This window comes from Indicator indicator, chromosome 14 (genome assembly GCF_027791375.1).
Source record: "Indicator indicator isolate 239-I01 chromosome 14, UM_Iind_1.1, whole genome shotgun sequence".
In the NCBI taxonomy this organism is placed as follows: domain Eukaryota; kingdom Metazoa; phylum Chordata; class Aves; order Piciformes; family Indicatoridae; genus Indicator; species Indicator indicator.
This window is the reverse complement of record NC_072023.1, coordinates 5,054,548-5,198,726: the sequence shown is the minus strand read 5'-3', so window position 1 is coordinate 5,198,726 and position 144,179 is coordinate 5,054,548. Positions and strand designations below refer to the sequence as shown.

The 144,179-nt window shown below is 40.4% G+C and overlaps 2 protein-coding genes across 10 annotated transcripts; one reads left to right on the top strand and one right to left on the bottom strand.

Moving 5' to 3' along the window:
• Positions 1 to 1,411: 1,411 nt before the first annotated feature.
• CNOT4 (CCR4-NOT transcription complex subunit 4) lies at positions 1,412 to 45,090 on the bottom strand. 8 transcript variants are annotated; one of them, XM_054386566.1, is made up of 11 exons: positions 44,917 to 45,090; positions 37,456 to 37,653; positions 34,713 to 34,799; positions 33,674 to 33,775; positions 31,404 to 31,529; positions 30,959 to 31,089; positions 24,097 to 24,157; positions 23,568 to 23,817; positions 20,342 to 20,839; positions 2,506 to 2,718; positions 1,412 to 1,713 (listed from the first exon to the last, which is right to left on the bottom strand). In XM_054386566.1, exons 1-11 carry the CDS (start codon positions 45,088 to 45,090, stop codon positions 1,412 to 1,414), a joined length of 2,142 nt encoding a protein of 713 aa, XP_054242541.1. The 8 variants fall into 8 exon arrangements, with proteins under 8 accessions (XP_054242541.1, XP_054242542.1, XP_054242543.1 ...); XM_054386567.1 differs by having other exon boundaries at positions 24,097 to 24,154; positions 30,965 to 31,089; XM_054386568.1 differs by having other exon boundaries at positions 24,097 to 24,154; positions 30,965 to 31,089; positions 37,522 to 37,653.
• Positions 45,091 to 95,385: 50,295 nt separating this feature from the next.
• On the top strand, positions 95,386 to 142,713 carry NUP205 (nucleoporin 205). 2 transcript variants are annotated; one of them, XM_054386561.1, is made up of 43 exons: positions 95,386 to 95,413; positions 98,299 to 98,441; positions 99,426 to 99,597; positions 100,558 to 100,702; positions 101,988 to 102,147; positions 102,929 to 103,157; positions 103,895 to 104,059; positions 105,566 to 105,732; positions 108,592 to 108,708; positions 109,222 to 109,359; positions 110,495 to 110,645; positions 111,343 to 111,548; positions 113,023 to 113,205; positions 114,425 to 114,475; positions 114,894 to 115,103; positions 115,902 to 116,001; positions 117,303 to 117,440; positions 117,697 to 117,886; positions 118,933 to 119,053; positions 119,513 to 119,594; positions 119,995 to 120,159; positions 121,756 to 121,880; positions 122,699 to 122,813; positions 124,457 to 124,606; positions 124,885 to 124,959; positions 125,704 to 125,861; positions 126,588 to 126,668; positions 128,185 to 128,376; positions 129,195 to 129,462; positions 129,869 to 129,967; positions 131,305 to 131,453; positions 132,194 to 132,385; positions 132,988 to 133,109; positions 134,204 to 134,342; positions 134,505 to 134,631; positions 135,834 to 135,910; positions 138,093 to 138,221; positions 138,456 to 138,582; positions 139,149 to 139,315; positions 139,741 to 139,864; positions 140,718 to 140,846; positions 141,952 to 142,031; positions 142,552 to 142,713. In XM_054386561.1, exons 1-43 carry the CDS (start codon positions 95,386 to 95,388, stop codon positions 142,702 to 142,704), a joined length of 6,039 nt encoding a protein of 2,012 aa, XP_054242536.1. In that variant the 3' UTR covers positions 142,705 to 142,713. The 2 variants fall into 2 exon arrangements, with proteins under 2 accessions (XP_054242536.1, XP_054242535.1); XM_054386560.1 differs by having other exon boundaries at positions 105,557 to 105,732.
• Positions 142,714 to 144,179: the final 1,466 nt, after the last annotated feature.

The following is a 144,179-nucleotide window of genomic DNA, read 5'->3' as shown; positions in this document are numbered from 1 at the left end:
AGGAAAAAAAAAAAATCAAACCAAAACCCCCTTGGGCAATGGCACCATTTTACCATATGCAGGAATTAAAACTCCCAAGTTTTAAAAAGACCCAAACAAAACAAAAGGCAAGCGTGAAGTCATCATCATCATCATCAAGTTCTCTGTTTTATTTAAGATTTTAGTTTTAATTCTGAAGAAAGAGGTACATTTCCTTGGTTTTAGTTTTAGCGTCAGGTTATAACCATGTTTTATTTATCTGATTTTTTTTTAATTCTTATTTTTCTTTTTCCTGTCTTTTCAATACTGCACAAACGTCCAGAAACTACAGGGTTAAGTAAAAGCTGCAGGCAGAGGAAGTCAGAGGTTGCTCCTGATGGTGATCATGTGGCCCCAATGCAGTGCTATCCCAGAGTGCCCCAAATCAGGTGAATCTTGGGTTGGTTTTGTTTAAAAAAAAAAAAGGAGAAAAAAAAAAAAGGAAAAACACCAAAACAAACAAACAAAAAAAAAAAAACAAGGGGAAAAAAAAAAAGAGAGAGCCTGACAGAGGAGACAAAGAACTGAAGTAAATATCACTCGTGTTTCAGCTGCTTATAATTATATTATGTATATGCTAGGTATTAAATCTGTGAATACTTTTAAAACATTAAAGTTTCCTTTAAATCTAAAGCCAAAATTAAAGAAAAAAAATATAAATCTTATTCTTCCCTCTTTAAACCACTCCTTAGCAACATGCCAGTTACTCAGAGCTGTGTTTTGCCTTTCAACACGCTTCATGGCAAACTGCCTGACACAGTAAAATCTCCTTCGCAAAACAAAATTAAACAAAACAACAACAACAAAAAAACAACCCTGAAACAACCCAACACAGCAATTTCCTGTGTAGTGCCACACTGAATGCAAAATAAATGCTAGGCCACTGCCTGCCCCACATGTTCAGTAACCTCATTTAAATTAAATACCTTTTGCATGTTTCTGCATTTGATTCTGCATTAGCATTTTTCCCCCCCTACTGCAGACTGACACTTTTCCACTAGGCTCAAATACTCATGTGCAAAAGACATAAGACAGAAATACTCTCCTTAAGCATTGAGACTGCATTTTGATTTCTCTCTCTTTTTTTTTTCCCCCTTTTGTTTTTTTTTTTTCCCCCCCCCTCTCTCTTAGAATGGTTAGAAATATTTCAAACAGTGTAATCCAAACACTGGCTCAGCAGAAACTTAAAAAGATGTGGTCATGACCCTGTGATGGCATTGCATTTGGGGGGGGGGAGGTTTGATCAGGAACTGGATTCTTCAGAAAGAAAGATATGATAGGGAACAGTAGGTGGGCATGGGGAGGAGTCAGGGTGGGACACTTCCTGCATTTCTAACGTTTTGGGTTTTCTTTTTCTTTTTTTCTTCTTTTTTTTTTCCTTTTTCCTCCTTTCCTAATGACGATCCAGCGCTGAGCTCTGTAGTAGATCTGTGGGGGTTTTACTGGGAGGTCTGAAGGCTGTCTGAAAGCCTGGAGGTGGAGAATGGAAGCTGGTGGGGTTCGAAGGAGGAGAGTAGGGATTCCAACTGGCTCTGTGCAGAGGGATCTGTGTGCCGAAGGGGTTACTGTGGTGCGTCTGTGATGGCGCTGCACTGGGGCCGTCCACCTCTGTGAGGGCCTGCAGAGATTTTAGCCAATGTGGAGGATTGTCATCTTGAAGGGTGTCTAAACTGTTTCCTGTGGAGGCTGGGATACCTATGAAGAGAAGAAAAACAGGGATACAGGCAAGTCAGAGCTGAACCAATAAGCTGAGCATGAAGGAGGTCAATTTAACCTAACGAAAAGCACCAGTGAGAGAACATGATTAGTTTGTACAGAGAATGCATTTTACATTATTATATTAAATTATCTTGCCCACAAAACATTTAACATTAAATCCAGATAGGAGAAAGTTCCCCCTCAGAACACTTCATAAACCACACATTTTTCTATCAAACATCCTGCACAAGGACTGCCTCTCTGTCGACATGACCTGACCACACCGAACTACCAGCACACTGCATGCTTCACCTCCTACTCTGCCTACCTGAGTCATGCTTCAGCCTCTCTGCCAGTGAAACACAACCAGACAGCCTTATAAAAGAGAGCTTTATAAACAAGTGGAGTATGTCCCTTTTAAAATACCACAGTCCAGTGAATGCCTTCAGTGCCCCAGGACCAGCGGCGCACCTACCGGACCTGCCATCCAGCAGAAGGGACACCTAATGTTGACCCTAGAGGTAAGACCTGATCCAAGCTGACTGCCTGCAGAGGTCCCAGGCATGCATTGGCAAAGGCCTAAGTGACACTTGGTTACACCTAGCAGTTCCACAAATGTTCCTGCACCCTTGAGGTTGTGTGGATGGAAGCTGGAAGAGACCACCGCATCCTGACTTGGTTTTAATTTTTTTTCCTTTTTTTTTTTTTTTCCTCCAGATGTTAATCAGTTTGTGCCATACACCCATCTGATGGTTTGCCAGCGGAGCTGAAGGAGTGAGAAACGATTACCTGTGATGATTGCGGGGTCCATCCAGCTGCCAGGGCTGTCCCAATTCAGGCTGTCGGTGGTGGCAGTGTTGGACGTTGGTACACTGTGGTTGGCGTTGGAAGGGGAAGAAGCATTGGGCAGTCCACCAAAGTTGATGTTAATGTTCGGTAGAAGTGCCCTTAGCCCGTCCTGCCATTCCTTCATATTTAAACTCTCTACAGAACTGCTGTTGTCTGGGAGATTTACCAACAAAAAGAAAAAAAAAAAGAAAAGAAAAAAAAGGAAAAAAAATGAAAAGATAAAAAAAATGAAAAGCTGAAGTTAGAAACAGATGTCCTTCTTTGGCGGGGTATGGGATTTTGTTTTCTCTTTTTTTTTCTTTTTTTTTTTTTTTTTAAAGCTAAGCATTTAGTACTTTCTCTGCCCAAAAACTAGGGTCAATGTTTGTGTGATTGATGAACTAATTGGAGGGGATATGGCAGATTTTAAACAAAGCATAAGAGAGTGGGAGAAAGATTTAACTCGTTCCCCAGTTACTATTTTCCCATCATTTTCAGTTCAGAAACTCAATCAAGGGCACAGTGGTTTTCCCCTCCATTACTAATTAGGGAAAACCTGTGATATCCTTTATGAGAATTACCTCCGCTGCAAGCCAGACAATCCAACCTGGCTGCTTCATTAACAGGCAGCAGGCTCAAAAGAGTTGTTTTCTTTCAAGTATGTTAAAATGAAGGCAGGCTGGGTAGGGCTTTGCGATAGAAACCGAACATGAGGAAGCAGGAAGATGGAGGAATCTCTCAAAAATGGTTTGTTTGGTTACAGCTCCGTTCATTCACAGCCCTACAGATGTTCTTCTGAAGGAAATGGTAATTAGGTTCTCCTGAAGTTGGAGGCAGTGCAACTTCTTCTTGCAGTTGAAGAACAGCAGCGAAAAATTCTTTGAGAGAGGCCTTTCAGAGATATATGTGACACAGCATCCTCAAAACTTTGGTTAGAACTAAACCAGCTAGGCACCAAAACAGTCAAGTTTCTATTATTTGCCTGTTTGAGGGCATGTACTGAAAAAAAAAACAAAAAAAACCCAAAAAACCCAACAAAACAGACAACAGGGTATGGTGGCTGCCAGCAGTACAGCAAATGGTCCCTAAGCACAGACCCTAACCCATGCTGTCCAAAACAGACTGTCCAATTCTAGAGCCATCTCTGGCTTTAGCTATCTCAAAGGAAAACAAAGTAGACAGGAACAGCCTAGCATTCATCAGCCAACACAGAAAGTGGCTAACTTAGCCTCTGGTCAAACACATTTGAAAAGAAGTGTGGGCAGTATGTTTTTGGACAAAAACCTAAAATGCAACATTTTCTTTCCTCTCTCCCCCCCTCCCCTTCCTTTTTTAATGATCTCTGCCTGTTCTAACTTTAAGCAAGCACCTCAATGTCTCCCTGTGTTACAGTGAGATGCTTACATAATGCTGCTACTTCATCAGCAACGGAAAACATTTAAGCCCTCCTGGAAAACTGGAGGATTATCACTCATTTGCAGCTCTATGCTGGAGACTGAAGAATGCAGCTTCACTTGCATTCAAAACCTGCTCTGGCAATTTTTGTAAAGCTGAACAAGAACTCATGTCTCCAGCAATTAATTCTCTATAACTGGAGGGGGAGAAAAAAAAAGCACAAGTTCCTGAAATCCTGTGCTTTCATGCAGAACTTTCTTTTCCCAGCCCAGAAGTTTTTTTTGTTGTTGTTGTTGTTGTTTTTTTGTTGTTTTTTTTTAAGAATAAACTTCATCTAAGATTCTGCTTCTGTATTACAGAAGAAGAATTATAGCAAGCAAACTCAAATCACAGATCACAACAGGTCCATGTCACCAACTGAACTTCAAAACAAATTAGTAAGCCAATCTGCTATGCCCACTTTGCCTCTGGTGGAGAAGTCTATTCATTTCTAATGCCTAATGCAGCTGTTCCAGCATGCTCATCCATCTGCATGTATAAATGTCCCCACACAGCAGGGTGGCAGTGGAAACCTAGAGCATTAGTGGACAAACCAGTGCTGCACATGGAACCTGGACAGGACTAACAGCACAGATGCAAAGTGTACTACAAAACCCATCCTGCACCTGGGCAAACCTGCAGTCAGCAGGGACACCTCCAACTAGGATCAGGCTGCCCAGGGCCACATCAAGTCTCATCTTGAATGCCTCCAGGGACAGGGCCTCAACCACATCCCTGGTCACTCTGTTCCAGTATCCCACCACTCTCACTGTAAAGAACTTCCTCCTTATATCCAACCTAAAACTATCCTGCTCCAGTTTAAACCATTGCCTCTCATCCTGTCACCCCAAGCCCTTCTAAACAGTCCCTCCCCAGCCTTCCTGGAGGACCCCTTCAGATACTGAAATGCTGCTATAAGGTCTCCCTAGAGCCTTCTCTTTTCCAGGCTGAACAGCCCCAATTCTTTCAGCCTGTCTTTGTAGGAGAGGTGCTCCATCCCTCTGGTCATCTTTGTGGCTCTCCTCTGGACCTGTTCCAGCAAGCCCATGTCTCTCTTGTGCTGAGGACCCCAGAGCTGGATGCAGTACTCCAGGTGAGGTCTCAAAGCAGAGCAGAGTGGCAAAACCACCTCTCTCAACCAGCTGGCCATGCTGCTTTTGATGCAGCCTGTCCAGGTCCCCCTGGATGGCATCCTGTCCTTCAGTCTGATCAACCACACCACTCAGCTTGGCATTACCTGCAGACTTGGTGAGGGTGAACTCAATCTCACTTTCTATATCATTGATGAAGATACTGAACAGCACTGGTCCCAATACAGACCCCTGATCAGGGACACCACTTGTCACCCATCTTCCAACAGCTTGTGCAAGTAAATGCAACTCACTTAAATAAACTCCTCCTACTACAAGGCAAGAAGGACACACAAGATGCTTACTAGTGAACATTCCCATGTGAGTGAACATTCCCATCTCACAGGTATTGTGATGAGTATTTGCAAGCTCCTGGTGAGCTTCATCATGGACATTAACCCCAAACACACCCTCAGAGCTCATGTACAACAAAATAAGCACATGTAGTACACACCTCCAAACATCATGGAGGGAGTCCAAAGGTGACAAAATCATCAAGATACCATAAGGAATGGGTGAGGAAAATACAATGTAGCAGGGTATTAGGTCCCCTTGGGCTAAGAAAATCTATTTCTGTTATGTTATATTCCATTAAAACGAAAAACATAATACATCACACAAGATACCAAAAAGATAACAAGTAGTTGAGATACAGACTTTCATGGAATGGAAAAGGCTGGCACTGTTTTGGTGAGGAGACATTAATCTGTGAGGTAAAATATAGTGTAGCATTGATGTGTGCCCTCTGACACGAAACAAAACAAAATAAGAAGAAAGAACAAAGTGTTCTTTATCTGAAGTGTCAGTACCAAATCCACTTGGAATCACAGCAGTCAGGAGATGAAAGGCCTAAAAGGACTCATGATCTACAAAAATTGTATTATTTGCTAGCAGTAAGGAAGTTTATTAAAATCATGTGCTCCTGGGTACAAAAGTGAAAGAATAGAGAATTCAAAAAAAATTTGTCTTTCCCAGACAGCTGGATTAGTGCAGCTGAAAGGCAAACTATGACAAAGATTGCTCTCTGACACCAAAGGAAAAAACAGGCAGTACATTACTCATGTCTATAACAAGGTTTTCCACTTTGGCCAATAAATGCAGGGATTAACAAAACAAAATATCCCAGACAAAACAAACAAACAAAACAAACAAAAAACCCCACAAACAACCAAAACCAAAAAAACCCAACCAACCACTACAACAACCCACCAAAACCAAACCCAACCAAATAAATTAAAACTAACCAAGAAAACCAAACCAAACAACCAAAACTCCCCACCAATCACCCACACACAACCAAAGCTCACATTTTTGTCAAACTCACTTCCTCTAAGGAGAAATGTAATTAAAAAAAGTTACTCTTGTATTAGGGGATTTGGCAAGGGATTAAACTGCATTAAGGTGTTAAAAGGAGGTAGGATCAGCAGAAAATGCAATGCTCTACAACACTGCCTGTGCTGCCCTCTGAGGCCTCAGCTACTGGCTATGATAAAACATCCAGTTAGGAAACCCAAGTACATGAGCAATCTCCAGGCATCACACAGCAATGCCCAAACCAAACAACTACATCAGTGTCTCTCTGCTGGAGCCCAACAAGTTCTAAACAGGAGCCCAAGTGTAAATGTAAGTCCACCCCAGGAGAAATTACCACTCATCCCTCAGCTAGTTTGTCCTTTTTGTTCATTAAGTTTACATTTCACCATGAAACCAGTACTGTAGCAAAAAAAAAAAAAAAAAGAGAGAGAGAAAAGGTCAGCTCTCAGTTAATAGAGATCTATTAGAAAGGGCATTTGCCTATTATCTTTCCCTCCTTCTAAACTGAATTGGTTGAGGGGAGTAATTTTTTGACTAGCTAGCAGACTTCTCAGTTGGACATCATAACCCAGGGGCATGAGAACCAATATACCAGTTTCCCTCTTAAGGAGTGGAAAAACAGCCTCACTCCATAGCCTCACCCTAATTCAAAGCAGTATGTCCATGGGAAAACAGAAGAAAAAAATTAAAACCCAGTTGGCTTCAATGAAAAGCTTTTACACACCAAGACAAACCGGAGATTCCTTCCCCCAGCCCCAGCTTTGTCTCCAAGAGCAGCGAACAGGCTGCTGAAGTGTTGCTGAAAGCAGCACTATTCACGTGAAAACAGGCTCAAACACACCCTGAACTCTGGAATTCCCTTGATATACATTTGATAAGCCTATATATTTGATAATCCTAACTTGTATAGTGGAACCTGCTGTTTACAGAGGTGAGCTGATCTATTGTCCAGTTCTGGTTCCCCAGTTGAAGAGGGACAGAGAACTACTTAGAGAGAGTCCAACAGAGGGCTACAAAGTTGATTAGGAGCCAGGAGCATCTCTTTTACAAGGAGAGACTGCAAGACCTGAGGCTCTTTAGCCTGGAAAAGAGAAGACTGAGGGGGAGATCCTATCACTTCTTATCACTATCTGAAAGGTGGAAGGCATGAGAATGTGGCTGGGTTCTTCTCAGTGGTGCCCACTGACAGGAAGAAGGGCAATGGATAGACACTAGAACATGGGAGGTTTCACTTGAACTTAAGGAAAAGCTCTTTACTCTTTACTGTGAGGGTGCCAGAGTCCTGGAATGGGCTGCCCAGAGACGTTGTGGAGTCTCCTTCTCTAAAGACTTTCAAAACCTACCTGGACATGTCCTGTGTAACCTGATCTGGGCATACCTGTGTTAGCAGGGGGCTGGACTAAACAATTACCAGAGGTCCCTTCCACCCCCTACCACTCTATGATCCCATGGTTCTACTCATGTGTCTGAGACAGTATGTCCACAAGAAATAAAAGCACTAGAATGTAAAAATTTCCAGTCAACCACTGACTTAAAGGGAGAAAAAGGAATTTTAAAAAGCTTTATTACAAATTTAACCTCTTCACCCAAGTTAAGTAACACTTAAAGTTAGCTTGGAGTATGGTTGAGAATCCTGAACATTCATCTGTAAAAAAGCTGGCAATCTAACAATGTCTAGATAAAATCACTGCCCCATCATGACATCTACCCAAGTCTGGTGGTGTTACTTCAGTATCCTCTACCTGCAATGCCTTAACATCATCCCTTCAAACCAGGCAAAGCAGTGCATATTTGGGGGAAGAGATGGCAAAGAGGATAATGGCCAAGTCAAAACCACTGTTCTGTTGCACATCACCAATACTTTAGAAGACATTTTGCACAAGAGTCAGCTGCACTGACATGGGCTGCTCTGTAACCTCAGAAATGCTGACAAGTGACACCACAACAGCAACATAAAGGGGGCTCAGATTTGGCTGCACCACGTTTATGATGCTGACACACTTGGGTCCTATACTGAGAGTAAAGGGATAGCATGGCTCAGAGTTTACTTGGTGAGAGTTGAACCCACTAAATGAATCCTACAGAGATAAGACCACTTCAAATTCCTGTCCCAGTTCTGATACAAGTCTACAGTCAAATCTACGTCAAAGGTCACACAGTACATCAAATCACAGAATGGTTTGGGTTGGAAGGGACATTAAAGATCATATAGTTCCACCTGTCCCCACCATGGGCAGGGATACCTTCCACTACACCAGATTGCTCAAGGCCTCCAGGGAAAGGGCACCCATGACCTCCCTGGGCAACCTGTTTGAGTGTCTCACCACTTTGCTGTAAATATTTTTTATACTGTAAAAAAATTTTTAATATCCCATCTAAATCTGCCCTCTTCCCATTTAAAACCATTACATGCTTAAATAAATATGACTAATAGCAAAGATCATAAGACCATTACATTAAGTGTAAAACAAGTGCATTTGTTTGCCAAAGTTATATTCCAAGCTATTGCAAGAGTCTGATTCCATACAAATAATTAAAAAAACAAATAATTAAATATTTTTATGCCAAGAGCCCTAAGTATTCCAGTCCTGCTGAAAAGCAAGCAGTCCTGCAAATCTAGGTTAGCATTATTTATTTATTTTAAAAGTACTCATCAGTATGCCGTGTGTGTGACCAAGGCACACAGCAGCACTACGGAAGAGCTTCAAATAAGCCAAAGAAATTCAGAGGAAAATCATCATATGAGAGAAAAATAAATTTATTAACAAAGTCACATACCTGACTGTACAGAATAGCAATAAAAGAAGTGAAGAGACTATCAAGCTGCATTTAGGGATGGGATGGCTATTGTAATGACCAGCTTGGTAGAAGTGAAATCTTCAAGGGCACTGTACAGTAACAGTTGTGAAGACTTGGCAAGACAACTGGAATGATAAAAATTTTGTTCCAGGGGAACAAAAACACCCAACCGAAAAAGGGAAATGGAGAGAAAGTGGGGGAAAGAAGGAGAAATGACTACCAGAAAGTCTTCACCAAGAATCTTTCAACTTGATCAGGAAGGAATGTGGCCACCAGTAAAGCACACCCTTTAGAGAGGCATCCCTGTTAGTCACAGCCTGCACTTGGTACTCCCACTTGCACACATACCATGGACAGCCTGTGCTTCTGTGAAGGAGCCTGTTACCCTATTCCAAGAAGTGACTGGGACTTCTCTCTTTTCACCTCAAAATTATTTTCCACTATTGGCATTTCTAGTTTGAAACAAAAGTCATCCACTATTTTTACTCTGAAGGGCAAAGAAAAGGAGAGGATGACTTGGCACATCCTAAAAATCAAATTATGGTCATCACATTAGATAAAGTCCAAAACCTTTCATATAAAGCTCATATAGAATCATTAAGGTCAGAAAAGATCTTTAAGATCGAGTCCAACCGTATCCCAACTACCATGACCGCTGAACTGTATCCTCAGGCTCCACAAGTACACACTTCTTGAACACCTCCAGGGATGGTGACTCTACCACCTCTCTGGGCAGGCTGTTCCAATGCCTCACCACTCTTCCAGTAAAGAAATTTTTCCTAACATCCCATCTAAACCTCCCATGGCACAAGTTAAGACCACTTCCTCTTGTCTTATCACTAGTTACTTAGCCATCAACAAAACAGCTATGATTAAAAACTGTGCCACTTCAACATGAATAAGAAGCTTGTTTGCTAAAACCATGAGTAAAATCCCAGTTAAACTGCTATAGTCTGAAGGACTTCATTCCAGACTGCATTGATTCTGTTTACCTATGATCTTGAAGGCCTTTTCCAACCTGGTTAATTCTGTGATTCTAGGAATCCCACAATGCTTAAGACAGTGATGAAGCCCATTGAGAGAGGCCTGAAAGTATCACTGGCAGATTAAAGAAGATTAAATCTGTCCACATTTATTCTGCATCACATCAGGAATACAAGCAGCCACTTGGAGAGATCAAATGACAGAAGCACTAGAAAATAAAGCTATTTGAAGAGAACATGAAAAAGCCTCACTAACGCTCTCTACACACAGGAAGCAACTTCACAAACCACAAAAACAGCTTTCCAAGTGTCATTTCACAGTGTGGATTTCAAATTAAAGTCTTGATCTCTAAGGGTTGGGCAAACAGCAGTGTGCATGCACACCCCCCCTACAAAATTGACTTTGGTACTCAAGAGACATCAGTCTGCCCTCAGCTTTACAATAATGTCAATAAAGCTGCTTTTAATTTGATTCCCCATTGACATCTATGATTATATTAATTCCACATGTGCCCAATTTAAAAGATAGCTGTGTAAATAAAAAAATAGCACCGTTTTTCAATTTAAAAATAAATCAAGTGCAACTTAACATGCCAGGATGTCAAACCACCAAGCAGAAGAGGAAAACATGGAATTCTGAAGTATACACTTCAAAGGGGAAAGTAAGTTTTTCTAAGCAATTTTCCTTTTTGACAAAGATTTAACAATACAATTTCTAAGCTTTCTTTGACTGTGTACAGAGTCAGAAATTTCTTCTCAGGGAAAATCCCTACTAAAACATCAGTGAGGGGATAGCTCAGCCTAGATACTCAATAGGAAGATGCATATCTGCTTGTCTGTACAGTATCAGAATCTTATTACATTTCAGAAAAGTAATTTTACATTAAGTATTCTGGAGGGTTCCTGTGATTGATTTATACTTACCATGGCTTCAGACACCAAATCTAATACATAAAAGAGGGGAAAAAGAAGACTGAGAGGAGATTTTATTTATCTTTGTAAATATTTGATGGATGGGTGTCAAGAGGAAGGTGCTAATTTCTTTTCAATGGTGTCCTGTGATAGGACATGGGGCAATAGACACAAACCCCAGCACAAATCTAACAAATTGTTTGCCTTTTCTCAATGGTTCTTTAAGTTGGTGCATTTCAAAATGTGTTTACACAGAAAGGCTATACACTGCCTGTGCCTTTTGCTGAAAGTCATCAGTCATTGATATTTTGTGAGACACATGACTCAGGAGGAGCTGAAATTTTGGTCTGCGCCCAAGGTACAGCCTCTTGGTAGGCACTGCTGCTAACAGGTGGCACTGCCAACTGTACTGATTTCCAGTATTTAGAGGGAAAAACATAAGTTTTCTTAACATCACTACAAGAATTACATCTTTTAACTCATGCTAGTGGTTTACTGTATATTTTGGAGTGACAGTTTGTATTTTACAAAAGCATCCAAGAGAACACAGCACCTCTGTGATAAGCATCTGCCTGCTGGAGAAGGGAGACATGCTACACAGCCAACAAAGCTGCCCTTTACACTACTCCACAGCCATCCCAAGATCTCATGGGGTACCCCTGAAAGGAAATAGCCTAACTTTTGGTAAATTAGAAAAAGGAAGGGAAAAGTTCTCATTCTATAAGCAATAAATGCAACCTTCCATCCCTAACACACAGGCAAAGAAAAGGGTCAACATTTTAGTGCAGTTGAAAGCTCTTTGATGAATATCACCAGCCACTAAGAGTCAGGAAATTTGATGTTAAACATCTCCCTTGTTTCCCTGTTTCTGGGGAAGAGCTATCTATGAAGCTGCCTTCTGGACTAATGGTCCAGAAGGCAAACTGTGTCAGCCACTCAGGCCATCCATTTCAGCCAACGCTGCATTTATGTCAAGCCTAGCAGTGTTCATGTAATCAAACCTCTGATGTATTCAGCCAAGAGAAGTTGGGATTTTATTCTTTTTTTTCTTACTACTCAAGAAAAGCAAGATGTCTTTCACTGCCATCCCTAAACATTTTACAATCAAAGATAAAAATAAATTTGTAAGAACTTAAAACCAAGCTCCCAGAGATAAGGGCACAGATATTTATATATCAAGTTTTAATTGGAACAGTATCTCTTATACAGTCCTAAGAAAACAAATCCACAGGGTTTTAAAAATAGTTGCAATATTCACTCTATAAAGGTGCTGGGAGGAAAGGGTGGGTGTGCAAGATGAGATTTTGGAACAGATGGAGAAGTAGCAGACTTTTAAAGACAGGTGCTGTGGATGGAGTTCTCTCAGAGATCGTGACAAGATTACAGTAAGCGAAGCAGGCCTTAGCAGGAAACAGTCTGTGGTAATTCAGGGGCAAGACACCAGAGGCAGGACAAGGAATATCCATAGCAGCATTCAAACAGCGTGACTTCAGTCTTGACACTGATTTAGTATTTTGGAAATCAATCTGAAATCCCACTTCCATTTACTTTGTTTGAAACTTAGCAGCACCACTCTGGGTACACACCCTGCCTCCAGGGCAATGGAATCAAGCAAGCCAGAAGCTGATTTTCAAATTGAATTTTTTCCATATCATGCTGAACACTTCACCTCTTCACCAGTGAAACAGAAAATTAGTAATGATAGGTAATAAAAGTATGGATTTCAGGGATGGGGGATGCACACATACACAGCACAGAATCATACAGAATGCATTAGGCTGGAAGGGACCCTTGAAGGTCAAAACAGGGTGGAGAACTTCCATGGAAAGAAATGGGATGCAGCAGGCATGAAGACAGATGAGAGAAAAACAGTACTGAGTGGCAAGGGCTGCAAGGAGAACAGTCACCTTTGTTAAGGAAAAGAGGACACAGAGGGTGTGAGAGTCAGACAGGTTTGGCCCCCTTTGCCTTGTCCCAGTAATAGGAATACTGGGAACAGCTGGAATCATTTATTTTCAAACACTATTTTCCATTTCACAATTTCAAAGCAGTGGCCAGGCCTTTATTTTCAAATGAGGAGTGACCTTGCTATCAGGGTGACACACCTACTTCTGAAAGGAACTGCTCACCACTCTGGAAAGATACAAGCCTTTGAATATGCCACACATGCCACCTACAACTAATAGTTCTAGCAGCCAAGAATTTTACCAGATTTCCTGTTTTCAATACCTGTATCTGATCAGAGCAAGCCTTTAGCTATGTAGGCAGCCATAGATCTCACCAGCATTACAGAAATAACATTCAGCTGCCATGCTTTCTGCCCAGCTGCTGTCAAAGTCAAACATCAAGGAAAACCACCAAGCAAGCAATCGTTAAAGGATTAGGACAGAAAATTAATGGACTACTGTATCTGTTACTATTCAGAGTGAGGCCATCAATAGTTAAAGCCAGTGTTAAACCTTTCATATGTTGTGAAGTCAAGAGGAAAAGTGCAGCAAAATGCTCTTTCATCCACTGCATCCAAATACAGAGATGTGAGGCAGCACTGCTTAAATCACACTGCCTGTTGCTAGGGAATGGGAGTAAATTAATTTTGTATGCAGCATTTGGAGAATTTTGAGTTTTCCAACATGCTGAATTCAGTCAAACCACATGGGTCAGATCTTCTTTTAAAACGCAGCAGAAGCACCACCCACCCCAAACCCATACAAAATTATTCTGAGACCACAATAGTGTCAGTTGCTACTCTGTAAATTCAGTTTTTTGGTTCCACAACAGTATAAAATGTCTTTCTTTTGTTCAGAAGACAAAATCAACTATTTAAAAAAAAAAATCAACCCTGAGAGAAAACAGAAAAAGTTAAAAGGACAAAGAGCAAGAAATGTATGCCACAAATTGAAATGAGGCTATGTTTTGAGAAAATACCAGATCAGACAAGGACTCCTTTAGCATGAAAGACAGAGCATGTTCATATTCATTCTGGTATTTCACCCTTCTCTGTGATCTAAAGTTTTTTTAAACAATAACAATCATAGCCAGGGATCTTCCCCTGCTCTACTAAAATGTTGTTCAAAAGGCAGCATTAGGAAAGAAAGGATTTGATGTTCAAGACAAATTCAATAGCTGGGGGAATGGAAGCAGAAAGCAAAGTGGGAGAAGATGAAACATGCTAAGCTGTACAGATGTAGAAGAGCTCAGGACTTTAAATAGTGAGAAAGGTGAAAAGGCCTGAAGTGATATGACAAGAGGTAATGGTTTCAGACTAGAGAAGAGTAGACTTAGATGGGATGTTAGGAACAGATTCTTTCCCATGAGGGTAGTGGAACCCTGGAACACATTGCCCAGGGAGGTGGTAGAGGCCCCATCCCTGGAGATATTCAAGGTGAGGCTTGACAGGGCTCTGGGCAGCCTGATCTAGCTGAAGATGCCACTGTTTACTGCAGGGGAGGTTGGACTAAGTGACCTTTGGAGGTCCCTTCCAACCCAGACCATTCTATGATTCTGGAGAAGCTGGACCTTCTTAACATAACCTTTATTGCTTTTCTTCCCTCCTTACTATGAGATATTGCTCCACAAAATCCTAAATGCAGGGAAGACTCAAAATCATGTACACTAATCAGTGTCTTGATAGGAGTGCAACACAGACTACTAGAAGGCACCCAAATTTAATAGAACTGCCCTGTTCATCTCAATCTCATCTTTAAATACACATTGTTCCATCAATGAAGTTGTGCATACTCAAGAGAGAAAAGTCACAAAAACAAAACTAAAAGGTCTTGAAGGAAAGGTCTTGAAGCCAACCAGAGCCTGGGCTGCATCAAGAGAAGTGTGGCCAGCAGGTCAAGGGAGGTGATTCTCCCCCTCTACTCAGCTCTGGTGAGACCCCACCTGGAGTACTGCATCCAGTTCTGGAGCCCCTATTACAACAGGGATATGGAGATGCTGGAAGGTGTCCAGAGAAGGGCCACCAGGATGAGCAGAGGGCTGGAGCACCTCTCCTATGAAGACAGGCTGAAAGAGTTGGGGCTGTTCAGTCTGGAGAAGGCTCCAAGGTAACCTTCTTGTGGCCTTCCAGTGTCTGAAGGGGGCCTACAAGAAAGCTGGGGAGGGACTTTTTAGGGTGTCAGGTAGTGATAGGACTGGGGGGAATGGAACAAAGCTGGAAGTGGGGAGATTCAGACTGGATGTGAGGAAGAAGTTCTTCACCATGAGAGTGGTAAGAGCCTGGAATGGGTTGTCCAGGGAGGTGGTTGAGGCCCCATCCCTAGAGATGTTTGCAGCCAGGCTGGATGAGGCTCTGGCCAGCCTGCTGTAGTGTGAGGTGTCCCTGCCCATGGCAGGGGAGTTGGAACTGGATGATCCTTGTGGTCCCTTCCAACCCTGACTGATTCTATGATTAAAATTTTGGGTTCTCAAGTATATGCAACTACAAAGAGCTGGGACAATCATGCCTCCTGTTTTGAAGTTTCAGGAACAGTTCATGAAGTATTGCAATCTCAATCAGTGGGCTCCATGCCTTAAAATAACTTGATGGATTTTACAGTGGTTATCTTCAAGGGCAACACTAAGAAGGAAGAAAAAAGTTTTACGTTCTTTGTGCTTTTTATCTGTGCCTACTTGATCATTTCTTCTACCTTAGATTTCTAACGTATGAATGACATAGATAAGTTGCCTGTCTCAGTTCAAGAAGCATTTGGACAATGCTCTGAGATAAATGGATTAATTTTTAGGCTGCCCTGTGTGGAGGAGGGAGTTAGACTTGATGATCCTTGGGAGCCTCTTCCAACTTAAGGGGTTTCAAGTATTTGTAGGAAGAATATCCACACGATATTGTGCAGCATTAGTCTTGGAAATGAGTTCAAGTGTCAAACTATCTCATTATTACTGACTTTATGTTCTTACAATTATTTTTCCCATTTGGAATTATGTTCAAGACAATTATGAAATTAATATATGAAGTAACAGCTGCTGCTTCAAAATGTCAAGTACTTCATCTTGAACAGAACTGACAGGAACGGTGGACTAACTACATACTTAAAAGTATGAGGAAAAAGTTGTAAACCAACATATTGACATAGTTTTTTTTATGTAAGAAAAATCACAGAATGCTTTGGGCTGGAAGGGATCTTGAAGATCATCTAGACCCAACCCCACTGGCTTATCTGAAAGGAACCTACAGGAAGATTGGGGAAGGACTGTTTAGAAGGGCTTGTAGCACTAGGACAAGGGGCAATGATTTTAAACTGGAGCAGGGTAGACTTAGGCTGGACATAAGGAAGAAGTTCTTTGACAATGAGAGTGCTGGAAATACTGGAACTCATTGTCCACAGATGTGGTTGAGGTCCCATCCCTGGAAACATTCTAAGATCAGACTCAATGTGGCCTGAGGCAGCCTGATCTGGTTGGAGGTGTCCCTGCTCACTGCAGGCAGGTTGGACAAGATGACCTTTGAAGGTCCCTTTCAACCCAATGAAATCTGACAATCTGTGACAGGGACCCCTTCTACTACACCAGGTTGCTCAAAGGCTTCATCCAACCTGGCTTTGAACACTTCCAGGGAGGCAGCATTCACAACTTCCCTGGACAACCAGTATCTCACCACCCTCACTGTAAAGACTTCCTTCCCAATATCCAGTCTGAATGACTACCAACTGCTCAAACTCAAGAAATAAAACTATATATTCCTGGTTTCCCATGCTGTCCATGTATAAGAAGTCACTTTTCTCCTGAAAGCAGTTACAATTACACAGTAAATCATCTAATCTATCCCAAGCCAGAGAACAATTAAGAAGCCTACACTGTCACTAACAGTGAGCACATGTGACACCTGGTATGGTTTGCAAAATCATAGTGGAGGAAGAAAAACTGCTAGTTTTAGAATCAGTCAATCAAAAAGTTCATTCAAATGTGAGTTGGGGACAAATTTGTACCTAATGAATGACACATTTCAAGTATATGCATAATAAAATTATGAAGTCAATCATGTGTCATTGTGTCATCTCACTGGAAACAGCAGAATGAGTTTAATAAATGCTGCTTCCTCTGAGAAACAGGCTAGCAAATTCCATACAGAAATTAGCTTAAAATGAGAGCTTTAAACCAGAAAAAAAAAAAAAGGTAGGTAGTGCCTGTGTCTCTCCATTTAAATTTGGTGTATGTCACAAAACAGCACTACCTGGAGCTCTGATTCTCAACTACAGGAAGCTTCAGAACATTACATTTACCATCTCACACATTTCAAATCCATGTGAATACTACTGCCTATGTAAAAGCAGAGGAAGGAGCAGTTTAAAAGATGTCATTTGCTTCCTACAAGAGTCCAGACCACAAATACACATGGTGAAATCAACTAAAACCACAGAGAGTCTAGAAAATAGCATCCTAGCTTTATATGAAGTTGCTAAAGCTTTTAGATCCGCTTCTCTTCACATCAATGAAATACAAAAGTTGAAATTATGTGATTACACAGAGTAGGAAAAATTGCACAGGATGAAAGAGTAAGATTTTGGTGTGGTTTTTTTTTTTTTAGAGGTTTTCAGTTGTTTGTTTTTTTGGTGTGGTCTTTTTTAATTATTATTTTTGGTTGCTTACTTTTTGTGGGTTCGTTTGTTTCTTTGGGTTTGTTGTTTTGATTTTGGGGTTTTTTTTTTGTTTGTTTATTTATTTTTTCGTTTGTTTGTTTTTATAATGACTGGTCCAGTGGTATCTGCCTTAGGGATTTACAGTCCTGTAAAAACCTGTGATCAAAGATCTTCAGAAAGATGCAACTTCCATGTCAAGTTGAGGGTCTCTGCTAGAAAACAGTGTGAAGTTTCACCTGCACCAAGTTTCTTTTGTTGCTACATCTCAAACAGCTGAGTTGATGACATTTTCTAACACATCCTAATAGACACTAAGAAAAAGGAACTCCAGGTATACTACACCTAACCTTTCCACACTGCTAAATGGCTGTTATGACACATACCATCTTAGCAGGTCAGCTAGAGCTGTTTGAAAGCACTATAGTAAAGCTCAATGAAATTATTTCTCTGTACTTGTACAGCACTTTCTTCCCCCAACCCACCCAACAGCTCTTATCTGCAAATCAAATGAGGAAATCAGGAAAAAAAAAATCTACAATGATATACCTAACTAGTGAAAGAAATTAGGAGCAAGCATAAAGAACAGAAATTCATCTTTACAAAAAACCAAAAAAGAATTCATTGAGAGATGTATATACTAGATACAGATTTGAAAACACAGAATAAATAAACTGGAAACTGTTTGAGTCAGCAAACAAAAAAGACATTTAAAAAAAATCTCCTGACTTTTAAATTCTTTGTACTTCTGAACCAATTAGATCAGCAAATAATGCACCATACAAATCATACAAATCCATAACCCAGCAAACAAAACCAGAATTGAGACTTCAACTGATTTCTGACAACAGGATAAGAAAAAAGGAGTCATTTGTGTTTGTGCAAATGATTCTTTTTTAAAAAAACAAAGCCGACACACATCAGCTGGGAAACCTTTGCAGTGCAGCAATTGCTGCTATCGAATTGTCATGCAGGCAACTAACAGTGTTTTCTGTAACAAGAGATTAAGACTAACTCAAAGGAACCTTCCAAAGAGGCTACAGCAGATGTTTATTTTCTGGTTTTAGCACTGTATCTGCCCCAAATACTCCTTTGTTCTAGATGTTGCATGCCAAAAGCAATACACTTAAAACACCAATTCTGCTGCCTTAGAAGACATGGGGGAAGTACACAGGCTGTACATCAACACCACAGAACTGGCTCTTCAGGAGTTGTACTACGATACGAGTCTTCTACAGAGAGCTTCAAACTGCCAAAGACAGCAATGCAATTGAAAGAACACTAGAATCAAACTGCACTGCAAACATATCTTTTTAGTTTTATAACAGGGCCCTTGAGACAGCAGTTTTTAGAACTGACCTTGACATCTTGCAATGTTCCTGGAAGTTTCCTCTAGTTTAGGAGAAAGTGAGCAAAAATCTGCAGTGCTATGGGTGCTGCATTTTTGACTCCACTTCCATCTAACTGGTATCAGTCATTTTAAGTCTAAAAACAACTTTGCCACTGCCAGTACAAGGAGTTTTGAATGACTTGCATTTGCAGTCTGAACCAAGTGTTTACAGAGTAAATCAGCATAAAGACCCTGCAGCAATACTGTAGCTTAAACAAGCCTTCAAACAAGACAAAGTGCAGGGAAGTAACAACCCAAACCAGCCCTTGTACTAGAGCATCAAAACCAGACAGACATTTTCTAGGTCGCTTTGCTATGGTGTAGCTAGTACTTCTCAGAGACCATGAAAAGAAAACAACACTGGCAACATCTCAGGAAGACATTTCCCTCCATTGCCAAGCCTGCAAAAAGCTTACAGGGACTTTTTACTTGCAGTTCATTATACACTTCATAAAAATTTTTTCCCTGTTTGGGCCAAGCTAAATCAGAAGCATGGAAGGACTTCAAACTCCAGGAACGAATTTTTAATCAAGACAATTATTGTTACAATTACCTTCTCAGTTGTAATGTTTGCTGCAAGGCTTATCAATCCACTCAGGGCAGCCTGAACCGGCCTGACTGCACATTTATTTTCCTCCAACATCACAACCCTCACAATCAGGATGAATCCTCTTACACACATTGCAAGCATCCATTCAGTGAAAGATTAGCATAATATTAAGGCCATCTGAAGTACAGAAATGAACAGCACTGAATGTTTTATTGTGCAGCCATTTAGTTATGCGCAAGAGGGAACAACCCAGCCAAGACATCTGGCACAAATTACCATAATTACTATTTATTTATTTTATCAATCACAGTTTTAAGAACTCTGGTCAGCACCTGCATGTAGACATGGAAGCTGCAACAAGCTTCCAGGGTCTACTCTTAAGGAAAAACCAGTCTGGCAAGTCTGAAGAACCGAAATACCAATCTGCTTTGGCACAGAATTAAGCGGGCACAGAATACTCCACCTTCCTTATAAAGCTCAATATTACAAGGCTAAACATCCAGATAAGTTTTGGTTTTGTTTGTTTTTTTTTTTTAAATTGAAAGGGCCTATTTAAAACAATATTCCTCCCCTTGTTCATAAAGCTAGTATGACAGTCAAGAGACACCATTCTACCACTTGTAACTGGCTATTTCCTTTTCCTGTCCTGGCTCAGAGAAGCCGAAAACATGAAATCAGTCATATCACAGCTGTCCCAATTCACCTACCTGATATAGGGATCCCTCCCAGACCTGTGCTGTGTTGTGGTGGGAGATTCAAGTCCAAGAAATTACTATTTGAGGTGGGATTTGCTGTGTGGTTCAAGTGCATGATGCTATTGCGTGGGAAGGCCATCCAAGGATAGCGAGCTGCTTGGCCTGGAAAACTGAAGGAGTTGTAAACTGCTCGATGCTGTTGAAACTGTGGGAACCTCTGTGGCATGACTGGAAAGGTGCTACCGAGAGAGTTGGCATTTGTGGGTGCAGCAGGATGCAGGAATCCAGAGCCTGGCCCTTTGGCAGTTGTAGTGTGTGGGGTAGGGTTCTGAAGAGATGTGGGCGAGAGGGAAGGTTGGTCTTGGACTGACAGTTCCTTCTCAATCAGGTCTGCTAAGGCTTTGCGGGTGATGTCAAAGGGGTCAAACCCTAAGTCGTCCTCTTGCTGTTTGGAGGAACCAAACCCAAAAGCCGCTTGCCAGTCTGTGGAGGAGGACACTGGTATAGTCTCTGCCAGAGAGGAACAGGATTTAGAAGAAGAATTAGTAACTATTTATCCACAGGAAAACTTCAGCCTCAGTGCATCTGAACCTACGTTGCCAGTTAGCTTTCAGATACTACTTCTATCACACCTTTCACAAAGACATCTTAGTCATCAGCGTGGAATGCCATTTTCAGATCACAGTGTCATACATCTGTACCTCAGGTGAAGTGGTAGAACTAGCAAACAGTATTTTTACTGCAGAAATCCTGTTCCTGAACTACATAAAAGCCTTCTCAAAGGAATTTCAGTAACAGCACCAAGCAAAAAGAGACCAATAACACTTGCTAGGAGTACCCCCCTTCTACAAAGACAGGCTGAAAGAATTGGGGCTGTTCAGCCTGGCTCCAGGGAGACCTTTTAGCTGCATTTCAGTATCTGAAGGGAACCTGCAGGAAGGCTGGGGAGGGACTGTTTAGAAGGGCTTGTAGTGACAGGATGAGGGTCAATGGTTTTAAACTTTGAGCAGGGTAGATTTAGGTTGGATATAAGGAGGAAGTTCTTCACAATGAGAGTGGTGAAATACTGGAACAGGTTGCTCAAGGGATGTGGTCAAGGCCCTGTCCCTGGAGACATTCAAGGTCAGACTTGACGTGGCCCTGGACAACCCAATCTAGTTGAGAGGTGTCCCTGCTCACTTTAGGGGGGTTGGACAAGATGCCCTTTGAGGATCCTTTCCAACCCAATGCAAGCTGTGAACCTTCTTCACACCCATATTACTTGATGGAAGTGTGACCAAGCAGAGTTTAAATAAGGTTATTCAGTTCCCTGTTTTGCTTCCAGTACTAATGTTGTGCTTCAGTTCTGCTGGTTAAGAAAGGTGGGGAGATGTTCCTTCTCCAAGTGGGAAGCTCTGAGCAGTGCTTAAGCCACCTAAACAAACCTCACTGTCTACTATCATGGGGGAAAAAAAAAAGCCAAATTCTTGAGTAGACCCCCTGATGAAACAAAAGGAAATAAGGAACTGCATTACAAAATACTGCAAATATTTTGAGGCTTTGTGGTTTTGTTTTAGGTAGTGTTTTTTGTTATTGGTTTGGTTTGTGGGTTTTGGGGTTTTTTGTTTTTTTTTAGGGGGGCAGTGGTGGTGGTTTGTTTCAAAAAAGGATGATCAGAATTTCCCTGTAGTTTGCTACTGCTTTTCATTATACTGTTTCCATTTCTTATTCAGGCTTGGTAAATTTCATAACATCTTTCCTCGAAATTGTGGGAATGCAAGCTGATGAGTACAAGGCAGTATACGGCTCACAACATGAACTCCCTCTGCTGGTAAGAAACCTGGTCTGCTGCTCTAAGTAGTTAAAATCAGTATCCTCTGTTAGAAAACTACAGTCTAAAACCCACAACAATAAAAAAAGAGTTGCTAGACAGACAAAAACTTGTACTTGGATTCTTATTTAAGTAGTAACATACATTTTATATTAACTAAGAAACAAACAAGAACTCTGCTACCTGGAAATTGTTTCCCACTGCTACCTAGCCCTCATAAAATTGGTACATATGGTACTTCAGCAGGAGGTGACTTCCACAGTAATAAATATTGTTTACAAACAACATTATGACAACCAGAAGTCAAATACCAAAAGAAAACTAATCACCAGGTAAGCCAATTGTGTCCTAAAGCATCATTTTCATTTCATGTATTGCTGACACTAGGTATTTTCCCCATTCACAATAAAAACCTGTAAGAAAATATCAAGCATGTGTCACATCCTATTATTTAGACAAGCATGGCTAAGAAAAACCTCAAATAAACACTGATAATTTAGCCATGCAGAGAAAAAACTCCATGAAGTTTCTTTTAGAAGAAACCCTTGTATCCTTTATTTACTGAAAGAGTGGCCAGACATTGGAAAAGGCTGCCCAGGGAAATGGTGGAGTTACTATTTCTGGATGCATTCAAAAACCAAGTCAATGGGGCATTTCAGAACATGCTTTAGTAATCATGGAGATGTTGGGCAGAGGATTGGACCTGATGATCTTAGAGGTCTTTTCCAACCTTAATGAGGGTTGGAAGGGACCTCTAGAGATCATCAAGCCAAACCCCCTTAAAAAAGCAGGACTACCTAAGGCAGGTCACACAGGAGCACATCCAGACAGGTTTTAAAAGTCTCCAGAGAAGGAGACTCCACAACCTCTCTGGCCAGCCTGTTCCAGTGCTCTATCACCCTCACCATAATGAAGTGTCTCCTCATATTGAGGTGGAACCTCCTGTGTTCCAGCTCGCACCCATTATTCCTTGTCCTATCACTAGCACCACCAAAAGGAGCCTGGCACCTTCATCCTGACACCCACCCCTCATATATTTGTAGACATTGATCAGATCTCCTCTCAGCCTTCTCTTCTTCAGATTAAACAGCCCCAGGGCTCTCAGTCTTTCTTCACAGGAGAGATGTTCAAATCCCCCAGTCCTTGTAGCTCTCTGCTGTACTCTCTTCAACAGATCCCTGCCTTTCTTAAACTGGGGAGCCCAAAACTGGACACGGTATTCCAGATGTGGTGCCACCAGGGCAGATTAAACAGGGCGAGGAGAACCTCCCCAGACCTGCTGGATACATTTTCCTTAATTCAGTTTAGAACAATTTGTGAAGGAGTCAAAAACAGATTGGAGCAAGTCCTCAAGTTTCTGGTTCTACACAGTTCTGGATATAAATTGCAAAAGCAAGCAAAATCCATCCCTGTCACCTGTGTACATACCTGATGTGAAGAGGCTCTGTGGTTCTGGTGCTGTGGGCCAGTCATTTGAAGTCTGTGGAGAGCTGGGGAATGGAGGAAGCCCACTAGGGATGGGGTTAGGGTGTCGAAAGTTGTCAGAGAAGAGTGACTGTGATTCTGTTACAGCCCCTTCAAAAGGAGACCGCGCACTGTGATTAGATGAGCTGATGGGTATGACTGGATTGGGTTTTGTTAAACCAGGCGGTGGTGAAGGTGTGTCACTGTTTGTTATCTACAGGCAAGAGAGGAAGAGCAACAATTAGGTCACAAGTGTTTAAATATCAAATATTCTTCACTAATACAGCTAAAATAAAAAAAATCCTCCTCAAAGCTTTTGGCAGCAATTAGGTAAGGTAATATGTAGTTCAGTACTGAGTCAAACAAAAATCAACTTGTTTAAAACCAATTTGAAAATTAGGAAAGGCTTCAGGAAGTACTTGCTTCAACTACAAGTGGCACCACGCCCTCAAACTCAATTCTTACTTTCACAGCATTCATCTTCATGTATTACCTGTTGGGAGCTGTCACCATTTCCTATACTGAGGGAATCTGAAGGTTTGTCGATAGGGCTGCAAAAGTGGGAAAAGAGACAATGAGACACTCCAGTATTTAATGTAAAAAAAAATAAAATCAACATTCACTTTCATAGAGGTACAAAAGCTTTGAAATAAAAGACAAAGCGAAATTAATTAGGAGGAATTAAGCAAGAAAAAGGTCCATTTATTTATGAGACTGTTTTTGTAATCACAAGCATTCTGATCACTTGTCGTATGCTGCAATACTTCTTCCCACCACAGTCCATTCTGCTTGTTGATTGCCCTGTTAAGGAACAAAAGCAAAGTTTTAAACATCTTCATAGCAGCTCTCTGCCACTCAAAACCAGGACTCTTGTACTATGGCAGTATTCTGTAGTAGTCAGTTCCATCTATGCTACTATAGGAGGAAAGTTTGGGAACAGATTTGTTTTCCAAACACCTCAGTGGCCAGTTCCCACAGAAGTCCTAAAAAAAAAAAAAAAATCTAGGGAGAGATAAAAGATGAAATTGATTTACTCACTATCACAGTATATCAGAGGTTGGAAGGGACCTCAAGAGATCATCAGGTCCAACCCCCCTGCCAGAGCAGAATCACCCAGGGTAGTCTGCACAGCAATGCATCCAGGTGGGTTTGGAAAGTCTCCAGAGAAGGAGACTCCACAACCCTCCTGGGCAGCCTAAATTTTACCACCTCCTGGTGGTAAATTAAGCTTCCCACCAGTCTTCAAGCTTTAACTAGCAGAAATCACTTTCAAGATAAGAAAACTGAGTTTTGAGATGACAGAAGAGGAAAAGCAGGAAAAGGCATAACATTAAAAAAACTGCTAAGCAAAGAGAGTAAGAGAGAAGATGAAGCTGAAAACCACCTCAGAAAGCTGTTCACTGAGAATTAACATGATTTGGCTGAAATGGTACATCTTAGGATTCAAGATTCTGACAGGTCCTAATTCCACTGAATACCACACTAATGAAATTATGTTACTCCAAGTTCAGATTAAAATCTCCGCTTTACAACTTCAAGGTACTTTCATTTCTGCAAAGACACACAAGCATTATGCTGCACACCCTGAAATACTTGGTCCTATACAAACAAGGACCAGAAGCAAGAACATGAATTTCAGTTTCATTAAGAGGCCAGAACGAGAGACAAACCAAATTACAAACATGATGTGCTAGCACAAGACAAATACATGGAGAGTAGTTACTACTACTAGGTGCAGACTTCAGATTCTAGCTACAGTGTTGTTTTCAAACACCCCTTGCTGCTGCAGAGTTTAAATACTGCAGAACCACATATCAAGACCAAAAATTCTTGATTGCTTTCCTCGATATTTTTATTCCCCATCCCAGAACACTTGGAGTCAAACCCAGCAGAATTAATTCTTCTCTACTCTAAAGAAAATGCACAAGAGTAATCTGCCAATAAAAAGTATTTTTGTTCAAAAGAACACTGAGCAGGTATCCAAAAAAAGATAAGTGAACCTCTAGTATTTATGACTATGGAAGAAAAATCAGAGGAACAGACTTCCAAACAAGCATTACTCCAGTAAAGATTTACAAGTACTTTTGACTCAGTGGCCAGACAGCACAAACAGAAGTTTTTCCATTTAAAACAAACTGCCTTGGGTTGTTTCTGAACACCTATAGCATAAAAGTTTGCTGTAGACTCTTCACTACACAATCATTCTGATGGTAGAGCTGATATTCCAGCCAAATTGTTTTTCCAAAGCTGCCAACAAAGTCACAATGCTGCAATTTTAAAAGCTACATCTAAGAAAACTTTTAATGACAACCTAAGTGCTGAAAGCGTTTATTATACTTCAGCTTGCCTAAGGAGCCTTTAATTGTAAGATAGGCTTTCAGCCTAGGAATGAAGATTATTCATTATCTATTAGGCTACAGTATTTTCTACATTTAGTAGAATCTTCTGAAAAGAGAAGGAGGTTGCATGTGATTACTGAGATGCAACCATAGTGCATCTCGAATGAGCCTGCTAATAAGAAGCTACCATTCAAAACAATACCTCACAACATTAATGTATTGGTTCAATACTGATTTAAAATGAGGATCAGCTACCTAATCAACAATATTGCTTTTTGAAATATTAGGGTTTATCTTGTTACTTTCCCATTCAACTTCTGAATGAGACCAACCAATATTATCATAAAAACCAAACCAGCATGACCACAAACTGCTATTTGAACTGCAAGTGATGCTTATGACAGTAGAGGATACCAGTTCTAAGCAACAAGGGCACCAAGAGAAAAACTGTTTAGCAATAAAAAAAATTATAGCAAGCAGATGAATTACTTCCTCTGCACAAAGAAGCTCCAGCTGAATCTGCTGCCCTGTTGTTGCCATTACAGAGTGATAATTAGGAACCCTTACTTGTTGCATTTGTGTTTCTGGCACACACCATTGTAAAGAGGTGATAGGTAATCAGCCCTAACATTTAGCTTCCTTCTGTTGAAGCTTTTCCAAGTGACAAGCCTCCTGATGTATGACAACCAGCAATTGACTTTTGTGGAAGCTTCTGTATAAAAGTGAAGGGCTCAGCTCTGGCTGGGGCCACACAGCTATAAAAACTGTCAGATCCCTCAGTTACTCAGCTATAAAAGCTGTCAGATCCCTCAGTTACTGATCTCCCCTCAGCCCTTAGGGGTAAACACTCTATCACTTACTAACTTCATGTCAGGGCTCTCCTGCACAATCTGCCAATCAGTCTTTTTGACATGGACTAGGTTAAGCCTAGCTTTTTGTGACCTGATTAAGATTTGAATCCAGCTCTCCAACCAGAGAGAGAGAGAGAGACTGGAGAATCATTCCCTCCACACCAATCTGAGAGAGAAAGGAAGCTATCTTAAGTATGAAAGGCAGCACAATTACCCAAAATCTGAGTCTGCACCATCTGGAGTGATGTGCTCTGGGTCTGTACCATTTTCTAATACAGGAGGTGTTTTCCTGTGTTCCATTGTTAAACCATTGGCTGATTTACTTAAACTCTGTAATGATGGCCAGGCATCTTTGTTATTACTGTTGGGTCTGAAAAAGGCAATAGGAGGAGGGGAAGAAAAAAAAAAAAAAGGGGGAAAAAATTCAAGTTACAAAGAATGTATTTTTAAAAATTGTAAGCACAAGGGACATGAATCCTTGTGCCAGACAATCTGTAAGAACAGATTTGTCTGGATATTATTTCTCAGATTTTAAATGGTGATAACTTTAAAAAAAAAAAAAGTGGGAAAGAAAAAACTGAAGGGAATTCTGTTTTGTTCACTGAATAGATGGCACTGACAGAGCAGCTAAGTCCAAACTTGTCCATTTGGGGGAGAGAAGAAAAAGCCACAAAAAACCCCCAAGCAACCAACAGCACAGCAAACCATCCAAAACCAAAATCAGGAGTCTCAAGTATCCAGACCTACACACACCTAATTTAGAATTATGTGCTTTATCCTGTAAGTTCTGTAAAATATGAAACTACATATTAAAAAAACCCCATATTCCAGGCCCTATCAAGCCTTGCCTCAACAGATGAAGTTTTAGACCTACCCAAGAGTCCACAGCTTTACTGACAGACAATGAGATCAATCAGATCAGCACACTGTTCAAGTTACTGCTCTCTTCATTTCTAGTTCTAATTACTCCCCTTTAAAAAAATTATCATTAAATTTTGTTCCACAGTGCACATTAGATCTGAAAGAAGTTCAAGAGAAGACTCAAAGCCCAAGTTTTTGCTGATAATAGTTACATTTTAGGCAAATTGAAGCAAACTAGAATATCATCCCTAAACTGAATATTATCACAGAATCAACCAGGTTGGAAAATACCTCAGATATCAAGTCCTTTTTTGGTATTACCTAATACCTAACACCTCCTGACAACTAAACCATGGCTCCAAGTGCCACATCCCATCTTTTTTTGAACACCATGTGCAAAACCTACAATCTTACTACAAAGCATCTGCCTTGGATGTTCTCCAGTTATATTAACTTTAGCTTTTAATTTGCTTCAATCAGGAATGTTGGGTTTAGTGCTCAAGTGCTGCCAGCATAAGGAATAAGCTTTTTTTTTAAAAAAAGAAAAAGTTTATAAATAAATATATTCCTCCTGATGGCCCCCTTCATTAATAAGTTTTTATTATATGGTCCACCATTTACTCTACATCTCTAGATCAATTTAAGTCCCCAGGCAAAATCTGGAACCTCTTATAGTTGCTTATAGCAACACAAGTGCTTCCTACTCCTAATCAGATAAAATTGGAATAGCTACCTTCTCCAATCTCGATATTGTAAGATTTCCTTTTCTACTTCTTTCTACCTATCTTTTCTCATACACCCATATAATATGCACCCCTGATGTACAGATCTCATCTTGCCTTTGTACACATGGGAAGTAAGTCAGAGATAGTGAGCTGATATTGAACATCAAAGAATGAAGTCACCTGCAGTAGTTCAATGTCAGTCACCATTTTCAACCTTACAAAAATAACCTATAATCTTTATATAATGAGATTTTCAATCCATTAACAGACTTACTTTAAATACCAAAAATCATGTCTGCTGAAGTGCAAAGCCATCTCTGTACTCAAATTAACTTTAAAACATCAGTTAAAAGCCAGTTTTGCATCCAAGGAGAAAGGTAAAGACAGATAAACTGGTTCGTGTTTTGGGGTGGGTTTTTTGTGCATGTGGAGGTTAAGTTCAAAGCTTCATGACTCTGAAGGACTGCTCTCTAAAGACCAGCAAGTCTTTCCACTTCTCACATCACAAAGCATTCCTTTCAGTTCTCAGGAAAAAGGTCAGCAGAGAGGAGGGCTTCACACCTGCTTTAAATGTGGAATGTACCTCTAATTGTAAGAGAATGCAGTCACCAATGACTATCAAGTGACAAATCAAGAGATGATTGCCTTCAGCAGCAAGGAAGAAGCTGCTTTTTCAGCAGCACAAATTAGAGCACAACTGTGAGAAAGCATTGATGCACATTTTAAGAAACTGTTTTCTACCACTGGGTATTTATAACTAAACACCTATTTAGAATTCAACTTCAGTTCCAGAGAGCAACTGAAATCCTGCACCCCAGAAACACAGGAACAACCACGAAATTGCTGGAGGCTCTGACCAACTGCCAGAAATATTAATTCTATCAATGAATCAGACAAAATCAAGAACCCGACTGAGTAGCAAGCTGTGAAGAACACCACTATACATCCACCAGCATAACAAGCTACACTTTGTACTGATGAGACAAGACTTGCAGAAAAAAAAAACAAAAACATTTCCAAATCTCAGCTGCGGAAGAAATTCACTTTGAAACCCCAAAGGTGATGCCTAGCTGTTAGCAAAGAACAGTCTGTGTTGTGATGCTGCTGTTCAACTGACAAGAGAAATTTAACGCCAGACCACTTGTTGCCTTTAAGAGGAACACAACATTCTTTCCCTAACTGCCATCACAGACTGGTTAAGCTCAAAGTCAGAAATGCTTTCTGAAAGCTAAAAGTTTGCTGCAGTTTCAGATAGAGCTTCTCTCCTCACTGGTATCGTTTGTTTTGTTGGGATTGAATTAGGTTTTAACTTAAGATTAGCTCAGACTTAGAACACAAGATAACCAATACCCAAATGCAGGAAGTTGTATGTCTGCTTTACTCACTGCACTCTACCTTCCAATCCAATACTGAACCAGTGCCCAAGAAATAACAAAAGGCACAGTCCTTAAGGAAACATCCAACTAGAGGTCTTGACCACTTGGCAGTCAAAGAGCATGTGACACTTCCTCCAGAAGTTTAAGAAAATAATCCCATTACATCAGCTGAGATACCAGTGCTCAGAATGATATTTTGCTTGTCCAAGCTCCACTGGCAATATTTCAGATGCAGGAGCCACTTTCTTGCTTAAAGTGCTGTGCAGTGATGCTGCCAGTGGCAGTCACCTGAAAAATTCAGTAGTGGATAAACAGGCACACAAGACACATCCTAATTACAAAGCATGTAGATACATAAGACATGCAACCCAACTTTTACATTCCATCCTGTCCATTTCATTATGAAAATACTACAAAAAGGAGTGGAAGAAATTAATAGTTTTTATTTCTTTATCTTACATATGACATTTGAGTAGATAACTCATTTAAGGACTGATCACCATAGGCTTTAATTTCTCTTTGTATGACTGTAAGGACAGAAATCTTTTTCTAACTCCATGAACTTTGTAACAGAGTATTATTTTAACAAGTAGTAATATGTGGTATCTGCAATTACAACATAATGGAAAAAACCCAACCAAAACAGTTTAAAAGATGAAAGCAAGAAATCTTCCATTCATATTTTGTGAATTCTTACATAAAAGAAACTGATTTTACTTTTGAGTTCCAAGGTCCTTACACACAATGTAAGAACTGCTCTACAAATAATGATGTAAAAACCCAACAACAAAAAATTCCAAACCACAATTAGAAACACATATCAAGACTATATGGTGTCTCAGTTATGACAGACTCCATTCATGACACCATACCAAGAAAGCTGACATCTGGTCTTTAATAACTGTTATGTGTTTAGGTCAATATAAAACAGTCTTCTTTCAGCATCAGAATAGCAAGCTCTGAACTTGTGATCCAAATGCACAAAGCAGAAACCCATTATTTAACTAAATAAGACTCACACTCACTTTGTAGTAGAACAAAATGGTGCATACATCTTTGTGTGGAGAAAACCAATATCAGAGTTTATCATGAAACAGCCACTGAAAGGAGAAGGCAACTTAAGGGTGCAATTGGAATAAAGATTTCTTTGGGAATAACCAGAAGGCAAGCACAGCCAAGCAGTGCAGCATCAGTACTTATGCATCATACCTCTGCAGTGCTGTTACTTTGTTCTTGTTCTTGTCAACTGTACCCGTAGATAACTGGAGAAAGTTGGGGTTTAGTTTGTATAATTCTTGCAGTAGTTTCTGTTCATATTCCTGGTGCTTACCCGCCTAAGGAGAGAAACTCACCATCAATGAATGTTGGTTTAAGTATACATCTTTAAAGGTTAAAAAACCAATAGTTTTGATATATAAACGTTTGTATGCACGCACATCCCAAAGCTTAGTAATTGAGCTCTAACAACTTCACAAGGTCACCTCTGACCGAAACTCAAAACGGTGCTTCTCCACCTCAGCAAAGTCAAGATCTCAATGTAAAGCTTGCCTAGAACTCATGTGGATGTATTAGCCAGCATGCATTTTTGCATGAGACTACAAAGTACATACAGGTCACATTTCACCTGTTTCCCATTCATTAAACTTACCTGCATTTCTTCTTTTGTAAAACTGGCTGCTTCATCCCCCAGCTCATGTAGATACATGCAGTCTGGCTTTGGACACTGCATATTTTTTAGAAAATAACTGCAATATTTTGTTGTACCTAATGATGCCTGAAGAGGGAAAAAAATATCATTACTTAAGTACTGGAGGTTAAGAAAGCCTTTAGCAGTATAAGAAAAAAGAAAACTCCTTCTCAAGATTTGGAGTTCAATCATGATGCTTTTTTTTTAATGCAGATGGACTAGAAAGGCCATCTGTAAGAAATCTATATACATGAGAATTACATAATTAGGATCTATTTATATTTTCATCCAAAAATATTTTTAAATAAAGACCAATACATTTTTAAATAAAGACCAAAGTAGGAACCATAGTAAATATTTGCATTCATAATCACAAGAAACCCAAAAAGTAGTCATTGAGTTTGTATTGTGTGAAACCAGGCCATGTTTTGTAGCAGGGTCAGGAATCATAGAATCAGTCAGGGTTGGAAGGGACCACAAGGATCATCCAGTTCCAACCCCCCTGCCATGGGCAGGGACACCTCACACTACAGCAGGCTGGCCAGAGCCTCATCCAGCCTGGCCTTAAACACCTCCAGGGATGGAGCCTCAACCACCTCCCTGGACAACCCATTCCAGGCTCTCACCACTCTCATGGGGAAGAACTTCTTCCTCATACCCAGCCTGAATCTCCCCACTTCCAGCTTTATTCCATTCCCCCCAGTCCTGCAACTACCTGATAGCCTAAAAAGTCCCTCCCCAGCTTTCTTGGAGCCCCCTTCAGATACTGGAAGGCCACAAGAAGGTCACCTTGGAGCCTTCTCTTCTCCAGACTGAACTGCCCCAACTCTTTCAGTCTCTCCTCATAGGAGAGGTGCTCCAGCCCTCTGATCATCCTGGTGGCCCTTCTCTGGACACCTCCCAGCATGTCCATATCCCTCTTGTAATAGGGGCTCCAGAACTGGACGCAGTACTCCAGGTGGGGTCTCACCAGAGCTGAGTAGAGGGGGAGGATCACCTCCCTTGCCCTGCTGGCCACACTTCTCTTGATGCAGCCCAGGCTCTGGTTGGCTTTCTGGGCTGCAAGTGCACATTGACAGCTCATGTTGAGCTTCTTGTCCACCAGCACCCCTAAGTCCCTCTCCTCAGGGCTGCTTTCTAGCCAGTCACTGCCCAGCCTGGATTTGTGCTTGGGATTGCCTTGACCCAGATGCAGGACCTTGCACTTGGTCTTGTTGAACCTTATGAAGTTGGCTTGTGCCCACCTCTCCAGCCTGTCAAGGTCCCTCTGGATGGTCCCTCAGGAAATTAATATTAACCAAGTGATTTTGTATAATCACCAATTTGGCCAAGTCAGCTTCAATACCTATATACAGAGATACCAAAAGGAAAAAACTTGGATTTCTCAAGGACCTTTTAGGAGGTGTGGTGTTTAGACTACAGAAATGCTCTGTAAAAGCAAATCATCAGATTTTCACACTGTACTATACAGATATACAGCAAAAAAGCCACTCTAGGAAGTGGAACGTGGTATCTCTTGCTTTCTCCCTAATTTTTATGAAGTTACCTCCTGACTCGTTAAAGCACTACCTGCTGGAAGCTCACTAAACTTCCATTTACAGATTGCATCAGGATCGAAAGGGACTCTCAAAGGTCATCTTCTCCAACCCCCTGCAGACTATGAGCAAGGACATCTGACTAGATCAGGCTGCCCAGGACCACATCAAGTCTCACCTTGAATGCCTCCAGGGATGGGGGTTCAACCACATCCCTGGGCAACTTGTTCCAGTATTTCACTACTCTCATTGTAAAGAGCTTCCTCCTAATATCCAACCTAAATCTACCCTCCTCAAGTTTGTTACCCCTTGTCCTATCACTACAAGCCCTTCTAAACAGTCCCTCTGCAGCCTTCCTGCCAGGTCCTCTTGATACTGAAATGCAGCTATAAGGTCTCCCTGGAGCCTTCTCTTCTCCATGCTAAACAGCCTGTCTTCACTGAAGAGGTACTCCAGCCCCCTGATGGTCTTTGTGACCCTCCTCTGGACCCACTCCAGCACATCCATGTCCTTCTTGTGTTGGAAGCCCTAGAGTTATGATTAAGGCTAAGAAAATAGGTCAAAACCCAGTAGTCAACAAAATGGACGTTTTTGTTCATCACCAGAAGTATATCCATACAAATGAAATGTGGTATTATGCACAGGTATTCATGTCCATGGATACATACATAAGCAAGTGAAAAAATATTACCACACCTTAAGTGTTCTGCCATCTACCACCACGTTATTGACACACTGTATGGCTCTGAGAGCATCTTCTGACCGAATGTAGGTTACATACGCACTGGCACTTGGACCCTAGAAAGGAAACATAGCACATGTTTTTTTAGCTCCTCCTAGACAGATCTGAACATTAAGTTGCTCTTTGAGCAGCTCACTTCATCAACATTAACAAAAACACCTGACAAAAGCAGCAGAATTAATGAGAATTTAGATGTGATGCATAAAGCACAGAGGAAAGAAGAAATGCATCAAAAAGGTTGCTTGAAATTCCTAAAAATACTTAAGAGGTATTTTATCCCTGAAAAGCACATTAGTGAATAAATGACATGTGTCTGCTTCCCTGGAGGTTCTCATCCTCTCTCCCAGTTTTTAGAATCATAGAATGCTAAGGGTTGGAAGAAAAATCAGAGATCATTGAATCCAAGCCCTCTGCCAAAGCAGGATCACCAAGAGCAGGTCATGCAGGAATGCATCCAGATGGGTCTCAAAAGTCTCTAAAAGAAGGAGGCTCCACATCCTCTCTGGGCAGCCTGTTCCAGTGCTCTGGCATCCTCACAAGAAAGAGGTTTTTCCTCATGGTGAGGTAGAACTTCCTGGGTTGCAGTTTGTGTCTCTTGTCCCTTTTCCTCTCACAGGACTGAAAAGAGACTGGCACCTTCTTCTTGACACCCACCCATAAATATGTATAAACGTCAGCAAGATCTCTCTCTGTCTTCTCTTTTTCAGACTAAACAGCCCCAGGTCTCTCACAGTCTTTCCTCCTAAGACAGATGTTCCAGTTCCTTGATCATCCTCATAGCCCTTGTAGCTTTCTACTTTGTATCCTGCCTCCAACTTTGAGAGTCTGGCTGGACAATGTCTCAGTAAGAACAGTAATTTGCAAGGCTGTATCCTTTTTTTTTTCCTGGTTTACTTCTTTAATCTATTCCTTAATAGAAGAAACAAGGAGCCCCAAATTAATTCTGCACACTTTTTTTTTCCCTAAAGGAGTAAAAAAGGGGCTCTGACTTACCTGTGAGCCTGCATATGATGTGCTGTTATTAATGACAACTTTATGTATTTTACCAAACTTCCCAAAATATTCTGGTCGTTTCAAAACCTGTGAGAAAATAAAGTTCAAGTGTTAGACTGGAAAGTTAATTCATACAGGGCTGTGTCTTCTTTCATGTAACTGTGCAACTACAGCCTTTAATCAACAGAAAACAGTTCTCTTCTACAAAGAGGACAACATGTAGAGGAAGATTTCTTTTCCAGCATAAAACAGTTACTTCCAACACAGAGTACATTGCCACTGCAGTAAAGAACTCCAGTGAGAAACATTCCATATTTTATGCTGTATTTTTTAATATTTCTTTCAACAGTCAGATTACACAAGCCCCACCCTGGCAAGATACATACAGAAGCATTTCATGCTGAATGGGATGCATCTGTTTTATAAATTGGAAGAAAAAAAAAAAGACACATTCATTCTAGTTTTAAAATAACCATCTTGAACTTGCATTCAGATATAGTAATTGCTAGGAACAAATCATTGAATCTTGACTCACCTGCCCCCTCCAAAGAGAAAGAGAGTAAAGCAATTAGCTCAAGATAGCTTCAGATTTTTAGGGGACCAGACTAAGTACAAGAAGACTGTGTGACACTTCCCAGGGGCAAGAAAAATACAAGCATTTCAAAATCAACATCATCCTGAAATGAATGAGTTCCATACCCCTGAAGAAAAATGCTCCTGTCTTGCCCTTCCCTGCATCATTTAGTAACAACACACTATTTAGGGATCCTCTGTAAAGCAGGAGTATCTCTAGCATATTAAGCAACTGTTAAATAACAGTTACCTGTGTGCCAATGGAAGTGGCAATATTTGACACATTTGGTACCAAAAGCCTTTCTTTTTCTCCCCCCATAACAGAAGGAGGTGCACAAGTACTGACTACTTAGACTGAAGCTAGATAAGCTAAGGTTATTTGTAGTTCTAGTCAATAACCTGAGAAGTTAAAAAGGAAGATTTGTTTCTTCAGCTTCTGATCACTGGATAGTACAGTTAAATTGTACTGTCCAAGAACTTCTTGATCTAAACACCTCTTTTCCTTTCTCAAGGGAACACCAATTCTTCAGGATTTAACAGCATTAATCACATTTGGAACACTCTGTAGAACTACAGGGCACACTGTACAAACAACCAGTCATTCACTGGTCTCTTCTGACTGCTCTTCACTTTACCTACACCTCTCCTGAAACATCCTACACACACTCTTGGCATCATTCCAGAAGAGACTGACAATCCTGAGTAAAGGAGAAGAGTTTCTTCAAGTACCTTGCAGCTTGGCCTTCACAAATTTCATAAGAGCATGTCAACAGAAGTTGATCCACCTGTACTCCATTATGAGCCACAGATCTATTTCCAGAAACAGCAACCAGCAGCCAATTTTCCCTTCCAAATCATCTTTGTCCAGAAGTTTTTTGCTTCAGTGAAAAACTTAAATATATTGAATATTTTGGGGTTTTAAGCCCCTCTCTCTCTTTCAGGCTAGGTTTCTTGAAAATTAAGTCATCTGGGTGCTATAAGCAATATTCAGTATGTACACATTATCTTCTGGTATGTCAATGAGCATATTGCTCCCACCAAACCTAGTACATATGTCCCACCCCCAATCAACTCACCTCTACTTACTTCAAGTATTGTGTGGAATTATCTGAGTTTAAGAAAATAATTAACTGCATGTATAATATTTCTCTTACTCACAAATCCTCTATCTGGTCAAAGAAATTAAGTTTTTTGTAATAAATAGCATCAAGTCAGTGCTGAGAGCTGCTTGCAAACATTTGTTCCTATACTCTTGTAGAAACTAAAGTATTATATTCCAGATCAGTTAAATTTTGATTCTTCTCTTCCCTTCATATTTTCTTTTTTTAACCTCCACTGAAAGCAGCTTTTTACTGTTGTTCTTCCCCAGTCTTTTCCTGAATCCTCAACAACAGCCACTTCTATGAGTTTTCTCCAAACAGCTTAGCCTGATGAGGTGAATTTAACTTGGCACAGTAATTACAAAGACATCCATCTTAATCTGTAGTTTGTTCCCTCCATATTCCAATTCAAGGTACTTCTACTCATTAGTACTAATTCTATTAGTCCCTTGCAGCTGACTGTTGAGAGATGCAAGTAAAATGTTTTAAACACAATTTCTTTTTCATGATGCAGAGTAGCAGCCCAACTCTTTCTTGGGTCTTCTGTTTACTAGTTTATTTCCCTCATCAATAGATACCCTTATGCTCCTTCCTAGTTACGCTTCAAAGTGTTGACTTCTTTCTTCTGTCCCTACAGGTATTCGCTCAACGAAGCTTCCATTTTAGAACTGGGAGTGTATGACACAGCTTTAGAGTGCTATCAGATTCAGAACTAAGAAAACCAGGACCTAAAAAAAGCCTGAAGCTTATTTTTAGCTAAGGAGATGAAGCCATTTTTAAACAAACACAAAGAACAATTTCCTGAACAACAAAAGAGAGAGCATCCGTACACCCAAAAGCAAAGATATAAACACTTATTGAGGTTATTTTGGAGGAGGAAGCTGAGTAGGTTCCTTTAAGGAGGTTCCTCAGCAGCAGTGAAGCTTTTCAATGCTGCTTCATTTTGTACCTAGACAGAAAGGGTGGGCACAAGTGTATTCCAATGGTTCCTTGACAGACACACAAGGGTATTTTCCAATGTTTCCTTGGCAGCAAGGTAAGAGCAGGATCTGCCAGTGTGAACTGCTCACCTCTGGATCTGCTAGGCGCTGAGAGAGCCCTACCACGAAGACAAGGTTCTTCTGTACAACCCGTACGCTGGCCAAATGTTTGCGGTTCTCTGATATTTTCTGTTTCCTCTCATTTTGTTTCTGTTTCTTTTCATTTTTTATCCTTTGCAGCTCTTCCTGGGAGAGTGGCTTGTACACTGCTGGGTCTTCTGGATATGGCTAAACAGAATAAACATCATTAAAAACAACTCATGCAAGAAACCCCACGGTTTCAAATCATTACTCCCAATGTTTTAACACACATTTCTTTCTTCTCTTACATTGTTCTGATTGTTGTGGCCAGCCACATTACAGAAGAGGCTTACTTGGGAAAGGTGAGTATCTTGCACATTTTCATTAAATTCTCCTGTTTATAGACAATACTGACTTTGGGGTAATTCTAACACAACTGCCTAGTCAGTTAGGAAGCACTACAAGTAGCTGCAACATGACAGCCATGTGAATGCATCCCGTGAAGATTTCACTTACGTAACTGAGTAAGCAGGGTGAAAAAGCATGTCCTGCATATTCACTTTATATCTAGTTTTCCAATGAAGATTTGGATATTTAGGTGTAACAAAGTGAAGACCACAAAATAAGAAATCAAAATACAAACGTAATTTCAGTGGCCCACCAAGCTGAAGACAGTAACACCACGACACAGCTCAATATTTACATGGTTAACTTCTCCCAGTGAAGAGAGAGATTTCCATAGTTTCACACTGATTTGATAGTGTTCTTGCCATGCTTATGTACCAGGCAGAAACTTGGGCTTTGTCTTCTCTGGATAAAAGTGCAGTTTTAACTTAAATATTATCATGTACAGAAAACTGCTCAAACAGACATTATACTGTAGAGATTTTGATCTCACAAGTATCTAGCAGAAGTACATGTGTCCCAGGAGTTCGCTAGGAATATTGCTCTATTCATGCAGAGCATTGCTATAAAGGCACTATTTTAGCCTGGTCTTGCAGACTACACTGTGCTGTCCTCTGCCCCAGATAACTCCTCAAAGCAGTTCCATATTCCTTACCTGTCCCAGTTTTCTCAGACTAGTCAATCAGATTTCACACCTTTTATACAAAGCAATGCTAAGCACAGAAGCAAGTACACAAAAATATCTCTCAAACGAAAAGAAGTGCTTTTAAACATAGAAATGAAGTAAAAAATGAGAAGCATATAGATGTGCATTTAAAAGAAGTTAAGCTCACCAATATGTTGAACCAAGTTCTTAGCTTGTATTATCATAACAAAAGCTTTCAGTGTACAACTCCAACAAAAATCAATTTAACTTTTCCTGACTAGCAGAATACAAAACCAGTTTTCATGACCAAATGACCTGAGAAAAACTTAAAGCAGCAAAGGAAAATAAGGTTTAAAGCACATATTCCTTATACTTTTATGATACTACTGAAAGAGCCACTAAGATAACCTTCTGAGTACATCCTCAAACAAAACAAGATCCCATTTTACAGTTTAAAGAGTTTAGCATCATTATGTTTAGTTTAACAGCATTTAGTTGAGCATCAGTAAGTTTAGCATCATTATGCTATACTTGAGACATCTTCTGAAAATATGTTGCAGTTGACTTCACCAGATGGCATCTCATGGTTAAACACCAAGTCCTCTGGAACATGTACTTAGTATCACAGAGGAACTCAAACTTTTAAGATACTTTAGCAGTAGCCAAAGGTAGACAAGAAAGTCCTCAACATGAAAACACAATAAGGACCTTAAAAGTTAGATTATTCACAAGTAACACTAAGTACCTGATATTGATTTCACAATGTTTATCTTGGGTTTTAACACAGGTACATGAGGACTTCAGAGATGCAGAATAATTCTGCAAGGCATTTTGCTTATTTAAAAAGCTTCTCTAAGTCTGTGATAATCATATAGAATAAAGAATAGATATTATTTGGGTTTGGAGAAGAAACAAACTTCTCAAAAGGAAAGTTGAATTCAGTTATCACAGCTGAGTTCAGGTAGGAATGGGAAGAAAACAGATACAGTTCCAAAAAATAAAATGGCTTGCCCTATATCAACTGATGTGATACCACACCAACAATCCATCCTTTCACAGATGAATTCCTTCTCTACATTGCATACTACACAAGGCAAGGCTTGGAAGTACGCTGTGCTTTGGTACTGCACAAAAAATGCATTCATGGTTCTCAACAGGACTAGGAAGGCTCCAGAAGGACCAAGAAAACTACAGCAAATGGTACCAAAGTTCATCAGCTTCTTTCTTGCCAAGTATAGCTACATTCAGAGCCTATTCTCAAATGAGAAGCAAGTCAGACAGTATCTTCCTTCTCTGTACAGCTACTTGCTACTGGAGGTCCTGAAAGTTAGTCAGGAGACAGGGTAGCTCAAGCATAACCCTGAGCAGAACTCTTGCCCACAGTAAAACTACCAGTTTATATTTGTAAGGGACAGCGTAAGAACTGCTGGGAGGCATGAAACTGAACAGCAGCAGCAGCATCAGGGAAGAGAAATGTCTTCTCAATATGAAGCACAAGGCTGAGTAAGGATTTCAATCATACAGTAGTGGCAGCAGTTGATTTGCGACCATGAATAAGAACTGTGTGATCAAGAAAATCAGAAGTTCTCACTAGATACTGTTGTGCTGTACTCCACAAGAAATTTTACTATGCATGATTATCACTCTCAAAACATGTTTAAGGCTCCTGAAGAATATGGGTAGTTAGATACCCTAACTTGCAGGACCTGTAAGTGAATCTGCATGCATTTCTTGAATCCCAAGAATAAACCAGAAACCCAATCCTAAGAAATGGTAGATGATTTTCCTATCTATATATAATGTGTGACATGATGACAGGTAAGAGAGATCATGTATTTAAGGAAAGAGAAAGGCAAAAAGCACTGCACAAAATTTCAGAAGCTAATTCTAAATTAAAAATAGCATTAGAAATGCTGTTCCTTTCATATAAGGCCATAAAACAAGCCTACAAATAGAAAAATTAATTATTTAGTCTTCACAGTGATTGCTTCCCACAGGGCTGAAGTTCATGAACTCAGATGATAGCTCATCTGCTGACAGAATGCATGCACGGAAGGGTGGTGTAACACAGGTCTGAAAGACAAACAAGGTGGATTGACTGCTGGTGTGTCTCCAAGTACCACTTCACCTGTTTAGTCTCTGTCCAACCCTGCATAATAGGAGTAGGGATAGGATGACAATTACCAGCAGCTCTCAGGTCTTGCAACAGCTGAAGTGGCAATGCTACTGAAATCAACAATTTCTAAATTATCATTACTATTATAATGACAAGAAGCATAAGGTATTTGTTTAACCGGCTATCACCAATTCCTTAGCTGGTAGAGGACTTGAGATCCAAGCAAAGTAGTTACACCAAGTGTTATCAGCATTTACCTATTTTCAGATGCAAGACATGAAGGCATGGCAACACCACCAATTCACTAAGTTTAGCTGACACCTTCCACTTAAGTTACACAAATCTTCTTCAGCAAAAACCATGGAAGCCACTGACCAAGATGTGCCAACACAGAAAATTACCAGATTTTCTTTACGCTAACTACAAGTTGCTCTTATTCCTACAAGAACTTCACCAAAAGTTCCAATGTCTCTTCTGTTGTCTCGTTTCTTTAACCAGAGATGGCCCTTGATGAATTCTCAGTCTTCCTGACTAAGCTCATCTCGTCATTTAAGTTTTGTTTTCTTTCAGACTTTTTCCCCCTACAGTTTCCCAAGCATTGAAAGCTGAGCTGGGATTTCTCAGGCACTTTGCTTTTGTCATTCCCAGATGGGTCACTTCTCTTCCACTCAATGGCTGTACCAACACTTCTCAGTTGTTGCCTTGCTACCGAGTAGGTTCTGAAATGAGAAATACAGGTCAGGTCAATAAGGTTTATGCACAATACACATCATACCACTTACCAAGAATAAACAATTTCCTATATATTTACAAGTACCAATTATTGCACCAAACTACTCAGCTGTGGGATTAAAAAGACCCAAGGAAACATCTGATAATTTGGAAACTGCATCAGATCAAGTGTTCCTTTTATACAGAAATAGAACCAAAAGAAACATGGTCAAAATTATGCTTTAAACAGGTTCATTTCTTGGGCATAAATACAGCACTTTACTATTTCCCTTCGTTTCTAACACAAGGTGCTAGAAGGAATAAAACATAAAAGTCAAGAAACTGAAGAAGGAGGCAAAGCCATATCACAAGAACAGCGGTTAAGGTGTGAAGGAGGGGTTTTTATCTTTGAATTTGACAACTGCAACGACTGACCTTAAGGTCTGACAGTGCTGTGCTCTATTAAAGCAACACACAAGCCACTGAAGTGGTGCATATTATTCATATGGCAAACAGTACCTAGGCTGCTGGACTTTAAAGCAAATTGCTGCAGAGACAAAAATCACTGGCTTAATAACTAGAACTAGCGAGTATGACCCGTAAACCAGCTTTTGGCTGTCTTTCCAGGACAGCTTGTTTTCATTCTAATTTGACTAGTTAGCAGCTATTTCACTCAGTTAAAAAAACAATTGACTGGAAAAAAAAAAAAAAAACAGGAGGGCCTGCTTAGCATCTTACAACTGACTACACCTACAGTTCTGAAGGGCATCAGGAACTCAAAGCAGGTCGATTCTTTTTAAGCAAGTACTTTTTGTAGCTAATGAATTAAACAGAAACAATTTTGGAGTCTACTTCAGAAGAGTCAAAGGAAGTTTAGAAAGCTTGTATTTAGGCTACCAAGTACTAGTTTCCAACCAGTATTCAAGATAAATTCATACTAGCACTTTACTTTCATAAATCAAAACAAAGCAAATGCTTATCTACTACTATTACTAACAGGAGAACATTATACTAACTCAATTGACTGCAACCACATGAACATACCCTGTACATACAAACATTAAGCTACATAACAGTTGAAACACCTAGAAATACTTTTTCCTTGGTAGGGAAGAAAGGGTAAGCTAACATCTTTTCAGTTTGATTAGTGAAGCTTGGGAAAATAATAGTATTTATGCAATGCACATTTAAGATCTATTAAACTAACAGCAAAAATGCCACTATAGACAAATTATTTTACCACTCTTATCCAAAATCTCCCCCAATCATTTCAACCAAAATCTCTAGACAGGGGAATTTCTTTACCGTCACTCTCCACAGCCTAGTGGTCAAACCTATTGGAGAACTCTCAATGCATTCAGTATCATTGACACAAAAAGCAGCTTTCTACTAGGTAATTGCACATAACATACTCAGCCTTGCTTTAAGTGTGGTTATTCACAGGCCATTTAGCACTAAGTATACTGCACTTGCTATACACATTATAAACAAGGTACTTGTTGAAAACATAGCACCAGCGATAAACTTCCTCGTAAAAATTTTGTTGCTCTGCCACTTTCTGCACTTCAGCATTTTAAGTGGTCACAACCAGTACACACCGTAGTGGATATGAATTTGAACACTGCTTACATCTTTTCCCCCCAAAACTTTACTACATACTCTTTTAGACACACTGCACACAAACACATACCTGGTTCAGAAGGACCAGCACACTTCAAAAGGTGGCTTCTTCAAACTTATTTGATGGTGCCATCAACTGTGTAGCTTGAAATGATACATTTCCAAGATCCTAATAGGGTCTCTATGCCACAATGTCTTTGTCTATGCCATGACAGGAGAGTACTCCTCAGCCTCCTCCATGCAATCTCCAATGATATAGCTGCAACTCTACTCAAGGACATCTTGCAGTCCACGGAGGCAGAAGTATCAAGAATGTAATCCTTGACCATTGTGAAAAAGTGTGAATGCTCCTCTCCTGGGTCAGTCAGTGTGCTTCATTCCAACTGTAGCATCCATTCCAGCTTTCTTCCCAAAACTTTTTCTGAGCAAATTGTATCCAATTCAGCAAAATATCTTCACATTCAACCATACACCAGATTATTCCACATTAAGAAGTTCAGCTGTGGTAGTATCCATATTTCAAATAAAGCAGATGCCCAGAAGCAGTGAAGAATAAATGTTGCTTCTGCAATTTTTCAGATGTTTCACACACTTCCAGTAATCAACAGGCAAAGAAGAGTCAAACAGTTGGTGGGAAGAAGTATTGTGATAAATCCAGGTAAACGAAGTGATTAATACAAGGAAATTCCAGAAATGTCATTGTACCAGCAGAGGAGAAAATTTGCTTGTACTATGAAAATTGCTATGTGTCATCTACAACAGGTACCAGATAATGGAGACTGATCTGGCTGATGACAGGTGGGTCCTCCTGGTAGGACTTCCAGCTCAAATATTGCAGCAAATTTGCACAATTTGTTAACAAACAAATTGCTGTGAGATAGCCTTCAGGCTTAGAGAGACCTCCAAACACAAGTTAGCAGTAATAGCTCTAACATAGCCAAAGCCCAAAAGAGCAGCAGGAAAATGACTGGAAGTGCTTATAGAAAGCTGTGGCAGTGAATAAAGATAGTGAGACCAAGTAAGATGACTTGGGGTCTCAGAAGGGGGATGTAATATGAGACAGGAAGCCAAGGAAAGCACAAACTGAGGATAGGATCTCGATTAAGTAGCAGGAGAAGGAGGGGACATAAGTAGCTGCGATCACAGAAAGAGGAAGGCCAGGCAAGAAATTAACAATCAAGGGAAGTAATTAAAGAGAAGATATTGAGAAATAATTTTATTAAACACTGAAGATAAGGCACTAACCAGGTTAAGCAACGCTAAAAGGAGAAGGAAAATAATTCAAAGGAAAAAGCAGGCAACTTAGTGAAGCTGCAGTTTGTAGTTGTGGCCAACCAAACTATCAGCCAGACATCAATTAAGAGACAGGGAAAAAGTGTGACTCTCTAAGTGCTACCTTTAAGCATTTGGCAACAAGATCTGAGTACTGGACAAACAGACTTAGCCTAGGTTTTGAAATGCTTTGAAATTTTACACCTTTGGATATATTTTCCAAGGGTTTTACATGTTTACTGTCAAAAATATGGATTAAGAGCTCCAGTGCCACATATGAAACAAGCAGGTGCTTTGTAAGTTTGCCTCAGCTCTGTTAATTTAGCTGAACCTTGGTCTCCAGCAAATGCCTGATGCTGGAATCCTCACTGTCCTTCCTGAAAAGGCTGTCAATGCATGAACACCCCAACTCAAAGGATTTTTATTCTTTTGCTTGGCAGTTCTCCCAGCACAAGCATGCCTTGGTTCTGATCCACAGCTTGCCCTATTAATCCAATTCTGAAAGCACCAAACCAAGACTAGCCACTGTACAACAGCTTCGACACATACGCAGACAGCATCTGAAAAATCCAACACCTCACCCTTGATCTAGGCCATGACTAGACGAATGTGTCCCTGAAGGGAAGGATGCCTTTGGCACCAACACAAAGCAAAAGCCTTGTGGCATGTGCAAGACCAGCTGCTGTTCCAGGATATTTACCTTTCTGCAAGCAGGACAAAGTCCATTTTCATCAGTGCGGATACGATGCCAACAGAAACGACAGATTTGGTAGCCACAGGTGCAAGGGAAGAAGTTGATGTCATCAATTTCCAGAGGCTCCATGCAGAGGGGGCATTCCACAGGGTCTTCCTTAGCATCAGGGCTGCGAGACATCTTTATATGTTCGCAGAGCAGCAAAAGTTTATAATAACTTAATAGACCAAGTAGGTCAGCACTTGAAGGTCTGTAAGAGGGGGAAGAAAAAAAAAGAGCGTAATTAGTACTTCTGACAACCTTTCTTTTACATCTTAATATTTCAGGTCTTCACTGCTTTCCGCCTCCCCAAATTACCTAATACACAAGTTAGTCCCCAATAAATGTGAGAGCCTCTTCCTGTCTGAGTCACACAAGCACTATGAAAGACTGTACTAGTGATGTACACCTCCACCTTGATAGCAAGAACTTCTTTGTCAGTTCACTAGCCTAAGGGGGTTTCAAAATATATGGCTGCAAAGAAATGCTTAGGTGTACACCATACATCACTTCTGCCAGTTACTGCTTTCTACAAATTCAAAGTTAAAATCCTTCATTTTTAAGATCAGTTTTATTATTACACTCAGAGACTTGCAATAATGAGAGGCTTAGAATAACATTTAGTTCATTCAAACTTTTCAGGAGGGTTACCGAATTATGAAATGAAAACTAAGAAAAACTTCTTATTAAGGAGAATTAGTTTCTATATCTATCTCATTTTTTGATCTCTGAGATCAATCTCTGGACCAATCTAAGGGATACAGCCAAGATTTTTCACACACACAGCTTCATCAGATTCACAGAATGGTTTGGGTTGCAAACGACCTTAAAGATCATCTCATTCCAAACCCCCCACCATGGGTAGGGACACCTTCCATTAGGCCCAAGGCTCTTTATCAGCATCTAGTTCACACCAAAGCCCAAGTCCATCACATGCATGTGGCCAAAAACACCTCTAAGTTTCAACTTGGAACACAGCCACAACAAAGTATTTCCAGATGAGAATTTTGAAGAGAACCAACATTCAGGTCACACATTTCTTAACTGATTTCTTGAACTCAGTTTCCATTGTATTAGTTGAAGAATGCAGCACAAGTTACTTTCAGACTCAAAACAAGGCACATCGTCATGGCTGAGAAATTCAATCAATCAGTTCAGGATTTTTCAAATAATAGAAGTCCTTCATTTAAGTACCCCTCTGGAAATTTGAAGTTCTATCTCATCTCAGCAAGCTGTCCCTGCTGCATGAGACATGCATGTAAATAGGACAGAATTAAAGGGCGAAAGTACAATTTTTAGATGGATCTTTTGGAGGAAGGCAAACATACACACAAACCAACTTGAAATCAATTGAAAAGCACAAAAAAAGTGTGGCCAGAACTGAGGGCTGGATGGTCAGACTATCTGTAGTGAACTACATCACTTCCTCACAAATAAACAGGCTCCAAAGTTTATTAAAACCCCAAACCTCTTGTTACAGCTATACCTTCTCAAAACATCAGTCATGCAATTACAATTTTACTACACAATCTGGAGTCTTCTTTACTTTCCCAGAGTTTTCAGTTTGATTTCTAACTAAAACCTACTAGATTGTATACTATCCAGGCTTCCTTTCTCCAGGCTTTTAGGAGCAAGCCCAGAAACAAATTCGCACATCCACCTACTTGAAGAAGAGTGACATTTACTCCTGTCCTTGGAAAAGAGACAACTCAATGCTTTTATATCAAACCCTTGCTCATGTATTTCTGCATGTTGCAGTGTTAGGGTTATGTGCTTTTTAGTTTGAAAACTTCAACCATGAAAAACATAACTCCTGTTTATAATCTTCCACGTTCTAAACCATACTTTGTTGCATGAGGTCTAATCTTGTAAAGCCAAGAAGTTCCAACTCCTGCTGGGAGCTCCCACCTTACACGATAGGATCCTTTCAGCATCAGTCTGCAATGCCTGTCCCTACACTGCACATCTCTCCAGGAACAGAAATTCCTCTGCAAGCTGCTAGAAGAGATCCCTGAAGAAAAACAGCATAGACAGATGCACACAAGGCACCACCAAATACACCACAGAATCCATAGCTCTGTACAGGAACGGTCCAATTGTAGTCAGGTTAATCTGTGCTTGTCAGCTGCTGTATCAGAAGCTTAGAGGAACTGTAATTTCAACTAGTTGGGTAGGGAGGGTAACCTCCAGGCACTAAGTGCAGGTCTATCAAATATATACCACTACCCTAGAAAGAAGTCCCACTAGATATTCACATGAATGTAAGGATGAGTTATCTATGGGATATCAATGTGCTCTTGTGGCCAAGAAGGCCAAGAGTATCCTGGGGTGCACTAAGAGGAGTGCAGTCAGCAAGCCCAGGGAGGTTACCCTCCCCCTCTACTCTGCCCTGGTGACACCACACCTGGAATACTGTATCCAGTTTTGGGCTCCCCAATTTAAGAGACAGGGATCTACTGGAGAGAGTCCGAAGGAGAGCTCTGAGGATGACTGAGGGACTTCAACATCTCTCCTATAAAGACTGAAGAGACCTGTGGTTATTTAGTCTTGAGAAGAGAATGCTGAAAGGGGATCTTATTAATGTCTATAAAGTCAAGATGAAAGTGACAGTCTCTTTCTGGTGGTGCCCAGCAACAGGACAACGAACAATGGATATGAGGGAGAACACAGTAAGTTCCAGCTCAACATGAGGAGGTGCTTCTCTACTGTGAGCATGACAGAACACTGGAACAGGCTGCACAGAGAGGTTGTGGAGTCTTATTCTCTAGAGACTTTTAAAACCTGCCTGGATGTGTTCCTGTGTGACCTGCCATAGGCAATCCTGCCTTGGCAGCAAGGTTAAATTAGGTGATCCCTAGAGGTTCCTTCCAACCCCTAACAGTCAACATGTGATGAGATTAATTTCTCTATATGGCATGCACTAGTAACAATCCTATCCCCTTTCCAACCTTTACAATTATTAAGTAAGTTAAACTCCTACAATAATACACCAGCTTTTACTTCATTCTCTGTGCTTTCATGAGTTCTATATTTACAATCATTTTGACAGGCTCAAAATCAGGCTCTGGGACATCACTAGCATTTTCTACAGAGAACACTAGCAGAATCTGACCTGAAGGAAGGAAAGGATTAGCTTGTTTGGGAGCTTTGTCTTTTAAGAAAACATTCATACCGGCTGAAGAGTAGGAGGGACAGTTCCAAGGCCACAGCACGTTATTTAATTGCTTATTATGGAGATAACATTTCTACAGCAACCCTTACATTTCCTGTACATTTTCACAGAAAAAAAAAAATCACAATATGAAAGTGGCTTTAAACCAAAGTAGCGGATAAACTGCATGGATTTTGTTCAGTTTAGACTTGCATTTGACTTCGTCACAGATCTCCAAATAACAGGTCAGTAAAGCAGGCAGCATATTGCCTTCAACTGTGTACTCATCCCACTGCATGCTCAGTAGCTTTGAGCCTGCTGAAACATATCTAAATAAAGCTATACTAGTACTAGTTGAAGCTACAGTTAAAAGTGCATTTTGAAAAAACTTCAGCTACCACAATAGAACAACCAAATTATGAAGCTACTGTTTGGAATCTCCACTAAGAAATGTCACCAGTTCATGTGAAAAAAAACAAGTGTGACCTATTAGCTAGTGCCTCTGGGATATGCAGACAAACTCCCAACAAAATGGCAACACGATTAACATTTATGAGCCGTTTAAGTTAACACTAAGAGTTTAGCAGCTGCTAGTAATAATGCCAAGAGCTTGCTTCAGTCAGCAAATGGCCCATTACTTCACAAGGAGGAGTAAAAAGCAGCTGTGTGCCATGCTCCTTGAAAATAAATAAATATTGCTTCTTAGTTGTTTGGGAAAAGACCATTCAAGCATAAGATTACAGAATCTTAGAATGGTAGGGGTTGGAAGGAACCTCTGAAGATTGAGCCCAACCCTTCTGCCAAAGCAGCATCACATAGGCAGGTTTCACAGAATGCATACAGATGAGTCTTGAACTGAGGAACCCAGAACTGGACACAGCGTGGTCCTCCCTTGACACACTCTTCTTAATGCGCTCCAGGGTACCACTGGCTTTCTTGGCCACAAGGGCATGTTGTATCCCACTTACTTAGAGATTCTCCACTTACATGTGTCTCATTTTAGGAAAGTTGATACACTAGGATCTGTCTCAAGTCTGCATCAGAGCAATGCTTGTTTTGTGAAACCAGAATAGGATGCATAGTGAGGCGTGATTAACACACTGGTACAGAGCACTACGAGAAGCAGAGAGTAACCAGCCAGCTCTGACACGGGGTCAGCAAGAGTGCAGCCAGCAGGAGCAGGGAAGTGATTGCGCCCCTGTACTCCTCACTCGTGAGGCCACACCTCAAATACTGAATTCCGTCTTGGGCCCTTCATTGCAAGAAGGACATTGAGTTCCTGGAGCGTGTCCAGAGAAGAGCAACAAAGTTGGTGAAAGGTGCAGAGAAAACGTCTTGTGAGGAGTGTCTGAGGGAACTGGGGTTCAGTCTAGAGGAGATGAGGGGAAACCTCATTGCTCTCTACAACTACCTGAAAGAAGGTTGAAGTGAGGTGGGGCTTGGTCTCTTTCCCTAGTATCAGATGATAGGATGAACTGAAACAGCCTGAAATTGTGCCAAGGGAGGTTTAGACTGGATATTAGGAACAATTTCTATATGGAAAGAGTGGTCAGGCATTGGAACAGCCTGCCCAGGGAAGTGGTGGAGTCACTATCCCTGCAGATGTGTGGACATAGCACTCTGGGACATGGTTTAATGGCCACGGTGGTGTTAGGTCAGTGGTTGGAGTCAATGATCTTAAAGGTTTTTTCCTTTAGAATTCTATGATTCTATTTCAAACAATTCAAGATGAATGTCACAGGCAAAGTAATGCAGCAATGGTACAGAACACAAGGCAGCGTACAATGCTGCATTTAATCCAGAGTATTTGGTCTGAGGGATCAGGTTCAAAGAGATTAAATTAGTAGCATCTCAGCAGAAAAAGGGGAAAGATTGCACACATATAGACACGTGATACAAGCAGCTAGAATTTGTCCACACACTTTCCAAACTGCAGACAACTGCAGTGAAATAGGGCTCTGACAGCTCCACATCCTGTTTACAGGAGACTCTGCCAACACATTCATGCACACAGTGATGGAGCAGAGATGGACAATGTTCAGCAGCATCTTTTAGATTTAGTGGATTTTTAACAGATAATAACTAAAAATGTAAAAACACATAGTTGTGTGTCTTATCCTTTCCATCATACCAGCTAATAAGTTCCTTTCTTTTCCAATCACATATGCAAGACAACCTAAAAAAAAAGGGTAATTTTTTTAATGGAAGTGCTTACTTAGTGGATTTGACAGCTGTGTCTAATCAGCTTCACTGTACAATTGTTCCTCTATGAAATCCTCCAAATTTTGCAGTCAGGAAGAAGAGATCCTAGTATGTGAGGGTACTCACCTAAACACAATTTTACTGTTAATATATCTAATCATTTCAGTCCACTTAGAATACATACATTCTCTCTCCCTTTTCACTTAAGGTGAGCAAGTTTAGCTTCCACCAGCTTATCTTCCCAATTTAAAAGTGGTCATCAATAAAGGGGGCAGGGGAAAAACCACTAGCTTGTTATCCATTCTTTGTCAAGTACACCAGTTTGAGACCTGGTACACGATGCCCCTCATCTCCCCATAGCAGACACCACCATCATCTCTATTTTGCTACTTCACTTGAGTAAACCTTTCACTTAAAAGTTTCATTCCTCCCCTAGGAGGGCAGCCAGCTAGAGGGGATACAGACATGTTCTCCACCTTACCTGCTGGGCTGTGCCACAGGAGGCTTAGGCTGAATATTAGGAAATATTTCTTCACTGAAAAGGTTAACAAACATTTGAATAGTCTTCCCGGGGCCGTGGTGAAGTCAGCATCCCTGGAAGCTTTTAAATTGCTTGTGGACCTGGTGCTTAAGGACATGGTTTAGTGACGACCTTACAGTGCTGGGTTGAAAGTTAGACTAGATGATCTTGAAGGTCTCTTCGAACCAAAGATACTCTGTGATTCTGTGAACCCAGCCTTGCTACTTGCTTTAAGACATTAAAAATGTCTCCATCAAAAGCTGTTGAAATCTAGTAACAGAAAACCTGAGTAAAGAACTCATATGCCATAAAATATTTTCAGACATAGGGCCTCTTGAAGGAAAAAATCCAGACATGTGTTAGCTAATGTTTCACTTAAAGTTCAAACATACCTGACACTTGAAGTGAAACAGGTCGGAGTCTATGTGCTGAACCTTTAAGTAAGGGATCATTAAACTTACACAAATAGAAACTCAGACTTTTTTTTTTTGTGGCCCTGAGAAGGCTTGAAAACGTGCTGCATAATGCCATGGGGAAGGCAGCCCACCAAGGCCTCCATTCCCATCCTGCCTAAGGATCAATTCCCTTTCCACACTTCACCTCTGTGGTGATTCCAACACACAAGCTGGAGACAGAGAGGCAAACAGACTGAAGCAGCAGCTGTAAGGGGTTATCCCTTCCTTGAATCAGGGAGCAGCAGCAGCTCTGTCATCACAGCGCTCTCCTCCAGGCCAGCAGGTGGGCAAAGTGCTTTGAGGCCCACACTTGGACTACCTGTTCCTGCTAATGACTCTGCTGAAAAGAAAAACCTTCATAGCCTTTCTTATGCTGAGAGACAGAAGGAAATTTCACTGCACTGCAGTAACCACTGGAAGGTTTAGATCAAAACCTTCCACAGGCAGGCTGCAGAGAAAAGACCATCTTGACTTTTTAGGTATGCATAATTTAGAGACTAAATTCTAATCCAGAGGATTAGTGATTCAGGACCCCACAGAGAACCTGTGTGGGAGAAGGTTCACACACATGTCCCACATCATGGATGGATGGTCTAGCCATTCAAACATCTAGTCTTGTGTCTTAAGTTATCCATACAATTCAGCAGGAATCTGGGCAACTTCCTGTGATGGTTTGAAACTGTCTTTTTAATTTTTCCTTGCAAAGTTCAGAACAGAGAAAGTGAAAGAATGTAAATAAGTCACTATTGGGTGTAAGAAAGCAAAATAACGATTGTTCTAAACACTTCCATTGGATAGATAGAAATGTTTAAGAACTATTACCCAAAACAAAGTAGGCATTCTGCACATTCTGTGTTCTGCAGTGGGGGCAGTTGCTGGGCTGTCTGGCTGCTGTTTCTTCTTCTCTTCTGGCTGAAGATAACACGTACTGACCTTGGCAGCTAAGTTAACAACTTTCTGCTCTAACTAAACTCTGCTTCTCTGTCCAGGGGGGTCTGGGGGGGAAGCTCCTGGGAGAGGGAGGCCCCTTTGGGAGGGTCCCCTTGGGGGGAAGCAAAGGGAGATCGATTGTGCTTTTCTGTTGATTGTATATACTTGTAAATGTTGTGAATTTTGTATATTTGTACATATTCATTGCATTTCATCTGCTTGTAAATACAGCTTTTCATTTGCTTCCAGACTGGGCTAGCCTGGTTATTGTCAGTGGGGGGGGGGGGAATTTCAGCTCACACCGACACACTTCCCCAGCCCACCTCTTTGACATGCTACTCTCTACTCACCTAACTTTTTCTGGAGGACTACACAAGGGTGTGATCCTTTTTTTCTCCCACTAGCCCTTCACTCTCATTAAACCACAGTGATATTTTACAATCACCTGGTTTGGAACACTGATACAGGCAAAAGTGCTGAAAATGAGCTATTCTTTACTAGGTTTTATGGTGCTGTTATTGACTGAGAACAAAGACATCGCAGTGGCAAGCAAGCAGGCTCTTGAATTCATCCAAGTTAATTTTCATTTGAGACAGAGGGGAAATTCACTTCCTACTTCTTTTTCCCGTCTGTGCTCAACACTTAAAGCAAACATTTAAAGCCCACAAACAGCACAGTCCATTTTCTCTCATATCTTCTCTCTGGAATAATAGTTTATTAGTCTGTCTGTAGTCTTGCTCCTACCTTTTGATCACAGTACAAACGCATAAGAAAGAGGTAGACAAAGTCCTGAGTGTTTGAAAGGAATTGGGTAGCCATCTCAGTATTTCTAAACACAGACTTAGGAGGACTATCACCAAGTTATTTATCTAAAATAGGGCAAAAATGAAGAACCTAGAGACAACTCTGCTTTAAGACTCCCTGCAGGTGCCTAGGGAGCTCACTCAGTTTCAGACTTCTGAGTTCTGCCAGCATAAGCAGTTGTACTGTCACTTGAACCAACAAGACCAAAACAAAACTGTTTTTGCTGGACCATATTTTGCCTGCATCAATCCTCCATCCACTTTATCACACAGACATGCAGAAGCTTGCACCAGCATGGTGAAGACATAGAAAAGAGCACCTAGGGGTAACAGCATATTCAGCAACAGTGCAAAAACCAGCTGAAGAATTCACTAGGTAAGTTTCAATTTAATGCCCTCAAGGCACTCTGATAACAAAAAGAGTTGGATGCCACCTGCTAAATTAAAGGGGAACTAGAACTAAATCATTCTTCATTAACACAGTGTGAACACAAACTATTTGAAGACAGTTGTGTGGCCAGAAGTTATGTACCGCAAAAAGATACTTTTCTCCCATTTAAACTTAACTGGTTATACCACTCACAGCTTTTATGCATAAAAGGTTACATACTATCAGTGACACATGAATGCCAAGGAAGAGATTTAATCAAATCGCTTTCTTACAAATCACCAACAGAAGCAAGATGTTAAATTTTATTTAGAAAGAAAATAGGCCAAATAAGATTGACAAATTCATCCACAAGCACATAAAGCTTTGGATACAATTATCCAAGACAATGACACTATCTTAGTATTTAGGTCAACCCATTCAACAAAATTAAAAGAAAAATATTGCTCTGCAATCGTCTAAATTCATTTCCCACATACATTCACATCACATCTGGAATGCTAGTATACCTTATTTTCTCTTTCTGCATGCTCCCATTTCAGTCTTGTAACTATAGCTCTACTATATATAGATAGGACATGACAAAAGCATTTGGATATTGAATTAGAAGCAGGCTATACAATTATTGAGTATTTTTAACAAGTCTGTCACAGACAGTGACTATCTAATACTGGTAAACATATTCCAGCACCATTATTTCCAGTTGCTCAGAACACAAGCAGGAGATGCTCAAGCAACAGATGAAACAAAATAGCCATACCTACATAGATTTGTTTTACAGCAAATTATAAATCACTAATTGTTATCAAAGAATTCTGCAGATACCATAATTATCATGCAAAAAAAAAATCTTCCAAAACCAAGATCCATCAGCTCTTGTTTAACCATTAAATGTATTCCATTTAAACTATCCTGAATCCCCTAAATATCTCATTACTGGGAAAAAGAGTGATACACTAGTTCTTTTACTTTTTCTTCAGAGCATCTGCTACCAGTCACTGTCAAAAAGAGGATCTAGATAGATCATCAGCTTGCCAATCATGCAGCAACCACAGGCAGCTATTAAACAAGCTATTTGGAGAGCAAAGAGTCTTTATTCTGTTCACGCAGCACCCTAGCACAAAATGCTCATTCTGCAGTTGAGGTATCTACACATCAGCATACCACAGTTCTACTCTTCCATAAGTGGTGTTCTGTTTAGTCCTCTGTAAAGTGATACATACTCAAACATACACTTGCCCTCCCTGTAGGTCTGTAAAGCACATCCTACCACACCAGCTTTCTCTGTGTTTGAAGACTGGCATAGTGATTTCATTGTAGAAGACTCACATTCTGGCACAGAAGCACTGCCAGAGTGTTGGAACAGCACTTTGGAAACAACAAAGTGCTTTGTAAAAGACAGGTGACTTTGAGATTAAAAGCCTGGTTAATGCATACACTTGCAATAATTGGTGATAGGATTGTATTGAACTGTAAAGGTAGTCACTAACATCATAAAGCATGTGACAATCAGCATAGACAACCCCAGCAGAACAGGTTATTTTAATGATAACATGAAGGGCTAGTGCTGTAAACTCCCTACAGCAAGGCACAGGGTCCAGGTGGCAGCTCAACCTCACTGACCTGCACTTCCATGCATTTCCCAGAAGTTTCTGACATTCAGTTTTTCTAATGCTTTCCACCTCTGCAGATTAAAAACCCTAAACATAGGTGTTTTACTGCTGCTATCCCAACTAAAATTTGGGGACAGTGGCTGGAACAGCTTTAAACTTAACTTCACCAGCATTGCAAAACCCTGAACCATGTATTTGCAAGTATCTCATTTATGAATTTCTTCACCTTCTCCTGCCTTTGACTCACTAAGAATTAAAACAGATTAAGACAAACTGCAAATTAACCCTCCCCTCAATTGGAACTGATTTTACATTTAAATACAAAGCATTTTTCTGTTGATAACTACTATATTTTGATCTACAACTAAACATATGTTTTTAAAAGCTAAATCAGCAGAAAGTCTGCATTATCCATAATTAAGGTGTTGCTGTTTCAGTATGTAATACATTCCTCTGTATATAATACATTTTGAGGCTTTGTTTCTTAATCTAGTATCAGTGGTGTATTTAACTTCTTATAAAAACACCCCACAAGGAATCTTTAGACTAGCACAGTGTACAAAAGTCATACAAATTCTTAGATGTACTTGTAATGTAAGACACTGTGTTCACAAAACTTGAAACCAATTAACTTATCTAAAAGTAGCAATGTTAACAGTAGGTTATATCTCCAAATCCTTCAAGGTTTCAGAACTAGTATAGAAGCATATCCTCATTTTCCTTTCCTGAAGGTGAAAAAAAGAAAAAGCTTTTTCACCTTAAGAGAATTGGTTCCTCCAGTGAAAGGGAACACATCACTGAACTAGTAAGTTAAAGTGACACAGCCTGACTGTGCTTTATAGAAAAGATGGTACAGCAGGTAAATAGATTTTGGTTCATTAGTTAGTGAACTCTGCTAGTATAAATGAAGCTAGACATCGATTGATACTCATATCTATCAATATGTATTGATTATATTGACTATTAAGAAAAATACTATATTTAAGTGTCAGAGATCACTAAGTATAAGACTTACATTGTAACACTTGTTTGTTTGATCAACTTCATCAAAATCAGCTTCACGCTGTTTTAAGACACAACCTACAGACCAATTTAAAACTTAAAAAACGCATAATGTGCTGCCCAAGTCACCAAACCAGTTCAGGTTGTTCTCCTCCCCCTCCTGTGACACAGCTCAGCTCTCTGCCTGTCTCCTAGGAAGCCCTCTCACCATCTCCCACTTTCCATTGATCTCTCTGGTGCCATTTAGCCTATTCACACTTTCCTAGGATGTCTTCATCTGAAGGAGGAGAAACCCAGCATTTGTTCCAGGATTCCAGCTACTGGAGTTTCTATCAGTCTATTTCCTTCTTTCACTAAAGAAGAGAGGTAAGAATATGCCATTCTGTAATGAAAACTTCTTGTCCTAGCTTTTATTAAATTACATACTTAAAAATGGCCAGTATTCCCAGATCCAATTATAAAGAACAGCTCAGCTCTGAAGAGCTCTATGCCTTTAAAAAGAGGACCCAGAAATCCTCACACACAGAGGAGAGAAAAAGCAAACAAATAAACAAAAATAAAACACCCCACTTGAGGCTGCAAGACTATTTCAATGTAACCCAGTTTGCAACATCCTGCTGGCAGCCAACACCTTCTGGATAATTTACCAGAAGGGCTCATTTTTGACCTGCTGGCTCCAGCTGCATTAATTCACATACACCTAATATAACAACCGGTCTGATCTGAAAGGATGCCTGAAGAACAAGAGTCACACCATTACTGAGGTGCAACCTAGCACAGAGCACCCTCAATGCAATGTGCTCAGAAAGAAGCATATGCAATTATTTTCTTTTAAAACTTCTATTAAAGGACAGCTCAGCTTTTACACTAAAACCCTCTCATTTGCATTTCCATGGTGCAGCATGAACAAGACTGCTGCAGCATCTTTAGAAATCCTCGCCTGTCTGTCCAGCTGTACTCAGTAATTACAACAGTTGTACTATGCAGTGCAAAAACCTTGCAGATCTCTATTAATTCCTGGACATTTATAGTATCCAAATGAAGGGAAAAATATTCATTTGAACCTCCTGCAAAGACATCTCGGATTTTTATTATCAACTACTAGAAAAATAACTTCCTCTAGAGCAAAGGGATTGGATTATCAGCTTTCTTGCCACTGACAAAGTTGCTACAGAAATTATCTTCTACAGCAAGCATATTTAAGGAAAATGCTAGTGTAGCTAAGCACACTATACATCAAGATTTTGTCTTAGGATTTTTTTTTAAGCAAAAACTCAAGGATCTTTAATTGTTAAAAATGTAGCACTACCTTTTGCTCTTAGTGTCCAGTACCTAACACAAATGCTTCTGAAATTATCTTGAGAGTAACACTAAAAGTTAGAGCTGCTGAGGACAAGGGGGAAGAAATACAGAAAAGGGGGATAAAAGCTGATCACACCTGGGATATATATACTTATTTATAGCACCATGTATTATAAAAACACACACATACTCCTTTAGTCCATAAAAATTCCCCAAATGACTTGTAGAAAACTAGGTATAACAAAAAAGGAAGAGTGGATGACCACAGGTTGTGGCTTCTTGTCTCTAGTAGCTAAGGATTTCAGGAATCCTCCAAATTCCTTAACTCTCCTATGAATTGCCCAATAGTCACAACAATATTAAGTGATAGCAAACCACAAGAGTCTATCAGCCACATATTACCATCATCACAACACACATGGCAAGCAGTACATTTTCTGTTTATGCACAAGCCAGAGGGATGAAGCATTCTACTTGCCTTGCCTCTACCTGAGAGCTCCCTCGAACATTGTTCTGAATCCCACAAACTACTTGAGATGCTCCTCTTGAACAGAGGGAGTAGTGAATGTACCAGGTAATCCTTTTTCTGTGTTACCAAGACATGAACAAAACTAAGAATTATTCACTCTGAAGCTTAATAACACAGCTGAATACACTTCAGATCTAGGCACTTAAGACATCCAGCCAGTATTGGCAACAACCCTCAGTTCCTTTCAGTAACAACTTTGAAATCAGGAAAGCACTAGAAGATCTGAGAGAACACATTTTAAGTATTTCCCCAATCTCTTCATGTAAGAGTTCAAAATTTGTTTAAAACAACTTTCATAAAATGGATGATAAACTACTTAATGTTGATTTGTTTTCTCCCCACCTTCTCAATTAAGGTGCATTTATTCTAGGCTTCAACTCCTGCAGTTCAACGTTTTCACTATAAAACAAAGGTATAACTTAGAGGCCAAGTGTTACAGAGTGACAGACCTATTACGTGCTTTTCAAGTCATTTTAGACAGCAAACATGAACATATTAATGGCCCAATTATTGTTTTCTTAGCAACAGCAGTGTTAGGTCTCCCATGTTTTTCCATAATCCACGAAAGAATAAAGACTTTTAAATTGGGCTAGCGTGAGAGAAGCATCAAAGCGAGCCTAAGACTGAGAAATCTGCACGGAGAATAACCTTATACAGCTCTTCTATAGATTCTGGATGATGAGCAGTGATTCCAGCTTGAGTGCTTCTTCTAACCAAGTAACAATGCAAAGCATTGAGCTCAGAAGAGCAAGAACCCTTTGTTAAAGTTCATGCATCTCTCAGTGCCCACAACTCTTGTCTTGAAACTCACTGGCAGCTGATGCCAGAGATTAGAGGGCTGGCATGAAGTATACTGTATGACATATGGATTAACAAATCAACAGCCTCACACAGGACTAGACTGAACATGCCTGCTTATTTTTAACTTTTTCCTCACTTCCCTGGTCAGAAACTGAGACACTTATGTCAATGCTTCCCTTTTGGTTCTAGGAGTAGCTTGTCCTTTAACCATAATTTCTGAAAACAAGCAAACCAATAAAAACAAACCAAAAAGCCCACAGTAATTCCTGATCTGCATTTCACTCTGGAATTACATGGATGTTTTACAAAGATCTCTAATCATCATCTGATTCTCCAGTCTGTAGTTTTATTACTGACAATTCAAAGTGTCCTACTGGATGCCATGAAGCGAAGAAGCCTTCATAGGATTTATTTAAATAAGAACTGTGATAATCAGAACAGTCTGAATAGTACAGATTCAGTATCAGCAGGAAGCATGCCTCCCTCCTGGAAGTCTCTATAGTCCTCAAAAGCAAGAAATAAAAGAAAGGAAAAGCAGCCCAACATGTATTAAAAAAAAAAAATCTAGAGTCAGAAAATTATAAAGGGAACTCCAAGAGATACTTCTCCTCCAGAGCTGAAATTGTTCCCCTGAAAAGCTAGCAGGAACCATACTTCACCCTTCTCAAGGTGGAAGTTTCCACACTGAGTTTGGGTCTATGAACAGGAACTTCAGCAGGTGGCTTCTAACTAGACCTCTTGCCTTTAACTGAAGATGACAACAGATTAAGAAGAATTAAGAATCTATTTTGTAAACTTGGAAATAAAAGAAGGAACAAGATGAGTCAACCATGGGAGCTCCACATGATTCTCTGGTATCACAGGCATAAGTCATCATATATGTTAGTGATCTGAAACAGGAAGAAGTAGACAAAATTTACTAGACCAATGAACTTACCATTTCAGACCAGCACAGAAATCTGAAGGATCTCATGAGATTGAAGAATGATAAAACAGTATGAAATATATTGTTGCTAAACACCAAGTGATGCAATTACAAGTGGTTTTAAACTGGAGCAGGGTAAATTTAGCTTAGACATTAGGAGGAAGTTCTTTACAATTGGAGTGGTGAAATACTGGAACAGGTTGCCCAGGGATGTGGGCCCCATCCCTGGAAGCACTCAAGATCAGATTCAGTGTGGCTCCAGGCAGCCTGATCTAGTTGGAGGTGACCTTGCTGACTGCAGGAGGGTTGGACAAGAAGACTTTTGATGGTCCCTTGCAACCCAATACAATCTGTGAATAAACCCAGTTGAGCAGCCTCCAGAAGGGGGTCCCTTCACCAGCCAGTAACAAATTTTATCGCACCAAACTCCCACTAGGTGGGGGAAAAACATCATCTGAGATGATACAAGCAGAAGGTTTGAGGGACAACATAATCAGAACTTTGAATCCATGCATTTTCCCTTTGCCTTGGATAAGGTTTCTGGGCAGAAAATTAACCTGTGTTCAGATTAAGAGTTCAAATCCACTTCGAGCAATAATTTAGGGCCAGACTTTACAGCAATACTATGGTCACAATGAAGTAAAGCACAGCCAAGTTACAAGAGCCTGTATCTCAGGGATCCCTCTGGTTAACTGCCAGTGGAATCCTTCTCCTTCTGCTCTCATCAGTATACAATAAGGGAAGCAAACTGCCATGGATTAAAATAGACTACCCAAATCTTTATGATCAAGGCATGGGAAACATTCCATGATGGACCAAAAAGCAATGGAGAAGACTTAATACTTCTACTGTGACAGGAAGGATGGTGGAAGCACAGAGTACATCCTCCAACCTGCATCAGTAGGCAGAAAAAAACCTGAAACATCCCAAGCAGCTTCAGAGAGGACCAGAGCTCCTCAGCACATGACTATCACAGAGAAGTCTATCACAATGAAGAAGTTAGAGAAATTCTTCACTTCTTCTGGTGATGATTGAGAATAGAAAAATAACAAGAAGGAATTAGAGACAATCTAGAAAGACATTCACACAACCAGCACACAAGCATTTGATCATCTGGTCACATCACAGGAATTTGAGAAAAGCCTAAATCAGTTCCCACAAATCACAGCTCAGAGCCATAACTCCAAGAACTAATTCAACACACAGCAAAACTCAGAATCTCAGAATTTCTCCCACAAGGCAAGTCTGAATACAAGACTTTTAACATTGAAGAGACTGCAATTAGTCCCACTAGCTAAATGGCACCTTGCATCAAGGTGAGGCCATCTCCTTGCCTTCCCACAATGCATCTATATTGTGAAACAGCAGCATTAAGCCTTGCAGGTCAAGCATATCACCCTGAGTCGTAGGCTGTTTGCAGAATTTGTTTTACAGAAGAATCAGTCACTTCTAAACAAGGTCTGTTGTGCTCAACTACTGTATTAGACATAAAGGGGATATCATACATTATGCCTAAAGAAGCCGTGTTGCAGAAAGGGAATTCAGAGGGCTGGTACTAACAACCAAGCTGAGATTACTGTAGTAGCACTCCACCCCTACAGGAAAACACCATGGGCTTTCCCTGAGGGAGGGCTACACAAGATTAAGAGCAAAGGAGGAAAAACCATTTGCTTTTAAGGAGAAAATATTCTCTCTGGTTATTGAGTGACTTAGCTGCTATTGAAGCAATTCATGTTTGAAACTGCAACAGAAATCTCATAGCAAGGTCAGGTGCCATGGCCCTTACATCCAGAGTCAGCTTTCAAAATAGACTAGCGAGTATTTTTCATTCCTGCTAAATCTGTAACTCATTTCTTAATTGTATTAGACATGCAATCAGACTTAGGAAGCTGAACGTTTAGACCTCAGTGAAGTCTGAATGAACTTCTAAAATATTTCTTACCTTTCTACAAAAAAAGTATCAGATGCTTTATTCCAAATTCACACCAAAGAGCAATTTGAACAAGCAATATATTTCAAACAAGCCTCAGAGCAGAAGCAGCCATGTAATCTATCACATGCATATGAACAGTAACTCCTGAATTCAGGCAAGATAGAACCAACAAGCAGCTGCACCCTTCCTCTTCCTTATTCTTTCAGCAGCCCAGGCCAAGTCTATCAGCACCTCAGGACAAAGCTGTTCAGCACATCCAGACTCACATACAAGACCCCCAAGAACAACATCCAGCAAGCATCAGAACATTCTTTTCCCTTGCTATAATGATATTTGAGATGTGTTGTTATTGACTCTAGCCCTTCAGTTTACAGAGCTCAATCATTTATGACTACCCTTATGACAACATCATTCCCTTTTCATTAGGTAATTCCACTTAGTAAGCTTTTCAATATTTGAGTCTTGGACATTACTGCATTACTTACACATATCCCAAAACATTGATTCTCAAAAACCAACTGACACCACTAGTTTAGAGAAAAATAGTTTGTAAATCCAGTTTTACAAGGGAAAAAGGCTAGCATACATGAGTATTAAACAGTCATACACCTCACTAACCCAAGCACTGAAAAATTAATATGCAAATAAACCTAAATAAATACAGTAGTGGCATTCAACAAGAAAAAAAAAACAGTCTGTTATAGTGCTCAGAATTCCTAGGGTCTTGGCATCAGAATGCTGAGTAATAGTGAACCAGAACAAAATACAAATATAGCCTTTCAGCATTTATGCTTACTGTGTGTATTAATCACAGGACAGACAGCACTAGGTGGTATCTGACATATTTGCTTTATGAGAACAGTTAAGCACAAAATTCGTTTTGATGAGAAAAAGTCTTCCAAAAACCAGTCTTAAAAGCACAGAAACTTCATTTGAAATGTGTGTGCAGAAATAAGAAAAATAAAACAATGGGTCATATTGCACTGCCATTTTTGTGGGGGCTAGCATGTGGTTACAAACCTGTAATAGAAACTTTACAGTGTGGTTAAGTCTTCATTATGCTGAAGAGCAATTAAGTGTTTTAAGGAGCAACCAGAAAACCCTTATTAGCATTTGAGTGGAGCTGCTTTGCTGTGTCTAATAGAAATGTCCACTTTCAAAATAATGCTAATTCAACACACTGAAGACTTACTCCCTGGGTTTTTAAAAGGCATTTCTCAATATTTATCTATTGAACAACAAAATTAGAGAAAAACCACCTTTCCTGGAGACTTGGAGAGGGATATCCTTATTATTCAGGGACATGGCACCTGGATAATCTGCTTCCTGACAAATGCTGTACCCACGTCACAGGGAACAGGCTACAGATTCCAATCTTTTTAAATACCCAATTGTATAAGGGCCAGATCCATACAGCAATGAGGAGGGTGCAAAACAATCTGTACAGACCACAGCACCACATACAGCAAGCATCTTTGTTCCTCTGACTAAAATAGCAGGTTTTGTCTGCTTGCTAAGGACCAGACTTTGTGAAGAGTTAGATAATGGTCAGCCTCTGTGGTAGTTTTAGACTATGCCTTTAAAATTTTCCACAGATGTTGAGCAAAAAGCAGTAAAAATGTAAATAAATCACTATTGGGTATAAAAAGGAAAATTCCCCCCCCAAACATTAACTTCGCCAAATACAGCTCCATCTGCTTCCAAACTGAGCTAGTCTGGCAAAGGTAATGTTGGGGCGGGGGGGGGAATTTTTAACCCACCACAGCCTCAATGATCTCAAAGGCCTTTTCCAACTGAAAAATCTGATGATTCTAAGGGACTTTGAAAAGCAGGTTACTGTTTTCTCCTTAGCTACTGTAACAGAAAAGGCTGATGATTAGTATTGTGCATACACACAGGTAAATCAGGTGCTATGGAGAGTTTTAGCTGACAACTTTCTACACATAGAAAGGCACGAGTGGTTCAGATTGTCCATAAAGCACTAACATGGCAAGAGTTAGCTCACAATGGATAGTCAGGGAGAATAAACAGCACCTGTGGTTTTCTGGGTTTTCTTTTTGGTCCATTCGCACATCTCCACAACGTAATCCCCAAATTTACACTAGAGAATTAGGCAGGTAAATTCCCAGACCTTTGGAAAGGGATTAATTACTCCTGCTACTACTGAAAGTTAGCAACTTGATTCCCAGACCCTTTGGAAGGAAATGCTCATTGGGTGGGGTAGGTAGTGCAGAGAAGAAATGTCAGAGACTATTCGAAAAGCAACATCCTCTCCCAGGAGGGAGAAAGCTTGGTGACGTAGGCAGCAGGGACGTGCTTCCCACTGCCCCATTCCTTAGGGTTATAGATTACAGCAGCTGCCTTCTCTGCAAGGCAAGAGCTCCAAAGTGACCATACACAGAATTCACATTATTTCTTCCCTGCAAGGAGTCCCAGGCTAAAGTACTACTTCCCAGAAATCATCTTTCTGTGAGAACTCTAGTGTAGTTTTTCAGCTTTCAAATGAAAATAGTTTCAATGAAAGTCTGAAAATTGTTCTAAATGCTTTTAAAGGGACATTTATAGCCACAGGGTTTAAATCCTTGATACACTGCTATGCATAAGACTTCAGAATGCTGGAGCATACCATATTCTCTCCAGATTAAGATCACAGACATCATATAAAACAGCAGAAGCTATCACTATGCTGAATTAAGGTTTTGGGCATGAAGTCCCAAGTCACTTTGTCACACCTGAGTGCAGAGGTGTCAATACTAAAGACAAAAGATGTGCCCACAGTAGCTTTTCTTAAACAGCAGGATACAGATCAAGGATGGCCACAAGAGAAGACATGAACAAGCATGGAAGGAAAGAAAACTTGTCTTCTTTCAAGCACTGCACACCTCTGCTGGATCCTGAGGTTGTCAAAGATGAAGGATTCACATCCTTGTGCCTCATACACACTCCTGCATTCCTCCTGCTCCAAAGCAGCCACAAGGTTTGTGGGCTGAGATTGTATCTTTTATTAGAACAGGTATAATGAACTGGTATACACCAAAATACTATCTCTGCATCCAAGACATTACCTCTGCAACCTCTACCTTGCACAAGGGGACAGGATGACAAAATTTGACACTTCTGAAGTTCAGGAATTATTGATTGATATAAGTTATAAATAGGCTCTGAAATACATTCAGTACCCAATTCCAAGTTCTGCTATCCCCAATTTTTATCAGAAGTTTGTCAGAGTTCAGATTTGTTCTTAGGGTGTGCATAAGATTTCAAGAATAGTCATTTATTTTGTTGTTCTTGGTGAACAGCAAGAGTAGAAACATGGCCATTTTAAAAATAAATTGATTAAGATCAACTATGGCACAGCAAGGAAACCAAGAATTACACTTGGGATGGGGAAGGTGTAGAAGAAATTAAGATACCCTTAGAATAAAACACATCATAAGTTGCCCACTACACTAAAGTCTTTCCAGATAAGGGAGAAGGAGAAAAATAGAGCCTTCAGCAGACTACATCTAAGCAGTAAAATAAGCAACTTGCATCAGTTTTAAAGGCATAGGAAAAAATAGATCTCTGAACTACCTGCTATACACTCACTGCATCGTGTCCATAACAGGCAGCCCTATGGTTGCTGAAGATCCCAACTTCTGCTTTCTATTTAAAGATGTTTACAAATCTTGCATTTTGCCTTTTCTCACAGGTCACACCAATTTGGGGTGCAGGTGGCAAAACTCATTACATAAGGGTGTGTAAATAATGTCAAATACTGTAGCAGTCATGTACAGCTAGAATTTGTTATCAGAACCCAATTTGCACAAAAAATATGTATATTAACTCACACAAACTTAAAAAACCTTAGGATTTTACTGCTCTCCATAGAATATACAGGGTCTGCCTCTCAACTGTTTTCAACCTGTAAAAGGCATTTTGTCTTTCAGAATGGTTCCTCTATACCAATTATCTATAAAAGAACTATCATGCAGAATTGCTTATATGGTATAAGTAGCTTTGCCACTCTACCCTTCAAAAATGTTACTTGAGATAAGTGTTAGGCTTGCATTTTTAGATGGAGGAATGCAATATTATTTAAATTTTATTTTCAATGCATCTAGCAACAGTCAAAGTATCAGATGCAATTCACTGATAAATTATATAGTAGGCAAACTACAACAATCCACAACACCAGAAATAGTACTGCTATGTTCCACATTTCTGAGAGAAAACAAATAGAAAGAAAATCAAATCATCCATTTAGGTGAGGAGCCTGTCCATCATCTCTGCTCTTAAAAGAGAAGGCCAAAACTGTGTTGTCTGTGGAGCAAAACTTCTCCAGCAGTCACTGAATATTTCAGAGCTCTGACTTCTTAGCTGGCTCCTAGATCTAGTTCAGGGTTAGTGGTGACCACAAAATGTAAACTACTGAGAAGTGTCAGCTAGAGTCAAGGGCTCCAGTACCCACAGCATCTCAGTTTGCCCATACTATACTAAGTTACCAGTTGTAGGGAGAAGCCAAAACAATGGTCTAAAGAATGAACTACATTCACATGCCTACAAACAAGAATTAAGGTACACTTCTATGATCATTTATATTACTCCTGCTAAGCTTGTTTGACTGATAAAGAGCTGCAGAGTATTACTGGACACAAACACAAAAAAAACCCTTTCTTTACAGCACTCTACAATGGTACTGGATAGTTTACAAATGCCTACATTAGCTGATCAATCCCTGATTAGCTTTAATTTGCTAGTGCCATTAAACCATCACGAGTCTTTGGTATTTAAGAGTCAAAAGAGTGGGAATTACTGCCTGGTGTTTTGGTTTTAATAGAAAATACAAGTACTAAGATAGTGAAAAATCATGTGTCCTTCAGCTTTCATCTAACAGCAAAATACCAAAGGGTTACTTTAAAAAGCACTCTTCTAATTACTCAAAATTCCAAACCTGAGAAAGAATACCTGCAAAATCTAGAATAACTAAAGGACATGTTATCTATAAGTAAAGTGAAGAAAAATTTTGGGTGCCAGGACTAGATTTTTTTCATTGCCTTCACTCACCAGGTGACACTGCAGAAGCTAGGAGCCACCATAACAATGTTCAACCTCTCACTATCTTTCATTCAGGACATAAACCTGCTGACCACTAGGAAGCTACCCAGTGGTCTTAGTTTAAAAAGAAACTTGAGACTAAATTCTGCCATAGAACAAGTTATGGCAGTTATAAACTGCAGAAATTATTCTGGATTATCTACTGTAAAATTGTGCTTTGTAGCCAACAGGAGCAAAGTCTGTTCCACCTGCTTTTCAGAGACAGCTACAGGAAAGAGGATTTAACCACATACAGCACTGCCACTATCCCTAAGCCTCTGAACAGAAGTATGTAGCCCAAAGAACAAATGAAGAGAAAAACCTTACAGAAGGGAGAGAAAAAAAACCTCCACAAAACCCCCACCACACACACAACGTACCACAGCTTCAATGCTAAACCACTTTTGCTACAACACAATCTGTGAGCGACTGCTGCTGGGGAAGGGCAAAGTCTGCACCTGCAGTACCATGGACAGTGTATGGAAAAGCTCATTCACTTCTGAGGATTTCACTACTGAATTCTTCAGTAACCAGCACAAAATTTAAGAAACCAAACAAACTTCCTTTAAGAGTGGAAGAGATTTAGCAGTCATCTGTACTATACCCATAAGCTTCAGCATTTTCATCAAGGAGGACCTTAAAGTTTAAAAACTTTCTTTGATTTCCACCAAAGCCACACTACCCACATTAAAACTTTTCTGATGGGTACATTATTGTCATTTAGTTTCAAACTCTAACATGGGCAACTTTACATTCATTAAGTTGACAATTTGTATGGGGGTTTGCTACAGATTCATAGCATAATTGCATTTGGAAAGAATCTCTAGGGTTCTCAAGTCAGCATCCTGCCTAAAGCAAGGTCAGCAAGATCACAGAATCATAGGGGTTCGAAGGGACATCTTGAGATCAAGTCCCACCCCCTGCCAAGGCAAGTTCACCTAAAGGTCACACAGGAACACATCCAGGAGGGTTTTGAATGTTTCCAGAGATGGAGACTCCAGCACCTTTCTGGGCAGCCTGTTCCAGTGCTCCAGCACCCTTAAAAAAGTTTCTCTTCATGTTTACATGGAACTTTATGTTCAAGTTTGTGCCTGTCATCCCTGGTCCTGTCACTGGACACCACTGAAAAAGACTGGTCCCATCCTCCTGACACCCATTCTTTAAGAATTTATGATAAGCCCCCTCAAGTCGTCTCTTTTCCAGACTAAAAAGACTCAGTTCTCTCAGTCTTTCCTCATAAGAGAGATCAGTGTAGATCACCCGAGGCTTTATCCAGTTGGGCAACAAAACATTCATGGATGGATGCTGCACAACCTCTTCCACCTGCTCCAAGGATTCTTCCATGGTCAAACATGTTCTTCTCAAAGGCAGTTAATGTAATACATGCCTGCTGTCTCTTGTCTGCCTTCCATACACTGCTATATAAAATGCCTGGCTTGGTACTCTCAGGAGCCTGCACATAGGTACCAGGTTACTATGAGCTCCCCCTGCTTCACAAAACCACAAGCCTCTTCTGAAGACTGAAGACTCATTTCTGACTACTGACAGAATTTTAGTCAATTTTTACTTCTCATACACATCTGCTTAAAATCTTCTATTAAAAGTACATTTTTGAATCAAAGTGATGTTTGATCTTCATCCCTGCAGTTCCCCAGGGACAACTGCAGGAGCTAAGACCTCATACTGAAACCTGTCCTTCTAGGTTCTAGGCAATATAATGCCTTCCTAGAACATATCTCAAAATTCTGAAGAGAGTGTCTCTTGTTCAGCCTGTAGCTCTGTTCTAAACTAGAATTAACTATGGAAGAACTTCTTTAAAAAAACCCACAGCTGAATGACAGTTCTGATGAGCAGAACAGAAGTTTTACAGGCACATGTATGTGCATACATATATATAAATACACACACATATACACATACTTGGATACATAAGAAGTAAACATCTCCAGAACTGAAGAGCAGAAAAAAAACACAACCTCCTCAAAGTATGCAGATCAGAAATACATCAGGAAGGAGATTAAGAGTACATAACCAGGGCTTTCTAAATCACTGAAAAAAAATTTAAAACTGCAACCCCAAGACTGTGCCAAGGGTAAAAGTTACACTAGAAAGAATTAAACTCTACTCCTTTGGGGAAGAAATTAAGGATGACCTTAAAATTATTCACAAGTTCCTATTTATTATACCTAGACATTGCAGTTTGAAGACTCCAGATAAGAATCTTGCATCACTGCCTTCAAATAAGGGTTGCATTCCCCAGTGGGGTAAAAACTAGAAAGTTTTAAGGATTCACAAATTAGCAACAGCAAGGTGCAACCACTTACACATACTTGAGTCTTAAGACTGGTCAAAAGAAGTTGCAACACTACTGCAGACATCAATTCTGTATTTGCAAAAACTTGAGGTTTATTTCAAAAACAGCACATCAGAGTTCAAACATTCAAAGCGCAAGGTTCTCACTTTCCACCCCTGCTAGAGATCCAGAAAGGCAGTAGTTGTGTGCAATATTCACTCACATCATAAATCCCAATTCCCACATATCTGGTACACAAGCTACAATTTTCTGCTTCTACTTTGCAGAGAAATCTGTATTTGCTACAAAAGAACAAAGTTGAGGAAGATCAGGACCTGCATTTGGGAAAGCATCTTTTTCTCAGTGGGGAAGAGAACATGTAACTGCTTGAATATAATCTACATGCTATTGTGGAGTTCTAGAGACAGTCACACAGAAAACAATTGTCCTAAAATAAAGAAAAAAAGGAAGAGCATTATGAGATATCCTGGGGAAACAGTTTTTCAGTTCATTTTCTAAAAAGGTTGTGCAGAAGGAGAAAATGAACTTAGTATTCTAAAAAGCAGCAGTCTAGTAAAAAACTCTAAAAATCAGCATCAGCTTCTACAAGCTTAAGTAAGATGTGTAGTACTGGTTTCAGATAAATTCCTTCTGCTGCTGCCTTAGCTATGTGGAGCTGCATTAACTCAGGCAGGTGAAGTTAAGGAGTCATTTGATATGTACAAAGCACTGAATTAAATCCCAAACAAGTAGCATGTCACACTGACAAATTTATGCTATAAAAAGCACAGAAGTTCATGTCGACTGCAAGTGCACTTGTCCAGCATATCCTTTAAATATTCAGACTTTTTTAATACCAACAGAGTAAATTCTAAGTTTGTACTGATCAAGAGCAGTTGAATGCATTTCCTTTGGAGAAGCCTAAACCCATGTCAGATGCAAACTAACCAGAACCTGTATGAAACTCAAATAATTGCCTTAAGAGGATGAAGAACTGCTTATTAGACCTAAGTGTCTCTAAAGAGCAGAGCAAAACAAAGACAATATTAAGGAGGTGTCAGAAATATTTATATTGATGTCAGCTCTGTTAGAGTGGATGCTTTCTAGTATCACAGAATTACAGAATGGTAGGGGCTGGAAGGGACCTCTGAAGATCATCAAGTCCAACCTCTCCGCCAGAGCAGAATCCTCTAAAGCAGATCATATAGGAACACGTCCAGACAGACCTTGAAAGTCTCCAGAGACAGAAATTCCACCACCTCTTTGGCCAGCCTGTTCGAGTGCTCTGCTACCCTCAAAGAAGTTCCTTCGCATATTTCCATGGAACTTCCTATGCTCATGTCCATTACCTCTTGTCCTGACGCTGGAGACCACCGAGAAGGATCTTGCCCTATCTTCTTGACACCCAGCCCTTAAACATTTCTAAGCATTAACAAGATCCCCCTTCAGCCTCCTGTTCTCCAGACTAAACAGACCCAGCTCTCAGCCTTTCCTCATGAGACATGTTCCAGTCCCCTAATCATCTTAGCAGCCCTGTGCTGGACTTCCTGAAGCAGTTCTTGGTCCTTCCTGAGCTGGGCTGCCCAGAACTGGACATATATTTGGCTTTATATTTAGTTAAAATCCAGTGAGTGAGACTTAGTCCATCTCCTATCTTGTACTTCCATATGTTAGGTAGGCTCTTTCTTGAGCCCACTGTAAGTCTCTCAAAAAAGTGGCACTGCCAAAAGATGCTGCATTGCACCTGGATGGAAGTTGCCTTCACCACTTGTTCAGATTTGGCACACTGAATACAGCAGGAACAGCAGGTTGAGAGGTTCCTCCTCTCAACCAATAAGCTCATTTATTAAGCATGGATGACTACAGCATTGCAAGTGCCAAAAGAAAACCTCTCTCACCTCATCCTACCAATTATGTGTATCTGAAAACAAATTTTGCTTCACCTCTACTCAATAGTTTAATATATATACAAATATTTACAGTAACTGTTATTAACTATCTGTGAGGACACAATAAGCATTTTACTTGTGTCTGTTCTCTGATTCTCCACTTTAATTATACTCTGTGTAACCTAGATCAAAAAAATAAAGCCATGCCACTGCAGGCTTTCTTATAAAGATCATTGTATGGTGTTTTTTCTATCATCAAACTGGAAACCAGTTATTTCCCAGAAGAAAAGATATTGTTGTCTACAGAACCAATTCTAAGCAGTTTCTGTCTGAGGTAGGGTGTTTTCTTAACACTGTCAGAGTCATACGGTCACAGAACACAGCTGGTTCTTACCAAGTTTCACTGTGCTATGTATTTATATAGTAGTAACCAGAGTGATAGTTCTCATACAAGGGATGACACAGTCCCACCCCCAAGAATCATGAACGTCAAGGTCAAATCAGAGTGAGACCATGAGCAAAAGAATTAAGAAATTAATGCTTCTAAAAGAACAGGAAGACACAGGTGGAAACATGAGAATGGCCCTACTCTGAAGCATATTTACAGTTACAACTACTATTCAAGACAAAAAGGAAAGTGTAATCCAGCCAGATGACACTACCCATGCACAGAAAATAGCTTGATGAGTAGAAGTGTTGATATTTCCCTAAATTCCCCAGCTGTTCTAGCATATTTTCAACACACACCAACAGTTATGTAAAAGAACACCAGTGATTATCCTCTAGTCTCAGACTTACCACCTGATGTCCTAGAACCAGTTTGCCACTAACTGTGAAACCACAACATTAAGATGTTAAATATATGCTTTGCTAAATGAAAGGATTAGCAAAGCAGCTTTCAAAGACAGGAAGAAGCTATAATTTCTCAAACATGGTTCCTCAGTTATAACTTCATTGACCTTCAACCTAGGATGAAGTTTTGTAAAAGGAAAACTTACCTTCTTAGTAAAAGGGATTCAACCTGCTAAACAACAAACACAAACCCATGTAAGTAGGCTACTTCAGAGAAGCAGCAGTTATATGATAAATGGCAGAAAGATTAAGCCACTGGAGAAATTGAATTACTGGGTCTCACATTCAGACCAGTGCTTTTAACAGAACTCCAGCAATTTAGAGGCTCCCACAGTTAACACAGATTGAGGGAAATGTATTCAAATGTACTCTCAGGCAAGTTGACCTATAAACACTAGTTTTGACCTAGCAAGTTTTGGCCTTTCATTTTATGCTAGTTTAGAAGCTCTCAGAGGACACTTTTTATGAATGAGATACTGAAGACTCATTCTAGATTTCATTCAATAAAAGAGGAAGAAGTCACATGCAGTGAAGCAGTAGCTATTCAAAGAAAGGGAATAGCTTCTATTTTTGCAACGTCCAGCAGCCCAAGGTATAGATCACAGACAAGCTTTAGGTCTTTAACTGACAGGCACAGCTATAGCTACATACACCTATCTTCATTCATTACATTTGGAGAGAAGATGGGGGGGTGGAAAAAAAGATAGCTGAACACTTTCTCCATACATCCAATGATTACTGCTAAGTACTTCTTTCCCCATCTCATTTATGTGAACAGCTACCACATGTTTACCTATCTGGGACACTACCTTCATCAAAACTTCTATCACTAATTCCCTCAGGAAGACAGTTGAAAAGCACATATAAATACAAGTGAAGTACTTCCTCCCATTCCCGCACTCAAATTTTGTAAATGTTTTTAAGATGGCAAGTTATTGTAACATGTAATAAGAGACTGGTTTAGAAGTAATAAAATTACTCCAAGTACAGTATTACACAGCCTGTGTCTTAGCCCATGAATCTTGCAATTAAAAATAAATATACACCACTCGAACTGTATTCACATTAAATCTACACTGGTGATAGAAATTATAAACCAAAACATAAAAAGTTGCCTGCCTTCAACTAAGCCTCATCTGTTGACTTCAGTGTTCCTGAACTTCCCACTTTCCCACTGCATTAAGCTGGGAAACTTTTAACACATCTTTCCGTGCAGTGCATTTTGTCCTACAAAGAGAGAGATTTCTACCCTTTTAGTTACTGCTCTTCTGTATCAAATCTTACATAGGAGAAAAAACGTTTAAGAACACCCACACCAGGAAAAGTAAAAACCTCTTCTGTTAAGCAAGGGAAAGATTAGAGTTCAGTAGTCCAAGATGTAAAATGAGTTTGTAAGCTACCACAAACAAGGCCTAAAAAAGTGCTGAAGTAAAACTGGGATGAAGCAGTACTTGAAAGCCACAAGATGGTCTCATTCCTGTCAAGTCTTTTGGTCATTCTTACAAGTTCCTGTGATTCTGCTAAGAATTTGAAGAATTCATTACAAGTTGTTCTAAGTCAAGAAAAAGAAGTATACTGTCATTTTGACAGTTTCTTTCTCCATCCACTTAATCTCTTTTAAAAAAAAGGCCAAAACTCAAAACAAAAACACCACCTCAAATTCCTAGCACTAATAATTAATACTTGCAACCAAACAGAAGATATTGCAATGTCACCTTCGAGCAGTCAAGGATTGCTAAGCTGAGATGAGTAAAAGACTTCAAGTCCTGGTGTGGATAGCCCAAGGATCTGCACTACAAGAGAGGATCTTCCATCCCACAAGGAAAACATCTAAAGTACACTTATTTTATATCAGACATGGCAGTCAACTGGAATCCACCTCATATTAGGCATCTATTCTTCTCAAGGTTAACAGCAAGATAGAAGAAACTGATGCTAGGATCACAGTGTGCTAAAAGGCCATTCAGAGATAACTGAAGTTTTGTCTTCTTCCCTCACAAGAAAACAGAACTTGATCAAAAGCAGACAGCACTGCTCAGGGAACAAGCCTCAGCTAGGAGCTAAGCTCCCCTTCCACCAAGTCCAGTAGCCATGTTTGCTGGATCTCTACATCCCCCTTATGCTGACCCAAATCTACCTTTCCGCAGTTTGAAAACCAGCAACTGATGAATTATGTAATAAAAATACAGAAATGATTAATCATCACGAAAATAAAATTAACACATTCTGCTCCAGGATAAAGGCATAACTTTCAAGGAAGGCAGAAAGGCACAAGTGCCATCCTCTTGGCCTGTGCTTTCCTGGCGGGGTTTTGGATGCAGGCATCCTCAAACTGTTAAACTGTCTTACACACAGGCTTTATGAATGCATTATTTTGTACACGTGTTTAGAAAACACCTGTAAGCTCCACTTAAATTATAGACTCCTACAAGAAATACCTTGGAGTTGCCATATTCCCAGAACAGCCAAGGAGAAGAAAGAAAACAACAAAACACCACAGGACAAAACCTACTTGATCTTAGTACTATGTGTAAATTGTTAGTTTAAAGACTAATTCTTTCCTTTAAGCTGGTGTAGCCAGTCTAGTAACAGGTAGCCAGAAGTCAAGAATATGCATCCTAAATGTTCACTAAATTAGCAGAATCTTCAATAGAATAACGAGGATTCCCTTTGCAAGCTCACAAGAAAGACACCACCTGACCAAATCAAACATCACAGAACAGCAAAACCCAGTCTGATGCAAACATGCACCTAACTAAGAACTTACATTGCCCTCCCAATTTGCTTACAGGGAGAGCCAGAAGGTCTGAGAAGCATCTCTAGCCATGCCAAACCATTTTCTGTTACACTTAATTTTCCAAGTCTGATGTTTACAGCTGTTAAAATGTTAACCAATCTCATGCAGGAAATAAATTCCTGGACTATTCTCCATGAAGCAGAAAAGAGAGGCCCAGAGAGATGAGGCTCTGCTTATTCACAGAGCTGTGATTTCTCACGCTGTTTCCACCCAATAAAACAGGACAAAGCAGGTAGAAAGACACACCAGAAAGAAAAAGAAAGCACCAACATCTTTAAAGAGCTGAAACACTCAAGACATTAAAGCAAGGTAAATTATGCACTCTTTCACGTATGCACTTACTCAAGTTCTCAGCAACACTACACAACTGCAAGTGGGACAAAAGGTGATTTGTACAATCTAAGAGAGCATTCACCATGTGAAAATATAAGATTCCTTGAATCCTAGGGTACTTCCTGAGCAAGTAACTTCCTCCAAACATGTGGTAAGGCCTATAGATCAACTTCATCTTACCAGAACAGGGAATTTAGTTGTCCAAGGCCTAAGATGCAATCTATGATCAACTAATTAGCAGTTACCTGTGCTTACAAAACGCTATTTGAAATAATCTCATTTATTCCAACAAGGCAGGCAAAATTTTGAGAAACAGCTGCTAGAGTTAAGTCTTCAGGGCCCAAAGTCAAGATCTTGGTCAGGCTAATTTCGAAACATTTCACTCAAAGAATATCCTAACTTTCCTGAACAACAGCCATGGAAGACAACATATATCTGTTTATAATGAGTATTTTGGATTACATAAAAAGCCACATACTTGTGTATATTCTCTCACCAACTTCTTTAACACAAGCCTTTAATGGGCACTGTACAGCTGTTCTTAAATGTTCTGAAGACAAGGTATCAAGAAATTCATAAAGCACTATTTCTGACAGAGAGTCACGACCTTTTCTCTATAAAAATAAAAATTGTTAGGTTCCTCCAAGACTCATCATTTTAAAAGCTAACAAAGAGGCACCTGAAGAAACACAAAAGTTAAAAGCAGAGATCATTTTATCACTTTATCCTTTCCAAAACAATTCTTTCTCCTAGAATGAACTTTGTTTGCAATTCAGCCAAGTTCAACTGCCAAGCATTTCTGAACACTTGCATGTGTTCATCTGCTTTATGAAATGGAAAGTCTACCACAGAATCCCAAAGCTCTCAAGGTACAGCACATCTGAATCCTAGGCTATGCATTACTTCACTACATTATTAGAGTGCTAAGAAATTAGAAGTATATTTGAGTATTTGTAGGCCATCTGAAACTAGTTCACCCTCTCATGCCAAACAGATATTCTCTGCTCTCTGTAAATCTGCACTGTATTTTTAACTTTTTTTTTTTAATAAAGCAGGGGGAGAAAGGAGTTGGAATGAATTTCATTCTTCTACATATTCATTCTTATAGTAGAAGTTTCTCTTCCATTAGTGCCAGTCATCAGGTTTACAAGAATACGAAGTTAGACGTACAGAGATGCTCAAGTCAAGAGAGTTTCGAACCAAAACAAAATACAGACAGTTAAAACACAGCACGTTCAAAATCTCTACAGGCTCAGCAAACATGCAATTGGCCGACATTAACTTCTAAAACTTTTGGGCAGGAGTAAGCTAATATCTGCAGGCCTCGAGTTTCCACAGCTGTAACTAGCTGGTGGGTTTTGCTTACATGAACATATGCTCTAGAGAGAGCTGCTTCTCCTCTGAACTACATGCTTGATATTACCATACTGAAACAAATATAGAATCCATGGACAATTAAATCATTTCAGGGATAGTAACAAAACATTTTCAGATAATTATCTAGTATATTTTCCCCTCCCCTTTTACTGTACAGATGAAGGCATCGACAGCTCACTTTCAGACTGGCAGGTAGAGCAGTAAGACGGTCGCTGGAAGTAGGATGAGAACCCATATGCAGCCTTGTCATTCACTTCTGCTAATGCACAAAATGGAAATAGCTTCCAGTATTTTGCAAGTAGATAACAGAAAGTTATGTACCGGTTATTCTACTGACAAACAAATCTCGGGAGGTTACACGGACTGTCCGAAATAATAGAAAAAATAAAAGGCTGCCATTTACCATCTGTTTGCCTCTCTCTCGCAGGGGGGGGGGGCGGGAAAAAAAGTGCAGATCACAAGAACAAATGGAGCCTGGCTCCAGGGAGGAGGAAGAAGAGGAGAGAGGAAATTTCCACGCAAATCTTAAGTGAATCACGTCGCGATCCCCGCACCCGGTCGCGTTGGCCTCCCCCGGCAGAGGCGAGCGGCTCTCGGGGCACCGTCCCCCCGTGCACCGGCCGGTGGCCCGACCTGGCCCAACGGCTTCCCTTTAGCGCCGGAGCGGCAAGAAGGAAATCAATAAAACCTCCCCCGGGCGGAGGCACGGAGGAAGCCCCCTTTCCCGGTGCCCTCCAGGGAGGAGTCGCCCGCTCGCCCCCTCTCCTTCCCCACATGGCCGAGTGCCCTCAGCACACGGCAGAGGCCCGGCGCGTCTCCCCCGCTGTGGGGGCTTGCACCGGGAGGTGGGATGAGGCCTGCGCCGTCCCGGCGAAGCCTCGGCGCTCTAGTAGTCAGAGCGGCCCGGCTCCCCCCGCCTCCTCCTCGCCTCTCCTTCCCTCCCTCCTTCCTTCCCCGGCCCGGCCTTCAGCTCGCACTCACCCGCCTTCCTCCTCCCTGCCCGGCCCGCGGTGCGTGTGCGCGGCTCTCCCTCACGCTGTCCGGCGCGGCGGTGGCTGCCGGGCCGGCGGGGGCGGGCGGGTGGGTGGGTGAGCGTGCGGGGAAGGAGGCGAGGGGAGAAGGAAGAGAAGGGTGGGGAGGGAAGAAGAAGAGGCGGCGAGGAAAGAGAGAAGCGGAGGGAAGAAAACCGCAGCGACGGTCTTGGGGCGGGACCTGCGGCGGCGGCCGGCCGGGCGCTTGGGCGGCTGCTCCGACGACCTTTACGAGAGAGACGGGTAATCTCCGAGCTCGGGGCGCTCCACTGCCAGCCCAGCCACCATCTTATATTAGGGAGACTTGCCCTGGACGCCGCCTCTTCTGCGCTTGCGCCGCCGTCAGTGGGAGGGGAGGAGCGGCGGGAGGGGAAGACGGGGCGCGACGGCAGCGACCGCGACGGCTCTGGGCATGACGGGAGTTGTAGGCAGTGGTAGGGGCCCGGGCAGCGGGGCAGGAGGCGGCCGCTCTGCACTCCCGAACCGGGCAGGGGCCCGGCGTGTGCAGCACCTTTCCGCCACCGCCGCCTGCATAACGCCGCTATCTCCCACACCCCTCTCCAGGCAGGGCTAGCCCCGTTGCGTCCTCAGCCGTAAACCCGCTGCAAGTTCAGCCACCTGTTGCTGGCCGTTAAACCTGTGCACGTTTACAGCACTGGCTTGAATATTACTTTCTTCCTACGCATTGACCCTGCTTTGGGGTTTTATTTTTGTGGTTTTGTTGTTGTTGGTTTTTGTTTTGTTTTTTTTTACCCGCGCCAGGTAGAAGCGGCCCCGTCTATCCGCCTTCAGACTTTGTCGGGTTTTGGCTGTAACGCCTCGGGAAGGGATATCCTGTCAGCCCGGGCAGCCGTCGCGTTGGGTGGGTCGCGACTGGATGCAGCTCCAGTAAATTCACACGCCAGAAGAGCAGCACCCGGCCTCTGCGCTGTCCTCCCACGAGCGACAGCACCTGCCAACGCGCCATCCTCCCAGCCCTGTCTTCTGGGAGGGCACCTCCGTACCACCTCCCTCCCACCTTCCTCTTCCTTTTTGGGTTAGTGTTTTTTTGGTTTGTTTTGGTTCACCACCCCCCCCCCCACCACCCCCCCCCCCCTTTCCCAAGCCCTCACAGGCTTCAGCCACGAAGACCTGGTGTTACAACACTGCTTCACAAAGGAGGACATTGTTTCTAAAGTTGCACAATCTGGAGATCCCCCCGCCAGTTTCCAGACCTTGGTATTGCTGTCTCACCGGGTTTGATTTGGGTGGCTGGGAGATTTCCTCATCCACCTGGTACTGCTCTATGCCCAGGCATGACTATCGCATGGCAAAAGGCACTCATAGAATCATTATGGTCAGAAAAGACCCCCAAGATTATCCAGTCCAACCACCATCTAGCTACCAATTCCAGTGCTAAACCATGTCCTTCAGCACTACATCTCTGTGTGCTCCTTTGCAGTACATATTCTTGTTGTTATTATTTTAGGATTTTCCAGGTTGATTCCTGATTTGGAAGAAAAGCACAGGAAATGGTGTTTTCTTAGTTTTCTCACTTCACTTACAAAATCCATGCAAATTCTGTTTTCATGCATAAGGGTATTGTAATTTTGACAGAATTGACTTTATGCAGTCTCAAGGAGAGGAATTTCTTTTCTGCCCCTTGTCCTAGTGTTAAATGCCTTTGTAAATAGTCCCTCCCCAGCTTTCTTGTAGGCTCCCTTCAAGTACTTGAAGACCACTAGAAGGTCTCCCTGAAGCCTCCTCCAGGCTGAACAACTCTAAAGTTGCACTGACATAACTCTTTCATTTAGTGGCATGATGTTTTTCTTCTTTATTTTTGTGTCTTAGACTGAAGCTTTATACTGGTACAGCCTTGTACAATATGCCTATTCCACTAACAGTAAAGTGTCTTGTGTTGGCATAGCTCATTCTTCCTCCTGAAACAACATCACCTTGTGCATATTAAGTTTTATATTGATATAAGTGTATCCACAACAGGAAAGCTTTATGAATTAATTTTACCACCTCTGGCTATATGCAAGACCCAAGTCTGCATAAAAATTAATGGTGTTTTCAGTAGTATTCTTGACAAGTGAACACAAATGCAACGTTCCTTTGAAAACAAAACACACACTAGAATATAAACGTCTATATATGTGATAAATTTCACATTTCTCTGTATGTGTATTCAACTGTTATATCTACTTCATATATATATAGCTACATACTAATCAAATTCAGGTGAATAAATAAATAAAATCATGTATTTCTCCAAAAGTTTCTAGTTTTTACATTTTCAGCAACCTACATGTAAACCACCAGGTTCCAGAAGTACCCATTATATAAGTAACTTTGGTAAGTAATGTCATTATTGACAGACCTAATACCTGGCAATGTTTCCTGTTGAATAAAAGCAAGTACTCAAGAAGAAAGATTAAAAATAATACATCTACAAGCTGCAATTCTTGGTCAGAGTTGAAGCTGTTTATTAAGTAAATTTTGTCATGTCTTCTAACCTAGCATTGAGGAGTCTTTCCCTTAGGAATCTTGAGTCTGTTCATAGTCCAAACACAAATTTCAGCAGCATCCAGTAATAACATAGAAAAAAATTTCTACATGTCCAAAGATTACTTTGGCTGATATAACTGAATGTTATCCATAGCCCTGCTTTCACCTCTGCTTCAATCTGGTATGAATAACTCACTAGGCCATCATGTGGCTATTGTGAGATTTTAAATGTCCTTAAATTAATTATTTTCTTGTTTTTATCTAATTGTAGTTGGTTTAGTTAGATTGGTCTTACATGGCCACATGTATTTGCTTTTGGAAATGTTTGTTTTGCATTTGTTTTGAATTGGTCTGATGATAACCAAGCAAGGCTGTCTCTAAGAAACCATTTCCATATCTACAAGGCAAAGCTTTCAGAATACATTTTCTTGGAAATAACCAGAGTTAAAAACTCTGAGAGATAATACAGAACAGAGAGATAACACAGACCGGAGAAATAACCAGAGTAAAAACTCTGTGTCAGCCAGAGTAAAAACTGTTTCAGCCCCATCTCTCCACGATTCACTGTTGAGCACTGATTCACACCATGTGGTGAGAAGGTGTTCTCCCAGGCAATGCTCCATGGTCGCTGTCTTGTGGAACAAATACAGGAATCTCCTGGGATTCTGCAGTATGGGGTGAAAACAAGCTATTTTCAGGACTCCTCTGGTAGTTCTGGACTCCACCACCATTTCAAATGGCTGCCAAGTCCTATGGAGGAAATACTGCAGAGATTGACAGTGGTGTAAAAGAGATGTGATGGTAGAGTACTGATACTGGCAGAAAAGGAGGAGGTGGAGACTGAGTAATTCCCATGCCTGGTTGGGCTGAAGAGTAATTATGCTGGGACTTGAGGATGGTAAAGTTTGCAAAGCATCTGCACGGACTGCAGTCTGAGTGTTCAGCAACAAAAACCCAAGACAGCAGCACTTCTGCATCAGCATGAGGGACCATCACTGTTTCAGTGCTTGCCAGCAATCCAGCTGGCTCACTGCTCACTGGATTGATGTTGATCTGCCAGTGTGTACTGGAAATGCATATTGCATGTGTGTTTCAGTGTGCTGGTACTGAGAAAACACTTCAAGATTTGGAAAGTTCATGATCCAGTTGTGCATTTCAGACTGAAAGTTGGGTTTCAGTAAAGAAAAAAAAAAAAGATTTTTTTTCCAAGCTTCTGCAAAGCCTTATTGATTATTATGGAAAGTTCACAGATATTAATGCAGAATGATATACAATAATTGGTGACAGGTTATTTTTAAATTCAACCTTATTTACTGCAACAAAAATAAGAATTGCTCCCCAGACTGCAATGGATGTTAATCATGTGTCTATTCTTTGTGTCACTCTGGGAGATCCAGACATCTTTCTGCTTCTCTGGCTAATGATGCCTTTTATGGGGCAAATGTGTTGGAGAAAGGAACTGTATGACTGCTCTGAGTAACTGTAGAATAATAATAAAGGGCTTTGTTGGGAAATTGAAGGGCAGGTGGAGGAGCCTTGAAAACACTCTGATCAATATTTGCTGCAAGTGGCAGATGTTCACCATATTCTGTTTGAAATCCATGAGAAAAGGAGTTGTTGTCTATGCTGCTCAGGGAAACAGGATGAAGGACTTGTCCTGCTCTTTCTTAAATGAGAGAATACAGTGGTGAAAAATGAATATATTATAAGATATGGAAGACATGCATCTTTGTTAATATTTTTGTGTTATTAGGGGAAAATAAGAACTTTAATGGGACACCTCAGCCATTTTTTTATGATAAGCTTTACTTACTCAGCACAACTCCAGCACAGTGCACCCTTATCTGCTAAGTGCACTTATCTTTGCAAATGCAAACAGAAATCACTCCTGATTTCTGGAAGGGGTGCAGTGGGGATGTCTGGGAAGCTACCACTACTGTTGTTAACCTCAGGGTATACTTGAGGTTGTGGTGTAACATCCTAATATTCTTCAGAGGTCTGTTTTCTTCTTAGTTTGCAGCAAATCTTCCTGTATGTTGTTTTTCATGTTCCAAACTCCTCTGAATCAAGACACTCATGTGGAAGTTAACACAAGGTGTCACAAGCATCCTTCCAGCTCTTTTTTAGCCTTCTGGTTCCTGTGTTGAAATCCATTCACAGAATCCTTTCCCATCCTTCTTTTCTTTTTTGAAACACTTTTTTGTGTATCAAGCAGCTTGCAGTGCTGACGTTCCTCATCATAATGGTGCCTCAGTTGCCAGAGACAAATTGCAAGTATTTGTCATTTCTACACTGAACTTGATGCCAATGATGATAGGTTTTCTTGTTTGTTTTGTTTTTTCTTCTCAGTTTTGGAATGTCACTCCCATCTGCTTTTCTAGTCTGGGCTTCCCTAGGAAATGGATGTTCTCAGGGAACCCAGCGGTGTGTAACAAAATAAGATGCCTCCCACTCTGCATCTCCTTGCTGTAGAAATCATGTGCTGTTGTTGGAATGGGAAGGAAGTAATCCTAGAAATGTAAAGGTTGGAAAAGACCTCCAAGATCATTGAGCCAAACTATTAACCCAACATTGCCAGGTCGCCACTAAACCATGTGTCGCAGCACCACATATAAATGGCTCTTCAATCCCTCCTGGGATGGGGATTCAACCACTGCCCTAAGCAGCCTATTCCAGGCCTTGACAACCCTTTTCAGGAACAATTATTCCTAATATCCAACCTAAACTTCCCCTGGAACAACTTCAGCCTGTTTCCTCTTGTCCTATCACTTGTTCCTTGGCAGGAGAGAGCGACCCCTTTCAGGCAGTTGTAGAGAGCAATGGAGTCTTCCCTGCCACTCCTCCTCTCCAGGCTGAACAGCTGCCAGTCCCTCAGCCACTCCTCACAAGACTTGTGCTCTAGATCCTAAGAAGATGCTGGGCTTATGAGAGCTAAATTGTAACAGAATTCAGGTTTGCAGTTCTGTGTGCATCTCTATAGCAGTGTTACCTTGAAGTCACCTTTCTCATCCAAGTGATGAGAAAAAGTCTTAATGAAAAAGGCAATGGGTAAATCAGGAAGATATGCAGCACTGCATAGAATATATGCAATTTCAGTACTTGTTATTCATAAATGTATGAGTGTTTTCAATATTCATATGTATATGAATGAAATACATTCAACTGCAGCAGTGAGAGAGAGACACCATGCAGACAAGCAACCAAGAAGGCTGCATTGCTTTGCTCTGTGCATAGTAAAATGCAGTGCTGTCTCTGCCTTAAGATCTCCTATAACACACACAGGTCAGCATCATGTGCACTAGAAGGGAACAGACTTTAGAGCAATTGGCCTGAACCCAAGAATGTTGTATTGCTGAAGATCTGATTATGAGTTTCTTATACTCTCAGCATTTTGAAATGTTTAATTTGGGTAATTAGTCTCATAAAACGTGAAAGAGCTTTGAACAAACTATGACCAAAAGTATATTTGCTTTTGCTTTTTGTTCTGCATCCACTGTTTCAGTAAATAGGCCTGCCCTGCATTCCCTTTAACTCATGCAGTGCTGCCACATTATTTGAGTGGCAGGAAGAATGGCAGCAAGCCCAAATGCATAGTCAAGCAGCACGAGGTGAGGAAAGAAGATTGAGTTCTCATTTGTGGAGTACCACAATGACCACACTGGGGAAGGCAGTGCCAAATGGTTCATACGGCTCATTTCCACCCCTGGTGATGGCATCCAGATACCACTTGGCTTAGTGACGCAGAGCTACAATACAATAAAAGATTTGATAGGAATATTTCCTTCTACAACATTTTGAACCTGACCACCTGTCTGGATTTTAAACAGCATTTTTGTAATCTCAGTCTTTGCATTTCAGTCTAGTGGTTCAAAAAACCCCAAACAACTAGCTCTACAACTCCATATTTGAAGTGACATCCATTCACAGCAGTGGTAAATCACCTGGGTATGTTACAATACTGGAGTTCAGCCATGAATTCCCATGGAGAAATCTTTCACAGTTTATCCTATTCCAGACAGTTAGAAGTCCTGGAGGTCCTGTTCACATCCCTTGTGCCCTTGTAAGACCAGCCAGCATTATTATGCTTTATGGAAATTTCTTAGGAATGTCTCTCTCTTGCATTCGATTAGGTCAACACTCACAAATACTAATATTTGAGGCAGTGTCATGGTGTTTGGGCTAGATATAGAATCATAGAATCTTTAAGGTTGGAAAAGAACTCTAAGATCATCAACCATCACCACAACACCACCACGCCCATTAAACCATGTCCCATTGTGCCATTTTCATACATTTTTTGAACACCTCCAGGGACAGTGACTCTACTACCTCCCTGGGCAGCCTATTCCAATGCCTGACCACTCTTTTGGGAAAGAAATTTTTCCTAATATTCAAACCAATCTTTCCTGGAAAAACTTGAAGCCATTTCCTCTTGTTCTATCACTTACTGCTAGGGAGAAAAGACCCTACCCACCTCACTATAGCCTCCTTTCACATAGTTGTAGAGAGGAATGAGGCCTTCCCACAGCCTCCTCTTCTCCAGACTAAACAACCCCAGTTCTCTCAGCCACTCCTCATAAGACTTGTTGTCTAGACCCTTCACCATCTTTCCTGTCCTTCTCTGGACATGCTCCCACACTTCAATGTGTTTCTTCTAATGAGGGGCCCAAACAGAACACAGTATTTGAGGTGTGGCCTCACCAGTACTGAGTGCAGGGGCAGGATCACTTCCCTACTCCTACTGGCCACACTATTGCTGATCCAAGCCAGGGTGCTGTTGGCCTTCGTGGCCACCTGAGCACACTGCTGGCTCAACTTCAGCCAGCTGTCAACCAGCACCCCCAGATCCTTTTCTGCCCAGAAGCTTTCTGGATGCTGTGCCCCAAAATGTAGTGTTGCATGGGGCTGTCCAGGACCCAGCACAACACAACCTATGAGACAATATGAGGCAAGGAAAAGAGGTGCTGCTATAAAATAAGGTATGACTCTGGGGACACACACACAGATTGGAATTGCAAAGGAAGCCATTAGCATTCAGCAAGAGTGATTATGTGTAATCCAGATGATCTTGTAATAGAAGGTGGCACTCCAAGGCCAGACAAAATAAACATTATCATATTAGAGCATGAGGGAAAATCATTTAGAAATGGACAGAACCTTCTCATGAGCTTGGTGCAGCACCTAGCTGAAGGGTGTGGGCTCGGAAGCCTGGGTTTCATTCATGCAAAAAGAGTGAGCAGCTACTTTAAAACAATCTTTGCAAAGGCACTCAAGCTAACTCATCAAAAATACTTGAAGTAACATTCCTGTGTGGACAGGACTTCATTAAATTACATGTTAATGCTTTCAGGGAGTCCTCTACCTGCTCTTTAAAGCACAACATACATTATGAGAGAGAATGATTGCTCATTATTCTTGTATTCCTTAATTGGCTTCTATATTAGTGTGTTCAAAGGAATGTATTTTTTTCTCTTCTGCCCTCCTCTGCCTGCATCTGACAGCACTCAGCATTTTCCACAGAGCTCAAAATTGCTCACATTCTTATAAAAATGCCTCGGCCGTATGGGATTTGCTGAGATGAAATAAAAAGTGCATGACTTGAGAAAATGCAGTATTTCTGAGTATTGATTCCATGGCTGCCATACAAGCAGCTACTGTTTAGTTACAAGAATCTCCCCTAACTTCACTGGCGTTGGATCCTGTGTTCTGCGCAGAGCAGGTGTGACGAGAGCTCACCTGTCAAGAACGTGTGACGTTGTGCTAAAGGGCTGGGGTGAACTTTGATGCTTGTAAACACATTGCACCAGCCAAGCTTCAGCTGCAACCTTGCAGTTTTCCATACAGATCTACTTCCTTTTGCCAAAGGAATGTGAGCTACCACAGCTAATTTTATGCTATATAAATAATGCCGGTGGAGAGACAAGCCTGAAATTAGGTAGGCTAGATAGGCAAAATAATAGATTAAATAGGAAAGTCACAGCATTTGTTAATCAGAAATATGAATATGTTCCCTAAGGAGCTGCAGGAACCTGACTCTAATGATGACAAATGAGAGATCCCAGAATAATAAGATCAGTCTTGCATATAGGCAGCACCATAACTGAGACACTGTGTGACATAGTTGTGCTTGTTGTACAGAGAAATTGGGCCCTCATACTCTGATGGAAAACATGTTCTCTTCCTAACAACCCGTGCTTGACATACTGGCAGAGCTAAGGCTGTGCTTTGTGCTGCTCTGCTCTCTTCTGCTCCAGCTTCCCTCCAGCATGATGGGGTCAGGCTGAGAGCCACTAAGAGCGCAGATCGTGTCCAGGGGAAGCAGAGACCAAGCTGGTATCCTGACCATACTGTATTGCTTAATTTAAGCACTTAAAGGATGGTAGATAGCTTTCTATTTTAATATATATTTTTCATTCTTTCATATGCATTTAAAAAAATTACTGTGTTCTCCCCTGCAACATTTTAAAATCCTTAGCACATTACTGCATATATAGGAGAATCTCCTCCTAACAGACCAGCTGTAGGATTAAAGCCCTGGGTAGACTTAAGTTTGTTTTAGTTCTAATAATCTAGCACTTGGGATTTAAAGGAATGATAAATTGCCTCTGATTCTTGAATAAGTTATTTTAAACTGTAGCCAGTCAGCCTCTGATAGGAGCAGGATTTTGCTAAACCATGTAAATAATGTGCTGATTTTTACTTTAGCTTACTTTTCTTTCATATCTTTACTCTTATTGGTATCACACTTAGGAAACCTAAACGAGTTTTTGCATGGCAAGCTTCATAACAGATGTGCCACCAGTACATATAGTTTATTTTATGGAAACTCACTGTATGCTGGGCCTTAAAATGTTCTGCACAGGTGTTGAAGTGGGGAGAAGGAAGGATATGCTGAGGTTTTTGTGTGGTTTTAGTCCATGCTTAGCAGTATTTCTCCTAATTGCAAAGAAAACAGTGTGATGTCTAAAAGTGAAACCTTTCAAAACTTCTAGATGTTTCTATTTGCATGAGATCCCCTGAAAGTAGCCTGATTTTCGAAACAGATGAGCATATGCAACTTCTCCTGAGGTCAGTGAAAACTCATCTTCTCTGAAAGACAGTTCCATTCTGCTAGCTTCCCACACAGGATGTCCATGTTGATTATAAGATCTACACTGTGAAAAACACTAGGTACAGTATTATGATAACACAGACACACAAAAAAAGGTAAGTAGTCACCAGATTCAACCAAATGTATCCAGAATCTTCCATGTTTAATCTCTTGGAATAAATTTTGAAAAGACTTCAGGGTAAAGCTATGACTAAGCAGAAGAGCAGGTAATGAAGAATCTCCTGAGACAACAAAGCAGGGAATGTACTGCACAGTGAGATGCACAGAGTGATGCCTAGCAATAGGTTCTGTCAGAAGCATGTGGACAGCTTTGTTTTCCTTCAAGGGCAACCCAATAATTCAGTCAACGTGGTGGGCCATCACTTTCTTCCCTCTCCAGTGCAGAAGCAGCACAGTAAGAGTGTTAAGTAGGCAGCCAGCTACTTCTCACTTGGGTAAAAAGACTCAGTTAAATCAGGGACGAGGGGGAAATGAGTTGCTGCTGCTTGCTTCTTCACGCCTCCTCTTTGCAGATAGGAATCCAGACACTGGACTTTCTTCCTTCTGAGTAATCTTTCCTCATTCTTCTGAGCAGTATATACTTTGACTCATCACAGGCCTACTTCAAAGGCACAGAAATCAGAGGGAACACTCTCAGACCTCTTCTCACTAGAGTGAAGTCATACCTCCTCATCTCAGGACAGGTAAACAAACAGTAAGTTGTCTCAGCTAAGGTCTTAGTAAAGACAAAGGAGTTATTTTTCCATCTTCAAGATCTAGTTAAAATCCAAGTGTACCTTAATTTAGTAATATAAGTGAAAATATGGTTGTAGATTTTGTTTAAAAATAAATAGGTGAAATATCTATTTCTTGAGGTATTACTTCCATGAAAAGTAAAAGAGCTAAAACAGTGCAGGTCTCAAACCTTACCACAAGTCCTTGTTTCTGCAGACAGGGTGTGCATTAAATAAGACTGAGTGATGCATGACAAAACCAAGATTCTATTGTTAATAGGCAGATGCCCAGGAATGCAGCCCAGTGACACACGCCGAGGGTTATTTCCAAGCAAATATTGATTGTCATTTGTAAAGAGAGAGCACAGGATGTAAAGCTACCCTGAGATCATAATGATAATGTGCTGCTGTCAACCTAAAGATAACTGGCCTGACCCTTTATGCAGATACCAACCCTAATGATGAATGCAGGTCTTGACCTTTGAATTTCTGTTCCTCAAATCAGTATTTCTTGTATGCATGCTTTCAATAGGTTATTAAATCTGGAGTGAACTATTCTCCTAGGTATGCTTCATTATAATTCCACTGAAGTTAATCTACAATAGTAGTAGTTTTGGCATGCAGAAGGACCTAAAGGATTACTGTTCCACCATGCTGGACACCTACAGACACACACAATTAACTCTGAGAATTTTGTCTTCTCCATTGCTTAGGTCTCATTTTCTCAGAGGGTTCAGATTAGCTGAGCAGGTGTTTTTCAGCACTACATTTCAAAGACAGATTTAGCTATCTCTGATTTAGAATAGGAATGTTCCTGAATGATAAGGAAAATAAATTTTGACCATCTGACACCATCTAGAAGAAAGGTATGAGGGGTATATGTGCCAAGCAGCTAAGAAACTGCACACAAGATAAGGTTTTCCACTATTCTGCTCTTAAGCACTCAAGCAACTGAATGAGCATAAGCCATAAACTCATTCAAGCACATAATATAGTTTAGTGCTCCAATGTCTAAGGTGTCACCTTGGTAAGAGTTATTGAACATGTGGTCTCAACAATTGCCTCATTAATTGTGAGCAGCTAATATTGCTTCTCATTATCCTTCTGCAGCACAGACATAACCAAATAAGGCAGGAGGAGACTTTAACAGACATGTGACTTCCAGTGTAGTGTTTTGACTCCAGAGCCAGTTAATACAGTTGCCTATTCCAGAAATTGGATTTGTTCAGTTCATGTCCTTCGGATTCTTGTTCCTGAGGATAATTCTCCCTGATCATCAGGAAACTTCAACAAGACAATAATGAACTGCAGCAAAAAAGCAAATCCGTTTTTATGCTACCTATTCAAACAGGGCTTTCCCTCAAATAAGACATCTCAAAGCACCAGGCCAGGGAAAGTATTTCAGTAACTGACTGTCATAAGTGCACAAACTAAATTCTGCACACATCTTTGGTGTACGGGAGCTTCGTATCTTGTACCCAGAGAACTCCAAAGCAGTGGACAGTGCTAGTAAGGTTATTAATAGAACGGTAATATAATTTGTGAAGCAATTTTACATTGCAGTAGAGATGGTATTGTGAACTGCCCTTTGTCCTGAGTCTCACGGATTCCCATATTAAGTTTACTCTATTTGTAGGTATAAAGCAACGATCTCTTCCAATGGAGCTTGGATTGACTGTCAAGACACCTTCTCTCCCATCTCCTGTATTGTGGTGTGGGTCAACATGCTGGAGAGACGAGATGCCATCCAGAGGGACCTTGACAGGCTTGAGAGGTGGGCCCTCATGAAGTTCAACAAGGCCAAGCAAGGCCAAGCATAAAGTCCCGCACCTGGGTTGGGGCAATCCCAAGCATAAATATAGGCTGGGAGGAGCCCTGGGGAGAATCACTTGGGGGTGCTGGTTGACAAGAAGCTCAACATGACCTGGCAAAACACATTTGTAGCCCAGAAAGCCAACTGTATTCTGGGCTGCAATAAAAGAAGCATGGCCAGCAGGTTGAGCAGATCTCACCTGGAGTACTGCCTTCAGTGTAAGACATACATAGATCTGCTTGAGTGGGTCCAGAGAGTGCCACAAAGGGCAGGAGCACCTCACCTATGAAGACAGGCTCAGAGAGATGGGGTTGTTCAGCCTGGAGAAGAGAAGACTCCAGGAAGACTTCACAGCAGCCTTCCAGTACCTAAATGGGGCCTACAAGAAAGCTGTAGAGGGAATTTTTAAAAGAGCATAGAGTGACAGGACAAGGGGCAGGGGGTGGAAAGTGCTCAAGTGTGAATTTCAGGATGAAGCCTGAATTTGTGGGACTAGCAACTAGTAAAAACATCAACCATCTGTAAACCTGGTATGGAAATCACTGAACAGAATGAACATCAGTAAGGCAGCTGATGTGCCAACACTTCTACTTTCTATATCAAATATCTCTACTTTGCTTACACTTTGTCTTTCCATCACTTTCCCTGTTTTATTTTTCCCCACCTCTTGCTATCAATTGCCAGCAGCTACATCATTGCAATAATCAGATTATGTCCTGGTCTCGTAACTGCTTCACTCCGTTTAGAGATTGAATAGAGAAATTATTGCAAAAAAGACAAGATCTTCTTTCTTCAGTATCCTGGAATGAAGACTAACAAGACAGATAGCTATAAGGGCACCAAAGCAGGAATCAGGAAAAAAATTAACTTCCAGCACATCACATGGCCAAGAACAGTATGTTCATTTTACCTCTAAAGCCTGAACAGGGATCATAAAGACTCAACTGTCAGGCAGGAAAATTACTGACACTGTTTATGAAGACATTTATTTCTGGTGAAATGCCTACAGTCAATAATTGTCCTCACCTACACAGGACGTTCAGCAGTTGCTGTTGTTCATCTCTCCCCCTGTTCCCAGACCCTGAGGAAATTATTGATATAACTTTGAGAATGTTTAGCTCTTTGTTGCCTTGGATTAGATAAACCACTTACCCAAGCTAGTAACAACCTCATGCAGTTTCTCTGATGAGCTTAGACACCATGATGACAGTGGAAATATTTAGGGTGGAAGACAGAGAAATTGCTAAGTTATTTTGTTGAGAATCACTGAGGGAAAAAGTACAAGATTTGATGCTGAAAGAAAGACAGGACCATAGCCAGCTAAGAAGTTTTCAGGAAAATTAGCTGGCATAGTAAGAGAATTCAGGGGGTTTTACTCTGTGAATTTAACACAAAACCACACTCTCTTTCTCTTTTCAGATGGGACCAGGCTAAAGAACCAATTGATTGGCATTCCAGGCCTGCTGTGAAATGTTGTACCCATTTTTACAGACCAGTAAGATGAGATACACAGAGTTAGTGTCAGTCAACAGCACTCAAGAAAGTTTGATGGTCTAATCAGTAGCCAGAAATGCTTCTGCCTTTTTGGGCATATTTCACAATGTAAAGACTGATATTATTTATGCAGATTGAATTCTACACGGCATCTTTTCAGATGCAATGCAGAAAAGCCTTTTAATTTTCAATTGACTCTATCAGGCAGGGTATGATCACAATGACATTCAAGAGTAAAGGTAGGAAATTAAGCATGGCCTCTTGGGCATTTGAATAATTTTTTTTTTTTTTTGGTGCTAATAATTATTCTTCCAGATCATAATAAATGTAAAGAAAATAATATCATCATTATTGCTGTCTTTGTATCCTGATATGTGACGTGGCTATGAAGTGCAATGGCTAAATTTAGTATTATTAAAATTAATAATGTTACACCTGTAGCACATCGCAAACAACCTAGAGAATCTAATTAAAAAAGCAGGTTCCCATTGTGCAGCTCATGTTAGTTATTACTAGTAGTTATTTCCACCTACAGAAAATAACATCTCTTACATTGAGGTCTCTCACCATACAAGCAGAATTTGCTACCCTGCAGGTGATTTGGGACCTCCCTTCCCTGGAATCAAGAGGAAATAATATTCATCCCAGGTATTTAATGTCAGCCTGCCTTTTATACCTCACAGATTTCTGTCTAGTAATTAAGGATGAGAGAAGCCAGTGTCCCTCACTGAACCCAGCTGTACTGGAGGACTGGTTGAGGACTATTGTAAGGAACTGGAATGAGGTACTCTTTCCACAGAGTGACTTGGCAAATAGTCTCCCAAACCAGCCAGTGAGCCCGGGTAAACAATAAGATCCTAAATTAAAGGGCAGCAAATAAAGGGAGAATAAGCAAAGGATTACTATTCATGGACTTGCCTACTCATCAAAGCATGGATGGAGGCAGTTATGCCAATATAAATATGTGCAGAATGTATGGTATGGTGTATCTAGATACCTTTCCTACTTCATCCATACTAGGAGCTGTACTGTCACAACTATTTTGCATTAAAATATCACGTTGCTGACAGAGAAAGAGTATAATAAATGCTGTGCAGCTGGAGCTAAATGTGGTATTTTTCTTCTGAAGTTCAGCTGCCCAATGACCTACCCCATGCCATCCACTCTTTTCAGAGTGGGTTTTTTTTTCATGTTGCTATGTGACCGTTGGCCAATAGGCAAAGAGAGGACAGAATTATCTGGAAATTTAAAATATTAAATCTGCAGTGGTTAGAAAGGATTTTTTCCTCCAACAGAGATTAAAAAAAAATAAAATAAAGTGTGTTCAATCTGGCTGCCTCTGAATGCCAAAAGAAATATGACAGCTCTTAATGCCTGGGAAAGGCTTAAAAAATTATTACTTTATCTATTTCTATATTTCCATTTATATTTATCTTTTTTTTTTTTTTTAAAGTCTTGTTTCTTAAGGGAACAAAGTTTAGGATATTTCACTCTGTCTGCCAAACGTTTTCAGTAACTTTTGAACCTGTTGCGATTCCTGAACCGATCCCAACCTAATCTGATCACAGGGCTTAAAATCTTGTCTTCTCACAAACATTAGTTGCTCTCTACAACTACCTGAGAGGAGGTTGTAGTGAGGTGGGGATCAGTCTCTCTCTTCTCCTGAGAAACTAGTGATAGGAAAAGAGGAAATAGCCTCAAGTTGCACCAGGGTAGGTTTAGACTGGATATTAGGAAAAAATTCTCTACTGAAAGAGTGGCCAGGCATTGGAAAGGGCTGCCCAGGGAAGTAGCAGAGTCGCTATCCCTGGAGGTGTTCAAGAAACGTGTGGACATGGCAATTTGGGACATGTTTTTGTGGCCATGGTGGTGTTGGGCTGGTTTGAAGATCATAGAGTTCTTTTCCAACTTTAATGATTCTATGAAACTTTGTTAAAATCAGGGAAAGTATAACGGAAAAGGATCAAAATTAGGATCTCTGTGTTTGGAAAGGCTGAAGCAAAAGCTCAAGCTGTCTAGTATGTTTGCTGTGGCCAGATGATCAGTACATGCATCTCCAGATTTATCACAATACTTGCCTTCACAGTCATGGGTCCTGTGGTGGCACATGGGCAGTGTAGGAGCAGAGGTTCACAGCGACAGCTTACACAGGAGAAGACACAGGAATGCCAGACCCAGCTACCAAGGTTGCTTTAGTTCTGCTGCTCATGAAGTAACGTCACTTATTTTCTGCTGTCCCTTCTTGCCTGGCATTCTTCTCTTCCTAGAATAAAACACATAATTCACTGTCCATCATTCCATTGCAACAGGCCTGTTCTAGTTCATGGCAAAGACCAGGAAAAGGGAAGTCTCAAGGAAATATGAGCCCTAAAATGAACAAATTAGGCCAAATTAATGAGAATGGATTCATCTACTGAACTCTTCTTGACAGGACAGACTTTCCTCTCTCCCTTTTAGAATTTCCTTTTCTCTTTCCTCTTTCTCTTTTGACTAACCCTTGTGAGACCCTTTTTTTTCTCATAGCTGCCTTGCCAATTCACTCCCACCCCACAACTACTGCTCTCTCTATATTGCCTCCTCTGCCATCCCATTATAAGGAAGATCTAGAGAAGCAAAGAAATTTTGCCAATTTCCCATGGGTCTAGTTCATTGGACATGATTTTGCAACCATGAAATATTGTTTTAATAAAGCTCAAGAGTTGGTACTATCAAACTGTTGGTACTAAAAATAAATACATACTTTTAATGGAATCCTTTTTCCTAAAGGCAATACAGAAGGGAATTTCTGGAAGAGAATTGATTACTACTGGGACAGAGGGTGGTAAACTGACTTCAGATTTTAGTATCTTAGAGGTATCCCATATTTGTTCCTTAGCTCCATGTACATACATGTACAAAAATCCTTTTTGCTTTCTTTTCTTCATTTCTTGTCCTTTTTCTTGCACATACCTGAGTTTAAATACAGCTTTTTTCAAAGGATAATCCCTATCAATCAGGGCTGCTTTTGTTTCCTTATAAGATTGTAAACTGTAGTTCACCAATTGATGCTTGATAAATAAATTTTAAATCACACACACCTGCTAAGCAAAATTGACCAAAAGACTTAGTTTAGTGGTTTTAACTAATAGTGCTGGTTTAATTATCTGTATTTTAAATAAGGATCATCCCTCACTGAAATATTTACACATTGCTTATTTAATTTTCTTGGAGACTTCAGTTTGAAACCATAGAAACTGAAATCATTCTGGTTTTGAAAAAAATAATAGTGGCACATTTTTTTTCCCCATTGAAAAAAAAGAAAAAAACCAAAACAAACTGAAAACTTTCTGTTTGCATCTTGTGCAGCATCTGACCTGAGGCATTTTACCTTACTCAATGAATACCACTTACAAGATAGGCCCTGAAAGGAAAGACTCCCTGCAGCATTATATGGAAAAGGAAGTGGGAAAGAGAAACCAAATCATCCCAGAATGTTTTGGGTTGGAAGGGACCTTTAAAGGTCATCTTGTTCAAGCCTCCTGAAGTGAGTGGGGATGTTTTTAACTACATCAGGTTGGTCAGAGCCAGGTCCAACCTGGCCTTGAATGCTTCCACAGATGGGGCTTCTAACCACCTCTCTGGGCAATTTGGGTGAGTGCTTTGCCATCCATATTGAAAAAAATGTCTTCCTTTTATCTGCTGTAGAACTACCTTCCCTTGATTTAAAACCATTACCCCTTGTTCTATCACAACAGGTCCTGCCAGAAAGATTGTCCCCATCTTTCTAATAGACCCTCTCTAAGTATTGAAAGACTGCAAAAAGGTCTTCCCAAAACCTCTTCTCCAGGCTGACCAAACCAAACACTCTCCATCTTTCTTAACAGGAGATCATTTTTGTAGCCCTCCTCTGGACCCTCTCCAACAGGTCCATGTCTTTCTTGTGCGAAGATTCCAGTGCTGGACACAGCTCTCCAGGTAGGAGTCTCACAGGAGCTTAAGCAGGGAAGGAGAATCACATCCCTTGACCTGCTGGCAACACTTCTGATGTAGCTGAGAGTAAGATTTACTCTGAGAGCTACAAGCACACATTGCTGGCTCATGTCCAGCTTTTTCTCTACTTATACCCCTAAGTCCTTCTTGGCAAGGCAGGTCTCAGTGTCTTCATCCCCCAGCCACAGAGGCAATGCGTTATTTACAATAGAGGAGTGAATGTGGGAGAGCAAACCGGTGCTCCCCTTTTTCCGCAGCCACCTCGAGAAGGTTTGACCACGAAGCCGACAGGCACAATGAGCTATCAGTCAGCACCCTGTGCCAGAAAAAGCCGGGATCGCCTCAGCCACAGGACCCCGGCAGGGCTCCGCGCCCCTCCGCCACTACAACTCCCGTCAGCCCACGGCGCAAGGACGCGGCAATAGCCTGCCCCTGCCGGAGCCGCCGAAACCACCTTTCGTTAACTTTCGCCAACTAGGCTGCCCCAAGGCCGGAAAAAGGAGAAACTGTAGGAGCTGCTGTCCGTCCTTCGGGGCTGGAGGAGCTGGCGGGACAGCTGGTCGGGAGGCGCCGCGGCGGGCAGCCCGGGGTGGGGAGGGCCTTCCTCAGGCGGCGGCGCGGCCATCGCGCCTCCCTTCTCCAAGATGGCGGCGCCGCTGGCGGTAAATTCGGGTAAGAGGAATGAGAGCGTCGGGCCGTGGTTTTGTCTTCTTCGTGGCGCCGCGCCCCCTTGCTCCCGCCTCCGTCTGGCCGGGCGCTCCGGGCGCGGTGGCCCCGCAGCCCTTTTCAAAGCCTGCGGAGCCGGGGACGGCAGCCCTGCGCAGGCTGGGCGGGAGAAGTCGGCGCGGCCCGAGAAAGCGCCGGGCAGGGCTGCGGGGCGGCAGGTTGTGGGGGCCGCCGTGGTGCTTGTAGGCAGGCGGTGGGGGGAGCGGCCTTCCTGTGGGTCTCCTCCCGTCCGGTGGTACTCGGGACGCTCAGGCCTCAGAAAGGTGCCTGGCAGGGTGATGGAGCTCTGCGCTGAGAGATGCTGCCGTGCCTGGCTGGACCTGCCATGGAGCTGGTGAAATGAAATAGCGAACTTTTGGTTCGAGAGGAGTGTGGGTAGTCGGTGTCTGTGTGATTAAGCATCGCTTCTGTATTGAACTCATTTCTTAATACTGTGTGCAATAAGAGGCGAGGAAGAAATAAGCCCTGAATTTTTTGCCGTGCTGCACAGGGATTCTGGAAAGTTGATCTGATTTCCTTTGCTTTCCATGTTGAAGACAACAGAGCTCCCATCTCTCTTTAAGTTAGTTTTCAGTTAGAAAAGTTAGATCTTTAGTTTGATTTGATGTCATACAGTACATCTATATTGGCTGGTGGAAAGCAATTATGTTGGAGGGACAGGAGCAAACAAGTGGGCCGGGATAATAGCTGAACAGCTTTTGGCAAGGGCTGTGGATTGCTGCTAGTGGTTATTTGACTTGGTAAATTTAAGAATGAAAGGACTGTTTCAAGTGGAAGTACATCTCTGAACTTATATGGGACAGCCAGTTACAGTCTGGAGTGTGAAGTTATTTGTCCGGTAATAGTAGCTGTTTTAAGTGAATTTGTTGGGGCAGAGGCAACATTGTATAAGCAAAGCTTAAAAACGATGGAGGATTTGTCCTTTTTTAGAAGCTGTCCTCTCAGATGCAGCTCTGCTGGCACCATAAATACATCATAAATGGTGGTAGTTTTTGCTAGAGCTCAATTTGGGATGAAAGGGTTTTGTTTTGGTTTTGTTCTTGTTTTATGTGGCTTCTTCTTTTGTGACAGAATAAAACTGACTAAGTTTTACTTGGTTTGCTGCTTCCAAGACACCTTAGGTAGTGGTGACTGAAACCAGTGGTCTTGCTCTGAGACCTGTTCCTGTTCCCATGCTCACTTGCTACACTTCAGCTTGGCTTACACTGCCTCATTATTCAGGGCATTCATGTAGCATTTTGCATTAATTTGGGGTTCTGTCTTGATTATATGAAAAAAAAAGGGGCATCTTCACATCAGAGTAGCTACCACTTGCTTGCTGCCTTAACATAAGCAGGTTAAAGTTAAGATGAGGTTTGGATATGGTTGATTTTGGTGCACCTAGTCAGGTTTACCTTTAGTGTTAGAGCTGGTCAGAATAAGCTATGTGAAGATAAAATATTGCCTCTGTACTTGATTTTATACCATGGTGTTACCCTGAACTTTAAAGAGAAGGAAGAAAATCCCCCAACCTTAAGCCACTTCTAAGTGAAATGCTGGTATTTTTTGTGTATAGCCAAGGCGTAGTTCTATTTTATCTGCTCTCCAGAAACAAAGCCAATTTCAGATGTCTCTACTGTTCACTACCCACTTGTTCTTTCTGTGCTTCAGGCATTGCCCTTTCAGTTGTTTTTGTGAGGCCACTTTGTAACCTGTGTTAACGAAATACTGTGTTTTTTAAAAACAAGATTGGAAGAACTCTGAAAAATGTTTGTTTTTTTTTTTTTTCTTCTCAGTTGGATCACTTGACAAACATGACTTACAGTGTTTCAGAATTAATGAGCAGGCATGTTCATTCCTCTGAATGATGAAAGGCAGCAAACTCTTAAAGAAGCTTTTCCACTAGAAAAATTGTGAAGACTATTGCTAGCTTACATCGCTTTGGGTCAGGGACCATCTCAAGAAATGCTCAGAACCCCATAACATGACTTGCAATCAGGCCCTAATTATGTGGTAGCTTGCCAGGCTAACACCACAATTGGTAATAAATTTGTCTGGTATGTTTGAAGTGACTTGTGGTTTGTAGAATCTGAAACACTAACAAATGCAAATGAAATTTGCCAAGGGAAGCATTTTGGTACTTCTGTTAATGTGAGTTTGTCTTGCTTCCAGTGAAGGAAATTCATGAATTCTAGTGCAGAATGTTAGCAGCAAATGTGTCTTAGGAATCAAAAGTACTTGTGTTTATCTGTTAAGTTGAAATGTGAAAGAAAATGTCCTTATGAATTTTGTTTCTTGTGTAATATTGCCTTTAGTCTTTCATTTTTGGTTTCTAATTTAGTCTACACAGACTGATGCAATCATGTGACAAATTCTGACAGCACTACTGTTCATTTTCACTCCTTCATGCGTTGGGTGTTTTTGGGTTGGATGTTTCTGTCAAAAGTGGCAAACAGGAAGCCTGCCATGCCAGGTTACATTCAGATTTGAGGTCTGCTGTCCAGTTCTTGGTTATCCTTTAATCTTATCAAAGAGAATGTAATTTCTTAGGCATTTAAGGATGAAAAATCACAGAGCTTTTATAAAATATTTTATGAGATGACTTCAGGACCAGAACTTAGCTGCATCTTTTCTGCTTCTCTAACTCCCTAATTGGAGTTAGGTTTTTATGTCAGACCATTTTATTATTTTTGGTGCCTTAAGCAAGGAAAACACAACTGGCTCGGTGGACATAAGGGTCTGTCCTATCAAGCTGAGACGAACAGTATAGTTAAAGAGGTCTACTTACTGATTGCAGTGTGTAAATAATTTGTTTTCTTTCTCCATTAGCATTTTATTTCTTCTTCTTTTAGCTGCCAGCTTGTGGGGTCCATATAAGGACATATGGCATACTGTAGTGAATGCCATTTGGAAAAGGCAACCTGAAGCTATTCATCGCCTCGACCAGGTTTTAAAGAAACACAAATCTGACTTCATTTCTCTCTTCAGAAATCCGGTACTGGGCTAATGTTTTCTTGTGGAATGACTAGGAGACTCTGTCTTGTATTGTATTACCATTTAGGGCCTGACCATTCTTTTCATTCTATGTTCTTACAGAATATAATAAAAATATGCAATCTTACTCTCCTCTCAGAGTACAAATAGCTTGAATAATACATTTTATTTTGTGTCTCTTGCAGGATGAATTATATCTCTAAAATTTTTGCTCATTATTTGAATGCTGTTTTAAAATGACTGGTAAAAGTACCTGATGATCCATCAGTCAAGTATTTACTTTTTTTTCCCCACTACTCTTCTGTGTCTGAAATAAAGCTCAAAACTACTTTGTTGGGTTTTGATCCATGCTCATGCTTTGGTCATGTTAATGCGCACAGAGCATATGAATTTACAAAACACAGAATGTGTGTTAGGAATGGGAGATGATGTGGGAAAATTCACTGCTTCTTGGCTAATGGATCACAAAGTAGTAACTAGAAATATGTCTTTTTTCAGTGGTGTTACTTCAGAAATAGTATATGGCTTTTTAAACTTACAGGCCAGAAAATTTGACAGTTTGCAATAGAATTTCACCAGTATATTTAATGCCTAATAGGAAAAAAAAAAAAGTCAGAAAATCATGCCCTGGAGTAATGCAGCAGTTCTGATTAGCAGCCCCCATTTCATTGATCTGACACCAATCCCTGCTGAGAATTGTACCAAAATTTACTTTCAATCTCCATTATTTTGAATAAACTAAATGTCAGCACTGACTGTCTAAGATTATTTCCAGTGCATTCCCACAAAGAACCTGTTGCTGTGCAAAGGTGAAGGGTTTTAAAATGCCTTTACTATCTCTGCATTTAGAAACACAGACTTTGTTTTTATAATGACAGCCTAACCTGTCAGAGCTGTATTTGTGAGCAAGCATTAATGTGTAAAGCTTTATGCAGCGTTTGATTTTGCTGTTTCGAATAACTTCCGATGCTTGTTTGTCTTGCAGCCAAAGAATGTTCAGCAGCATGAGAAAATTCAGAAAGCAAGTACAGAAGGGGTTGCTATCCAGGGTCAGCAGGGAACTAGGCTTTTGCCAGAGCAACTCATCAGAGAAGCCTTTATCCTCAGTGACCTCTTTGATATTGGAGAGTTGGCAGCTGTTGAGCTCCTTCTAGCTGGTGAGAAGGGGAAATATTTAAGAGCTGGAGAAATGCAGCTTAAATAGGGCCTTCTCATTTAAGTGTATGCTTAGCATGAATGCATGATTCAATCAAGGTCTTAGCTTCCTAATATAGAATGTTCTTAAAAAGAAATTTGCTGTCAGTGTAATGTAATACAATAACAATGCTCTGAACCTTAATGTTCATATTTTATGCAGCTATTGCAGAAGGAGGAATAATTTGAGGGGTTTTGTAATGTACTTTATCACTGAATTTAAAAATAGTTGGTTGAGATTTTTTTTTTTTCCATAAAGCAGTGTGATAGATACTGGTTCTTCAAGTTATTTATTAGTTAGTACATTGATATTTAACTCTGTTTGGATTAAAATAAATTACTATGATTAGTAAGAAAGGTATTCTGGAAAGTGACACATGCTTTGCATGTAGAAAATCGATTTCAGACTTATTACAACATAATTGTTAGTTATTACTAGTTACTGTTCATTATTAGCTTAAAAAAATTCATTAAATAAGTAGCTTGCAAATTTATCATCTTTGGAAAGCCATCTTCAAGTCAGCCTCTCTTTCTGTCTTGAACTTGGATTTTCACTGTAAATTCAGACACAAATCTTCATTTTGAATAAAGAAAAGATAATTTGCTGATAATCAGCCTGAACTGATTATTAAAGCAGGTAGATAGCCATTTAAATTAGGATATTTATGGACTTGCACTTCTATTTATTTTATTTTTTTTTCTTTAAGTATTTTAATAGTCGAGTATCAGTTTTGATAATAACACCCAAAAGATCTAATTTCTTTTAAGTGCCAGAAACAAATCCAAGTGACACTGAATAATGATGATTACTGTGAATGCTATACTTGTGTAGCAATTAGAAAGACAAAGATACAGAGCTGTGCTCAAAATGTGTACGTTCAACTTCCTGGGACTATTCTTGTGACTGAAAATTTATTCAATAGGAGGACACCAGCAACCTCATTTTCCTGGCCTTACAAGAGGTCTAGTGGCTGTTCTGTTGTACTGGGATGGAAAAAGATGCATTGCCAATTCACTACGAACCCTCATCCAGTCACGCCAAGGCAAGACGTGGACATTTGAACTCAGGTCTGTATTAGTGTGATGAGCTGGTCAAAGCTTTTAGTTTTGAGTGCTTTTAGGACTATAATTAGACTCAAGGGAATATAAATAGCATCCAATTTGTTTCCTTCTCATAACGTCATTATCTCTAAGATCATCTTGTCTAACTTCACTTAAGTCAGCAGGGACACCCTCCAACTAGATCAGGCTGCCCAGGGCCATGTGGAGTCTGATCTTGAATGTTTCCAGTGATGGGGCTTCAACCACATCCCTGGGCAACCTGTTCCAGTATTTCATCACTCCCTATAAAGAACTTCCCCCTTATGTCTGACCTAAATCTACCCTGCTCCACTTTAAAACTATTGCCTCTTGTCCTATTGCTACAAGCCCTTCTAAGCAGTCCCTCCTTAGCCTTCCTATAGGTCCCCTTCAGATGTTGAAATGCAGCTCTAAGGCTTCCCCAGAGCCTTCTCTTCTCCAGGCTGAACAGCCCCAATTTTTATAGCCTGTCTTCATAGGAGAGGTGCTCCAGCCCTCTGATCATCTTTGTGGCCTTCCTCTGGGCTTGCTTCAGCAGGTCCATGTCTCTTGTGTTGGGGACCCCAGAGCTGGACACAGTACCCAGGTGAGGTCTGAGCAGAGCAGGGTGGCAGAATCATCTCTCTCCACCTGCTGGCCACGCAGCAGGTGCAGCCCAGGGTGCCATTGGTCTTCTGGGCTGCAAGTACCCATTGCTGGCTCTTGTCCAGCTTCTTATCGATACACCAGTACCCCTGAGTCCTTTCCTGCAGGGCTTCTTTCAATTTCATCATCTTCCAGCCTGTGTTGATACCTAGATGCAGGACCTTGCACTTGGCCTTATTGAACCTCATGAGATTCTCCTCAGCCCCACCTCTCCACTGTCTAGGTCCCTCTGGATGGCATCCTGCCCTTCAGTCTTATCAACCACACTACTCGGATTCATATCATCTGCAAACCTGCTGAGGGTGCACTCAACCTTGCTGACTGTACCGTTGATGAAAATACTGAACTCCCAGTACAGACCCTTGAGTGACACCACTTGTCACCTGTGATCCATGTGTATTCGCATGTTCCATGTTCTTGAACCCAAAGCTACCAAAGACTTGGTACCCATAAAGTTTTGAGAGGGCACTGCTTGCAGAATAGTGGTGCACATTTAGTTATTTTATGCATCCAAATGTAGTTGTAGGTGTTTTCAAACAAATAAAGCAAATAACATTTGGTAGGATGCATTATTTTAGACTTCCTCTGTGGCTAGTATCATGAATTGTTATATGTATTTCCATTGCAGCCAAGAGTTAATGACCATGACAACACGATTCACAGATGACCTAATGGAGCAGGGTTTGACTCAGAAGATCCTCACTCTTGTGTCTCAGATTGATTTGAACAATGAATTTGATAAACTCCAGAGAGAACGAGGACTGGGCAGTGAGAAACATCGCAAAGAGGTAAATATCCACTGGGTGTGAATGTTATTCTGAATGAATTACTGCACAGATTAGAATAGAGTTAGATCTCCAAGAGATACAGAGTGAGATTTTATTATTTTTTAAAATTTTCTGGTTTCTGTTCTCTACATTTGCAAGCTGTTACTAGCTGAAGTAACTGCTAACTAAATAATTAAAGTAACTACTACTAAGTAACTAAAGATCATGGTAACTACTCTTCAACTTGTGCTATGCCAGCGTAGGATCCTGTGTTTCTCTTTTGCTGTTGCTCCCTGGTGCTAGGGCACATCTAGTTGATAAAAATGTTTCATCTAGGAGAAGCAGCTTCTAATTTTAAATGTCTTTCATATTTCTCAGTGTCTTAAAGATTAGATATTAGTATGGTCAGTTGAGAGTATCTGTTTTAGGGCAAGGGGAGGAGTATGACCATAATGGATATAATTACCAGTGCAGAGATGGGAACTGTGAATTTTCTGTGATACACTTACAGCTGCCAAAGTTCTGCATAGATTCATGTCCCTGACAGATAACCTGGAATACAACTACATGCAAACCAGCATATCTACTCACACGTAATGCATGGGAATATGAATGTATTTAACAAGCAGAAGTGTGCCTTTTGTTGTTTAGCAGTTAAAAAAGTGCAACATTTCCTGTAGCTGCTGTCTTAGAGAATTTTTAACTTAACCTAATCATACTAATGGACTGATAAGGAGAAATGGAGTATGTTGTTAGAGTATTTATATTCACTATTTTTTGTTTGTTTTTTTTTCTTTTAAAGGTTTCTGACCTCATTAAAGAATGCAGACAGTCCTTGGCTGAAAGTTTGTTTGCTTGGACCTGCCAGTCACCGCTGAGTAAGGATGACACTATAATCCTCATAAGTTACCTGGAGAAAGTAACAGTGGAAGCTGATGGCTCGTTGGATGGTGTGAACTTGTCTCTTCTCATGGCTCTCCTTTACTGCTTCGATGTTAGCTTTCTGGAACAAGGCTCAGAGGACCGTGAAGGTAATGCAGTCAGGTTTCCCAAAGAGGCTGTGGAGAAATAAAACTCAACATGAGCCAGCAATGTGCACTTGTAGCCCAGGCTAATTGTATCCTGGGCTGCAGCAAAAGAAGTGTGACCAGGACAGGTGAGGTGATTCTGCCCCTGCACTCTGGTGAGACCCTACCTGTAGTACTCCATCTAATTCTTGGGCTCCCAACACAAGAAAAACATTCGCTGTTGGAGCAGGTCCAGAGGAGGCCACAAAAATGATCAGAGGTCTGGAGCACATGCCCTGTGGGGAGAAGAGAAGGCTCCAGGGAGAATTTAGAGCAGCCTTCCAGTACCTGAAGGGGACCCACAAGAAAGCTGGGGATGACTTGTAAAAGGGCTTGTGGTGATAGGATGAGAGGGAATGGACTGAAGCTTGAGGAAGATTTAGACTGGAGATTAGGAAGAAATCTTTACAGTGAGGGTGGTGAGACACTGAAACAGTTTGCCCAGGGAGGTTGTGGATGCCCCTTCCCTGGAGGTGTTCAAGGCCAGGATGGACAGGGCCCTGAGCAGTCTGGTCTAGTGGAAGCTGTCTCTGCCCATGGTGGGGAAGTTGGAACTAGATGATCTTTAACAGCCCTTCCAACTGAAACCATTCTATGATTTAACCAATTTTGTTATTGATCAGTTAAAGATTGGTAGGATTTTGCATGTTTGTTTTCATGTTCATTTACAGTGGTGGTTTTCTTTTTTGTTTCTCTTGAAGATTTGCTGCAGCGGCTTCCTCTGCTAGCAGAAAGGCAATATATAGCAACCATACACACTCGGCTTCAGGAGTCCCAGCCTTGGAAACTGCCAGGCCTGCAAGCTACTGTTAGATTAGCCTGGGCACTGGCATTACGAGGAATATCTCAGTTGTCTGATGTGACAGGTAAATTACCCTGAAGTGCAGTTGCTGCACATTAGTATTCAGAGCCTGCGTGTGGTGTAAGTCAAAGTATCTGTTACCTTTTTGAAGTATTACTATTGACCTTTATGATAAAATTGCCTTTGAGGCTCCTTTCAAGCTTTCTCAGTCCGTGAGTTTGGCTGTCAAGAATTGAATTGCTCTGAAATGTACACAGGCTTAGAAATAATTGGTTATCAGACAGTACTATTGCATAGTGTGTCATTGAAGTGGAAGAGATTTTAATGTACTGAAAAAATGTGGAAGATTGCATTTTAGCACCTTTAGTGTCATCTCAACACTTAAGAAAAGATTCAGGCTTTCACATCTGCAAACGGGGAGGGACTTTTTACAAAGGCTTGTTTGTGATAGGATGAGACGGAATGGGTTTAAGCTTGAGTAGGGTAGATTTAGACTGGATATTAGGATAAAATTCTTTGCAGTGAGAGTGGTGAGACACTGGAACAGGTTACTCAGCGGGGTTGTGGATGCCACTTCCCTGTAAGTGTCAGATGAGGTCTTGATCAGCCTGGTCTAGTGGAAGGTGTCTCTGCCCATGTTGGGGGTTTGGAACTGGATGTTCTTTAAGGTCACTTCCAACTCAAACCCTTCTATGATTCTATAACTGTTAAATCTCTATCTTGAGAGGACAGATATATTTTTTTTTTTCTGTCTGTACTTTACAAGCTTTCCAGGCTCCCTACTAGGTCAGAATTGGGTCTACTTGAAAATATCTGTTAAAGAAAATGTAAACATTATAATTAATGTTCAGTTAAGGTTGAGTAGTGGTTCTAGGTTCAGAGGTTTAATTGAGTGAATGGATTATGCATTTTAACACTAAGTAAAGAAGGAAGTTGAGTCCGACAGAAAGCTACATTGATGAGTGGGTGACTTGAACATCTCTCTTAAGAAAGACTGAGGACACCTGAGGCTTTTTAGTCTTGAGAAGAAAAGGCTGAGAGGAGTCTTGTTAATGTCTATAAGTATCTAAGGGGTGGGTGTCAAGTTGAAGGTGCCAGGCTCTTTTTGGTGGTGCCCTGTAATAGGACAAGGAACAATGGGTACAAGCTGGAACATGGGAGGTTCCACCTCAACATGAGGAGAAACTTCTTCACTGTGAGGGTCACAGAGCACTGGAACAGGCTGCCCAGAGAGGTTGTGGAGTCTCCTTCTCTGGAGACTTTCAAAACCTGTCTGGATGTGTTCCTGTGTGGCCTGCCCTAGGTGATTCTGCCCTTGGCAGGGAGTTGAACTAAATGATCTCTAGAGGCCCCTTCCAACCCCTAACATTCTGTGATTCTGTGATCATCACCCAACATGAACTTGTCTTTTCCAGTCTAGTGTTTTTTAGTACAGTAGAAAAGCCACAGGTGATAGAACCTTGTTGATTTACATGTCAGCCAGGTATTGTGAAATACATTTTGTTTGGTAACAGATAATTGTAAATTATTCTTTTTGCACCCTGTGGTTTATGTTGCCTAGCTCTCGCAGAATTCACTGAGGCTGACGAAGCAATGGCAGAGCTAGCAGTTGCTGATAATGTCTTCCTGTTCCTGACTGAATCTGTTGTGGGGTCTGAAAACTTCTACCAGGAAGAATTCTACATTCGCAAGATCCACAACCTTGTCACAGAGTTCCTTACTCTCATGCCAATGAAAGTAAGTTGTCTGTTGTCAGTTCTTAAAGGAACAAATCCAGCAGACCTCAGGGGGTCATGATCCATGGTGCAGAGTCCAGTTGCTAGCGGTGTTCCCCAGGGGTCAGTACTCAGTCCAGTCTTATTCAACGTCTTCCTCAACCTGGATGAGGGGTAGAGTGTACCCTCAGCAAGTTTACTGATGATACAAAACTGGGAGGAAGGGCTGATACACCAGAAGGCTCTGTGGCCATTTAGTGAGAGCTGGAAAGCTGGGTGAAGGTGAACCTCATGAAGTTCAATGAGGACAAGTGTAGAGTCCTGCACCTGGGGAGCAATAACATCATGCAGCAGTACAGACTAGGGGGTGACCTGTGGGAAAGCAGCTCCATGGAGAAGGACCTTGGAGTGCTGGTGGACAGTAAGTTATCCATGGGACAGCAATGGGCCCTAGTGGCCAACAAAGCTAATGGTCTCCTGGGGTGCATTAAGAAGAGTGACTAGTGGGTCTAGTGAGGTTCTCCTCCCCTTCTGCCCTAGTGAGGCCTCACCTGGGGTATTGTGTCCAGTTCTTTGCTCTCCAGTTCAAGAGGGACAGGGATGTACTAGAGAGTGTCCAACAGAGGGCTGTGAAGATGATTAAGGGATTGGAACATCTGTCTTATGGGGAAAGGCTGAGAGACCTGGGGCTGTTTAGTCTGGAAAATAGAAGCCTGAGAGGAGATCTTATCGATGCTTATAAATATCTGAAAGGTGGGTGGCCAGTCTGTTTTCAGTGGTACTCTGTGATAGGACAAGGGGTAAGGGATACGAACTGGAACACAGAGTGTTCCACCTTGACATGAGGAAAAACTTTACTGTAAGGGTGCTGGAGCCCTGAAATAGGCTGCCCAGAGAGGTTGTGGAGTCTCCTTCTCTAGAGACATTCAAGACTCATCTGGATGCATTCCTGTGTTCCTAGGTGATCCTTCTTTGGCAGGGGGGTTGGATCTCCAGAGGTCCCTTTCAACCCCTATCATTCTATGATCTCTTCCGTATTTTGGACGCTAGGGCAGGTAGCATAGAGATTGAGATAGGACCTTCAGCTTGGGGTGCTACAGTTTGAAAACTTAATTGATGGAATCTGTATAGCTTGGGGTTGGCTTTCCACATTGAAGCAGAATGTGATTTTTAACAAGAAGTCCTTGTAGTGTTTTTGTTTTGGTGTTTGTGATTAAAATTTAAATGGATGCTGAAACTGACAGCAATGCATGCAGGTGTTGATTTTTTTTTTTTTGGTTGGTGTTTGTTTCTTTTGGTACAGACAATACTGTAACTGAAATTAACTTAAGTTTTTTTTGTCTCATTTTTAATTTATTCTTTTGCTAATGATCTTTTCCATGTTTAAGGGGAGGGATTCTGCTTTTTCAGCAGTATGAATTGTGGGGAAAATGAGCAGCTGTCTTTTACTGGAACAGTAGAAATGCTGCACAAAGGTTTTAAAGAGGAAGTTGAAAGCAATTGCAACAGTTTCATTTGTGCAAGACCTTTTATTTAGGCACAGAAAATGAAAGTTCTATGAAAATTATTTAATCAATGGAAGCTTTATTTTGTGACCTTCATTGTGTTGAGCTGTAGCTAGAATTGCCAAATAGTTACTTTTTTCAGTGTGCAAGAAGTGTTATAAAATATCCTTTGTTCTTTGTAACTTCACAGAACAATATTGGCAGGAAAAACAGTATCTGAGCCTTAAAAATCCTTGAGAGTAGAGAGCATCCTTGTTGTAGAGAGCATTTAGGTTTACTCTTTATTTATAACTGGTTAGAGTTGCCTGCTGTTCTCTCAAGCTGTCTTTTAGCCCACAGAATACCTATAGAAGAAATGAAATGTCAGTTCAGTCAAATTCACATGTTGATAACTTCACAGCAATGTTTTTGTTGGATTGGCTGCCTGCATAACTGTACTTGCCATGTTTAATGGGCTTTGGACATCCCTTGGAGATTGCATGCAGTGGTGTAATACAGACACAGTAGCCCTTAGGAGTGCTTTGAATATATGAGGAATCTGTGAGGTATATTTTGTGGAAGTTCCTTAATCAAGTGCAAACAGGTCTGGAAGTGGGAGCTTCTTTATGAGGGAGTTCTGTATTGGTGGTGGTGTTTTATGAAAGATGAATTATCTGCCTGTAAAATGATGAGTATTTATGGAATAGATATAACAAGGATTTTTTTTTTTTAATGAAGATATTTGGAGGCTGACCCAGGCTGAGGTTGCTGCCATAGAACAGATGTGACCTTGTTTCTTGTGTCCAAACTACCTCATCTAGCTTTTGAAGTGAAAAGAGAAGGATCCACCTTCTGGGGCCAAATCAGAGGATCTGGTGAAGGCAGTTGGAAAAACCTCCTATGATTTTAAATTCAGGAGTTTTGCCCTGAGCTTAGGGCCTTGGCAGTAAGAAAGTTATTGAATATGTATTTGAATTATTATATTTGAATATAATTATTATATTTGAATTATGCTGAATGTTAGGAAATATTTCTTCACTGAAAGGGTTAGCAAAACACTGCAATGACCTGCCTAGGGCAATGGTGAAGTCACCATCCCGGGGGTGTTCAAATGGCATGTGGACCTGGCACTTAGGGATGTGGATTAGTGTTGACCCTTCAGTGCTGGGTCAGGGGTTGGACTGAGGTCTCTTCCAACCAGATACGTTCTGTGAATGCAAGCTCTTGGTGGGGGAGTGGGCTAAAAAAAAAAATCCATTGAATATTCTTGTCATGTATATGCAAGTTCGTTTGCTTTCTTAGTTTTTAAAAACTTTAGACAATTCCATTATTTCTGTTCTTTTCCATTCTTAGCTAAGTATAGACCAATGTTGTTTTCCACTTCATAAATTGTGTAGGTGAAACAGCTGAGAAACCGTGCTGATGAAGATGCTCGCATGATCCACATGAGCATTCAGATGGGTAATGAGCCACCAATTTCCCTGAGGAGAGATCTGGAGCATTTAATGCTTTTAGTAAGCCCTATTTCCTTTTAAATTACTCTCTCAAAAAATGATTGTGACTTTCCTTCTTCATCACAAAACTCTTTATCTAAGTGATAATCTACAGTGCTGGATCTTTCCTTTTTTTAGATTAAAACAGACACTTTCTATAACATCAGGTAAAGAAATTAATTTACTGCCTTGGCTTCTGATGTTAATGAAGTGTCATTTAGTTAATATATCAAGGTACATAAATGATTATTTGAGAAATGGCACTGTTTTCTTAGCAATGGTTTAATCTGCAATAATCGAAGTTGGGAAAGTTTCACTTATGTGTGCATTTTGAATTTCTCAGGCTGCCAGTTGTTCTGATATTGCTATTTAGAAGCTGTCATTTTCAGAGAGTTTGAAGGAATGGAACACCTGCTGTGGGATGCTTTGCTTCTCCAATGTGTTTAGCTTATCTAGCAGCAGTGCTTTTTGTTCAAGTAATCATCTTTTCTTTTGTATTGTTGATATTTTCTAACATTTTCCTTTCTCTGATAGATTGCTGAATTGTATAGAAAAGACCCCTTTAATCTGGAACTTGCCCTGGAGTACTGGTGTCCATCAGAGCCTTTGCAGACATCTACCATCATGGGGTCCTACCTTGGAGTAGCTCATCAGAGACCCCCTCAGCGCCAGGTGACTTAGATTTTTCTTCAGTAATTGCTAGTAACCTGAAAGTAAAACAAAACAAAACAAAAAAAAACCCAGGCAGCAAAGGTTTTTGTGTCCTTATTATAGCTAGCATCTAAGACAACATTAGTGACTTACCTGCTTATGTTCTGCTCTGCATAATGTGGTTATTGTTGCCTCTTCTAAAATGAGCAAATCATGCTTGTCAATTCACAAGCTGGCAATAGACTTCATAAGAAAGAGTCCTGACAAACCTCTGAAAATTTGGTTTAGGTCTGATTTTGTTGCTGTGGCTAAACGAATTCTGGTAACAGTGCTCTTGTGTTTTCTGCCTGATGACCTCTACAGACCTTTGTGGTACAATTAAGAAGTTTAAATTCCTTAACTGTTACATAGATAGTAGTTAAGTTAAATTACTTGACTGTAATTGATAGTAGTTTTGGGGGGTGGGGGGAGTGTAAAAATACATAAGAATATTGTAATTGCCTAAAGCCCAAAGGTTGTAGCCCGTGGAAAACAGAATCTAATATTAGAATGAAGAAGCAATCTAAACAGATGTTCCAAAACTCTTTGGGTACCTGGGATGCTGTCAGCCTTCAGTGCTTCTTGAAGGACTGTACCATGTTAGGGAAAGCCTAATATGAAACAGATCAGATACATCCCAAAAGCTACTTGGAACACAGGCAGTTACTGTGCCTGTGTGCAGTCTGCAAACACCCTTAAATGGCCCTGGAAGGAGCTGCTGTGTGTGTGAGTTACTGTGCAGGGATTTAACAAGTATATTGAATTCTTCCTCAATATCACTTAACTTGCCCTGTGAGATGTGTTAATACTGCTATGCAGTGTTTGTGAGCTGAGGTAAATTTTATCTCTAGGAATAGAGAATTGGAGAGTTAGTTCATTTGCAATAGCATGAATTATTTCATGCTGTTTATTTCCTCATTGAAACCTATTTTTCACCTTCAGGGACACTGAACAGGCCAGTCTGTGTGGTTCCACCCCTTTACACTGCCTACCCTAATAACATTAGAATTTGTTTTTTGGCTTCCTATTGTTTTCCTAAAATACTTAGATTTAATTTTTATTTTTAAAGACTGGTTTTTGTTTGGTTTTTTTTTGTTTTTTTTTTCATTTGTTCCAGGTTGTCTTGTCAAAATTTGTTAGGCAAATGGGAGATCTCCTTCCTTCCACAATTTACATCCCATACTTGAAAATGCTGCGGGGACTGGCTAGTGGGCCTCAGTGTGCTCATTACTGCTTCAGTTTGCTAAAGGTCAACGGCAGTAGTCATGGTAAGAGAAGTGACATTTCAGCTATTTATCAGCTCTTTTTTTTTCTTTAGAAAAATACAAAGACTCAGATGAATTGTGGCTTCATATTTCTAACATTTCATTATTAGAGCCAAAGTGAAATTGGAAGGCTTCACCTGTTTTGTTTAAAAAAGCTATGTCTTAACACCATAGAGAGATGCAGGATATCAATATTTCTTACGGTAAAATACAAAATTAGTAATGTCTTAAAGGTCAGTTATGTATTTTGCAAGTAGTTATCTTTTCTGAGCTGACATTTTTCAGAAGCACTTTGTTCTGTTAGAATGTTTTGATACATGTAATATAATAGAGCTTTCTCAAAGTAGGAGATGCTGGTCAGGCCTGAGTTTTGTTATTTTGCATTGATCAAATTGGAGAACTCCTTTACTTTGAAGATACAAATAATGCTGCAGCCACTCTGAGTCAGAAAACGTAGAACTTACTGGTACTGACTTTTCATATTAGCACCTTTCTCTCTGTGTTAAAACCAAAACCCCCCAAACAACAGGAAAAAAAAAAGCCTCAAACTAGAACCATTTGTTTCAGAAAGAATGGCTTTACTTTGAACTTCATTTTTTCTTCTAGATAAGGAAGTGTTCCTTTTACATTTAACTACTCTCCTTGTCACCATGTGAAGGAGTAGAAAAAAAATTTTGACACCTCTTTGTCGTTTTTCCAGCGGAAAACATCCAAGGAGCAGGTGGCAGCCCTGTCTCCTGGGAACATTTCTTCCACTCTTTGATGCTTTATCATGAGCACTTAAGGAAGGACTTACCAAGTGCAGACAGTGTCCAGTATCGTCACTTGCCTCTCAGAGGGATCACACAGAAGGAACAGGATGGATTAATTGCCTTTTTACAGCTGACCACTGTTATAGTGAATTGGGTAAGTAATCTTCTGTTTGGCTTGCTTTCTTCATAGATTATATTTTTCCCCCTGCAAAATGACACAATTTAGCTATGATCAAAAATATGTAGGGCAAATTTATCTAGGAATTGTTGTCATTTGGTTAGTGAACTTCAAAAGCATGAGAAGCATCAGAAATAGCTGTTAGGACCAAACATGCAGTCTGTAAAGCAGGAAGAGCTGACACCTTTCCCTGTGTTGCTGGCATTGATTTTCTTGCTTTCCTGACACTTGGGTGCCATGGAGATGTCTTTTACAAGTGAGTTATATTCAGAAGAAATGATTACCTAGTAAGAAATTTCTCTGCATTCAGTTTTGAGTTTGAAAATGTAGTAATAGATGAATTTTAAAGGTGGGAATTTGGCAAGGAAACTGATCAACTGTGAAACCTTATGTCCCGAAAACAGGAGTGTAAGTATGCCATGAATTGACTGGAAGAGGATTCCAAGGGAATAAAACTGCATTGCAGATTTTGTATTGTCAGTTGTCTGGGTAATTGTGGATAGTGTTCATTCAGCCCTTCAGTACCAGACTCTGCAGCCTAAAAATTCTGTGATGTACTGAAATACCTTTGGGTTCCTAGCCAGTGTCCAAATGCAATTTAAGTTCATAATAAAAATACTGATAAAGTCCCTTTACAGTGCTTGAATCATAAAATTGTTTTGGTTGGAAGAGACTTCTAACATCATCAAGTCCAGCCATCAACCGAACACCACCATGGCCGTTCAACTATGTCCCAAAGTGCCACATCTATAAGTTTCTTGAACACCTCAAGGGATGGTGACTCCACCACCATGCTGGTTAGCCTGTTCCAATACCTGACCACTCTTTCAGTAAAGAAATGTTTCCTAATATCCAATCTAAACCTCCCCTGGCACAGTATCAGGCCCTTTCCTCTCATTCTATCATCTTATTAACTAGAGAGGAGACCAACCCCCACCTCACTGCAACCTCCTTTCAGGGAGTTATAGAGAACAATGAGGTCTCCCCTCAGCTTCCTCTTCTCCAGGCTAAACAATCCCAGTTCCTTCAGCTGCTCCTCATAAGCTTTGTTCTCTAGACCCTTCACCAGCTTTGTTGCCCTTCTCTAGATGTGCTAGAGCACCTCATTGTTCTTCTTGTAGTGAGCTCTCTGGAGTGTAAGTACTTAACTAAGACTAATTCAATGAATGTATCTAATTAAAAGATTGAAAAAAAATTGAATTGTTAAAAGAAGCTTCTGCACATAATTTTTCTCTGTAGATAGGCACAGTTTTAGTACTCAGTATTAAACTGGGATTTTTGGTTAATTAAACTAGTTTGCTTTGGACTGGTTTACTGTTCTTTGGATGGTTTGTGTACCTTCAGATGTGAAGCAGAGTTGTGGATACTGAATTGTGAGTTAGAGTTTGTAAGACTTGAATAACCTTCAAAGTAATAATTTGCAATTCTGTTTTCTGTTGGAACTCTGCAGAGTGAGAACGCTCGCTTGGCTCTCTGTGAGCACCCTCAGTGGACACCAGTAGTGGTTATTCTGGGACTTTTGCAGTGCAGCATTCCTCCTGTTTTGAAAGCAGAGCTATTAGAAACCCTTACTGCTTTTGGAAAATCTCCTGAAATAGCTGCTTCACTTTGGCAATCCTTGGAATATACACAGGTATTTTAGGATTTTTTTTTTTTTTTTTTTTTTTTGGTGCTTAGAAATACAGCATCCCAATTTGTTGAAACTGTCAGTGTATTTTAAAATCGTGTTGCATTTCCTCATGAGTTTTCTTGTTGCCATTGCTAAATACAATTTTATTCAGTTAGTTAATACAACTTTTATTTTGGAACAGTTTTGAAAATGACAGAATGGTTTTATTCATCAGAGATGTCATTACCTGTGCTTATTTCATGTAAATACAGATTTTCTAACACACAGCCCTGTGTGTTCAGTATGTTTTTTTTCCTCTGTGTATGTCATAAATTTTCTGCAGGTTGCATGTTTTTCTGCTTGGCAGTTTTGTTCTGTGGTCTGTAATATTCTTCCAATGTGAAAGATGCTTATGGAAAGAAGAGACTGGCTAAAAAGCTCCACTTTTAGGCATTTAATTTTTAGAGGGCATTTACAGGTTATTATTTTAAAACTCAAATGTAGATGTTATATGTCAGATAGGTATTAAAAGCCCTACCTTTTAAAAAGTGGGTTATTTCTTCTTCTGTTGTAATTTCAGAGGAAAACTTTAAATATGAATCCCAAGGAAGATGAATATCAAAAGAAAATGCACTCAGTATAGCTAATTCCAAAATCATAATGGGATGAGCTCATGGCATGTATTATGATTCAGGCTACTTGTAAATTTGTCTAGAAGAACTTGAGGCCTTTGAACTGCAACTGCTGTTTTCTGTTAATTACCAATAATTACCTTGACAATAATGGCATCTTGTAATACATTAAGTGCTCACCATCTTTGCTTCCTAACTCATATTTTAAGGAATATTATTCTTTGTTAAGGGATAACAAGAGAAACATCTTTCCTTTAGCCAATACAGGACAAAAATCATTAATGTGAAAAAGTATTTATCTTCTTTGTTTCATTTAACAATAAGCATGATGAAGATCTTTAAGGAGAAGCATATAAGTGTACAACATAGAATCCAGCCCTTCAGACAGAAAAGAAATAAATCTTATTTTTTTCCTTTAAGAGGATTTATGAAACTTATTCTTACAGTTAAAACATGATGAGTACCTTTTTATTCCTGACAGAGTTGGTGAATGGTTGGACTTGACCTCAAAGATCGTTTCCAACCTAACCAATTCCATGATTCTATGGTGATGCACTATTGTTATGTGAATTGCATTGTTTGCCTGTTTAATTTCTCTTTCTTTGTTGTAGATACTACAAACTGTAAGAAGTCCAGGCCAGAGACAAGCAATTGGTATTGAGGTAAGGGTTTGTTTGTACCTAGGCAGCCTCTCTGACCATCTGCATATGAGTTCAGGAAACACTTTCAGAGGCTACATCTGCAGCCACACTTCCCCAGGCCTGCAGCATTGCATGGGGTTGTTGTGGCCCAAGTGCAGAACCTGACACTTGAATGGTTTGGGTTGGGAGGGACCTTTAAAGATCACCTAGTTCCAACCTGCCCTGCCGTGTGCAGGGACACCTTCCACTAGACCAGCTCGCTCAAGACCACATCCAAGCTGGCCTTGAACATCTCCAGGGAGAGGGTTTCCACAACCTCCCTAGGCAACCTGCGAATTAATTCACAGATGATGTTCTTCTATTATTTGTTCTCGCATTTTAATTCCTCCCTCAAAATTCCTGATTTCCCCCCTTTTGTTTTTGCTGTCTCCTTGGGAAGGTTGAACTGAATGAGATTGAGTCCCGATGTGAGGAATACCCTCTGACCCGCTCCTTCTGTCGGCTCATCAGCACACTGGTGGAGAGTTCATTCCCCTCCAACCTGGGAGCAGGTCTCCGCCCGCCTGGCTTTGATCCCTATCTCCAGTTCCTCAGGGATGCTGTGTTTCTGCGGTTCCGCACCAGAGCTTACCGGAGAGCTGCTGAAAAAGTAATGCTTGTTTGTAAAACCTCTCTCTCTATGTATCTCTGTATATGCATATGTATGTATCTGGGGGTTTTCTTTAGGATGTAGTTAACATGATTTGGCATTGCTGATGCGGCTTAGATCTGTTTGTAATGCTGTGCAAATTTGATGCAGCAGAGGTAATTGTTTGGTTCTGTAAACAGGTGATTTTTTCCCCTCGTGGGCCATCAGGATCTATGAACTACTTCTAAGGAGCCTATATAAAGTATCTTTCTGAACAACAGGAGGAATTTGTTACTGATAGCTTTCAATTTGCTATGCAGGGTTCTGAATTCTATCACAGGATTAATGACTTCTGAACCATCTCATGCTGGAATCTACAAGTCAGATTTGTCCTTATTGTTACTCCAGAGAATATTTCAGACTTGCTGAATCATGGAATTGAGTTTCATTTGTGATCCTTCTGGATGAAAGTGCATGTTAAACTATCCTGGAAGCTATTAATGATCTGTTACTAGCTGCATACCTATTGCAGACTCTCTTATTGCTTCTAGTTTCAATATACTAATGCATATTGTATAATGGAGCCTAAAATAGGCAATAAGACTTAGTGTTCCATTTTACTTCAGAAAGAAAGCTTGGCCTTTTGAAATGTTTGAAATAATGAATTATAAGTGTAGTTGGATTGTATTTCAGAATTAGATAGTCATCCCTTCTCCTGATTCATCACAACCTGTTGTATTCTTTGTCATCCTGGTTTGTTCCTGCAGTGTCAGTCGTATTCTGTGTGTGACTCTTTTCATTTTTGTGGTTTATATACAGTGGGAAGTAGCTGAGGTGGTTCTGGAAGTGTTCTACAAATTGCTGCGGGACTATGAACCTCAACTTGAAGACTTTGTGGACCAATATGTGGAGTTACAAGGTTAGCTTGATCATTTATTCGCTGACAAACACAATCGTAACTTGTTTTAATCTCTTAATCTCTTTTAATCTTGTGATCTTGTTTAGTACTGCAAATGGTGGAAAGCTAGTCAGGAAGTGTTCAAAAATGTCTTTGTACTATGGGGAGCTGCAGTAGGAGTGGAATTGTGATCTGAAGTCATTTAATTAGGGGCAACTGTTCTTTAAAGGCCAAAGTTGCTTCATTGTAGGAAATGCAAGGCTTGTTTGGATTTCTTCTTAACATTGAATGCCAGCCTGATGCCTGTGGATTTGCTTGGGGCAGGAGAGATCTCTAAGAACCACTTCTTAAGTGAACAATAACTTTAAGACAACTGTTCGTTGAGGTCGCCTCAGTCTGGGAGTCCTTGCTCTATACTTTGCAAACAGTTCTTTGCTGCTTAGCTGACTTGGGCTATTCCTGTCTTCAGCCAGCCCTTCAGCTGTATGATTATTTGTGGGTTACATGATGTATTGGAGTTAAAACTCATCTTTTTGACTAGCTTCATTTCTTGAACTGATTAGTGTGGCTCCATGGTGGCATGGCATAACTTGGCATGTTAGGGAGGCAGCATAGATGAGGATTGAATGGAAGAAGAAAGGGATTGTTTAAGATGATGTCAGAAGGAACTGCACCCTCATTCTCTCTTCCCTATTAAAAAAGATTCTTGCTGCTCTCCTGCTTTTATCCACCAGTTTTCGGGGAGACTAGATAAATCAGAAACAGTAGTCTTGACTTTTCCGTTTGGTTGATGAGAGCCTTGGACTTTTAGGCTGGTAGTTTAATTTGTTTATGCATTGTTGCAACAGACATGCAAGTATCCATAGGTGCTGAGCATCAGTGGTTCACTGGACCTTGTCGTCTTTGATTTCTGGAAATGCTTTTTCCCTCATCCAGGCAATAGGGGATGTAAACTTTTCCCACTTTTCAGTATTGTAAAACCATTTAATGTAGCTCCAGTGTGGTATAAATTCCTAGCACCGATTTGAATCCAAGATCAGATCTACTTGGGGAAAATCTTAACTGGTTGAAATTAAAATTGGTCTGTTAGATATTAAAAAGTTATTACCATTAGTACTCTTCCCAAACTTCTAAAATTACCTAAATGGCTTGAAATGTAAAGAAAGCCTCTGAACACTTTGTATGCAGTGTGTTTCATCTCTTCAGATGTTGCTTACAACAGGGACTGTAGGCTTTGTTGCTCTCAGGCAACTTGAGTAATGTAAATATTTTCCATTAGATGCTAAGTTTGGTTTTTTTTTTCTTTTCCCCTCTCTCTTTAGGAGAAGAAATAATAGCATATAAACCACCTGGATTCAATTTGATGTATCATCTGTTGAATGAATCCCCAATGCTGGAACTGTCTCTTAGTTTACTAGAAGAAGGGGTTAAGCAGCTTGATACTTATGCTCCATTTCCTGGTATGTGCCTGGAATTGATTTTTCATGTGAAGTTCAAATGCATACTAAATAGGATTTAAAGCTGACATTGCATATCTTGAACTAGATGTTGTTTCTCTTGTGTATAAAAATTGTGTTTATAGGGGGAAATTTGCTAGTAGTAACCAACTGACAAGTTCTTTCTTGGTGCAAAGCTTGATGAGTGAGGTTTATGAATGTAGTCTATTTAACTGCTCCTTTGTTTTTCTTATGGTGCTTTGTTGTTTGTGCACTGCAGGGAAGAAGCATTTAGAGAAAGCTGTTCAACATTGCCTTGCACTTCTAAACTTAACCCTACAGAAAGAGAATCTTTTTATGGATCTGTTGCGTGAGAGCCACCTTTCCCTAATTGTCACACCACTGGAGCAGCTGCTTCAAGGAATCAATCCTCGCACTAAAAAGGCAGATCATGTGGTGAATATTGCTAGGTGTGTGCAAAGAACTGAGAAGGGAGGAGTTTTGGAGACACAGAAGTACTTGGATCCTGGTCCTTTCATTAGTGTTACTAGCCAGTGCTTCTCTTTGCACTTAGAATTTTTTTTGGTAGGGGGTGGTGTCTTTGCCAATGGTGTGATCTGTGCAAGACTGGGATCTGCATTTCTCATTTCCCTCAGACCCTCTCCCCCGCCATGATTTCTTTATTGTCTTATGTGCATTGATTGCTTTGCAGGTAATTTTCAGTTTGACAACCAAAATCTAGGGCAGAGTGGGAGAGCAAAACTTCATTTGGTGGCTATTGGCCACTTAAATATTTTGCAGCGTTGTCCATGAGTTGCTCTATTAAAAGTATCAGGCTAGTAATCTGAAATTCCATTTCAAATGTGAATCTTAAGAATTTCCTCTTCCCACTGACACCTTCTGTTACTGTTTGGTCTCATAATAACTCCACAGGCAAACCAACATTGAATAGTGCAATTGAGTGCATAAAAAGAATAGTGGTATTCTGACATGGAATGCACTAAAAAATTGACCTTTTCTTATAAATCTGTTTTTGTCTTTCATTTATATTGCTTTCTTCACATAAGAATAGTCAATGATTTTTCAAAAGCATGGCTTTTAAGATGCTTTTAATGATTTTTTTTTTTCCTTATTCCTCACCTATTTTGTGTAAATGCAGTAGCTGTTTTAGCTAGTTTTGGTCTTTAGTGACACTCATTCCTGCATGATCTGAAGGTATTTTCTCTGTTTATGTGAGGCTGTAACAAGTTTCTTTTAACTTATCCTGCAGTGTTTGAAGTAGATTATGGTTAAAAAGTATGGTAGCAATTCCAGGAGAGCTTTATTATCCTTACTCATCCTACTGCCCTCATTTTGATGGAGGAGTGTTAAGTGCTTCATGTAGAGTGAAATTTTGTTTGTAACATTTCTATCTCATGTAGTTTGTAAATGTTTTGTTCTAAATCTTGCTTAATTTCTCATCTGTGAAGTACCATCTTTAAATAATAAAATTCTCCACAATTTCATGTTTTTTAAGGTACCTTTATCATGGAAACAGCAATCCTGAACTGGCTTTTGAGAGTGCCAAGATCCTGTGCTGTATTTCTTGCAATCCCAACATCCAGATAAAGCTGGTTGGTGATTTCACACATGATCAGGTAAATGCCAGTTTCTTTGGATCTTGAAAGAGAGACTAGTGGAAAAATACTTGTGCTTCATAATATTACTTAAAGGGACCAAAACTGTATTTTGTCTTTTATTTGTCTACCTCTAAAAAGTCTTTTGCTATGGCATTGTGAAAAACAACTATTTCATTTATTGAAAAAAATACTTATTTGGAGGAAGGAAAAGGATAGAAATCTTTGAGATGTTGAGATTTTCTTACTTTGTAGTCTTCAGCCTGTGAGGATCATTTAGCCTGTGTTGCAACAGTAGATTGATTGATATATTTTTCTCCTTTCAGTGGCTAATAGCTAACCTAGGCTTAGAATAGCTGCAGTTTCTGCTTATTAACAAGGTTATATCAGTTTTGTATAGAACTTCTGCCAACTTATATGGAGGAAATTATGAAAGGTGCTGTTTTACAATACTCTTAAAATCCTTCCATTGTTGAATAGAGTGTTAGCCAGAAGCTGATGGCTGGGTTTGTGGAATGTTTAGACAATGAAGATGCAGAAGAATTAATTAATCCAGATGAAGGTATGTAAAAGACTCCTTAAAAATGGCTTGCAGTGTTGTTTTTATATGCACTTTTGTATATAAGTGTTTTTAAGTCAGAGAAAACCCTTTTCTCATGTTGTTTTCTGTAATATTGGACCTTTAACAGAATGAAAACCACCTATGTCTTGTAAAGCTATGTCTACAGTATGATGATCCAACTACAAACTGAATCTGTTTTTAGAAGACAAGTACTTAATGTTGCTCTGGATGCTTTATTTAGAGATCTATCAATCATAATTTGAAATTTTGATCTTATATCCCTCTTTACTAATACAAATCGATGCCTTAGCTTTCTTGTGTTTAACTTGAAGGCTCTGAGAATTATTCCATTGAATGTATTTCTTCACTATTCACCTGGTCTTGTGTTTTTTTAATGAAGAGCTGGAGCCTGAAAAGAAGCAGGCACGAATCCATCATGAAACAAGGATCCATATTCTGAATCTCCTTATCACCTCTCTTGAGTGTAGTCCTCCCAGCCTTGCTCTGTATCTTTTGGGATTTGAACTCAAGAAACCTGTCAGCACCACAAACCTGCAAGATCCAGGTATGCAGAGGAAAAGATGATATGGTGTTTTATCAGTTCTCTTATCAATACTGAGAATATTTAACGGACAATTCTTGGGGAGAAGCAACTCCTATTATATATTAAGAATAAGACAACAGGCCTTGGTCTAATCCTCAAAAGCCAAGTTGATACCCAAATGTGACATTTAAATGGCTTCATCCTTTCTTTAAGTTGGAATTTGAAACAGACTTAAAATTAGACTTTGTGTCGGTGTGAGCTGAAATTCCCCCCCCACCAACAATAACCAGGCTAGCCCAGTCTGGAAGCAAATGAAAAGCTGTATTTACAAGCAGATGAAATGCAATGAATATGTACAAATATACAAAATTCACAACATTTACAAATATATACAATCAACAGAAAAGTACAACCGGTCTCCCTTTGCTTCCCCCAGAGGGGCCTCTCTCTCTCCCAAGAGCTTCCCCCCCAGACCCCCCTGGACAGAGAAGCAGAGTTAGTTAAGCAGAAAGTTGTTAACTTAGCTGCCAAGGTCAGTACGTGTTATCTTCAGCCAGAAGAGAAGAAGAAACAGCAGCCAGACAGCCCAGCAACTGCCCCCACTGCCGAACGCAGAATGTGCAGAATGCCTACTTTGTTTTGGGTAATAGTTCTTAAACATTTCTATCTATCCAATGGAAGTGTTTAGAACAATCAGTATTTTGCTTTCTTACACCCAATAGTGACTTATTTACATTCTTTCACTTTTCTGTTTTGAACTTTGCAAGGAAAAATTAAAAAGACAGTTTCAAACCATCACAGACTTGTGGAAGGAAATGATAATTTAGAAGAGAAACATTAATTTATGTACTATTTTATGTAGCATGGTTGTGTCCACAAGACAAAAGAATTGATTTGATGGTCCAGGAAGTACCTGGATAACACAGGAATCTACAAAGCAGATTGTCACTTGGAACTCATTATACTGCTTGACTACTATCCTGTTCCTTCTCAAATTCCTGTTTAAAATCAATTATAAGGAAGAAAACCAGTTTTACTGTTTAATTTTATAGAAGAAAATCTTTTAGAATATGTGGGGGTTTGTTCTACTGCTAAGTAGATGAATATATTGATGTATTCATAACATATTGATATATTCATTACATTGATATATTCATATTTATGAATATCTATATGAGAATATGAACTTCAAAGCATCAGGAGTGACATTTCTGATTGAATTGGTGAGAAAAACAGCGAGTGTTAGTTTGTGTCTCATTTGCCTCCTCAGCTTCTAACTTGTATTCACTACAAGACAGGCATTGATAAACTTGAGCAAGTTCAGCAGAGATGGACAGGGGGATAGAGCTCTTAGCCTGTGAGAAGAAGCTGGGGGAATGGGACTTCTTCAGTCTGGAGAATGGAAGGCTTTGGGGAGAACTTAATAGCAGTCTTCAAATACTTACAAAGAGATTAATGAGAAGATAAAGCCAGACTCTTGAGAGGTGTGTGCCAGGAAGATGAGAGACAGTGGGCATAAATTGAAACAAGCTCCAGGTGAATATAGGAGAAACTTGTATTTGCTGTGGAGGCAATTAAAATTAAGAATGTTAAAAAATTTATTTTTTGTATTTTAAGGTGTCTTGGGTTGCCCACGAACTTGCCTTCATGCTATCTTGAACATACTGGAGAAGGGTACTGAAACAAGGAATGGGCCTACAGCAGTTCAGGAATCTCCTCATCTTGCAGAACTCTGCTACCAGGTATTCAGCATATTTTCTGTTGTCATCCACTGAAAGGAGGTTCTAAATAAAATTAGTTCTTTCTTGGTGAACACAGGCGGTTAATGATCCTGACAATAGGTTCATTTTTAAAAGCATCTGTCAGGTTTTTATCTACATTGAACTGTTTTGATGTTAGCTTTCTTTCTGTGTGGAAAAAAGTATTGTGTTGCAGCAAACCAGAAAAGAAAGAATCTGCAGTTGTGTCAGAACTTGAAACTGGGATATAAAACTAATGTTCTAAATTTTTTTGGTTAGCCTTTGAATCAGTTGTGACCATATGCCTTTACATTTTGGAGCTGCAGTTTGCCAGCAAGTAAGATAACAAACAATCCCAAATAAGCCACTAAAGTTATCTTCTTTATTCTCTAGCAGTGACAAAATGTATGTCTGAATGGGGTGATACATACATTAGTATGATTACACACATGTTGAAAACCTGTGAAATCTTAGAAAGGGTTGTAAACATTAAAAGTGAAAGAGGCTGTACTGTAGAAAGAAAGAAAAATCAACTCTATTTCCTGTCTTGGTGAACCTGGAGACTGAAAAAGACACTTTAAGTGAGCTGAACAAATAGAAAAGATGATATTGTGTCATGGGCAAATGCTGGTAGTCCTCCAGTGTCATAATTCAATGTCTGCTATACATAACATGTTCAGCTTTGGAGTAAGCTGATGGAAAGCTTACTGTAAATGCAGACAATGTTGTTTCAGCAGTAAAACAGTGTTATGCAACTTTTGATTTGGTAGTTGGTTGGTTTTTAAAATAACTTGCATAAATCTACTGTTTTTGATTGTCAGGTGATCTATCAGTTGTGTGCATGCTCTGACACATCAGGTCCAACTATGAGGTATCTCAGGACCAGTCAGGATTTCTTGTTCACTCAGCTGCAGTATTTGCCATTTTCCATCAAAGGTAATTTGAATGCTAAGATGTGATTGTTCATGCTTAAAATTCAAGTGAGTCTCTTAACTCCTGAAGAATCATAGAAGAAACATAGGTAACATTATTAAATTGAATTAATTATTGCCTCTGCTAAGCTTCTAATCCTGCAAAAACTGAACTCTGCCTGTTTAAGAAGTTCATATTATTACAGACTCACAGATTGCATTGGGTTGGAAGGGACCATCAGAGGTCATCTTGATCAATCCCCCTACAGTGAGCAGGGAACTCCTGCTGAAGTTCTGTAAAAGAGTGTTAGTTTTGGCATGCATCAAGTCTCCAGAAGCAAATCTTAATCTATCATTGTAGTTTTGTTAGATTTATGTTACAGGGGAAAAAAAAACAAACAACATAATTTTTTTGAGTAGTAAGGGAGGTTGTCATGAGGTGGGCTTTAGTCTCTTCTCCCAAGTAACTAGTGATAGAACAAAAGGGAATGGCCTCAAGCTGCACCAGGGGAGGTTTAGGTTAGACATTAGGGGAAATGTTTTTCACTGAAAAGTGTTGTCAGGCATTGGAACAAGCTGCCCAGGGAGGTGGTTGAGTCACCATCCTCAGATGTGTTGATGTGGTGCTTGGGGATATGGCTTAGTAGTGGCCTTGGCAGAGTAGGGCTAAGTGGTTGGACTCAATGACCTTGAAGGTGTTTTCCAACCTAAATGATTCTATGATTCTAAGAATAACTGAGAAAATAGAATGTGTGTAACCACCTCTATCTGCCCTTCCTTTGAATAACGAGTTTGTTTGGTGATGTCATTAATTTTTAAGTTAATAGACCAACAAGTCTCAGGTGTCTTAAACTGAGTAAATGTACTTCATTCACTTTCTCAGATGCTTGACTATTAACTCTTTGTTAAATGACAGTAAACTTAGCATTCAAATATAGGTATCCAGCATAGGTAAAAGCACTAAAGATGACTCTTATGTGACTTAAGAATCTAAATTAGATGACTATAGAATATGAAGATTCTTGGTCACCTGTTTTCAAGGCTTATCAATTTCAATTAAAGGTACAGTTAATTTTGGGTACACACCTGATTATTTTCACTGAAATGATGACTGTGCTCATGAAGCACTGCATTCTCCACAATGACTGTGATCATTGTGAAAACAAATCACATTCATTTAATGGCTTTGGTCAGATCTCTGTCCTTTGTTTTGTAAACAAATGATGAGCAGGTAGAATTATAAAATTGTATCAGTTGGAAAAGAATTCTAAAATCATTAAGTCCAAACATCAATTTAACACCACCATAGCCATTAAATCTTGTCCCTGAGTGCCTTGTCCACACGTTTCTTGAATGCCTCCCGGGATGGTGACTCCACCACCTCCCCGGGCAGCCTGTTCCAGTACCTTACTACTCTTACCATAAAGAAACTTTTCCCAATATCCAACCTGAACCTACCCTGTCACAATTTCAGACCATTTCCATTACCTCACTCTAACCTTCTTTCAGGGATTGTAGAGTAAGGGGGTCTCCCCTTAGCCTACCTGTCCCTTGGGTAATAAGTAAATGGCATCCTCTCAAAGCTTTCTCAAATGAAAAACCTCTTTCCTTGAAGTAATTAATATTGGTTATGTTCAATTTTGTAATTGTTTCCTTATCCTCACTCAGAACATGAGATTTCAACACTGAACCAGATGTCATGGCTGATGAAGACTGCAGCTATTGAAATGCGAGTGACATCGCTGAACCGTCAGCGCTCCCACACCCAGAGACTTCTGCACCTGCTGCTTGATGACATGCCTGTGAAACCGTACTTGGGTAAGAGCAATTTATTGTGAGGCTAAATAAGCTTCAATAAATGGAAATATGAGAGACTTTGAATTGATTTTCTCCATAAGCTTGTGGCAATTTGTGATACCAGGTCTGGAAGTGCCACTGGAGAGATGGGAAGAAAGATGATCAGGTGGCTGAGAAGGCCAGCAGTGTCCTGGCCTGTATCAGCAATAGTGTGGCCAACAGGAGTAGGGAAGGTGGCTTTTTCTTTACTGCCAATTATTTATTTTAAAAATATGTTTATTATGCTTTCTTTCCTTCAGCTGATGGTGAAGGAGGGATGGAAGATGAAAGTCGATCTGTCAGTGGCTTTCTCCACTTTGACACTGCTTCCAAAGGTAAGGATTATGGCTGGTGATTATTTCTCAGTAAAGGTTGTTTTTTTTTTTTTTTTTTTTTTTAATGCTTAATGAAAGGGTGGGCTGTCTCTAGAAAGGACGCTTTGAAAGTGAAAATAGTAGACTTTCTAAACAGCAGCAGTACATGGAACAATTTTACTTAGTGTCTGTGTGTGTCAATTTTAGAACCTTGACATACATGCTTGAAGCGAGTGGAAAATACTGGACTGGAAAGGACATTAGAAGTGTGTGTTTAAGTATCTGTGGAAGGGCAGGATGGGAGGGTGGCAGTCTATAAAACGTACTGCTAACAATAAAAACAGTGAGGCTTGCTAAGGCTGAGCATATTTGCATTTTAATGGCTAAGAATTTAAAACCTAAGTAAGTAACTTCAGGTTCCTTACAATGTTTCAAACTAAAGGCTGCTTGGTTCTTATTGAAAACCAGCCTGCTTTTATTTAGGAGAGAAAATTAGAATCTTGTGTTTGTAAATATTGGAATACATGCATACATAGCAGGAGGAAAATAGATTATAAGACAGGAATTTAAGGCTCTAGAAGATGGGTTTAAGCCCCTTATATAGATTGATATCACTTTCTGGAGATTTAATATTCTCTTTTGAAACTCTACACTTCAAGATTTGGATTTACAAAGGTAAGTTAGGTTCCTGCTGTCAAATGTATTTGTTTGTTTGTTTTCTTCTTGGTATTTCTGAATACAATTTGAACTGATTTACATTTCCAGTGCGCAGGAAGATCTTAAGTATCTTGGATTCCATTGACTTCAGTCAGGACATCCCAGAGCCTTTACAACTGGATTTCTTTGACCGCGTTCAGATCGAGCAAGTCATTGCTAACTGTGAGCACAAGAATGCACGTGGACAAGTGGTCTGCAATGTCAAGGTGCACTGGGGTCTTATGTTATCAAGTTGCATGTGCTTATTTATATCTTGGTAATAATCATCAGTGTACTAATAATACTTTGAACCTTGCTTTCAGGTAAAAACGTAGTGTTTCAGATCATAGAATCATAGAATGGTCTGGGTCAGAAGGGACCTCTGGGGGTCATCTTGTCCAATCCCTTCTGCTAAGATAGTGACACATTGTGATGATTGCTTGTCAACTGTATGATAAATAGTCCTGAAAAATGTGTGATCTGAGGGACAAGAGGCAGAGCAGGAATGGAATGTAACATAGAAGTCATCTTGATGGTGATAGGAATGCAGCTATTCCTTATTAGGAACCAACTATTCTGTATTGTAAAATGTATTTTAGATTTGGAGGAAAGAAACCCTTCCCTCTGTGCAAGAGGGCTGCAAGTGGAAGTTGAAGAGAAGGGAGAGTTTGATGTATTAGAAGAGCTCATGAGAAGCCAGAACAACTTAGAACCAGAGGAAATGAATGAGTGCAAAAACTAGAGGTGCAGTGAGTAGGGAGAGAGATTGAAGAGCTAGAAGTACTGTAGTTAAAGAATGAAGTATGGGAAAAACCTGAAAAAGGAGTAAAACTTACTTGAACCTCAGTTCCTCAGTTGCTTCTGTTATTATGTAGCCGTCTCCTAGATACTTTAAGGAAATACAAAGACGTCTTCCTTGCCATTAAAATTTCTTTTTAACTTTTCAATTTCAGTACCTTCACAGAGTTCTGGTTGCTGAAGTCAATTCCCTTCAAGGCATGGCAGCAATAGGGCAGAGACCTTTACTTATGGAGGTAATTGTACAAAAATGCCAATTACTGTTTGGCGTTGCTCTTGGTGAATTTCATGTGCTGTCAGGCAGTAAGATATACTGTGAAAGCTTTTGGATTTGAGCCCTAACTTATGAGTTAGTCGTTCCTGAAGAACAAAAACAACAACTGCCAAATAAAACCCCCACAAAAGACACAAACAACAAAAAAAAAAAAAAAACCCAAACAACTACAAAATTAAAATTTGGTAAGATAAAATACTTCTTAATGTACTGTTCTCTAAACAGCATACCTGGAATTCTGTTTTCCTTTTCTCTTGAGCCTTGTCCTTTCCCATTACTGATAGTTATTGCATCTCCCACCCCAGGGTACAGAAAGCAATAAATACCCGTGTCAAAATTGGCTGTTGACAAGTACAGTGTGCAGAAGTCAGGTTCATTTTCCTTTTGTCTCACAGGGGATGCCAGTTTAGTTCTCCTTTCCACAACACAGCTGTAGTTTCAGTGAATTTGGAACATAATTGTTTTTTCAGGTTCCTGCTATCTTTTAAATGTAGGTTGAAATCGGCTAAATGGATTTGGGAGTTGAAGGGTGAAGGAGAAGTGAATAAGATTGAAGAAAATGCATAAATAGATGTTTTGTTTTTTTTTTTTTTTTGGTCATAGTTGGTTTAGATTTTAAAGTGTATGTTAGAAAATAATTTAGTTAATTTTGGTTTTTTTTTTTTTGTTATTATGGAATTGAGATGTTCATGATAGAACAACTTTGGGAAAAGCAGATCAGAAATTAATTGGTCTATCTTGTTAAAATCATTATTAGCAGCTTTATTCTCATAAGCTAAAGTCTTACCTTTTATTTCCCCCCCCCCCCCTTTTTTTTTTTTTCCCCAAAGACTATTCCTGATAGAGTCCTATAATGGCTTAGGTTGGAAGGGACCTTGGAGATCATCTACTCCCTGCCATGGGCAGGAATGCCTCACAACCGGACTTGGTTGCTCAAGTCCTCATCCAGCCTGGCCTTGAACACCTCCAGGGAGGGGGCATCCACAGCCTCTCTGGGCAGTCTGTTCCAGGCTCTCACCATCCCTTGTACTGAAGAAATCTTTCCTGAGATCAAGTCTAACCCTCAGCTTAAAAATATTCTTCCCTTATCCTATTGCTCCCTCTCCAGCCTCCCTTTAAGTTCCCTTCAGGTATAGGAAAGCAGCTCTAGGGTCCCCCTAGAGTCTTCTCTTCTCTGGGCTGAACAACCCCAGGTTCCTCAGCCTATCTACATAGCAGAGGTGCTCCAACCCTTGGATCATCTTTGTGGCCCTCCTCTGGGCTCATTCCAACAGTTCTTTGTCTTATGATGAGGATGCCAGAGCTGGATATAGTATTCAGTGTGGGATGGATGTAGTATTCAATGTGGGGTCTCACAAGAGCAGCATAAAGGGGAAAGAATTACCTCCCCTTGACCACATAAAATTGTCATCTTCAAATCTGTCTTTGCCATAAACTTCTTTTAGCATATTATAACTCAATTTGTCATGGATGTTCAGGAGATCAACACTATCCTGCAGTATGTTGTGGAGCGGAACAAGCTGCTGCAATGCCTCCATGCCAAGAAGCATGCTTTAGAGTCATGGAGACAGCTGGTGGAAATCATCCTCACTGCCTGCCCCCAAGATCTCATACAGCTTGAGGACAGACAACTGATTATCCGGGATCTGTTGCAGGATTTGCATGACAAGGTAATGCTATACTGGGAATCCTTGGGAATTGTAGCTATTATCTTTCGAGGCGAAAGAGAAACTGCTCTTCAAGTAGCATTCTTGATTGTCACCCCACCCAAAATTTGTCGGCCCCATCCAGCCTGGCCTCAAACACTTCCAGGAAGGGATCATTCATAACTTCTCTGGGCATCCTGTTCCAGTCTCTCACCACCCTTGCAGTGAACAATTTCTTCCTAATATCTAATTTAAATCAGCCTTCTTTCAGTTTAAAGCTATTACCCCTCATCCTATTATGAGGTGTTTTAAATGCTCCTTTGATCCTCACTTCTTTGAAGCTTACCCCTTCAAGTTTTCTAAATTGTATCTTCCTGGCACTTGGTGACATGGTTTAGTAGTCATGAGGTCTTGGGTGACAGGTTGGACTTTGATGATCCTTGAGGTCTTTTTCAACCTTACTGATTCTGTGTGATTCTGTGTGTGATTTATAATGGGTGTCTGTTATTCTTTCCCAGGCTTAGGTTTAGATATTTTATAAATAAAGCAACTCAAATGTCAGCATGTTCCTTCCTTTTTCACCATCCAGATTTAATTATCATCCTGCCTGTGAGTTGTGTAAATAAATAAATAAATGCATTCTCATTTAAAATCTATTCAGCTCATCTTTCTAGACAAGTTTGTGACACCACTGGGTTTGTTTTGTTTTAAATAGTGCCATGTTCATGAAATTCTTATGCATACATAAATGAAATGGTTGTGAGTGGCTCTGTTAATTGCTTTAATAGCTCATGAAATCAGACTTTTTTTCCTTTTTTCCTTTTTTCTTTTTCTGTATTAAGATTCTGGATGATGATGCAGCTCAGGAGCTGATGCCAGTGGTGGCAGGGGCTGTGTTCACCCTGACTGCCCACCTAAGCCAGTCAGTGAAAACTGAGCAGAAACAGTCACTTTCGCTCCCTATGGTGGAACAGTCTCAGTATGTCTTGATGCTGGATGGTTCTTTTACTTCACCTGGCTCTGAAAGCATATCCATGGGTTCTGCTTCCATTGGTGACTCCTCTCTCCACATCATCCTAAAAAAGCTGCTGGATTTCATTTTGAAAACAGGTGGGTTCATCTTCGCAGTGCATGTGTGGGAATTCCAACTGCAAAGAGGAGAAGGACAAACTGAGCTGCTTCCTGCTACTGCAGTGAGGATTTTTATTACAGTCAGTTAGATGGTTCTTACATGATTAGTATAGATCTAAGTGATGTTACTAACAAGAAAAAAAAGTAAAGGCATATTTTTTATCTGAACCACAAGCAGAAGAGACACATCAATATTGTCATTTTTGGGAGCAGCATAAACTTGCTGAATTTACTCCCAAACAAGCATTTATTTGAACAGTAGAACTCTGACTTAAATCTATTTATTCGGGCCAATATTCCCATAGGAAAGTTAAGTGCCAGTGGAAGATGCTGTTAGAGAGTTTACATCTATTTGATGTTAATTATGAATGTTTCTTCTGAACAGGTGGAGGCTTCCAGAGAGTGAGAACACACCTTTATGGATCACTGCTTTACTATTTGCAGATTGCCCAGAGACCAGATGAACCAGAAACTTTAGAAGCGGGTATGGTCCAACTGTATTATGAAGAAGAGCAGAAAAACAAATTATTTCACCCAGTTTCTGCGTGTTGTCTACTGAAAATAGATTATGTAGATAGAAACTTATTCCAAGAGCCTCTGAAATTAGTTACTGAGGACAGTGATCCAAATCTTCCTCTAAGCTGCCTAGCTACATGTGCATTCGGAATGTATTGTTCTGGATGAGGATATTAAATTTCAGACTTCCAGCACTAAAGAAGGTATTTTAATTTATGTCCGTTGAAAGCTATGCATCATAGCTCCTAAATTGTCAAGGGGCTGGAAATTGCATGGACCTGTCTGAGAACAGTCAGAGCTGTAGAAATGTATCACCTCTACATCTGTATCTACCAGTAATCCTATATTAAAAAAAAAACAAAAACAAAACAAGCAAAAACCCCAACCCTCTCGAAGATTATTTAATATTCTTTCTCTTCCTTTAGCTTAAAACCTGTAGGAGGAAAACAGACAAAAAGGCATCACCCTAGCCCTCTAAAAAGAATAAACAAAAAATAAGCCCTCCAGAGTTGCTGCTTAAACAAGAGAATTTGTTAGATACCTTATTTTGCTGTCAATAGCTTAAATACTTGGTTTGACAGTGTTTCTAATCATTAAACAATCGTAGAGCTTGGGCAAGAATTGGAGAACAAACTCGATGCTGTGCATTTAGACTCTTACTGCTGTTACTTGATTAGCATTTTGAGCCACAGTAGTAAAAACACATTTGAATTTGTTATGTTCCTTTTGTAGTTTATTGTTGCCTTTGGATTCATTCCTGTTTCCACTTAAGTCACCTCATTCACTTCCCTTCAAAATTGAATGTTGTGGTCCCAGTGAATGTTTTTAGGCCTAATGGTCTGCTTAAAATGATTCTAAGATTCAGTATATGGAAAGTAGAATATATATTGGCAAGGGTGGTGTATGCATTGAGGTGCACACGCTTTTTTTTTTTTTTTGTCTTGCCTGTGTATGATACTTAGGAAAGAATGGATTTCAGTGGTTGGGCCTGATGACCTCAAAGGTCTTTTCCAACCCGCACAGTTCTGTGATTTGGAGGAAAACATTTTGCATTTCAATCCAAATCCTCTCCATTGCTTGGGGCATTTCTGTTGCAAGAGAGAGAATCATAGAACATTAGGGGTTGGAAGGGACCTTCAGAGATCGAGTCCAACCCCGCTGCCAAAGTAGGGTCACCTAAGGTACTCTATCCAGGAATGCCCTGAAGGGAGTAGCCTTAGCTGTATTGCAGCTAAGCTAACCTTAAGCCACCCATCTTTGTGTTTGTCATTTTTTGTTTTGTAATGGTTTACTTGCTTTTTACAGCTAAAAAAACTATGTGGGAACGTCTGACAGCTCCTGAAGATGTGTTTAGTAAACTGCAACGGGAGAACATGGCAATTATTGAGAGCTATGGGGCAGCTCTCATGGAGGTGGTCTGTCGTGATGCTTGTGACGGTCATGAGATAGGCCGGGTAAATAAATCTATTCCTTTGCAATTGCTGGTTTGTTCTGTTTTAAACAACGCTTTACTGCTGTGCAGAAAAGGGAAATTTCATGAGTTTGAACTAGAACATTTTTTGTAGATTCTTAATCTCCTTCATGTTTCTGTCCTCCCACTCATCCTTCAAGCTGTTGAAAGTAGAGACGTTCATGCATATTGATTCCTTTCTCCAAAAAAGCTGTGTGGCCTGTTGCTTAAAAATAAGGATAGCAAGCATTGCTGCAAAAGATTTGTAGGGATGAACTGCATTTATTGATTATTATTTTTAAACTGTAGACTTAATCAGTTTATTTTCCCACTTTGGAAAAGTTTGACTTCAGGAAGAAATATTTTCGGCTGTTAACTTCAGTGGACAGGAATCTAGTCAGAATGCAAACTAGTTTTAGATAGAAATAGTGCTTGAAACAATACTTCATGACTATTTTGGCATAGTTACTGCTCAACCTCTGTAATAACTTATTAAAGAATAATAGAGAAAAGGTAATTGGCTCCTACTGTATTAAAGCATGAAGAAATCTTAAAATATTTTCCACTTAAAGGATCGTGGTTGTGGCACAGCAATGCGTTCTGCTTTTAAAAAGCTGTAAGAAGGAACTGTTTACTATTTCATATTTCTAGGGATTTAATTAAATCTCTGAGATTAATGAGATTTCTAATATGTTTTGATTGTTTGGGTTTTTTTCTTCCCCTTTTCGTCCTCCCCCATCCCAGATGCTGGCATTGGCTTTGCTCGATCGTATTGTTTCAGTAGACAAGCAGCAGCAGTGGCTGTTGTACCTCTCCAATAGTGGCTACCTGAAGGTGCTTGTGGATAGCTTAGCAGATGATGATCTCACTCTTCAGAGCTTGCTCACACCTCAGCCTCCTTTATTGAAAGCTCTCTACACCTATGAGTCCAAAATGGTAATGGGACTTCGGAAACCTTTTTTTGGTATGGGGTGCTCAGTGACAGGACAAGGAGCAATGGGTACAAGCTAGAACAGAGGGGGTTCCACCTCAACACACAAGACACTTTTTTTTATGGGGAGGGGGACGTAGCCCTGAACAGGCTGCCCAGAGAGGTTGTGGTGTCTCCTTCTCTGGAGATTTTCAGGACTCATCTGGATGCGTTCCTGTGCAGCCTGCCCTAGGTGATGCTACTTTGGCAGGTGGGTTGAACCTGATCTCTGGAGGTCCCTTCCAACCTCTAACATTCTGTGATTCTGTGAAAAGTTGTTTATCTATACTTCACATTGATTGCACTCAGAGATAGTTTACTCAAGTGAGTAAAATGGGATGAAGTCCCCATCCCTGGATGCATTTAAGAGTTGTGCAGATGTAGTGCTTAGGGATATGGTTAAGTCAAAGGCTTGCCAGTGATGGGCTAGTGTCTGGACTCGATCTTAAAGGTCTTTTCTAATCCAGGCAATATTGTGAAAATAATACTATTTGAAATTATGCTGAAATCAGGAGAGAAAATAGTCCTACTAAGTCTCATCTTCAATGCTTACCCTTCTTTTCTCTAGGCATTCCTCACTAGAGTAGCAAAAAGTCAGCAAGGGGCATTAGAGCTGTTGCGGTCTGGAGTGATTGTGAGACTTGCACAGTGCCAAGTGTATGACATGCGACCTGAAACAGACCATCAAGGGTAGGTATTGGTTCCCTGGATGATTTTGAAACTGTAATATAGTTCTGGAAGCATATGATGTCTTTTTATAGCCACAAGTCTTCTGAGTAAGTATTTGTGGGTGTATTCTTTCTGTGTATGTTTCTGTAACCCATCAGGGAAAAATTCCAAATGATGTGAAGTTGTGTTTGCATGTCCAGCTACTTAGACTATGTAAAAGCTCGTTTGAGACCTTAGTTAGGAACTGTCTACAGTCTAAATGATAATAATTCATGTTTGAAAACCAGCTCACACTGTACACTTATTTTGGAGGTCTTGTAGTTGATGAACAAAAAGTCCTCCCTCATAAAGCTGCTAATGAGAGAGCAGTGAATTAAATGTTGCTTCTGAAATGTTGGATGATGTGTTTAAATACCTAAGTAAAAATTCACAGTTATATATTGACTGACAAGTTTCTTGATATCTTGCCATGTTACTAGTTATAGTGAGATGACCAAGAGAAGATCTTGGAGAAGGAAATGTCCTGTTTAAGGGAAATTACCTTAGCTGATTTCAAACCTCCCTTCTTGCTTTACATTTACAGGTCTGGCTGACATACTGGGGGTTGAAATGCTTCAGAAAAATTGAAGACTTAGACAAGTGCTCTGTTTAAAAGTGCCAGTGAGATGTATAAGATTGTATGAAACATAAAAGGCATTTGTAGAGGACTGTGTTTATCAGTTGCTTTAGAATTAATCACACCTCTTCCTAAAATAATTGAGAATATTTAGTTTTCTATAAAGCAGATGTCATATTTCTACAACACAGTAATCTGATTTACTGTAGTATAGTACAAAGAAGTCATTTTCCTTGCCTAGAGAAAATGTCTGGCAGCAGCTTTCTAGGTGACTTGCAGCAGTTGTGTATCAGGAATTTGTTCCTTCTCCAGTATAAGCTCAGTTCAAGTACAGACCTGCCATGCAAATATGGTTGTTTGCAGGTACCTGAGGGTGATTGTAGGCCAGGGCTTTGCCTCACTAATGGACTCTACTTTTCTTGTACTCTTTATCCTTTTTTATTCTTTTTTCCTTCCCTTTTTAAAATTTATTTTTTACTTTCTTTTTAAACCTCCTAAGCATGTATGGAATGAGAGATCCCCCAGTGTTCATTCCTGCTCCCGTGGAACGTTATCGCCAGATTCTTCTTCCAGCTCTTCAGCTGTGCCAAGTGATCCTCACATCCAGTATGGCACAACACCTGCAAGCAGCAGGACAGGCAAGTTCCAAAAGGTGGTAGAGTATCACTATTACTGCTCATTCAAAGCAGGTCACTTTAGAATCCTCCAAAAGTAAAAGCATTACTTCCTGTCTGCCCCCTGCAAAATTTTGAGTCATTCTTATTTTCTCGTTGTTTTTTTTTTTTTTTCTTGTGGTACAGGTTTTGCAGTTTCTGATTTCCCATTCAGATACTATCCAGGCAATCCTGAGGTGTCAAGATGTTAGTGTCGGATCTCTCCAGGAGCTCGCCTCCTTGACAGGAATCATCAGCAAGGCAGCCTTGCCTGGTAGGAACTGCAGTTTTGAAGTCTCTTAGCTCTATCTGCATGAATCTCATGGCATGAATCTCATGCTTTGCTTTCTGTAAAGCAACAGTATCACATGTAAGGGAGTATTTACTGCAATGCGGAATTTTCTTGGTATGTAGAGCTGTAGGAAAAATAAATGTTAAATAATTGTTCTTGAAGTAAGTATGGTGGGTTTGCAGTGGACGTAGTGCTCTCATCAATATGCATTTGACTTCCCATTTTCTTTTCATAATGCTACCTGACACAAAGCACTTTTTCGTCTTTGGGATGACTTAAAAATCATAGAATCATGGAATGGTTTGGGTTGGAAGGGATCCCCCTAAACCACATTGCTCAAGGTCTCACCCAACCTGGCACTGAACTCCAGGGAGTGGGCATCTGCAACTTCCCAGGGCAACCAGTTTCAGTGTCTCACCACCATCACTGTAAAGAATTTCTTAATATGCAGTCTAAATCTGCCCTCTTCCAGCTTCATTCCTCCTCCTTCTGTCACTACAAGCCCTTGTAAAAAATAGTGCTGTTTAAAGTAGTGTTCTAGTAATGTTTAAAGTGCATGTGGTATCTTCAAAAAGAATTTTCATTCAGCAAATGCTGTGATTGAGGAGATGAAGACAGAAAATCATTTGCATGCCCATAGCTTTGTTAATGTCTTCTCCTTTTTTTTAGTTATTTAAAAAAAAAGCTTCCATGGAGAAGCACTGTGGATTAGGATACTGACATTTCTCTTGGGTGACTTACCTTTCCAGAGGACTAATAATTACTGTGATGGATATAGTAATTCTCTTTGCATGCTGGAAGACTTGCTTACCATTTCAGAATAACTTCTATATTTTGACTGAATGGATTTCTTTGTTCAGAAGAAATGTCTGATTACCGTAGGCCAAGTGCTTCTTTGCTTACAGTACACTGAGATTTGCACAACAGCTTCAGTTTTTATGCCAACCACTCTTCCTCCCCACCCCCTACCTTTTAACCACCAGCAGAACAGTAAGTTGCATGCTGTCATGCATCCCACAAAAGCTGCATTCATATCTGAGTGCAAACTAGAAGTAGTAGGTTTGGATGAGATTCCTCTGGTCAGTGTTTGTATTTAAATGGATATATTGCATAAATCTGGTGGGGAGCGGTGTAGAAGAAAACCACAAACTCTCAAATATTTCAATAACTGTATCTTTTATCAGGACTGCTAAGTGAGCTGGACATTGATGTCAATGAAGGGATGCAGATGGAGCTACAAGGACATATAGGCAGATTTCAGGTACTAGGGTTGTATATTTAACACTTGCTGCCTTTTAAATTGTGTGTGTAGATCAGCTTCTTCCTGGCTTTGTACTCTTGACTAGTAACAGTTAGGAAAGGTTTGTTTTCTACTATTAAGAAGAAGATTTGGGCTTTTCTGGGAAGGAGTGGGGGTGATTTATTGTGTGAATGTGGTGACTTGTGTGGTGTGTGGGTTTAGTAATTTGGTGTTTAGTTGTTTTTGTTTGTTTGGGTTTGGTTTTTAGTTTCTGGGTTGGTTTTGTTGTGGGTTTTTTTTTTTGTTTGTTTGTTTGTTTGTTTTTCCCCCTCACTGGCCAAGTGGAAAATATAGAACATTTGGTGACATCAGAGTTGCATCAGGGACTCAGTTTCCCTCCCTAATTTAGGACTCTTTCTTATGTGGAGGAGTTTGAGGTCAGCATCAAAGCATAGGATCATAGAATTATTTTGGTTGGAAAAGATGAAGTCCAACTGTCAACCTCAGACCACCATGGCCATTAACCATGTCCAGAAGTGCCATGTCCACATGTTTATCGAACACCTCCAGGGATGGTGATTACACTACCTCCCTGGGCAGCCTGTTCCAGTGCCACTCTTCTTTCCTAATATCCAGTTTAAATCCCCCCAGCACAATTTCCTCTCATCTTATCACTTGATACTAGGGAGAAGACACCAAGCCCTACCCTGCTCAGAAACCTCCTTTTAGGTAGTTGTAGGGAGCAATAAGGTCTCACTCAGCCTCCACTTGTCCATACTAAACATCTCAGTTCTGTTAGCCACTCCCCACCAGACTTCTTCTCTGGGTCCTTCACCTGCTTTATTGCCCTTCTCTGGGTACCCTCCAGCAAGACAAAAATACTGTTACCATTTTTGCCACGAGCATGTCTCCAGATCAACTATTTGGAGTATCAGACATGCTGGTGTTTTATTCCCATCTTCCCCTTTGAAAAAAACAAACTAGAGTGAAAGCTATGCCAGAGTTAAGTCTTGCTCAAAAGCTGTGGTTGCAGACCTCTTTACAGCTCAGCAATGTTTCTGAAGCTTTGGGGTTTGTGTGAGCAAGACCTTCTGCAACAAAGTCAGTCATTGAAAACTATCTGTAGAGAGAGAGCTACCCTATTGAATTTGTGGGTGCAAGAGAAGGATGTGTTCTCTGAACACTGATAGTAACTATGAGGCTGACCAGCCTGAAGCAAAGTAGCAAGCCATAACTGATTGCTGTAGTGTTGGGTTGCTCCATATTCTGCTTCATCATGTTGGCAAGAAATTCCCCTGGGAAAGCAGAAAGATACATTATTTTCTTTTTCAATAAAGAAAATTAAAACTGAGTTTCAAACTGAGCTGTTCTGAGCAAAATTGTGAGAGTCGGTTATCTGTTGTTGTAACTCTTCTCTCTAGTTCATCCTGTTATTGTAATCAAGCAAAAATAGGAGTGTTTTGCTCTTCCCCAAAAGTAATTACCAAAAAATCCTTAATCTTGGATATCTTTTTTTTTTACCCCCCATTGCACACAAAACTGACTTAGAGTCTGAGGCACTTTAGTGACCTTAACAGCCATGTGTAAACTAACCCCAAATTTATTGATTGTTGTTGTTTTTTAATGAAACTTTTGAATTGGGTTTGCACTCTGTTTTTATGGAGCTTGTTGTCTTCATATCCAGATTTTTTAGTTTGCTTACATAGCTAAAGGCTTTTTAAGTGGAAATGGTTAAATCTAAGCTGACATTGATCCTAGTCAGTATAAGCTAACCCCAAATTTATTGATTGTTGTTTTTTTAATGAAACTGTTGAATTGGATTTGCAATCTGTTTTTATGGAACTTACTGTCTTCATATCCAGATTTTTTTTTTAGTTTGCCTACATAGCTAAAGATTTTTTTAAGTGGAAATGGTCATTGATCCTAGTCAATGATCCTGATCATAAACAGTCTGGAAGAGACACAAGACCGAGCTGTGCACTTTTGAATTGCATTCACTTCTCAATGAGCTGCTCTAGGGTGCCATTAGTTTCTAAATTAATTAGAAATTAGTTAAAACAGTATGTCAAGAATTTAAGTTTCATTTCCAAAGTGCTGAAAGTTTTATCTATATTGCTGTCTTGCTGTTAATGTCTTTAGAGTGCAAAGAATCCCATGCTTCGTTTGTTGAGCTACTAATTAAAATGTTAATTTCTTACGGCAGCGCCAGTGCTTAGGGCTTCTGAGTCGGTTTGGTGGCTCAGACAGGCTGCGTCAGTTCAAACTGCAAGATGAGAATGCAGAGGGAGACAGAGTGAACAAGAGGGATGAGACTGAGCTGGCCATGCAGCAGGTAAGGACACAACAGACGTGGACTTGATGGACAGACCACTCAGTGGCTAAGGAACCGGCTAGGCGGTCAGGCTCAAAGTGTTGTGGTCAACGGCTCGATGGCCAGGTGGAGAGCAGTGACAAGTGGGGTACCTTGGGGATCTTGACAGTTACACATTTAAAATTGAGCCTGTAGTTACTGGTAGTTATTGTAACTGACATGCTGTACTTTTTTTTTTTTTTTTTTTGGTGACAGATCTGTGCAAATGTGATGGAGTACTGCGAGTCCCTGATGTTGCAAAGTGCCCCCAGCTTTCAGCACTCCGTTTGCCTGTTCACTCCTAGCCTGTCAGAACTGACCAACCGAGATGGGCCTCGGCAGGGTGAGGTTTTTGCCTTGCAGTTTTATGAGACTAAATGGTGTGTTTGGCCTGGTACAAAATAATGAACCACAGGCAGTAGTTTAGCATACACTTAAGCACTTTATGCCAATACTGAAGGCTCCAGGGAGACTTTATAATGGTCTTCCAGTACCTGAAAGCAGCCTACAAGAAAGCCGGGAAGGGACTTTTTACAAGGGCTTGTAGTGGTAGGACAAAAGGGGATGGGTTGAAGCTTGAGGAGGGTAGATTTAGACTGGATATTAGGAAGAAATTCTTTCCAGTGAGGGTGGTGAGACATTGGAACAGGTTGCCCAGGGAGGTTGTGGATGCCCCCTCCCTGGAGGTGTTCAAGGCCAGATTGGATGAAGCCTGGAGCAACTAAGTCTAGTTGAAAGGCATCCCTGCCCATGGCAGGGAAGTTGGAATAGATGATTTTTAAGCTCCCTTCCAACCTAAGCCATTCTGATTCTACTTTGACAGAGAGCATACAGCATTGGTTTCTTGCTCTTGTTAAAAAGAGAAAAATTAAAGAAGATTTCTTATAATGTGTTCATCATCCTGTCTAGATGCACAGGCAACGGTGGTTCCGTACTGGCACTTGCCTGGCTTGGGGATTGTTGTCTACCTGCTGAAGCAGAGCACCAGTGATTTCTTCAGTTACTATGACAGCCATCGTCAGAGTGTGAACAAGCTGCAAAACGTGGAGCAACTCCCACCAGATGAAATTAAAGAGGTAATAGTTCTTCTGACCCTCTAGTCTCTGTATTGTTAACTTAGACATAGCTGTTAAGGTAGAAACAGCCATAACAGACTCCAAAGCATCTCAGGTAAGTAAATAGTTGCAATTCTTGTGTATGTTCCTTTTGACTGTTGAGGAAGGGGTGTGTAGAATGAGTGACCTAAGCCTTCAAGGAAAATACTGGGCTTAACTTTGTAGAAGTTGTGATTTTCATTATAGTTGGGAATAGATAGAATGTCTCCTTTTTTTTTTTTTTTTTTTTTGTCAGCAAGGTTATGCAGATTCAAAAGAGAGAGCAGAGTTTTGAAGAAAAAGTTGCAGATAAGGAAGTTTTAGGTATTAATAAACAATTTTATTTGCTTGTTTCTTTTGATGTTCTGTGATTTGTTACAATCTTCTTGTTGTATCTCTTATCACAGCTGTGTCAGTCAGTTATGCCAGCTGGGGTTGACAAAATCTCCACTTCCCAAAAATATGTTTTGGCACGGCGACGCCTGGTGAAGCTAATAAACAACCGAGCCAAGCTGCTTTCACTCTGTTCTTGTATCCTTCTCAAACTGAAATAACCTTCAAGGTACTGCTCCAGAAAAGCAGAGAAATAATAAGAAATTGGTGGTTTTTTAACCTAATTTTCTGCCTACTTTGAATAGCACTTTTTGCAAAAAGGACATTTGAAATACGGAAATTGAAACTAGTAAGAGGGTATTGTTCTGCTCTTGCCAGAAAGGAAATACTTTCAAGTTAGTAATTCCCATCCTGGAGACCTTGGTAGGATTTTCTGCAGTGTAATGATGGAGAAGTTACTACAGCCCAGTTCTTCCATTCAGTACCCAGACCCACTAAGCATTCACTTAATGTGCAATGTGGTGGAAGAAATACCTTGAAAAATAATTTTGAGGTTTCCAGTCTTGCAGTCAGCCTTACATAAACTTCATCTCATAAACACCACTAACTTTGTGGAGGCAACTAGTCACATACAACATATTCTGCAGCAGATCAGAATTTTCCTCTGAAACCTACTATGGGAAAGGTGGTTTTGGAGGCTTACCTGTTGTAGCTTTAGATCATTGTCTCTGCTCCTGAGCTATCATTACAAATCACATGAGCACTCGTACTCTGCTCTGGTGCAGAGTGTTGGTTGAAAGCCTGTTCAAAGGTGAGTAGCAGACTTTGAAGTAACCTAGCCAGCACTGCACTGAAGTGCAGGGGTTAAGGAGAGAGCAAGTGGTCCATTACTAGGCCACAGCAGTGGAAGCAAGAAACTTCTGCTGAAGGAGTGATAGATGGTTGACCTAACATCTGCAGCTGCTTTAAAGTGTGTAAATGTTCTCACATCTGTTAAAAGTACAATCCAATGACAACAAAATTAGACTCCTTCACTTGGATGTGTCTACAGATATTATAGAAACATGTCTCTTCATTCTTTGGCGTCATCTGGAACACTATCTCCTGCATTGCACACCCACTGACTCCCAAGACCCACTGCTGTCCTCCAGGATGTCGTTTAAGAAAGGAAGGCTGCAAGGTAAAATTTCTCAGGTCCGCAGGAGAGCCACAAAGATGATTGGAGGGCTGGAGCACCTGCTCTGTGGGGAGAGGCTGTGAGAGTTGGGGCTGTTTAGCCTGGAGAAGAAAAGGCTTCAGAGAGATCTTCTGTCAGCATTCCACCATATGAAGGGGACCTGCAAGAAGGCTGGGGAGGGATTTCTTACAAGGGCTTGTAGTGATAGGATGAGGGGGAATGGATTGAAGCTTGAGGACGGCAGATTTAGACTGGAGATTAGGGAGAAATTCTTTACTTTGAGGGTGGTGAGACACTGGAACAGGTTGCCCAGGGAGATTATGGATGCTTCCTCCCTGAAGGTGTTCAAGGCCAGGTTGGATGAGGCCTTGAGCAACCTGGTCTAGTGGTGTCTCTGCCAATGGCGTTGGAACTGGATGATCTTCAAGGTTCCTTCCAACCCAAACCAATCTATGAATCAAAGTGTCTTTGACTAACTTCTGATGGTTAACTTTAAAACTGATTTGCTACTATTAATGTTTTGCCATTTATATTTAATAAGAGATTTCATTACTCATTCCTTTGGATTTCCTGATGGAAAATCAGCAATACAAATATTGTCAAGTCATAGACTTCTGGGTTTTGTCCATTGCACTTAACCTCCAAAGAAAAATAAAATTAATTTTTCCCCTGTTGTTCAATTAAATTAAATTCAAACAGTATAATATCAGCGATTCATAAACAATTTACAGGAAAAAAATCCCAATATGATAATCTAAGATTAAATTAAAAAATCAATATTTTTGGTTTTAAAGGTATTTTTATAAATGTAGACACCAGAAGATTTGAGTTTTGTTGGAATTTGGTTTTAAAAAAAAAAAAGAGTGGGAAGAAATCAGAAGGAGAGAAGTGATCTGGGGAGAAGCTTTTTGCTTAGTGCTGTGTTGTCGTCAAAATGATTTATGGCTCGTATTTGATATATTTTCACTAAAAGATGTAAGTAAAATAAATTAACCTGATTCTATCCTGCTGACCACTTGTAACACTACATTTTAAACTTCTTTTGTAACTTGATGTGGTTAAGGACAAGGTGGAGCAGCCAACATAATTTTAATGTCTCCTTTTCTAGCGCTGGATTCCTTCCGTTCAGAGCCCAGCCTGGATTTTGGCAGCGGACTGAATCGAGTGAGCCAGCATGACATAGAACAGGTGAGGTGTGACAGCATGCTGCAAAGATTACTGCACAGCTAATGACAGCAGCCTGACTCTAGTTCTCCCACCTCCAAACAACCTGTGGTAACACCAATACGACCTTACTTAATTTAGGATTAATTAATTGTTGCAATTTTTTAGGGGGCAAGTATTACAAAACAGGTAGCAGTTGTGCTGCTGTGCATGTTTCCAAGTCTTCATACGAGTCTGGCTGTCCCTTTTTTCCGCCCCCCTGGCTCCCTTTTTTCCGCCCCCCTGGCTCCCTTTTTTCCGCCCCCCTGGCTCCCTTTTTTCCGCCCCCCTGGCTCCCTTTTTTCCGCCCCCCTGGCTCCCTTTTTTCCGCCCCCCTGGCTCCCTTTTTTCCGCCCCCCTCGCTTCTCAGGAGAAACATACTTTTGAAAGTGGTTTAGAGGACAAACCATAGTGAAAGGGGTGACTGGTAGTTGATGACAGATAAACTGAGATTCCTGACTGAGAGATTTTGTATTGATGACTGCAACAATTCTCTGTTTCTCAGCTTCAGATTGAAGCCACAAACAGCTTTGGTGAGTCTCTGCAGAAGAAGCTTCTGGACATCGAAGGGCTGTACTCCAAGGTTCGGTCACGCTACACCTTTATTCAAGCTCTTGTTAGACGTATCCGTGGCCTCCTGAGGGTATCAAGGACCTGAAAGACTGCTAAGTGTTGCTTGCCCCTGGAAGCAAGGTACTAGAGCAGGCCTTCTGGAGCATCAGTTTTGTAGATCATACATTTTCTAAACATTGTCAAAAACATTTTGTAACTTTTTCTTTTCTAATCCCTACGAGTCATTTTATGTGTATTCTTTCCTACTGCTCCCAACCTGACAGCAAAAATAAAGGATTCTTTTGCACCACGTTACGATTAATGTGGAATTTCAAGCAAGAATTCTAAGGGAGGACATAAAGGAAACAAAAAGAAGTTCTGCAACTGTGATGATCTTATATTTATGGATGTCTGTGTCTGCTGATGCTGTTGCTGTTCTTCACACCAGGTGTAATGAAAACATGGGCCTTCAAGTTTCAGACTCACAGATTGCATCAGATTGGAAGGGACCTGCAAAGGTCACCTCATCCAACCCCCCTGCAGTGAGCAAGGGCACCTTTCAGCAGACTCTGATCACTCTGGTGTGGATTCTATAGGAAAGGTCATAATTTTCAACTGTGAACTGTTTGTGTCTGCTCCTTCTTGTCCTCCTGCCTTTTTTCAGCACAAGCTGCTGCTTTTTGGACAAATCTAGATAAGGAAAAAAAAAACAACTATGGGGAAAGTCATGGAAAGTGACTGCCTTATGGCTTGGGGCAGTGAAGTTTTCCGTGCTGCTCTTGCAGGAACAGGAGTATAAAGACATGAGTAAAAAAATGCATGAGGTTGGAACCAACATGCTTGAGTGGTTGGGTTGGTTCTGTAGTTGCAGGTTACTCTCATAAGAGACAAGGAGATAGGAATATCTCTTATGTAAAAAAGAAAACAGCACAATCACTGATGGGCATGAAATCTGCAGGATTGTTCTGTTATTGCAGTCTGATCTTAAAGCCCAGTTTTCCATGTGTGCCTTGCAAATTCTGTCTCCCTATTCCCTCCCCTATTCCATTTGGGATTTTTCTACATTTTTATGCTTTTACACTTACTCAAACAAATTGCACAAGCTTAATGACATGAATGACATCATCTTTTCTGCAGGGATGATGATGGCCCTGCTGTCAGATGATGGTTGTTAGCTATTCCATAGGAGCAGCAAGGAGATTAATGGTTTACATAGTTGGACTTTGTTGATTCTCAAGAGGGTTTTTGTTTTTCCACCATCTCAGTGAACACCAGGAAGTAAGGTACAGCTTCTCAAGTAATACAAGAATTTAATTGCAGAATTCTGCTGGCTCAGAGGATTTTGCTACAGTCTAGAAAATGCCACTAGGTAAACAGCTGCTTGCTGTGTGGGATTTTGGTAATGTTTTTATCCACAGAATGGTAGGGGTTGGAATGCCCCCTGGAGATCATCTAGTCCAACTCACCTTGCCAAAGCAGGACGGCCTAAAGCAAACCCCAGAGGAATGTGACCATGTGCATTTGGAATGCCCCCAAAGGAGACTCCACCTCTCTGGACAGCCTGTTCTGGCACTTTTGCAC

Bases quoted from the DNA above. Each gene is read 5' to 3' on its own strand.
- NUP205 (XM_054386560.1), top strand. From the start codon at position 95,386: ATGGCGGCGCCGCTGGCGGTAAATTCGG. The intron at 117,887-118,932 runs GTGTGTGCAAAG...ATGTTTTTTAAG, and splicing joins CATGTGGTGAATATTGCTAG to GTACCTTTATCATGGAAACA. The intron at 124,960-125,703 runs GTAAGGATTATG...TTACATTTCCAG, and splicing joins CTTTGACACTGCTTCCAAAG to TGCGCAGGAAGATCTTAAGT.
- CNOT4 (XM_054386566.1), bottom strand. From the start codon at position 45,090: ATGTCTCGCAGCCCTGATGCTAAGGAAGACCCTGTGGAATGCCCCCTC. The intron at 37,654-44,916 runs GTAAATATCCTG...TATTCTGTTTAG, and splicing joins TTTGTCCTGCTTGCAGAAAG to CCATATCCAGAAGACCCAGC. The intron at 20,840-23,567 runs GTATGTACACAG...CCTCTCTGGCAG, and splicing joins ACAGAGCCTCTTCACATCAG to AGACTATACCAGTGTCCTCC.